At 35.6% G+C, this 133,285-nt stretch overlaps 6 protein-coding genes and 9 pseudogenes across 6 annotated transcripts; 5 read left to right on the top strand and 10 right to left on the bottom strand.

Annotated features, from left to right (window-relative positions):
- Window positions 1–23,295: 23,295 nt before the first annotated feature.
- LOC120183705 lies at window positions 23,296–23,661 on the bottom strand. The gene has a single exon (XM_039188356.1). The coding sequence runs from the start codon at window positions 23,659–23,661 to the stop codon at window positions 23,296–23,298; it is 366 nt and encodes a 121-aa protein (XP_039044287.1).
- A 2,086-nt stretch (window positions 23,662–25,747) lies between these two features.
- LOC120183704 (50S ribosomal protein L28-like) lies at window positions 25,748–27,957 on the bottom strand. The gene is made up of 4 exons (XM_039188355.1): window positions 27,891–27,957; window positions 26,280–26,283; window positions 26,007–26,195; window positions 25,748–25,898 (listed from the first exon to the last, which is right to left on the bottom strand). Exons 1-4 carry the CDS (start codon window positions 27,955–27,957, stop codon window positions 25,748–25,750), a joined length of 411 nt encoding a protein of 136 aa, XP_039044286.1.
- Window positions 27,958–35,025: 7,068 nt separating this feature from the next.
- On the bottom strand, window positions 35,026–36,856 carry LOC120183703 (annotated as a pseudogene).
- A 24,813-nt stretch (window positions 36,857–61,669) lies between these two features.
- LOC120183710 (probable WRKY transcription factor 11) lies at window positions 61,670–62,131 on the bottom strand. The gene is made up of 2 exons (XM_039188358.1): window positions 62,000–62,131; window positions 61,670–61,926 (listed from the first exon to the last, which is right to left on the bottom strand). Exons 1-2 carry the CDS (start codon window positions 62,077–62,079, stop codon window positions 61,767–61,769), a joined length of 240 nt encoding a protein of 79 aa, XP_039044289.1. The 5' UTR covers window positions 62,080–62,131; the 3' UTR covers window positions 61,670–61,766.
- A 1,502-nt stretch (window positions 62,132–63,633) lies between these two features.
- LOC120183685 lies at window positions 63,634–68,496 on the bottom strand (annotated as a pseudogene).
- Window positions 68,497–72,827: 4,331 nt separating this feature from the next.
- LOC120183726 (histidine kinase 5-like) lies at window positions 72,828–79,088 on the top strand. Its single transcript, XM_039188369.1, has 13 exons — window positions 72,828–73,102; window positions 73,650–74,385; window positions 74,844–74,900; window positions 75,095–75,322; window positions 75,409–75,502; window positions 75,609–75,815; window positions 76,097–76,227; window positions 76,334–76,383; window positions 76,640–76,992; window positions 77,115–77,218; window positions 77,745–78,461; window positions 78,607–78,765; window positions 78,889–79,088. Exons 2-13 carry the CDS (start codon window positions 73,666–73,668, stop codon window positions 79,009–79,011), a joined length of 2,943 nt encoding a protein of 980 aa, XP_039044300.1. The 5' UTR covers window positions 72,828–73,102; window positions 73,650–73,665; the 3' UTR covers window positions 79,012–79,088.
- Window positions 79,089–81,332: 2,244 nt separating this feature from the next.
- On the top strand, window positions 81,333–81,813 carry LOC120183702 (annotated as a pseudogene).
- Window positions 81,814–82,650: 837 nt separating this feature from the next.
- Window positions 82,651–86,636, bottom strand: LOC120183724 (probable protein phosphatase 2C 59). The gene is made up of 8 exons (XM_039188368.1): window positions 86,368–86,636; window positions 85,186–85,313; window positions 84,479–84,577; window positions 84,235–84,393; window positions 83,904–83,990; window positions 83,690–83,781; window positions 83,373–83,447; window positions 82,651–83,031 (listed from the first exon to the last, which is right to left on the bottom strand). The coding sequence occupies exons 1-8, from the start codon at window positions 86,529–86,531 to the stop codon at window positions 82,861–82,863; spliced, it is 975 nt and encodes a 324-aa protein (XP_039044299.1). The 5' UTR covers window positions 86,532–86,636; the 3' UTR covers window positions 82,651–82,860.
- Window positions 86,637–87,566: 930 nt separating this feature from the next.
- LOC120183727 lies at window positions 87,567–89,228 on the bottom strand (annotated as a pseudogene).
- A 7,011-nt stretch (window positions 89,229–96,239) lies between these two features.
- LOC120183725 lies at window positions 96,240–96,967 on the bottom strand (annotated as a pseudogene).
- A 9,991-nt stretch (window positions 96,968–106,958) lies between these two features.
- On the top strand, window positions 106,959–109,333 carry LOC120183720 (annotated as a pseudogene).
- A 283-nt stretch (window positions 109,334–109,616) lies between these two features.
- Window positions 109,617–112,573, bottom strand: LOC120183701 (annotated as a pseudogene).
- Window positions 112,574–112,643: 70 nt separating this feature from the next.
- On the top strand, window positions 112,644–115,957 carry LOC120183700 (annotated as a pseudogene).
- Window positions 115,958–122,450: 6,493 nt separating this feature from the next.
- Window positions 122,451–124,910, top strand: LOC120183699 (BTB/POZ domain-containing protein NPY1-like). The gene is made up of 4 exons (XM_039188353.1): window positions 122,451–122,497; window positions 122,584–122,651; window positions 122,738–123,927; window positions 124,334–124,910. The coding sequence occupies exons 1-4, from the start codon at window positions 122,451–122,453 to the stop codon at window positions 124,853–124,855; spliced, it is 1,827 nt and encodes a 608-aa protein (XP_039044284.1). The 3' UTR covers window positions 124,856–124,910.
- Window positions 124,911–126,004: 1,094 nt separating this feature from the next.
- LOC120183680 lies at window positions 126,005–127,395 on the bottom strand (annotated as a pseudogene).
- Window positions 127,396–133,285: the final 5,890 nt, after the last annotated feature.

The raw sequence follows: 133,285 nt of genomic DNA, 5'->3' as shown, positions 1-133,285 counted from the left end.
ATCTTCTCCTTCAACAAGAGCAAAAGCAACTAGAAGAATGTTGCGATTGCCATCTTGGACAACTGCCAAAAATAAAACTTGCTTGTATTTTCCATACAAGAAAGTCCCGTCGATCTGGACCACAGGCTTACAGTATTTGACAACATTAACGCACTGTAGGTAAGTCTAAAAAACCCGGTAGAATTGGCATCGATCGCGAAGAACTCGATCATTATGGTATGCATAGGAGGTTTCTAAGTCCACAATTATCTTAGGATTCAACCTCCGCACCAGCTTAAACCAACTTGGAAGTTCGTTGTAAGATACATCTCATTCACCATGAAGTTTGACAATGACATTTTGTTTTAACAACCAAGCTTTTTTTTAGGAGACAGTATACCCACCATACTACGATTGTATTGCTGAAATCAACACAGCAATAGCTATATGAGAGCTTGCTTTTACCATGGGCATGAAGGCTTGACATATTATTTCAGAGTCCAAGTTGGGATGATCTTGGTTGATCCCTCCAACACAACATGTGTGAGGACCGTTGTATACTGTTAGATCTCATCTATTGTTTTTCCTCTTCCTCTTCGATACGCGAACCATCCAATTACATCCGTTTTCGCGTCGGGCGCAGTAGCATACATATTTTTCGATCGTGGAGCGGGCGACTCTGGACTGAACAGAATTACGAATATTGTAATTTTTTATAGCCATCACCGCTTCTTCTTTGCTTGAAAACTCTATGCCTAAAGATAACTCACTATTATTTATTGATGAGTAATATCCATAGTCACCGAGATAAGGCATATCCGCAAATTTTGGCCCGTACATTGCACCATAATCAGCTTCATACATGTGTGTTGGATGGTCAGCTTATGCCACATTTCCTGGAACTTCATCTACATCATCATCATCATCATCGGAGTTGAATTGTGGTGATTCTGGGTGAATGAATAGTCCAGTCTCAGCACCATCCGCACCAGGCTCACGAAGCGTTTCTTCTGGTAGAGATGGTTCCTCCATGCTCTCCACATTTAGGTCAAAGAACCTACTACTTGCACGCCTTCCCCTTGAACTGGAAGGCATATCGACATTGAGATCGAAAAAGCTCGCAGTCGAATGTCTCCCCCTGGAGCTTGAAGCCATCGTGTCAAATGAAAACTGCACAGATTGTTGCATCGATGGCATCTCCATATTAAGGTCAAAGGGATTTGCAGATGAATGTCTTCCCCTTGAACTTGACGCGATGTTGTCATACGGATTGTTCGTCGACCCACCTCGGTACATATCGTAAGGAGTTACGGATGAATGTCTCCCCATTATGGCATTGAAATCATTACACATTAATGTAATCAGACTGTCAACTTGATCAACTTGTTCAGCCAGCCCATAGTGAGAGCTTAATGATTAACCCCAAACAGCACGCACTTGAACAAAATTTACATACATCTCAATATCGGCGTTTGAATAATTACTTTGAGCTTCAACCATCATTTCAACATCATTATTGTTCGAAAGTTCGAACGTTGTATAAGTTAATGGCAACAATGATGTTGGAAATCTGTACTGCAACGACGACATTCTTCTACTACTTCCAATATGAATCTTCCTCGAAATATTCGTTATCAGCTCCTCAAGAGTTATGTTTCTCTTTAATGATATTTTAACACGCTCATTTGATACGAATACAACACCAGTTTCATCTTCTCAAATTTCACCATTATAATAAACAATAGCTGAAAGTTACGCCATTCTTTAAGTTTAAAAGTGCGGCAATATTATATATGCAAAAAAATAACTGAAACAAACCTGATTAAATAAATAATATATGAACGAAAATATAACACAATAAAATTTTTATACATAAACGTAAATAATTTAAATAATATAATTTTTACACAACTATTTCGACGTATGCTCCCGCTTTCCAATTTTACAAACACAGGAATTAATTGAGAACAATTAGTATAATATTTTTTCATATAATCATAATAAACAATAAGTATAATAAAAAAATTATAACAAAATTACCTTATAACGAAAAATCGAACGAACTTCTAAATCAAATATGAAAAGATTGCCAGATTGTTGTATTAACTTTTTTCTGTTGAGAGGAGATGTGAGGAGGAGTTCCGGGGGAAGGACAATTATAGCCGGGAAAAGTTATTATAATTATACAAGACGCGGTACATGCACCGCGCCTTACATAATTATATCAGATAAAGCTAAGGTGCGGCCCCAGGGTCGCGTCGAATATAATTGTGTCAGATTCACAGATAAGGCGCGATCCTTGCCCCGAGCTATACCCTACGTGGCCTAAGGCGCCCCCAGGGGCCGAGCTATACACATGTGTATGTCGTGTCAGCATAAGGCGCGCCTCACGGGGTGCACCTTACCCTCACGTGGCGCCAAATCAGCGTTAAGCGCGCTGCATAAAGCGCGTCTTTCTGCAAAGAATGTTAGATCAGAAAATATAGTCTGAACGGTGCCTGATCGAGAATATTAAATGGAAAATATGATTTTTCGGGATAAACGCCTTAACCAAAAAAATAAAGGATTGATTTTGATTATTAGATAAAAGAATTATTTTTTCAATAAAACTATTAACATAATGATTAAATAATTAATATGGTTGCATTTTATTAACGACTCCAAGACTTTATTTAAACTAAATTAATAAAAATACAAATAAAATTAATTTCATAATTTAACGAATTCCAAAATAAAATTGAGAAATGAAAAACTATTTGAATGTGGGAATAAAATCCCTAACCCCACACGCCAAATCCCTACATCAACAACAGCCGAGGACTCTGCCTCTTATTTGTTTGTTTGTTTTTTCATTCTTCTTATTTATTTGTGCGTATTTCTTAGATAATTATTTTTTAAAAAATAATTAAATCATTTTTAATAAAAATATCGAAAAAAAAAATATTTGATTGCCATGAAAATCAAAAGTTCATTTAGAGAGCAATGGTACACGCACAAGCCAAGAGATCGTAAAGGGCAAAAAAGCAAATGAAAATTAGGGTAGGAAATACCTCTAAATAATGGAAGTCTGAAGATTTCATCGTCTTCTCTGACTATTTGTAAACCAGATTTGATGTTTTATTTTGAATGGCCAAATTGCATGTGACCCCATACTTTTCGTATGCTTAGATTTTAGACTTTTAGGCTCTAAATCTCCGGTGATAAACAAAGGTTCACCGGCAACGGTTTTTCAACAATAAGCAATGGTCGGCGACGGTTAATTCTTGGGATGCATCTACAAACTCACGTCTCAATAGTAAACAAATAAATGTTCTTAAATTAATTATTTTTTTAATACAAAATATAATTTATTTATATTAATATTAATATTTTAAAAAATTAACATAAAATATACATGAATTGTCATGTTATCTTAATATTTTTAACAAGTATTTTTTTAATAAATAGTATTTAACTCTATCTTAAAGATTGAAAGTAAAATCTGACTAAAAATCATTAAATAATAACAATACGATTAAAGATAAAAAGTATATAATAATATTTATTTCGTTAGTTTAAATTATACGTTCCATCGGGTTAAGAGATGATAATCTTTTGATTTGTTAAAATAAAGAAGGAATTCAAACTTGGACTGTCATCCTTTAATTGAATTTCCCATGTTTCTGCCCTTTTGTTTTCTTCCATTTTAATCAATGAGATTCACTTGCTGTTCGACTTACAATAACTATGTATTGAATTTGACGCACACATCAAATATATCATACACAGATATTTATTTGTTCCATCCTATTCGCTTAACCATTTCTATTTCATTGAAAATAATTGAATTCATTCCAAACTGTAATAATTTGGTAGGATATTGAGAAACTAATTAGAGATTAAATTAAAATTATCGAATGTTCAATAAAAAAATAAAAAATAAAGACATTTAATGAGATTTAAAAAAGATATTCTAGTTAATTAAGTTTTGAAAAAATGAAATGATTAATTAGAATTTTCTAAACTTTGAGTAGAGATAACACAAAATTTAAAGGTTAATAAAAAAAATTGAGGAGCTAAAAATAGATTTACCAAAATCACGGAATTTTGACGAAATCTTATTAACGTTCATCCTTGAATTAGATTTTTTTTTTGTTATTTTCATGTTTTAAGGTTTCGTTCTGACTAATTTAAATCGACTCGGGTCGCGTATCTGGTTTTAGTGAGTTAATCTTCTAACAGGGGTTTCTATATACATAAGAACTCAAACATAAAATTTTACTTAAAAAATATTAAACTATTTACCACTTAAACTGATCTTGTTATTCCTAGTTAGATATTTTAATGGTTGAGCAATTACAAACGTAATATAGTGTTTTGAATAATGAAAAGGTAGCTATCCACGTGTTCTATTATAATAAGCAATCTTATATTATAGGACTCCGTCTAACTCCAACTCTAAGGTGATTTTATCGAAATATCACCCGTACATGTAGTAATTATCTGTCAGGTACCTATTCTCCTAATAATATTAATCTAGCACTCTTTTTGTCAAGGCGCATATTGTGGGTTTTTGTGTAACATCTTCAATATCGGGTTAGTGATTAAAGTGTAAGATTTTAAAATTCAATGACCAGATCAGATAAATTGAAAAGTGAATAATTAATTAAAAGATGGTGTAGGATGAATTAATAAATGAAGGGAGAATCGTAATGGGGGAAACATAGTTTCCAGACAATTCATCTTCTTTTCTTCTCCAACGTGAAGCACCCAAGCCAAGATAAGTTTGATTTCTTTTGATTAATCCTTAAAATTCAATAGTGGGTTTTGATCCTTAGATGATACTTAAGCTTAAGTTGTCTTATAATCAAAAGATGAAGAAGTTATGAAAGATTAAAGAGAATGGGTTCAAAGCGAATTTCTGAAAAGAGTTAATAAATGAACTTTGAGATGTAATTTGACTTGTCATAGGTGTAAATAATAAGTTATAAGTGTTAGAAATAAGTTTCGATTACATGGAAAATTTGGTATGATTCTTAGCTTTAAGAATTTGAATGAAGTATGTGAGATAATAAGGCGTGAGAATGAAAAAAGTTAGTTAAAATGGTTGTAGTTGAGTTTGGTGGTATGAAAGGAGTTTTATATAAGGAAATTCAGTGAAAGTTGATGAATTTTGGGTGAAAAAACCTATTTTAGGCAGAGTGTATCGGTACCCATGTATGTGTACTGATACCCTCTTGAAAGAAAAATAACATAATGCAGTAAGGGTACCGATACCCCTAAAGGAAAAATTGAAGATTGATTCATTAAATTCGTTTAAGCTATTAGTATCAAGTTATAAGGTTTAGGCTGTTGTTAATCGTCTCAGAAATTATGTTTATGTAGATATTGAGCCTAAACGAGTTCCGAAACAAGTGATAAGTAAGATCGATCGAGGAAAAGGCAAAGAGATATAGGTGAGTGCATATGGATAACATGAATATAGTAGTATTTTCAGTTCTAGACTTGTGATAAGTCTAGATTTAATATCTTGATACATGATTACATTTAATATTATGATACATGACATGAATTCATATATGCATTATGTAACGTGAATATGAAAAGTTATATGAGCTACCTGATAAAGGTATGAAAATGATATGTCTATGAGATACACTATGTGAATAATGAAAGCCCGTGTTATGTAGATGAGAACTATAGGTATAGTTGGCATGCCAAGAGTAGAGGGTTTACACGATCCTTCGGGACAAATTCTACGTGGTCCTTCTGGACATATATGTATTCTTTGGAACATGTATGAGGTCTTTTGAGACACCTACTTGATCCTTGGTATATGTATATGATTCTTAAGGAATTTTTATGTGGTCCTTATAGACAATTTTATATGGCATTACGATACAATTATATGCGACACTTTGGTGTAAATTCTACGTGGCACTTCGGTGCAAATTTATACGAGCTGTGGTGACAGCATAGTGCACAACCTCACAGAACTCACATACCTCAGGTTCTCAGTATTGTATCATAGGCTAATGAACTTATTAATATGAATTCATGATGGCTAATTGATGAGATTATTGGTAAGATACATTGTTATGCAACTTACATGGATTGCATAGATGATTCATTACATTTCATCTTATTATTGCATCATTATATATTTCATTATTATTTATTATGCCTCACTAAGTCGATGACTTAGCTTGTGAGTGTTTCACACGTAGCATCAAAGATAGACAAGCAAGGTTAGACAGTTGGGACAACATTACTCCTACAACTATCATATCAGAGGAAACTTAAATAGTATGTATTATTATGTGATAAATAGCTTGGCATGTAAACAAAGTCGTTAAATTATGTTTGTTATGATCAAGTTTTAGAATGTTTTAAATGTATTTATGTAATGGTAAATGTATAGCGATGAAAGGTTAAATTTTAAGAGTTTATATATGTTTTACAGAAGTACTGTAGCAGGGTATCGATACCCCTCTAGTATTCTGGAAAATTTTAGCATTCAATATTGTTCACGGTACTGTTCATAAATATGTTTTTGCCTTAAAATTGTATAACAAACATAATTTAATAGTATTATTGTATTTTCTTAATATGAGTTCAAATGTTTTGTTATTTTGTAAGAAAATTATTTTAAAAAGTCGATGTGACATCTCGGACTCGTATCTGGGTTTGGTACGGGTTGGGGTATTACATTTTGTCCGAGCTGGCGCCACGTAAGGGAAGACACAAATCGTCATCCGTACTTTAGCTGAACCTCTGACATATACGGAAGGTGGGATCATGAAGAGCGTCTTCCTAGGTCATCATTCCTAAAAGCCTTTTAAAAAATATTCTTTTAAAAATTAAAAAATAAAACTATAGAGACTAATATTGTAATTTAATACATATTAGTTCTATGAGTTGAAGAGCTTAATATGGTTAGCTTATTTAGGCATATTATAGTGTTTAGGTATATTATAGTGTTTAGGTTATGTTTCTTAACAATGCGGGATAAAAGTTAAAAGGTGTATTTATTGACAATGTGTTTAGCTTAATGGAGTTGCATTCAATCGTTTTCATTACATTTTTATTTCAATTATATACATATAAATGTAATAAGAAATTGATAAATTATTATTTGTTTAATTTTAAGTTACCTTACATAACCCAAAAAATAAAAGTGAAAATAATGATAATTACTTAGTATTAGATCATGTTACTACTGTATCATCAACGTATAGTGTGGTTAACTAATGTCTAAAATTTATAATACCAACTGTTCACAATTATATTGTGAGGTCTAACTAGAAACTATATTTTCTACCATCTCGAGATGACTAGACTACCTATTTTTAATGGGGAAACACACTCCACCATTTGTGAAGTTTATAAAGTTGATCATGTCTCTTTATCGGTAAAATACATATAAACCATTGAATCATCTCATGTTTGTTTCATTTTGGGTTTTGCATGATTGTTTGTTCAAAATCATCTAATGAAGTGTTTCTGTCATATTTAAGTGGTTTGCTAATTGTTGTCTTTATGTTGTCAATGATTAGATTGAAGTTGCTAAAGGTTTTCTTTCGATTTTAAGATCATACTGCATTCGCTTTGCTCTAACATGAGATCACACCCCAATTTTTCATGATACAATGTACGTTGATGATATAGTAGTAACATGATCTAATATTAAATAATTAATCAATTATTTTTCACTTTTATTTTTTGGGTTGATATAAGGTAACTTAAAAATTAAATAATAATAATTTATCAAATTCTTATTACATTTATGTATTAATTAAATAAAATGTAATGAAAACAATCGAAGACAATTCATGGAAACATAACCTAACACATTGTAAGAAATACACCTTTTAACTTTTATCTCGCATTGTTAAGAAACATAACCTAAACACTATAATATGTCTATAAGCTCTTCAACTCATGTAACTAATATGTATTAAATTACAATATTAGTCTCTATAGTTTATTTTTTAATTTTTAAAAGCATATTTTTAAAAATGCTTTTAAGGATGATGTGAACCTATGAGGCGACCTTCATGATCCACCCTTCCCTTACGTGGCGCTAGCTCGGATAAAACCCTGTTAAGGAGCGAATGATGATTCGTGCCTTATCAGAAAATGTACTAGATCAATAATATTAGAAGAAAAAATGTTTAACAAATAATTATTACATGTACAAGTGATATTTAGGTAAAATCGTCCAAATTCTAACATTCTTTTATATCTTAGTAGAAGGGTCCGTCCTTTTATCAACTTCGTCATTGGAAACTTTCTTTCTTTTCTTTTTATTTTTATCTGAATGAATTTAAAATGATTTCATTTTATCATTATTTTTTATTGAATTTAATTATAGTTATTCGATACAATACTTAAAATTATGGTTTTATATTTTTAATGAATTAATTTTAATAAAATAATTTACTATAAATATAATCAAATTTAAATAATAAGGATTCATATTTTAGTCATCTCTCAAATTCAAACAAAAATAAAAATTATAAATTCTTCTCAATCACTTTAAATTATTTAATTAATTATTTTTTTATTTAATTCTTATTTTTTATTTTAAAAACTTTTAAACCACCTATTTAATCTCATCCAAAACTCTACCTTATCACATCATTTTCTAAATCAGAAAGTTCATTTTATCAGAAACATCAAAGTCCCTATGGACTGACTCTGTTTTCTTATTCTATTCTCTCTCTCTATTTATTTATTTATTTTAAGAAAAATAAATTATTTTAACACTAAAACAACACCTGTCATGTTGTATCAATATGTCTTTAGCATATTACAATGAGAAAGCTCGTAAAAAATGAATTAGGAGTTTTGGTCCTCTTTGCTGCAGTTAGGGTTGTGATTAAGATGTGTCGCAACCGTCTTTCCGTTGGGCCCCGGAATTGGGCTTCGACTTGGAAAATGTGGATTGGGAGTCGCCACCGATCATTTATTTTTTTTTTTAAAAAAAAATGGGTTGACCGGATACCTTATTTCTTACCTGATCTGCGTCTTACCAGAAATATGTCGGATTCGGGAGTCGGTTACGGTCAAGGAAGGATTAGCACCCTTGAACCGCCCTTGCGGTACCAATTAATTCGTCGGTTGTCTTTAATTGCGAAAATTGGAATTTAAATTAAAATTTAAATTATTCGATCCGAATCACTTACCCTTTGATCGATTGAAATTACGACTGAAACAAAATATGTTAGATAAGAAAAAAAAATAAACAAGAAAACAAAATGTTAATATGATAATAAAAGATAAATAAAAAGATAATAGAGATGAAAGAAAAATATTTAAAACAAAAAAATTAGGACCAAATTGAAACAAATTGAGTTTAATGGATTAGAAAACGAGCTGCAAAAGAGCAAATAAAAAGTTAGGGGACCAATTCACAAAATATAAAAAAAATATAAACATGGACGAATTGATTAAATTGGGAATATGGAGGCAAATTTACAGATGGTGACCAAAATGAACTACGACTCAAAGTATCAGGGACCGCGGAAGGAATTTAAGAATCTTGTATTTGCAGAATCCTTGGTATATAAATAAGCTAAAACACATTATTCATTTCATTTCCACATTTACTCTCAAATTCTTTCTCCCTCAGCCGAGAGAAAGCTCTCAACTCTCCCAGAAGACGGCCAAATCCGGCCACCACTCCGGTGGCCACAACCGCGGAACGCCAAGCCGGCAGCCGAAAAAAAAAACCAAACCTCTCCAAATAACCTCCTCTACCTCCTGACACTAATCCGAAGACAAAATCCCCCAACGGCCCCAAAAAACGTAGATCTACGTTTTAGTTCGGTTATTACCTCACCGGTGATGACTTTTCGGCTCCCGGTGTGTTGGCTTCGAATGGTTTGTGGTTCACTGTTGTTTTTTGTTGTTTGTGATGTTGGCTTGATGGTTTTTGGTTATTTGATATGAGTTTGTGTTTTTTAGTTTGTTTTATGATGATTCTGTTTTTGTGTGGGTTTGATGGTATGGGTTTTCTGTGTTTACTCTTGGCTCTCGGTTCTGTGGCTTGGCTTTTGTTGGCCGATTGCTGTTCTGGCCGATCCGTTCTGGGTTTTTCTGTCCTCCGTACGGTGGCTTTGCAAAGCATTATAAGCCTTCATCGGCCGTTGTGATCCCGAGAATAACGGGAACGTGGTGGACTGTTCCGAGATCTTTGGCATGTATGACGGTCATCCCGGGATGGGTCAGTCCCGGGATGCCGGCCGGCCGTTCGGCATGTGTGACCGTCCATTGCTCTATGTGGCGCTGACTATGCAATTCCCCTAAGCAGAAAACCCTAATATACTATTGGGCTAGTTCAAAACCGGTTCTTTGATTGCTTGGGCCCTATCCTGGACCTGAACAATAATAAATAAATAAATGAAAAAAAAATAATAAAATAAATAAATAAATAGATAAACTAATAAATAATTAAAAACATTTTTAAAACTATACAATATATGTTTTTTAAAAAAAATAATTTTCAAAAACTATAAATATATTTTAAAAAACTAATTTTCAAAACTAATATATTTTTTAAAAAACTAATTTTCAAAACTATATAATATATATTTAGAAACTAATTTTCAAATATATACGTTTTTCAAAATGTTTTTAAAAGCTATTATATATATTTAAAAAAAGTTTTCAAAACATATAATATGCATTTTCAAAATGTTTTCAAAATTATATATATATATTTTCAAAATATTTAAAAAAACCATATATTATATAATTTTCAAAATGATTTCACACTATATAAAAAAATGGACGAAAATTGGGTCTATAGCTGCCCTCTTTGTCCTTTTTGTGGAACGAAAAATAGGGCCAAAGACAAAAGGGACACAAATTTTCATTCGATAGATTTGAGAATTGATTTGAGGAATAAAATCCCTGTCGAATTTGAGCTGCGAATGGCTCCTCCGTCGCGAAGTCGAGTCCATCGTGAAATGATTTGGAATTGAAACCGTAGTCTGGAATTTGAATTGGAACGTGGCTTCTCGTTGCCCAATTGTAGTCAACCTCGGTCTTCTTCTCGGTTTAAAGACCTTGGTTAAAAATTCGACTGTAAAGTAGTTCATTGACTCTACCATATGGTTGATAGGCCCTTGAGTTGAACGGAATCGAACTCAGAAATGTCTTCGTTGACAAATAGCTTTTCTCGACTTAAGCTATGTTGTTGAAAAACGATTTTTTATCACTAAGGCACGGTTAACGAGGTCTTCTTCTCGACTTGAAAACCTTGATTACAGCCGGACAGTAGTGTGATTGAGGTATCATCGAGCTGAATAGAGTCGAACTCGAAAATTCTATTGACAAGTAGCCCTTCTTGCCTTGAGCTATGTTGTAAATGATATGACCTCGAAGTTGAGTGTAATCGAACTCGGGAGTCTTTGGCAGATAGCCCTTCTCGACTTAAGCTATGCTGCATATGATGTGCCTTGGAGCTGAGCGTAGTCGAACTCAAAGGTCTTTGCTAACAGATAACCCTTCTAGCCTTGAGTTATGCTGTAAATGTTATGCCCTTGAAGCTGAGTGTAATCGAACTTTAAGGGTCTTTGGCAGATAGCCCTTCTCGACTTAAGCTATACTGCAAATGATGTGCCTTGGAGCTGAGCGTAGGCAGATAGCCCTTCTCGACTTAAGCTATACTGCAAATGATGTGCCTTGGAGCTGAGCGTAGTCGAACTCGAAGGTCTTTTGGTCACAGATAACCCTTCTAGCCTTGAGTTATGCTGTAAATGATGTGCCCTCGAAGCTGAGTGTAATCGAACTCGGGGGTCTTTGGCAGATAACCCTTCTCGACTTAAGCTATGCTGCGAATGATGTGCCTTGGAGCTGAGCGTAATCGAACTCGAAGGTCTTTTGGTCACAGATAACCCTTTAGCCTTGAGTTATGCTGTAAATGATGTGCCCTCGAAGCTGAGTGTAATCGAACTCGGGGTCTTTGGCAGATAGCCCTTCTCGATTAAGCTATGCTGCAATAATGTGCCTTGGAGCTGAGCGAGTCGAACTCGAAGGTCTTTTGCTCACAGATAACCCCTTCTAGCCTTGAGTTATGCTGTAATGATGTGCCCTCGAAGCTGAGTGTAATCGAACTCGGGGGTCTTTGGCAGATAGCCCTTCTCGACTTAAGCTATGCTGCAAATGATGTGCCTTGGAGCTGAGCGTAGTCGAACTCGAAGGTCTTTTGGTCACAGATAACCCTTCTAGCCTTGAGTTATGCTGTAAATAGTTTGTTCCCTCGAAGCTGAGTGTAATCGAACTCGGGGGTCTTTGGCAGATAGCCCTTCTCGACTTAAGCTATGCTGCGAATGATGTGGGAGCTGAGCGTAGTCGAACTCGAAGTCTTTTGGTCACAGATAACCTTCTAGCCTTGAGTTATGCTGTAAATGATGCCCTCGAAGCTGAGTGTAATCGAACTCGGGGTCTTTGGCAGATAGCCCTTCTCGACTTAAGCTATGCTGCAAATGATGTGCCTTGGAGCTGAGCGTAGTCGAACTCGAAGGTCTTTGGTCACAGATACCCTCTAGCCTTGAGTTATGCTTGTAAATAGTTGTTAAAAATGGCTTCCCTTTACGGGTCGAAACGGTCATGATTCTTCCGGTGGTTCCCCTAAGCTGGTCTGGGAAAACCTACTGATAAATTCTGACAGTCGGATCTTCCGTCGTGGAATGAAATCTGGCTTGAAAGTGTTAACTGAAAACATGTTGCTCCTGGTGAGTTTGAACTGAACTAGATTTGATCTGAATTGGTTCTCGAACCCATCTGAAATTGGTTCTGAGATCTGTAGTTATGTAAAGTCGGTTGAGGTGTAGCTTCTTGCTGCTGAGTTACACCATCGTTCTTTAAAGATGCTTGCAAGTCGAGTAACATTCATCCTGAAGTCGAAGCTTGACTCTGAAAGCTGCAACTTATGTATGCTAAAATGATGAATGTGATGCACCTAAGTATGTCTAAGATGCATGCAACTGAATAAATTATGTGTTATTTCTTGGATGGAGTCTCGTGCTTTGCCTGCCAATCTGGTCCATGGAATCGATCGTGCCCCATTTGCTTCTCGAGCTTGGGCTTTACAGACATTTCATATCTGAGATTGTTCTGTTTGAAACGTTTTTCTCCTTTTTCTTGTTTCGAGAGAGAGAAATGATAAAAATGTTGTAAAGTATTGTTCGCAATTGAATCAAATTGTAAATGTGAGTTCAAAAAATATCAAAGGAATCAAGAGCTCTTTTAATGCTTTCAGAGTTACAAATCTTTGACAAATATTCAAAGGGACGAGTCGGCTTTAGGTTGGCCTCCTTTCTAAGGTTTTTTGGTAAAAAAATGTCATTTTTTAAATTCACAACATGCTTTGGTACTTTAATTGGGTGCGGAAAAAATGACGCACTAGCATGATCAAGTACTAGACCTTTTATCTCAATCCTCTGGAATTTCATTTGTTCAAGCTTTGTAGGTTCTTCCAACAAAGGCAGTGCAAAAAATATCGGTCTAAAAATGAGATTCTTGATGCTCGTGGTAGTTGACTATAACAGGGTTCCTTAACTCCCTTAGTCCATTTTACCGAAAATTTCTTAGATAAATTTCATTTACTTTGCCATTGTCTGGCTAGCACAATCCATAAAGCCGGGGCGTTCAACCAATTGTTTAGAGGGACAGCTTAGTATTATAATTACTTTTATCAGGTTTAAACTGAAGGGTTCGTTTCATCACAAAGTCTTCGGCCTGACAAAGCAGTGGAGCAACACCGAATTGCCAAGTTTTCGAGCAATGTCATGGTTTGAATGTAATCTACTCATAAGGCCAGGGCTTTCAGTTTCCTCTATAACCAATTGCCTTAGCGGAATAGCTCAGTTTTTACGGATTTAATTTCTAAAATTGTCAAGAAGAACCTGTTATAGCCTAGGTGTTTTGAAAGTCAAGGAATCTCATCTTTAGAGTTCAATTTTCAAGCAACTGACCTAAACTGGATTCACCTACTCGACTCTTTCATTGTAAGATCATCATCGTCATTGAACGTCTTAAATAACAAACATAGTAATTGTCATATGCAAATGATGCCCCATGTTGTCCGTACCTTATGAAAGGAAAAGGGTATATTGGTTAATTCCAAGAACGGGGTATGGTGTTTGAGGGTATATTCTGGATAAGGTCAAAGTCCTTGTTTTTAAATCATGTTACTTCGTCAAGATTCATAACTTTGAATCGTTTAATCCATTGCTTAACATCTTTTAAAGTAACATAAATTTGATTAAAAATGTTCTTACAAAAACTTGAAAAAAATGGAAGAAAAACAAAGTCAAACAGAATGCCTCAATGATGAAACGATATTCCTCACTTGGATGCCCCAAGTTGTTGAAGTCGATCCAGTTCTGGTTACGCATCTTTTGTACGACCCTCTTAATGCGTAACAGTTCTCAATTGTGTGCCCTGGGACTCCGCCGTGATATTCACATACGCATTCTCGTCATACACTTGGGGTATGGGGGCTTCATGGGTTCTACTGGATATGGTGACACCACATGGGTGTCAAGAAGTTGCTGGTAAAGCTCTTTGTAGGTCATGGGAATAGGGTCGAAATGTTCCCTTTCCCTCCTGGAATCTTGTTTAGAAGTACCTAACGGTACAGTGCAGTTGATTTTGGGCTGGAGATTGTAACACCTTTGCTGAAGTGTTTGATGTTGTTAACTCATCCATCCTCTCCCTCATAGGAGGTTTCCTACTGGTCTCACCTTAATTTTGCCTTGCTTTATGGCTAATCAATCATTTCTCGCCATAACCAAGTCTGAAAAGCTTCCTGATGTGATCGTCACCAGATGCCCGAAGTATGGAGCCTTCAGAGTTTGCACGAAAAGTTTCCGGGTTTCCTTTTCATCTAACGGTGGATGAACTTGCACAGCCAAATCCCTCCATTTTTGTGCGTATGCCTGATGAAACTCTCGTATGCTTCTTTTCCATGCTTTGTAGCATAACTCGATCTGGCCTTATGACATTGATATGCTTGTATTTTCCAGAAATGACTTGGCAGGTCCTTCCAGGTCTTGATATTGATCGGCTTAGCTGGTTGTACCACGAATGGCTGATCCGACAGACTATCCTGAAAGCAGTGGATCAGGAGTTGGTCTTTTCCTCCATATCCTGTCATCTTTCGGCAGAACATGGTGATGTGAGCGGATGGACAACTGTTTCCGTCAAACTTCTCGAACTCCGGGGACTTAAATTTCGGGGGAAGAACCAAGTCCGGGACTAGACTAAGTTCTGCTTCATCGATTTCATGGTAGTCACGGTCTCCTTTGATATATCATTTGGTCCTCCAATTATTTGATTTTTTCTCCATCTTCCTCGCTTTTCCTCTTCGTCCAAATCCGGTACATGGTAATAACCTGGATTGTTCTTAGGGTTAAATACAGAGGACGAGGGCTTTGCTTTTGCAGCAGATGAGTCCCCTCGAAGTTCTGGTAGGATTTCAGGTGAGATAACCACTTGCGGGGTAGGTTGTATAGTTACCCCTTCCGGTGAACTGCCCCGGGGCGCATGGTCTGTTGTAGGCCAACTAACTTGGCAACGATCTGATCAACCAAGGACTCTTGGTTCTTTGTGATTGTTTCCAGAGTATTTCGACTGTTCTGGTTATTGTCTTCTAGCTCCTTCTGTAGTTTTAACTATTCTCCTCGATTTGTGTAATTCTGGCTTCCATCTTCTTCTTCTTCAAACGAGTGTTATGCGGATGGGGTGTGTCCAATACTTGAGGCGGTGTATCCAGTATTTGTTCCCCTTGATGAGACATATTTATATTAGTTAATGTGAATGCAAAGAAAATAACAAAATGCAAAGAAAATAAGAAATGCAAAATGTCTAAATATATGATGCATGAAATGTCCGAGGCATTGATCCAAAAAATGTGCCTGTTATTCTGAATAACCCTTATTGGTGACAAAAGTGTTACGTCTGAAGAGACAAAAAACTCTTTTTGATGGTACAAATCCTGTACAGCTTCTGACAAGTTGATTCGTCTTTTTCACTAGTTGAATATCCTGTTGAACCATTCTGGCTCCTTTGGCTAAAATGTGCAAATAATGAGATGCTTGCCCCAAAAAAAAAGATCTCGAAGGACTGCATCTTCGACTTTCACTTTCTACCGAGCTTGTTTCTAACGAAAGTGTCATTGGAGCCTTCCATCGAGAGAAATTATCCGAAGCTTGCCTCTTAAATTCGTCAGTAATGGCATCCAGCTCAGCTAGTGTTTTACCATCTTGTTCTTGTAGTTTTCGAAAGGATCGACCGGGTCAGTGACCTTTTCCTCGTATTGCCCCTGTAACTTTGCCTTTGAGTATTCTTTGACCACGGTTGGACTTCTGAGTTTTTTTGTTTTTTATCTCTTTGTATTATAACCATTCGTCCATTAATGCAGATTATTCATGTTTAACAAACACATTTGTGGTGGATCAACACATCGTTTAAATGATGCAAACGATGAACACAAAATAAAATAGAACAAAAAATAAAAGGGTTAGTGAGGTAAATCAAAACAATGAAAAATCACCCACATGATATCTACCCCTCATGCTTTAGCTTTAATTCCTACCCGGACATGATTTCTATTCGCATGCTAATTTAAACAAATCCTAACCGCATATTTGTCTAGTTCGCATGCTTTGAACATAAAATAAAGCAGGAAACAAAGCATCCTAGGGTTTGGAATGAGGGTTTTGGGGTGGGCTTACTTCCTGTACTCTCCCGGTTTAGGTTCTAAAAAACGGTACTCGAGTTCTCCTTGCCGGTGCCCCTTGGGCTTGCCAGACCCTTAGTCCTAAACCCATCACAGGCTTGTATGGACTAAGTTAAACTCGAGAGGACACATTCCCTTATGCCCGTACGGTGAATAAATTCACACGAAGACATAAGGTATATGAATCCCGAAGGTTACTTGCTAGGCCCATACGGTGAAAAATTCACACGAAGACGTCGCTTTCGCCCCCACTTAAAAGGGTTCGGAGCTCGGGTATAGAGCCTGAGATGAAAACTTTGAAGAATCTGAAATCATTCAAAATGTTAGTACAACTATTTATTTAAAAAAATAATCAAAGGTAAATAACTGGAATCGAATAAATAAATTTAAATTTAAATTTACCATTTTCGCATAAAAAGACAGCCGAAAATTAATTTCGGCCTGACTCACTTACATGTCCCCAGTGGAGTCGCCAAGCTGTCGCAACCGTCTTTCCGTTGGGCCCCGGAATTGGGCTTCGACTTGGAAAATGTGGATTGGGAGTCGCCACCGATCATTTATTTTTTTTAAAAAAAAAAAATGGGTTGATCGGATACCTTATTTCTTACCTGATCTGCGTCTTACCAGAAATATGTCGGATTCGGGAGTCGGTTACGGTCAAGGAAGGATTAGCACCCTTGAACCGCCCTTGCGGTACCAATTAATTCGTCGGTTGTCTTTAATTGCGAAAATTGGAATTTAAATTAAAATTTAAATTATTCGATCCGAATCACTTACCCTTTGATCGATTGAAATTACGACTGAAACAAAATATGTTAGATAAGAAAAAAAATTAAACAAGAAAACAAAATGTTAATATGATAATAAAAGATAAATAAAAGATAATAGAGATGAAAGAAAAATATTTAAAACAAAAAAAATTAGGACCAAATTGAAACAAATTGAGTTTAATGGATTAGAAAATGAGCTGCAAAAGAGCAAATAAAAAGTTAGGGGACCAATTCACAAAATATAAAAAAATATAAACATGGACGAAATTGATTAAATTGGGAATATGGAGGCAAATTTACAGATGGTGACCAAAATGAACTACGACTCAAAGTATCAGGGACCGCGAAAGGAATTTAAGAATCTTGTATTTGCGGAATAATCCTTGGTATATAAATAAGCTAAAACACATTATTTCATTTCATTTCCACATTTACTCTCAAATTCTTTCTCCCTCAGCCGAGAGAAAGCTCTCAACTCTCCCAGAAGACGGCCAAAATCCGGCCACTACTCCGGTGGCCACCCACCGCGTCGAACGCCAAGCCGGCAGCCGAAAAAAAAAACCAAACCTCTCCAAATAACCTCCTCTACCTCCTGAACACTAATCCGAAGACAAAATCCCCCAGAACGGCCCCCAAAAACGTAGATCTACGTTTTTAGTTTCGGTTATTACCTCACCGGTGATGACTTTTCGGCTCCCGATGTGTTTGGCTTCGAATGGTTTGTGGTTCACTGTTGTTTTTTGTTGTTTGTGATGTTGGCTTGATGGTTTTTGGTTATTTGATATGAGTTTGTGTTTTTTAGTGTTTGGTTATGATGATTCTGTTTTTGTGTGGGTTTTCTGTGTTTACTCTTGGCTCTCGGTTCTGTGGCTTGGCTTTTGTTGGCCGATTGTTGTTCTCGGCCGATCCGTTCTGGGTTTTTCTGTCCTCCGTAACCGTGGCTTTGCAAAGCATTTATAAGCCTTCATCGGCCGTTGTGATCCCGAGAATAACGGGACGTGGTGGACTGTTCCGAGATCTTTGTGCATGTATGACCGGTCATCCCGGGATGGGTCAGTCCCGGGATGCCGGCCGGCCGTTTCGGCATGTGTGACCGTCCATTGCTCTATGTGGCGCTGACTATGCAATTCCCCTAAGCAAGAAACCCTAATATGCTATTGGGCTAGTTCAAACCCGGTTCTTTGATTGCTTGGGCCCTATCCTGGACCTGAAACAAATAATAAATAAATAAATGAAAAAAAATAATAAATAAATAAATAAATAGATAAACTAATAAATTAATTAAAAACATTTTTAAAACTATACAATATATGTTTTTTAAAAAAATAATTTTCAAAACTATATAATATATTTTTAAAAACTAATTTTCAAAACTATATAATATACTTTTTTTAAAAACTAATTTTCAAAACTATATAATATATATTTAGAAACTAATTTTCAAAATTATATATACGTTTTTCAAAATGTTTTTAAAAGCTATATATTATATATATTTAAAAAAAGTTTTCAAAACAATATAATATGCATTTTCAAAAATGTTTTCAAAAATTATATATTATATATTTTCAAAATATTTAAAAAAACCATATATTATATAATTTTCAAAATGATTTCACACTATATAAAAAAATGGACGAAAATTGGTGTCTACAAGATGATATTAACTATTAAAATCACACGAGAAATAAGCCATATTTGCAGTGCTTGGGAACCCATCAAAGAGATAAAATCGAAAAGAACAAGTAGTTAGCTAAAAAACATATAACATTGCTCAAATAGATTAAGAAGCCAAGGTTCAACACAAAATGCAGAACTAAACCATGAAAATATAGCGATGAACTTAAATCCATTAACAAAAAAAGTACCCATCTTTCCTCTCTTCCTCTTCAAACGCCTCATACGCTTCTTCTTCCACTGAAATTAAAAAAACAATAAACAAAAGAGAGAGAAAACCATTAGACATCTCGATAAAAATCGTGGATTATATCAATAACACGTGGAGCTTTTTTACCTTATCTCTAGATTAAAAGCATTTTTTCTCAAGGGACGACAGCGAAACTCATGGATTTCTTCTCTTTTTTCAATTCAAGCAGAATCAATGGTTGAGGAATTTTGAGAGGTGAAGGCGGCGAAGAATGCAAGTATTAGAAGGAGGATAATATGGTGAAGAGATTGGAATGGGCAGAGAAGATGAAGGTTGAAGAAAATGGTGAGTTTTGAGTTAAAAATAAGTATGGAGATGAGAAAGTGGAGGGAAGAGAATGTAGGTCAAAACGGTACTAAGTCAGCAGATAATGATCCAATTGTGTTTTCCATCACGCCTCCTAAATGTTGTTAACGTTGAGTGAATATTTTATAACAAATGACAACAATAAAACCCTATTCCCATATGCAATGGGATAAGAGGGAGGTATGTTAGTAAGTTGTCCCCAAAGCTAGGTTGAGAGCAGCTTCCGTGGAAGACCTCCGACAATTCAGAAAATTAAAAATACAGATTAAATACAACGCATGTATAAATAAATAAAAAATAAATACATAATTGAACAGTCTTCATATGCAGTCATTCATATGCGCGTCTGTAATGGGAAGTAATCCCTGCAAATAAACCCTGCCTAAAAATCTCTGCATATAGACAGAAAACATAAGTCTTGGATTAATTTAAAAAGAAGAAACATGAAGAGAAAGATACATGCATGTCAGGTCTAGCAAGCTACGAGAAGGAATAAAGTCAAAATGGATTAAAACCTAAACTAAGGCAACACTACTCATCTACCCTAGTTCGAAGCCTTCCTAAATTCCAATGATAGAAAACATATAAAAAGTAGAGGCCATGGAAATTATAACAAAAGCAATTAAAAAGAAGACATAAATGCTACACCCTATGGCTGTTGACCCACACTACTCGGCTACTTTGGTCTTAAGTCTCCATACTTTCCTATCAGAGGTCATGTCCTCGGTAAGGGATAAATCCTTCAAATCAGATCTCAAGCAGTCTACCCACTTCCTCATTGGTCGTCCTCTCCTTATGGCACCGTCGACTGAAATCGACTCTACCCTCCTGACCGCATCCGACGGTTGTCGCCTAAGGACATGCCCAAACCACTGTAGTCTTCCCTCCCTCAATTTTTCGGATACAGGCAATACCCCCAAGGACATCCTAATAGCAGAGTTTGGTGTCATATCCCACAGAGTCCTACCACATGCCCATCGAAGCATTCTCATTTCTGCGGCCTCCATCCTCCTTAAGTGATCCTTCTTGATTGCCTAACATTCTGATCCATACATCAGCGCTGGTCTTATTGTCATTCTATAAAATTTTCCCTTGAGTTTTAGAGGCACCTTCTTGTCACACAAAATCCCAGTAGCAGCCCTCCACTTTAGCCATCTCGCCTTTATACAGTGTGTAACGTCATCATCTACACCCACATCTTTATGTATCATAGACCTTAGGTACTTGAAACAATCCTTTGAGGGGAGAACGTGTCCTTCGATGCATACTTCTACATCTTCATCGTTTTGGTTCCCACTGAAATTTGAACATAAATACTCTGTCTTTTCAATATTGATCCTTAAACATTTTTCTTCCAAAGCAGTCTTCCAGGTAGCAAGTCTACTATTCAGCTCATTTTTTGTTTCAGCAACTAGGACAATGTCGTCAGTGAAAAGCATACACCATGGAACACCGTCTGATATCGCACAATAGATGTCATCCATAATCAAGGCGAATATGTAAGGGCTAAGAGCCAACCCCTAGTGGAGTCCAATTTCCACCGGGAATGCCTCGGTGTCGCCAACTGTAGTCCTGACGTATGTAGTAGATCTAAAGTACATATCACGAATCACCCAGATATAAGCAGTTGGGATCCGTCTCGTTTCCAAGGTCTTCTAGATCGTATCGCGGGGTACACTATCATATGTCTTCTCAAGGTTAATGAACGCCATGTGAATCTCTATTTTTTCCCTATATTTCTCCATAAGCCGTCGAAGTAGATGAATCGCCTCCGTAGTAGACGTGTCTGGCATAAAGCCAATTTGGTTTTCCGAAACCCTAGTAACCTGTCTCAACCTAGCCTCTATCACTATTTCCCATAGTTTCATGGTATGACTGAGTAGTTTAATACATCTATAGTTACCACAATGTTGGGGATCTCCTTTATTCTTTATAGATTGGTATCATTGTGGACTCTCTCCACTCCTCTGGCATCTTGGCAGTCTCTAAAATAATATTAAAGATGTTAGTCAACCACTTAACTTCCTCTTATCCTAGGGTCAACCACACAGTGATAGGAATTTGATCTGGACCGACAGCTTTGTCCCTCCCCATCTTTCTAAGGGTCATTTTGACTTCCTCAATCACAATCCTACTTGTAGTGCAGTCATTGGTCGTAGTATGATGGTCGGATAACCCCTCTACATTACTATCTCTGTAGGGAGAGGCACCGTTATTAAATAAGCCAAAGAAGTAACTACCCAAACCCTCTTAATATCATGATCTTTCACTAAAATAACACCATTGTTGTCCTTGATAAACCTAATGCTACCTAGATCCTTTTTCCTATTCTCCCTGGATTTTGCAAGCCTGAAGATGTCGTTTTGTCCTTCCTTGGTGTATAATCTCTTGTACATTTCCTCATATGCCTTATCCTTTGCTTTAGCCACTGTTTTATTGGCTTTCCGCTTTGCCTCCTTGTATCTTTGTTTAGCTCTCGATCTTTCTTCGTCGTCATTGCATTGTAGCAACTCCTTGAAGCAAGTTTGTTTTGTCTTCACACCTTAGTTTGGACTTCGTCGTTCCACCACCACGATTCTTTATGTTCCTTCGCCTTCCCTGTTGTCAATTCCTTCGCCTTCCCTGTTGTCAACCCAAGAGTGTTTTTGCCCACCTCTCTGATGGAATTTGTCATATTTTTCCATAACATATCTGCATTATCTGAGTTTGTAGTTCCAAAACATGTATGAGACAAAACCTTACTCCTAAAGTCATCAGCTGTCGCTCCATGTAAGTTCTTCCAAATGATCCTAGGTTTACTTAGTGTAGCCCTCCTATGAGTGCTCCGCCCATGGCGTACGCAGAACACCAAAACCAACAATCTGTGTTGTGATGCACATGCCTCTTCAAAAAACACCTTACAGTCAATGCAAGCCCATTGATCCCGACTTCGAACCAGGATGTAGTCGATTTAGGTACAATGTCCCCCGCTATGACATAGTTTACCCTAAACTTTAATGCGTACCACTTTGCAGATACGAATTAGAATAATTGGATTAAAAATGAAATAATTTAAAAGGGCTGAACACACGGCCTAATCTACTAAGAAGAAGAAGGTCATTTGGATAGGCCTACTGGAGCCCATAAAGACCAACGGACGAGAGGGCTGCTACTAAGAAAATGGAAGCAGGCAAGAAGGGACTAGGGATGAACGAGGGAGTAAATGTGGAAGAAGGGAATTCCAGGGAGCTTAAAGCAACTCCGAAATGAATTCAACTCTCAGCTCAACACCATGATATGGAGAAATTCCAACATTTATCGTGCAACTTAATGACTGCACCCTCCCTAATAGTAAAGCGTTATAATAACAGTGTAAACCAGAAGTGTAAGTTCACAGCATCAAAAGTCAAAACTAAATGAAATTCTTACCTAAAACAATCCCCTGAATTTCATTACACAACAAAGGAGTTTTAACAACCAATCCTGAATCAAAACCAATAGATGCAAGATGGAAAACAAAACCGGAAATTCAAACAATCTAGCTGTATAAATACAGTGTAAAAGCAAATGCTAAATCTTATAGAGCACGCTTACAATCTGATTCAGTCTCTGTCCGACTCCAAACTCCTGCATCGGTGATATCTCATCTCCAAAGAAAATTGGCGTTCTAACCAAAGCTGGCGACGGAAATTGGAGATAAATATCTCCGCCATTTGGTCAACATCATCTGCACGACAACTTGAACTTCTGTGAACCAACCCTCTTTCACTGGGTTCAACTTCATCCTCCTCAATGCAGCCAGTCAAACCAATGTGATCGTTAAAGCTCAAGCTCAGCCGCCGCCGGGGGGAAGCGCTTTTCAGGAAACAAGCTAAGCGCCATCTGCTTAGCTTTAAACAAAGAAGGGATTTTATCCGCTTCACTGCTTTCTTAAGGCGGCCAATAACAGACCAGTGCTCCACGCCCATCTTGTTGCTTAAGCTTTTCAATTCAAGTGAGAGCGTTGGTTATTCTTAATGCAGAAATGTTTGAAATGGAATGGAGCTGGGCTTACGATTTATATATATATATATATATATAGATCAGAAGAGGAAGCTGAGACTTCTGAGGCAAGATTCCTTGACTTTATGTTTAGTGTGTTAAGACGCTTTCGATTGTCTAAATAGTGCTTGCTTGGTCACCAAGTTTTGCCTTTAAGCTTAGTGACTTTGCAAAAGCGGGGAACTTAAATTTTGGTTTGCCATCGTAAGTAGTCAAACTAAACGCCCCTCTCAACCAACAGCCTGGCACCGTTGATTTTCTATGTTTTAGTTTAGTTTACTGATCTGCCTAGGGCCGTAAATGACACGAGACAGATCGCGAGCTACTCGAGATCGACTCGGTCACGGCTCGATAAATACTCGGATCGAATGGACTCGACTCGAACTCGACTCTAATTCTTAACGAGCCGAAACGAGCTACTTGATACTCGACTCGAAAAGCTCGTGAGCAGCTCGAAAAGCTCGTGAGCAGCTCAAAAATATAATATATTAAGAATTTATTTTTTAAAAAATAAATTATTAATAATATTAATATTTGTGTTGATTTTTTTTAAAAAAATATAATAAGGCTTTCATATATTTAAGATTTAGGTTCGATTTTGAGTTTGATGATTCAATCTTGTTAAGTTTAAGAATTTTTTTTTTCATTTCGAGCATTTTCGAGCTGCTCACGAGCTTCAGTTCAGGATTTCGAGTTCGAGTCGAGCTTAAAAATTTTAAGCTTGTGAGTTTTCGAGTCGAGTCGAGCTTCATTTCAGAGTTTTCGAGTCGAGTCGACCTCAGCAATACTCGAGCTCGACTCGGCTCGTTTACACCCTTAGGTCTGACTTAGGGGTGATTATTGAGCGAGTCAATCGCGAGTTGGGCAACGTTCAACTCATGTTTGTTAAAAAAATTTGTTTCTCGACTCGACTCGTTGCTCGTTAAGCTCACTAAAAAAATTACCTTATTTTTTTAACTAAAAATAAAATTTACTAATACTATAGCCGGATATTAGGGTTGGGTTTGCTTTTTTGTACTAAAATAATTTTATTAATTAATTAATCTTTTTTATTAAAAAATAATATATTAGTTAACTTATTATTTTTTATTATTTATAAATTAATTAATAATTATTATTTAGATTTATTTTTTGAATGAAATAATTTTGAAGTAATTACTAAAAATATATTTTAGAAAATTAACGAATTGCTCGTGAACTTATTATCGAGTCGAGTTAGACTTTACTCGGCTCAACTCGTTAAGGTCTCGAGTTGAGTTCAAGTTGGGTCAACTCGAATCAAACATTTACCGAATCAAATTCGAACTACTCAAAAACTGTTAAACTCATTAAGTACCCCTAGACGACCACACGCTCATGCAAGCGGGTTTGATGCACCACTTTAGACGACCACCCTGAGAATGAATAGCGTGGATTTTGCTTTTATCTCTTTTGTATTCACCATGTGCCTTTGTGTTGCAACAAATGAATGCAATCCATCTAAAACAAATCATTACTTCTGAAATTATTATTTATTAAAGTATCTGCTATTTTTTTATTCAATATTTGCTTATTCTATATTTTTCGTTTATTAAAATAATAGATGTAAACAATCATGAAACCGAGCCCAGAATTTTTACTCGAATTCATTTTTCGATATAATATTATCATCTAAACTCGAGCTTAGATGAGCAATTGGACGCTTTAACAGTATCTAATACAGGTATCCGACCGCCATGACATATAAAGCTGCGAATATTCATCTTCATTCTATGTTTTGATCGGCTTAAATTGTGCCACACTTTTAAGGATCTATTACAACAGAGAGCGGCGCCCAACCCAATTCTACAATACTGAAGAAATATCTTGTTTACCTTGACTGTGAAGTTGGGTGACATGCTCGTGTCTATCGTAATACTAATTCCGAAAGTAGAACATATAAAACATAGCTACAAAATTATTCATCCACAACAAAAATCCTTTGCAGAATAGCATAAATGTGATCGGCACCCAACATGGCAAACAGTTCTAAACTCAAGAATTTGCAACCCATTGTTTATGGAGATCGCCATCTGAACTATCGTCCCCGGCATCAGCAGTTTCATCGTGACTGTGTTGGCTGGTTCTTCCATCCTCGATTTCTTCCTGTTTCCCAGACCATCCATGCATCTGTCTTCTAGCATCCCTTCAAGCTGCTCTCTCAGCTAGCTTCAGGTCTTTGAATCCTTGCTCAAACTTTGTTTCATCCTCTGGTAAAAAGAAAACTACCTCCCTTTGTCCGAGCTATTCATACATCTTCTCAATTTTAGCTCTCCAAGACAGGGCCATTTCTGTATCCATTTTGTGGTAGGGAGTTTTCAGCAGGTACTCATCAATTCCACCTGCCTTGTCAATGCAACGGAGGGCATGAGTGGTTACTTTGTGATCTAAGATATAACTAAACAGATGCCTCTCCTGTACATTAGGCTTCAAACTCCTCGATCTGTCACAACCATTACATGATGTTAAAATTTCCCAATCATACAAACCAAGTAATTCCAACAAAGCAAGAAACAAACTTATTTACCCCGCTGCAGATGAACAATATCAGACCAGGAGTGACAAGAAAGTTTAAGAAGCTAACCAAAGTTCAAACTTAGGTCGACTGAACAAACTACCAAGGATTTTTGCCATACAAGTCATTCTCTTCTCAATAATTGTCAATATTGTTTTAGAAATAACTTGGAATCCAAAATCTTTAAGAAACTTCAGGTCCTTCGGAAGTATTTAAATTCACACATGCAAATAAACAGGCAAAATTTTCGAGATAATGTTCTCGAATTTTTTATTTAACGATATAACGTACTCCCAAGATTAATTGCTCAAATAGGGCGAATTGCACAGTGTTAGCCGTAGGTCGCCATGCCTTCCGGGCGACCTACGACGTGGCAGCTTCCCAGCATAGGTCGCCATGCACTCCGGGCGACCTTGTAGGTCGCCATGCACTCCTGGCGACCTTGTAGGTCGTCATGCACTCCTCCTGCTCCTCGCGTGATTCCTCTTGCCCTCGGATGCCCTCGCATAGCTCGCTCGAATGGCCTCGGTCGGATGGCTTCGGATGCCCAACGTGTTGGAACGTGCATGACACATGCAATCTCTCTCATAGCTCGCCGGGAAGACATGGCGACCTAGTAGGTCGCCCGGATGGCATGGCGACCTACGACCAACACTGTAGATTTCACCCTATTTGAGCAATTAATCTGAGGTGTGCATTATCTCGTGAATTAATTTATTCGAGAACGTTATCTCGAGAGTTTAGCCCAAATAAACATGAAAAAACAGATCAATATTTTTTTCGGCATACTCTGCACCAATTCAACCACAGATCTCAGTGTTCAAAATTGCACAAAAGCAGAACAACCAGCTTCACCTCCAAGAACTATAATGAATTACATGCTTACAAGAATACATCACATCTCGAAATAAAATATCATGAGCTCGACAATGACGAAAATACAGTCGCAGGTGGCAGAAAATCCCTGAACTGGATTCATTGGATGCTACTCTCAGTTCAATATCCCCACAATTTACACGTATTCGGGGTTTCTTAAACGATATTGGCCAACTTCTAGCTTAATTTGCAGTAAATCACTGAACTATGTTCTTAATACCCTCAATGTTTCATATAGTAAACAATAAAATTCTTGGAATGATCCTAGTAGTAGACATTTACAGCTTTTCAGTAACAGCAGCTAAAGGCGCAATCTTCTATTATCATACCATTCCACAGATCGCGTCAAAGCGCAGTAAATCACTGAACTATGTTCTTAATACCCTCAATGTTTCATATAGTAAACAATAAATTCTTGGAATGATCCTAGTAGTAGACATTTACAGCTTTTCAGTAACAGCAGCTAAAGGCGCAATCTTCTATTATCATACCATTCCACAGATCGCGTCAAAGCGATAAATAAAGCATAAAAAGGAACGATAAAATCAACATTCTCACTAAAGCTCAATAGCAAGAGCAATAAGAAAAAGAGATTAAAGTAGAAAAGATAGGGAGAATACTTGTTTCCACCGTCTTCGCTGATACGATTGCCGAACTGGATATGTCGGCCGGCGTAAAGGCCACGTTTGGCACGATTCATGAAGACCTTGCGTCCGGAATGCATTTTTTTAAGTTATTCCTTCACACCAGGCGCCAGGTTGTTCTCTCCCACCTTCTTTACCATCTTCATCATCTCCTTCCCTCTGAACGCCATCTTTACCTTTGCCCTTTTCCTTTTCCCTGCTCCAGCTTGTTGTTTTACTAGAAGTTTTAGTTAGGATTAGGCTTGGGGGGTGTTTGGTAAAGTTATATATATAATGAATTCTCTTTCTTCTCTCGTTTGGACCAAACCGATAATTTTATTCTTGATAATGTTTTATTACCTACAGTTGATTTTTTAAGGTATATTATCAGAATGTCATTATTTTTTTATTGTTGGATTACCGGTGTTTTGGATTAAAATGTCCTTAAATATTTTTTTAAAAATACCCTTCTTCTGTCATTGAATAATAAAAATTCGAATGTTAAATTACAAATTTATCATTAAACTATTTTATATTTACAAAAAAAAATCTATAATTAAAATTTTATATAAAGTGGGGTTAAAATAAAATTTTACCTTTTTGTTAAACCTTTTTATATTTTTAATTTTGTAAAAAAATTATATAAAGTTTATGAATTTAAATTTTTTAAAGAAAATATATAAATATCACATAGTAATATTATAGTAGAATTCAACTGGTTAAAAAAACAAATATATAATAAGGACAATTTGGTCAAATATACATTTCAAAATCTTTTATTCTTTTAACCAAACACGGTAATCTTACATTCCTGCTAATTGCTAAACCAACTAAACACAAAATACAATATTCTCATCATATTCCTAGTAATCTTTTATTCCCACTACTTATCTTATATTCCATAAACCAAACACATCCATAACGCTTTTTATTATGTTAGTTTTGAGCTTAAAACCTAGAAGAAGAAAAATGTAGAAACAACAACAAATTATCGCCATTATCCAATTCAAAATTTACTTAGTTTTTAAAAGACTTAATATACTTTCTAGTGATTAAACTAAACCTAAAAACTGAATTGATACTTAAAGATTTTTATTTTTTTGCTAATAATATGCGTATAATATTTTCAACGTTATATTTTTAGGTATTTGGACCATGCTTAAATTAAACCTAAAAAATCTAATTAAAGCCTAAATAATTGTTTGCTAACAATATGTGTTTAACGTTTCCAACGTTATATTTTTAGGTGTTTGAACTATAACAATCGTTAAATTTAATTGTTATCTGATACATGTTATGTATATAAAATTTTAAAATTTATTTAAAAAAACTTAATATTATAATTAAAAAACCCTCAAAATTTACATATTTCCTCAAATCACCGTCGGTCCCTCACCATTGACACAATCAGAATTGTCTCGTCATCGTGATCAAAACACTATCCTCCATCCACTGTGAAAATAGCCACGAAGGGTTGTTAAATTTATAGGTTTTTTTGTTAATGTTTTTTGACGATTTCAACGGCTACAACCATTTGTACGTTACACGACCCTCACCATTGAGTTCCTTATCATGCTTCGAACAAATCCCGCCGACAGTGATCCTTCATCGTCAGCAATGGAAAATGGGAGGGAGAAGGATGATGGGGGTAGGGGTGGTTTTTTAAAATAATATTTCATTATTAGAAAATAAAAAAATAAAAAATATAAAGTTGTCAACCTATTGTTTTATTGTTAACTAATCATAATTGGATATACAAGTTAAACACTAAAAAAAATGTATTAAACCTTTCTAAAAAGTGGTCAAAACCTATTTTCAACCTAAATAGCTTTTTTCTAATATATTATTTGTTAATCGCCCTCTTTTCTTTAACTTAAATTTTTCTCTCAATATTATTGTTTGTCTTCTTTTCTTCATTTGTTTTTTGTTTAGGCGTCAACGACATAAATTTTAATATTAGTTATCGACCGCCTGTAAGTATTATTTTTCTTGTTCTTTTTCATATTATGTCTTTATTTTTCTTGATTTTTTTTCACTTTTAAATAAGAAAATCTCTCCTTGTGACACGTTTTTCTCTCTTGTGACTCGTTTTTCTCTGCTCTCACGTTTCTTATGGTTTTCAGTAAGTTTTTCTCATACTTCTGCGAACGTGTTGGTGTTCCCACAAAGATCCTCACAGTATTTTTTTTATGATTGGCTTGTTGGTGGGGCACATATTGTCAGATCTCCTCTTTTGTAAATGGTTGTTTGTCGATATAATCAGAATTATATAGCGAAACAATCTGCTAAATTGTTTGGTTCGCTCACCACTCCTTTATCACATCGTAAAGCGTCTCGTTCGACAAAGATAAAAAATTTGATGAAGGTTACTGGATTGTTTTGATAGTTGAAAGGTTTTATTCTCTTTATATCTTTGAGTTTAATATTTTTATTTATGTAAAGTTTTTTGTGACCACTGTCTCTAATTTTTTCTTTAGAGACGTTATAATTTTGATTCCTCTATTTTTTATTAATGAAATTCAGATGTCATTGTTAAAAAAAACTTTTTTCCTAATATAAACTAAATGTAAATGCTCGCTTATTGTTGCTAATATATTACTATATTAATTTATAATTTATAATAATTTGAAATATTTACTTATAATTAACATAAGTTAAATGTTTTTAATCAGTAATAATAGACAATTAATATATTAAAATTGCAATAAAGTTTAAAAATACAAGTAAATGAATTACATAAATTAAAAAAATAAAAGACTCGTAAATGACCTATGAAAAGTGACACATGAACAAAACAATCACCTAAAAGGAGCCTGGCGCGAAATAAAAGACGGGATGAAAAATTATAGATAGTTTTGTTCTACGGCAATTTAATATTAGGTTAAAGAAATATATTATCAGAAATATTAATAATTTTAAATTTGTTTAATAAAGTACTATTTAAAATATTATTTTTTTACTAGAAATATTAATTTCGTTACTTAAAATGAATATTTTTATATTAATATTTTTTGTAGAAAAAAATAACATTTTATGTAGCACCGATATTAATGTTACTGATAAAAAATAACATTTTAAATAGTATTCTATCGAAAATATTAAAAATATATTAATATTTCCAGTAGCGTTTTTCTTTAACGTAAGCTGCTGGAGGTCTCCTACGGAAGCTGCTCTCAACCTGACGTTGGGGGCAACATACTATCCTACCTCTCCTTAACCTCATTACATATGGGAATAGGGTTAACTAACTAATCCCCAAAAAATGTTGGATTGTGATTGGCAAGGTGAGAGATTGTTTGTCATTTCAAAACACAATTACTATCTGATGAAGGTACCTCAAGCTCAATCCACTTTAATTTGAGTTAAAACATCTTACAAGTTAGAAATTAACCCAATGCCCATCTCGGGTTAGTCCAAAACTTCTAACTCAGGATTCGGGACGTTACAATGTATGTCATTATTTCTTGTAGTTTTACAACATGTGAATTTGTCTGATAATAGAGTAGGTATCCCTGAATTAACCGGTAAGAACTTTAAGATTTAGAAGGAGAGTATTCTTCTTCAATTGGGGTGTTTGGATATTGACTGTCATAAGGAAATCTGAGCCACATATCACTAAAACCAGCACTCAAGTTGATCTTGTTCTATATGAAAATGGGAGTGATCTAATCCGCTCGGCATTATGTTCATTAAGAGTAAGGTTCCTGCTGATGTTCGTGGCTCAATTGAGCATTATGAGAATGTACAAGGACTATTAATGGCTATTGAAAAACAGTTCAAAACTTCTCAAAAATCTTTGGCTAACACCCTGATTATGAGATTCACGTCTATGAGGCTCACTGTTGTGAAAGGCTTATGTGATCACATCAATAAGATGCGAGATTTAGTAGCTCAACATAGAGCATTGGAGGTTGAAATGTCTGATTCCTTCCTTGTGCATTTTATATTGAACACTCTTTCACCTCAGTATGAGCCATTTAAGCTTTCCTATTTTACTATTACCATCTTGTCCTTACAACCTCCGTTTCTTTTAGTTAGTTAGCTTAGCCTAATATTGATGCCTTAATTCCTATCTGCATTGATGTTTCAATTTTATTATTTATTACTAATTCTTCTGTTTGTGATTCAGGTTGCTGTTAACATTGTAATTTAAAACGAGAAGGAATTCCTTGACCATATTATCAAGTCAACTAACATAAAGTGCCTAACTGCACCGTAAGTTTGCCTTGTCAAGAAAATGTATACATTTAAAATTAACCAAACAGTTTTTGGTTTCTGCAAATCATACGGCAGGTTGCACATTGTTAATAATACAACCTGCCAGATGATTTATAAAGTGGTCACTTTATTTTTTAAAAAGATATTTGAATCTAATCAGGCTCAGTATGTAGATGATAACTGTATCTTGGTTTGAATGCATCTGTTTAGTGTTGAAGTTGCTGTTGTAACATGGTAGTAAATTTCTAGATTGAATTCCTTGCAGACTATATTGAATCCTTTTCTTTTTTTTTTCTGGTTGGTTTTGTTTCAGATCTGCACTAGGCGGGGAATGTGGATTCCTGGCTGCAACTTGTATGCAAAGAGTGTGTTTGGGGAGGATGCCTCGGTGAATGTGAGTGTTGAGAGCAAACAGATGGGAAGCTGAGTGGGTACATAAGGATAAGGAGCAAGACCCAGGGGTTGCTCTTAGTCTTGGGGATAAGATCACTCTTAAACAAAAGGGAGGCAATTGATGCAACGATTTTCCACGTAATTTATTTCATTGATACCGGTAGCCGTTCTTGTTTATGCTTTGCTAATTGCTTCCGCTTCAATCTCTAATTGAGTTTTGAAAATGCAAAATTTAGTACTTTTTGTTTTGTTATGTTTGAAAATGCAGGATTTAAGCTCCTCGCATTTGAAACATGGCTGCCTTCAATCTTCATTATTGTTGTAGCGGGAGTTGACATTGTCGTATTTGGAGTTTTCATATTTCGCAAGTTAAAAGGATCATTGAATAATAGCTGAAGTAGTGCTTATGGGCAATGTTAAAACAGGAATTTGCGCTTATTCTATGAAGAGTATTCGATTCGAGATTTATTCAAGTTCCATTGCTCCATAATAAAAGTTATACTTTCTCCCCTTTTTTGTTAGTTTCTTCGCTTTCTGCTTGCTTTGTTGTTGTTTTTCTGCAAAGCTTATGCTTTGTTTATTTCTGCTGTTGTGTTTTCGCCAATTTACTCCCACTCATCCTAAAGGGGTAAAACCGAACATCTTAGGCTTGAATCAAACATGCTTGTTGCTGTTGAAGGCAGATACTGTTTGGTATGTAGTTTGTGGATTATTTGGTGTGTCGTACTCCGAAGACTTGTTTGCACTATAAATCTGGAAAATCGGTCTCCCATTTCTTCTTAGGCTTTTCCACTATTCGGGTTTCTCCCTTCGCCTCAAGTGGTTAATGTACTTCCCCAGAAAACAAAACTGTAATCCCAGCAATTAGCTCATCATTTTTGTCGCGGCAGTTAGATGACCTCGCAAGTGAGAAGCCCGGATTGTAACAAAAATAAATGGAAGTGTAGATAGAGTAAAAGATGAACAATCAACAGTATAGAGAGCTACAGTGAGGACGGCTACACCTTCGTTTTTCCTGCTCCTCTTTGGGTTCGACTCCCCTCACTCTTGTAACGAGTTCACACCAACCCCCTCTTTATACGCTACAATCTATGTTTTATATATAAAAAATAATAATCAATATGAATTCCAATTCATATGAAAATAATCAAATTCAAAATCATTAAACTATAATAATTTTACTTAATATCCTTGATTCGTTGGTTTTAATACTAACACACATCCCATCCACGTTTCAGAACACTTTAAGCATTATTCATCGCACAAAAATATCTACTTTTTTTCTATAATAAAAATAAAAATAGCTCGGAAAATAATATTCGAAATAATACTATTTCCAAATAAATAAATAAAACATTGGACTAACCAATTAGGTCTCCTCTCCCTTATTGGACGACACTAAAAACATCAAAGCAATCCCCTTTCACTATCCCCCACCATCACCACATAACGCATACCATACATACATGCATACACACATGAAGTCCACCATCATCCATTTCTACATACCCACAAAAATTAAAATAAAATCGGTCGAAATGATTTTTTTAGGCAAAAATGCACCCAAGACCCTCCAACTTTAAAAAATAATAATATGACTTATCGTTTTTTTTTTCGTTTAATGTGATCCTCCAACTCGTAAAAAGAACTTAATGTGACTATTTGACCAATAGTTTTTGTTTTGACCAAGATTCCGTTAATTCATGTTGCTATTAAAAGAGTAAATCACACCTTTCATCACTCAATTATTTTCTTCTATTCAATTTTGGTCACAAAATTCTAAAAATTTTCAATACGAGAATATTTATCGCTATTTTTTTAGATGGTTACATTATTAAACTTAGAATTAAAAATAATTAAATTGATATAATTTATAAATATTAAAAAAAATTATTAAATCATATTTTAAATTATAACTAACTTGATTAAATATATAAATATGAAAATAAATATGTTATTGTATAAATTTTAAAATTATTATATCAGCCTCATTATCTACAATTAAAATAAGTTTAAATTGATATAATTTATAAATATTAAAAAAATTCTTATATCTTATTTTAAATTAGGACTAACGTGATCTAATTATCTTTTTATTTAGTGATAAGAATAAATCAATCACACATAATTTAATGACCAATCACATAATCTCATAAATTGAAGTTTTAATATTATATTGGGGATGACATGATAATTTTAATATTTATACAATAACACATTTAGTTTTTATATTTATATATTTAATCCAATTAGTCCTAATTTAAAATATGATTTAATAAATTTATTAAATTTAAAAAAATAAATTTATTTTTAAATATTTATAAATTATATCAATTTAATATTATTTTAATTCTAAATAGTTTAAATGTAATCATTTAATAAAATACAATAAATATCCTCATATTAATTTTTTTTAAATATGATTAAAATAAAAGAGAAAAAATAATTAAGTAATGAAAAATATAATTTACTCATTTAATAACAGCAAGAATGAACAAAATATATGAAAAACGTTAAATAAACAGTTACATTAAAAAAATCGAGTTAGAAGGCCACATTAAACAAAAAAAAACGATAAGATTGTTTTTTAAAAGTAGGAGGGCTTTGGATGCCTTCTTCCCTTTTATTTATAAAATAAAGTTTTTAAAGTTTTTTTTTTTTACATATACACTTGTACTAAGTAGGGGGGAAATATTGAGCTACTCTAAATCCTAAAGCATATCGATAGTAAAAACGAAGAAAAAGCGTTATTGATGTTCTTCTTCTTGTGCTTGTACGTGCAGATCTGTGAGAGAAAAACAACTTTGGGACTTGAAACTAGTTCTGAGATTGCTTTGCTGCAGCTTTGGTTTTACTGATGTTATTTGTTTAATCTCTGTATCTTCATCGTCGTCTTCAACCAAAGCAAGAAGGGGCATGGAATTTGGGTTTTGCCATGAATAGAATGATGATTTCCTGGACCTTGACCATTTATTTGCTAGCAACAATCTCCTCCTTTTGTTGAAGGGGCTCTCCACTTTCGGCACCTCTTTCACTGAACTTATATCTGAAAGATTTCCAAATGACTTTGATTTTCCCGCATAGTGATTCGACAATCCTCTCCTACAAGACAAACAAACAAACAAAGGTGTTTGGGATTTTTGATAATCAAAAGGGAAAGGAAGGATAGTCCTTCGGTAGTTCAATTTCTATGATGGGAAAAAACAACTAGACAAATAGACTCAGGAGATACTAACTTGATGGGAAGAGAGTCCTCTATGGAAGAGAGAAGCCAAACCCGCAGATGAAACGCCGCCGTCTTCTTCTTCTTCTTCTTCATCGCTGTCTCGGGAGATCCGATGGAGGAGCAAGTCGGAGGATAGATCCGGAATCCTGGGATCCGATCCGCCACCACCCCATCCTTGATAAACAGGCAAGCAGACGAAGAGATATTGTCCTGAGGCCGGTCCCGAGTACGCCGTCGAAGCAACGACCTCGATGCCGAAGGTAGGTCCCCACCAGGACTTCCATGGTGGAATCTAGAGGTTGAAGAGAAAAAACAGGAGGGGAAGAGTGCGTAGGTTAAGAATTTATACAACTAGGCACTTGCAAGCAACAAATGGATAACAAGGGAAGGTGGACGGTGAACCAATGACAAAATATCCTATCCGTCTCCATTTCTTTACTTGTTTAAATTACACAATTTCAGATGGAAGAGGGAATATTGGGAAAAAGTTATAATTAAACTATTTTATGGTAATAATAATTTAATAAATAACTTCTTTTAATAAAACGTACCACGTTTGTGACGTTTTTCAAAAGGCGTACTTAACAAGTCTCTTTAAAATAACCTTAAATGTACTTTTATTTTAATTAATAATTTATACTTAAATTACTTTATTTTTCTTATTTTGTATTTAATCTTTATTTGTCTAAAATGGCATAAAACTTAAATTTATTTTCAAACTATCGTGTCTTTAGTTAAAAAATAATTGTCAATCAAATGAAACTTGTTATGTGATAATATATATATAAATAATCTCGTGTTGTTTGATTATTGAATTATATCATTATTGATTAACATTGACGATTGATTAATAAAATTTAAAATTTAAATATTATTTTCAATATGGCGTTATTATCAAATGAATCGATAATTAAAAGATTATAACTGAATTAAAATGATGATAACTATCCTATTTTTAAATTTTTAAATTTACTATAAATACATTATCACGATCCTATCCTTGTTTGTGAAAAAATTTCCAATAACAATGCACCAAGCAAATTTATGCATAGAATATTATTATTTTAAATAAACTTATACAAATATCTTAGATTTGTTTTTAAATTTTTAATACTTCTTCATGAACTAACAATATCTAGCATAAAAGATAAGTTTGATGCATTGATTCCGTAAGATTTTTCAGATAATATAATTATTAATTGAATGACAAGGGGTCTGCTTACGTTAATTTGCAACACATTCACATCTTCCATGATTGTTAATATTTTAATATTATTAATATAATTGTATTAATTATGTTAAATCATTTTCATACGTTTATTATATCACTAAAAATATTATCTTTATTTTTTTATACATGAATATTATCCTTAATAATATATATTAATACTTAATTTTGTTTACATATAACAAACACATTATATCTATTTTTAATAAAACTAACTATTTTCTATTAAAGAAAACAAATGCAAGAATGAATAGAAGGGGTGCTGGGATGCAGTTGCACCCTTAAAATTTTTAAATTTCTTTATATTTTATATTTTTTGTATTTTTTATTGGTTATCTAATTTAGTATCTCTTAAAATTTTTCAACATTACACCCCTAAAAATTTTAATATAACCTTTTAAGTTTGCACATTTTTACATAAATTTATGCGTCTATCCCTGAACGCATATAAACATTTTTAAATTACAAAAGCATTGAATATGATTTTATGTGAAATAAAATATAATAATTAAAATATTAATTTGAAGCGCTTAAGAATGTACGTAATATGAATACCATTGGAATTTTTGCTTAATATGTTGATATATTCAATTGATGTTAATGTGAGTAAAAATTCATTAATGCTTTTAAATTTATTATTGTGAACGATAAGGAAATTACTCTCATGATGCGTTTGGTTCACGGAATGTAAGATTATCAGTGGGAATAAAATATTGACAGGGAATAAGATTATTGGGAATATTATATTTTGTGTTTGGTTGGTTTAGCATGAATGTAAGATTAATGTGTTTGGTTAAAGGAATAAAAGATTATTAGAATGTATATTTGACCAAATTGTCCTTATTATATATTTGTATAATATTACAAATTGTAAAATATTTATATATTTTCTTTAAAAAATTAAATTCATAATATTATATAATTTTTTTTACAAAATAAAAAATATAAAAAAGGTTTAATGAAAGGGTAAAATTTTTTTAACCCTTGAACTTCATATAAAATTTTAATTATAGATTTTTTTTGTAAATCTAAAATAATTTAAGGATAAATTTGTAATTTAACATTCGTAGAATTTTTATTATTCAATGACAGAAGAATGATATTTTTGAAAAAAATTACAAATTTAAGGGTATTTTAGTCCAAAACGCCGGTAATGTTACAATACATAAGGGAAGGGAAGTAATGACATTTCCGGTAATATACCCCAAAAAATCTACTATTGATAATAAAACATTACCGGGAATGAGATTCCCGACCAACCAAACATGGGAATGTGAGATTCCCATCCCATGGGAATCCCACAATCCTTGAACCAAACACCCCCTCAGTTGAATATATATCGGATGGGACATAAATAGTCGGCAATGATAAATATCCCAAACAAAATATTTTATATAACAAATTATTTAATAAAAGATTATTAATTTTTTATTTGATCATAAATAATTATTTTTATTTTTATTTATTTAAAAATATGAAAAGATAAATAGGATATTCATAGTGGGTTAGGATGGTATATAGGGGAGAGACACATTAACAAAATTGGTTCCGTTTTATATTCATTTTCATTAACAAACTTTGTGGATATATATGCAGACTTAAATATTGTGGTTGGTACAAACCCCATTCACATGTCTAAACTTATCACAAATTGAAAACAAATAACTTATCACCTTAGCTGTATTCTTTATTTTATTTTGAAATTAAAAGAATTTCTTAGCTGTAAAATTATAAATAAAAACAAAGGTTACATTACCTTACAATTCTACAATAGTATTATTCTTTTGATCTTTACAATAATTTTAAGTTAAATATCATGGCATATGATCAACTAGAGTTAACCATTGACCAATGAAGATTTATTACGTGAGATTCAAGGCAGTGAAAATTAAAATTATTCACCCTGAAATCTACAAAGGTTTGAAAAATATTAAAGAAAATCAATTTGGAAAGAGTGGCAGGAGATCAAGGCGTTTTTAATGAAATATTACCCTCAAACTTATTAATTATTTGTCAGACATTCTCTCATAATATTACTGATCTAGTACCCTTTCTTAATATTACAATATGCGCCTTCGCGAGGTTCTGTCTGAACTGGCGTCACGTAAGGGAAGGCGCGGAATCACTGAACCTCTGACATATATGGAAGTCGCAGATTATGAAACACGCATTCCATGAGAAATATTGAAATGACACAACATGAGAAAGCGCGTCTCAAGAGGCATGTCTTCCAAGGTCTACATAATCTCTCAAAGCATTAAGAAAATATATGCTTTAAAAAAATTAAAAAAATAAAATTATAGGGACTAATATTGTAATTTAATACATATTAGTTTAATGAGTTGAAGAGTTTAATGGAATTAACTTATATAGACATATTATAGTATGAGAAAATCGCCTCAGTGACCAAAAATGTCTTATAATATACGATTTTAACCAACTTTTTTTGGATTTGCCAAAATGACCAACAAAATCGCAACGCGAAATAAAAATCGCAACGCGATCCCCAGAATCGCAAATCAGTTTCCAAAATCGCAACGCGATTCTTGAAAATCGCAATGCGATAGTACAAATTCGCATTGCGATTTTCCAGAATCGCAACGCGAATATGAAAATCGCAACGCGAACACATAAATCGCAACGCGTATCCGTAAATCACAACGTGTATCCGTAAATCGCAACGCGTATCCGTAAATCGCAACGCGTATCCGTAAATCGCAACGCGTATCCGTAAATCACAACGATAATCCGTAAATCGCAACGAGAATCTGTAAATCGCAACGATAATCCGTAAATCGCAACGAGAATCTGTAAATCACAACACTGAAATTTTGGGTATATAACTACGCAACAGCAGCAAATCATAAACTAAATCCCTAAATCGCAACTCATCCATCTCCATCTATCACTCTCTCCGGCGACATCCGTTCCTATATTCAACATCCTTCCCAATCCGGTAACAGGTTTTAGTTTCGCAGCTCGTCTGTTTAGTAAATTAATTTACAACCATGAAATCATCTAATGTTGATCATGTTTGGATAGATTTGTGTTTTGGAGGGTCATGGGATAATGTTCATGGTGTTTTACAATATATGCCTTTACCCATGAATCTTCAACTAAAATTGTCTTTACAAAAGTTAACTTATGAAACTCTAATGCTACGTGTTTCAAAAAATTGAATTTAGAGCCCCTAAGTGGATTTAGGCTATCTTATCAGAGAAATGGTAAAGTTTATTTGTTAACCGACAATGAAGATGTTGAACGATTCATTGCTTACATTAGTGTTTCACAAGATGATGTTACATTGTATGTTGTTGAACCTAGAAGTAGTATTGTTGGGTCAGTAGCGGGTAGTAATCAACTAAGTTTTTCTCAAAACCCACAACCTTTCTCTAATCCAAATCCCAATCAACTTTCAGCACCAAATTCCGGTTTCGTATGACCAGTTAGACGATGATGAGCCAACAGAAAAAATTGTGAGTACTAGTCAGTATTCGAAATTTGGTCTTGGTCAATATCCGGACTTTGATATTGGTCAATACACGGATTTTGATGATGTTTCAGAAGAGAAACAGACCCTGCGTGTAATGATTTTGATATTGGTCAATACCCGAATTTTGATGATGAAACAGCTGTTGCCGAAGAAGGTATTGTTGATGATAATGAGGAGGAAGTTACGACTCTGAATGAACATGTTGAACATCCATTCTGTAATTCATATAATCCTGAAGAAGAAAAAGAAGAAGAAAAGTCCCCGAAGAAAAGAAAATGCCACGGGCGTATAACTGGAATATGCCAGAATTACTTCAGATACCGGAAGAAGAGTTGGTAAATAAAGCAGTTGATTGTTACACAAAAGTTATTCGTATCAAGAAAGATGATTGTTTTGATACAAAGGAAGACTTGAAGATAGCTTTGTATACGAAATGTGTGGAAGATGGCTATCAACTAAAAGTTAACAAATCAAGCAAAGATCGTTCGAAACAAGGTGTATGATTGACAAAAACTGTACGTGGTGTATGATTGCAAAGAGAATAAAAGATTGCGAAATGTTTCAAGTTAGGACTTTTATTGATAAACATACATGTTCAAGAACCAAGTTTTTCCTCACCATAGACAGGCAAACAAAAAGGTGTTGGGTGGTTTTCTGGCTGAGTTAATGTTTTTGAATGGCAGGGTATATCGGGGACATGAAATTATGACTGACATGAATGCTCGGTTCAAGATTAGTATATCATATTCTCAAGCTTGGAGAGCCAATGTTATGCCTTGGAATTGTTGAGGGGGTCGCCAGAAGCATCGTTTGCCCAACTGCCGGCTTATTGTCACAATTTAAAGCTGAAAAATCCTGGTCGGTAACTCATATCAAAACAGATAGAGATGGACACTTTGAGTTGCTGTTTATCGCCATTGGTGCTACGGTTAGTAAATCAATATATTTGTTGACTCATTTTGTTAGTTACATGCACACTTTAAATGATTATATTTCTTGTGTATATTTTTAGATTCGTTCGTTTATTACTTGCATGCGCCCAGTTATTATAGTTGACGGAGCACATTTGAAAGGTCGATACCTTGGAGTAAACTTATTAGCAGTAGCCATGGATGCTAACAATGGGATATTGCCAATAGCTTACGGGGTTGGCAAATCTGAAACCTCTGATTCATGGACATGGTTATGGGGCATCTTAGGGATTGCATAGGTCCTATTAGCAATCTGACAATCATATCCGATAGGGCAAACTCAATTGACAACGCTGTTAGAAGGTGTTTCCCAGATGCTTTTCATGGACTTTGTGGTGTTCATTTGTATAGAAATCTAAAATCAAGGTCTGCTGGTATAAAAAAGCACAAATGGACATACTGGAAGGCTGTAAAAGCTTATCGGGAAGTGGATTTCAATAAGCATATAAATTGTTTAAGACGTGTTTTGCCTCAGTGTGCTCAAACACTAGAAGATGTCGGTTTGAAAGATGGTCAAGAGTACATCAACTTGGAGCAAGATATGGTTTCATGACGTCTAATAGTGCAGAATCAATCAACGCTCTAAGTCGTCATTCCCGGAAATTACCCATCACTATGTTAATGGAGTTTTTTCGAGCCTCTATTCAACAGTGGTACTACAAGAAAAGAAACCATGCATGTATTATTTCTTTGAATTCGTAACTTATCATATTTATATATTTACTAAGTATTGTTTATTTAAATTTACAGGAACATTGGAACATCGTGTTACACCATGGATGAAAAAAAGATAACGAAACGTGTTGTGAAGTCACGTCATGGAGAGTTGAACCATGTTCAAACACTTTGTTTCAAGTACTGGATAATAACTTAAATGGGCTAGTCGATCTAAATGCAAAGACATGTAGTTGTATGAAATGGCAAACATCTGGTTATCCGTGTGGCCATGTTATAAAAGTTGCTCTTCATTTAAACCAAGATAATTCAAGCGCATACGCTATGGATTGCTACACTACAGAAGTTTATCGACAGACTTATGCCGAGATTGTCTACCCTATTCCACATCCTTCTGAGTGGGACATATCAGATGACTTACAAACAGTTTTGCCACCAGCCATGGACAGAAGGCTACCTGGCCGACCAAAAAGTCACGATCGTATACCGTCTAAGGGTGAAGAGAAGAAGAGATCGACATGTAGTCGGTGCAAGGAAAGTGGTCATACAAGGTTGACATGTGGATCACCAGTGCCATCACAATCATCTTTTCCTCTACCAAAATATGGATCCTCATCAAAATCCAAAGCTCATATGGTGTCAAGCAAAAGGCAATCATCTTTAAAATCCCAATCACAACTGGCTTCACCTTTTGGGACTGTTAACTTAGGTGATTTTTAAATGCAAACGTTGTATTATGTGGATTTTATGTGTGAACTTTTAACATTTTCAGTTGAATTAATGACTCAGGCCAACCATTTTGACTTAACCAACTCTTGTTATTCAGTTGTTATCACTTATTAGGCATGCATTTGACTATCGCAACACGGAAATTACAATCGCAACGAGAGAATCGCAATGCGAAATGAAAATCCCAACATGAAAATCGCAATGCGGAAATGAAAATCGCAATGCGAAATGAAAATCGCAATGCAAAATGAAAATCGCAACGAGAGAATCGCAATGCGGAAATGAAAATCGCAATGCGAAATGAAAATCGCAACGAGAGAATCGCAATGCGGAAATGAAAATCGCAATGCGAAATGAAAATCGCATTGCGATTCTCTCGTTGCGATTTTCATTTCCGCATTGCGATTTTCATTTCGCATTGCGATTCTCTCGTTGCGATTTTCATTTCGCATTGCGATTTTCATTTCCGCATTGCGATAGTCATTTTTGCCTTCAACATAATGCAGATTGAAATCAACAAAATCAACCATTACATTTCAATCAATTAAACAAGCACAAATAAGAATTATGTTCGCATCAATTACACAAATCAACTTTTACAAATCATCTTTTACAAATCAATTAAACAATCAAAAAATAAGCAATAATTCTTATTTCCAATCATCTACTATTGAATCAACTTTTACAAATCAATTAAACAATCAAAAAACAATCAATTAAACTATTGAATCAACTTTTGCAGCCATACTCATTTTCACGCAGTTCACTTCTGAGATTAACCTGCAGAAACCAAACATTTGCTCAAACAACACTTTCTACACCTAAAACCTACAAACAGCAAATTATTGAATTCTAGGTACTTAACCAAACATTTTCAAATCAAAAGTCTATAAACTTACCAATTGTTTATGGACATTTTTATAACGCGGATGCAGGTAGGCAGCGTCTCGTATATATCGATCTAGCCATATAATGCCGAAACCACAAGCCTACTGCATCTCTATCTCTATCGGTGGGAGGTAGATACTTTATGCTTCCTGTCGTCAAACGATCCAACTCCAAGCATACGAGAGGACCACAATCCCCTCTGGCTCCTTCCGTTTGTTGTGGCGCGGTCTCGTCTCTGATAACTGTAATATTGAGCTTCTTTGGCTTCTTGTTTCCAGAACGAGTCCAATAATTGATCGCATCTAAGAATTTAGCCAAATGAGAGCTCCATCCCTTAATAATATCTCTTAAATCAGCCAATGATATGTAATTTATCATGCTGTCATACACTATTGTCTTAAGGGATGGGAGCTGAAGCTCGACGAGAATCCAATGTTTACGTTCCAAAACAGGGATAAACACCTGCAATCATAAGTAATAATTCATCCATTTGCGCACTTATTTCATAAAACCTTTAAACTCAATCTAAAATAAATACTAACCTTATCGACCTCCCACCATGCAGGATAAAGTTTAGCTTGTCCATTGCCCAAATCAAATGATTCATCTCGTTGATTCTTCAAGTGAACGGCGTTAAAAGACGTCGGCATAATTGTATATCGTATATTTTTATTTTTCTTAAGTTTTCTTATTATTAGAAGACGTGTCACCCACGCATCGATATGCTTTTTTACAAAAAAAGACATATATTAGTGACTTACATAAATTTAAAAAAAAATTAATCAAATTGAAATATAAGAAAAATATAAGACTTACCCCCCCATCGAAATAGCCATTGTCTTCGACCCCTAATAATACGCCCCACTAAGACCGATCAAGCAACAAATAGATATCATCGGTGAGCTTGCATATGTCAGTGAAACACCCCTGGCTCCGCTCATGTAGATAAAAATGAACTGCGGTCTTAGCCCAACGGGTGTTATCCAGAATTGTGTCCGGTAGTTGTCTCCTCTCCTCTTCAGATACCGGAATGGTACTGGCAGGTAACTTATACGAGAGCCAACTCTCATCCATCATGTCCGGCACGTCAGAGGGTTTCTCAAGAAGCCTACATATGACGCCATGTGAATCGGGCTCTTGAATGGTGGGAGGGACATCTTCAATGATGACAGTGGCCTCTTGAACGGTGAGAGGGGACTCTCGAGGAATGATAGGGGGCCTCTTCAACGATAGGAGTGGACTCTTGAGGGATGACAGGCGAGTCGGGCTTCTTCTTGCGGTGTCTTCGCACTATTGGGGTGTACGGAGACTTAATAGCACGTGCACGCTGTCTGATGCGTGAACTCCGTCGTGCAAGCATAACCCGACGTAAAGCATCCACTCTATCGGGCCGCTAAATAATTAAATACAAAAATCAGTAAATAAACATACATAATATTTAAACAGTGAAAACAAAGACAAATATGTTTCAAACTTGCATTGTATTAACCCAAGTCATTATTCTATCATAGTTCACAAAATGCATCAGATAACAAAGAAAAATATGTTTCAAACTAATACCCTGAAGTTAGTATTTGTCTTTGTTTTGTCTATTGGTTGAAGTAATGCAATCCATTTAAGTTTCAATTTGCAGAAGAAGAAATAGTTTACTTTCGCAACACGAAACTTAAAATCGCAACGCGAAATGAGAATCGCAACGAGAAACCAAAATCGCAACGCGAAACCAAAATCGCAACGCGAAATGAAAATCGCAACGACAGAATCGCAATGCGAAATGAAAATCGCAACAAGAGAATCGCAACGCGAAATGAAAATCGCAATGCAATTTTGGTTTCGCGTTGCGATTTTGTCGTTGCGATTTTGGTTTCGCGTTGCGATTCTGTCGTTGCGATTTTCATTTCGCGTTGCGATTCTCTCGTTGCGATTTTAAGTTTCGTGTTGCGAAAGTAAACTATTCTTCTTCTGCAAATTGAAACTTGAATGGATTGCATTACTTCAACCAATAGACAAAACAAAGACAAATACTGACTTCAGGGTATTAGTTTAGCAGAATTGGCAGCAGCCGAACAAATTTACTTTCAACCAAAAGACAAAACAAAGACAAATACTATTTCACAGTGTTAAAGAATACAGTTTAGCAGAATTGGCAGCAACCGAATAAATTTACTAAGCAATCTAAGTGAAATGGCTAATCTAAGTGAAATTACGAGTAAATTTATCATTAAGTTAAATATGGAAAATCTTAAACTTACCTCGTTGCGTAGAGTATGAACCTCATTCTGCAACGATACTATCATCTCACGTAGAGCGGCAACCTCACCACGTAAAGTTGACACCTCCACACGCATGCACCATCGTTATCGCGTAGAGTACCGATCTCCTCACGCAAGGCATTGACTCTCACGTAACTCATCCCGTGGAGGTGGAGAACAAGGAGATAAATGTCGTGGCCTCTTTACCGGTCGCCTATCATGAGGTGATGGTGGAGAAGAGGCTCGATGATGTGACGGGATAGGTGATGGCTCTCGTTCTAGAGGTGTATAGTCGGGTCGATCGGGTGATGGCTCTGGGTGAGGTGATGGCTCTCGAATTGGAGGAAGTGGATGCTGCATCATCCGTGCCATCAAAAAAACTCTGACTAGCTTGCCACCAATCAGTGGCAAGCTCTTCCTCCGTGGGTGTCAGTCTTTGTAATGGAATGCTGGCCTCCTAACAATATAAAAACTCAAACAAAGTTAAACGTCTACTATTAATAACTTGTTTATATATTATAGAAAGTATTTGTGTTAACTTACATTATTTATTGTCGCATATGGTATTAAGTCTTCCCAATCCAACAGATTTTTCCTCTTCCAGGAAATAGCCCTGGGAATATCATTTGACGTTTTTATTGCATATGTACGCATGCTGGGGAAAGCCTCGAATATCCAAATCTACAAACAATATAATAAAAAATTAGTAATTGTTAAATAATTAATTATAATTTTAGAAACATTATATAGAAATTCTTACCTTAAAGGCCCAAACAAAGCCTGACAAAGTGTATTTCGACCCATCGCCACGCAAACTTTTGCGGTCATCAAAGGCAGTAGACAACTTAGTCCAGGTAGCTTTCCATATATACGAACCCCACGGAAACAGATTCCATGCATTCAGGTCCTCTACCTATTATTAGCTCCCGAGGAATAGGTTGTCTGGCCTCTCTGCCTAAAAAGCCGGCATACACAAGTAGTAGAAGGCATACTCGGACAACATCGACGTCATCCAACCGAGTGAAACCATCTTTCTTATTAAACAATTTCTTCAGGTCGTCGACGTGTATGTTCGGCTTCTCCATTGACTCATCCGGAAAAAACCCGGGATAACCATGATGGGTGGGCATACGAGTGTACCAGCCTACATCATCGTGTCCGAATCGTAGACCAGTGATTAAGCAGAACTCCTTCCGCCCAAAACAAGTATACGCTGGTGGAAAATGAAACCATATCTCTTCCTCACCACGTTGTATACTGTCGGGTAGATTTGATGTCATGGTCTGAAGCCACAAATGGGTCAAATTAGTATCTCCACCCGGATGTTGTACTCTCAGCCATGGCCCGAAGCAGGTTTCCTCAAACAATTGTCTTTGTGCAGGTGAAAGCTTTGAAGCAATTGTAGTGGCTAGGCTAACTTTATTCCTTAATGTCAATGAAGCCGAAAAAATTTCTACAAAAACAATAACATACCAAGTTAGATATACCAAAAACTACACTGTGAAGATATACCAAAAACAATAAACATAAAAAGTAGTAGTTTATTCTTGAAACTAAAATTTGCAACACTGTTTTGTCTTTTGGTTGAAATGAAAATCACAACGAGAGAATGAAAATCGCAATGAGAGAATCGCAACGCGAAATGAAAATCGCAACGAGAGAATCGCAACGCGAAATGAAAATCGCAATGCGATTTTGGTTTCGCGTTGCGATTCTCTCGTTGCGATTTTCATTTCGCGTTGCGATTCTCTCGTTGCGATTTTCATTTTTCTCGTTGCAGATAGTCATTTTCACGTTGCGATTTTCATTTCTCTCGTTGCGACTCTTCTGCAAATTGAAACTTGAATGGATTGCATTACTTCAACCAAAAGACAGAACAAAGACAAAGACAAATACTAACTTGAAAATCGCAACGAGAGAATAGCAACGCGAAATGAAAATCGCAACGAGAGAATCGTAACGCGAAATGAAATCTAAGTGAAATGGTTAATCTATTATTGAAATGACCAGTAAACTTATCATCAGTTTCAATATGAAAAACCTACAATAATGCAAAAATTTCAAAATAAAAATAATTAAAAAACTAACCATCGGAGGTTGATTTTCCATTTCTGAATATTGTGAGGGATTTCTGACGTGAATGGTTGTGAGGGATTTCGCCGGAGATGGGGACGGAAATCTTCGGAGATGGGGACGGATTTCGCCGTAGAGAGTGAGAGATGGAGATGGGACTGAGTTGTGATTTTAGGTTTTAGGTTATGAGTTGCGATTACGGGATTTTGTCTTAATATTCGTTTTTGTAATTTGAAAATAAAATACGCGTAGCGATTATAATGGCGCTTTAAAAATCGCGTTGCGATTTACGGATACGCGTTGCGATTTTACGTATTGTCGTTGCGATTTACGGATACGCATTGCGATTTACGGATACGCGTTGCGATTTACGGATACACGTTGCGATTTACGGATACGCGTTGCGATTTATGTGTTCGCGTTGCGATTTTCATATTCGCGTTGCGATTCTGGAAAATCGCAATGCGAATTTGTACTATCGCATTGCGATTTTCAAGAATCGCGTTGCGATTTTGGAAACTGATTTGCGATTCTGGGGATCGCGTTGCGATTTTTATTTCGCGTTGCAATTTTTTTGGTCATTTTGGCAAATCCAAAAAAAAGTTGGTTAAAATCGTATATTATAAGGCATTTTTGGTCACTGAGGCGATTTTCTCTTATAGTATTTATGTTATGTTTATTGACAATGTGATATAAAAGCTAAAAGATATATTCTTTAACTTTTTTTTATCTCTATATCTAATGATTATCTACTTATACATTATTGTTAACTCATTTGGGATCTCCCCTTTAAAATTGTTGAAGCTCAGATACCTAATCAGTTTTTTGTTAGTAGAAAGCAATAATCTTGATTATCATAACGTAAAAAAATACTTCCAAGTGCTTCTTAGAGATGTGTTAGACTTTTAAGCTCGCCAATTTCAGAATTAATAACATATTGTAGCTTATTTCATCTCAAATTACTACAGCAAAAACATATAATTAAATAAATTACACAAAAATTACCCATTATCTCATAATTTATATTTAAAACAAAAGAACATACAATATCTTAAGGCTTTTGAGTCGCCCGAATATAATTAATCTTATATTCGATCTTACATGAATATACCGTTTCCCTTTTGATATATATTGGCTTCAAAATTTAATTTAGTATAAATCTTAATAATAAATATTAACATAATGTAATTATTTAAAGAGAAAATCGCCTCAGTGACCAAAAAAAAGTTATAATATACGATTTTAACCAACTTTTTTTGGATTTGCCAAAATGACCAACAAAATCGCAACGCGAAATAAAAATCGCAACGCGCAAATCGCAAATCCCCAGAATCGCAAAATCAGAATCAAAATCGCAACGCGATTCTTGAAAATCGCGATGCGATAGTAGAAATTCGCATTGCGATTTTCCATAATCGCAACGCGAATATGAAAATCGCAACGCGAACACATAAATCGCAACGCGTATCCGTAAATCGCAACGTGTATCCGTAAATCGCAACGCGTATGGGTAAATCGCAATGCATATCCGTATATCGCAACGCGTATCCGTAAATCGCAACGATAATACATAAAATCGCAACGCGTATCCGTAAATCGCAACGCGATATTTAAAGCGCCATTATAATCGCTACGCGTATTTTATTTTCAAATTACAAAAAGAATATTAAGACAAAATCCCGTAATCGCAACTCATAACCTAAAACCTAAAATCACAACTCAGTCCCATCTCCATCTCACTCTCTACGGCGAAGAAATCCGTCCCCATCTCCGAAGATTTCCGTCCCCATCTCCGGCGAAATCCCTCACAACCATTCACGGTCAGAAATCCCTCACAATATTCAGAAATGGAAAATCAACCTCCGAGGGTTAGTTTTTTTAATTATTTTTATTTTGAAATGTTTGCATTATTGTAGGTTTTTCATATTGAAACTGATGATAAGTTTACTGGTCATTTCAATAATAGATTAACCATTTCACTTAGATTTCATTTCGCGTTACGATTCTGTCGTTGCGATTTTCATTTCGCGTTGCTATTCTCTCGTTGCGATTTTCAAGTTAGTATTTGTCTTTGTCTTTGTTCTGTCTTTTGGTTGAAGTAATGCAATCCATTCAAGTTTCAATTTGCAGAAGAGTCGCAACGAGATAAATGAAAATCGCAACGAGAGAATGACTGTCGCAACGAGAGAATCGCAACGCGAACGCGAAATGAAATCGCAACGAGAGAATCGCAACGCGAAACCAAAATCGCATTGCGATTTTCATTTCGCGTTGCGATTCTCTCGTTGCGATTTTCATTTCGCGTTGCGATTCTCTCGTTGCGATTGTCATCTCGCGTTGCGATTCTCTCGTTGCGATTTTCATTTCAACCAAAAGACAAACAGTGTTGCAAATTTTAGTTTCAAGAATAAACTACTACTTTTTATGTTTATTGTTTTTGGTATATCTTCACAGTGTAGTTTTTGGTATATCTAACTTGGTATGTTTATGTTTTGTAGAAATTTTTTCGGCTCAATTGACCTTGAGAAATAAAGTCAGCCTGGCCACTACAATTGCAAAGAGCTTTCACCTGCTCAAAGACAATTGTTTGAGGAAACCTGCTTCGGGCCATGGCTGAGAGTACAGCATCCGGGTGGAGATGCTAATTTGACCCATTTGTGGCTTCAGACCATGACATCAAATCTACCCGACAATATACAACGTGGTGAGGAAGAGATATGGTTTCATTTTCCACCAGCGTATACTTGCTTTGGGCGGAAGGAGTTCTGCTTAATCACTGGTCTACGATTCGGACACGATGATGTAGGCCGGTACACTCGTCATATCGCCCGCCCATCATGGTTATCCCGGGTTTTTCCGGATGAGTCAATGGAGAAGCCGAACCTACATGTCGACGACCTGAAGAAATTATTTAATAAGAAAGCTGGTTTCACTCGGATGGAAGACGTCGATGTTGTCCGAGTATGCCTTCTACTACTTGTGTATGCCGGCTTTTTAGCAGAGAGGCCAGACAACCTATTCATCGGGAGCTAATATATTGGTAGAGGACCTGAATGCATGGAATCTGTTTCCGTGGGGTTCGTATATATGGAAAGCTACCTGGACTAAGTTGTCGTCTGCCTTTGATGACCGCAAAAGTTTGCGGGGCGATGGGTCCAAATACACTTTGTCAGGCTTTGTTTGGGCCTTTAAGGTAAGAATTTCTATATAATGTTTCTAAAATTATAATTAATTATTTTTACTAATTTTGTTATTATATTGTTTGTAATAATTTAATACATGTAATGGATCAAATTATTCCCAGGGCTATTTCCTGGAAGAGGAAAACTCTGTTGGATTGGGAAGACTTAATACCATATGCCACAATAAATAATGTAAGTTAACACACATACTTTCATATAATATATAAACAAGTTATTAATAGTAGACGTTTAACTTTGTTTGAGTTTTTATATTTTAGGAGGCCAACATTCCATTACAAAGACTGACACCCACGGAGGAAGAGCTTGCCACTGATTGGTGGCAAGCTAGTCAGAATTTTTTAATGGCACGGATGATGAGCAGCATCCACTTCCTCCAATTCGAGAGCCATCACCTCACCTAGAGCCATCACCCGATCGACCCGACTATACACCTCTAGAACGAGTGCCATCACCTATCCCGTCACATCATCGAGCCTCTTCTCCACCATCACCTCATGATAGGCGACCGGCAAAGATGCCACGACTCCTATCTCCCTGTTCTCCACCTCCACCTCACGGGATGAGTCAAGGAGTTACGTGATGAGGTCAATGCCTTGCGTGAGGAGATCGGTACTCTACGCGATAACGATGGTGCATGGCGTGTGGAGGTGTCAACTTTACGTGGTGAGGTTGCCGCTCTACGTGAGATGATAGTATCGTTGCAGAATGAGGTTCATACTCTACGCAACGAGGTAAGTTTAAGATTTTCCATATTTAACTTAATGATAAATTTACTCGTAATTTCACTTAGATTAGCCATTTCACTTAGATTGCTTAGTAAATTTATTCGGTTGCTGCCAATTCTGCTAAACTGTGTATTCTTTAACACTGTGAAATAGTATTTGTCTTTGTTTTGTCTTTTGGTTGAAAGTAAATTTGTTCGGTTGCTGCCAATTCTGCTAAACTGTGTATTCTTTAACACTGTGAAATATATTTGTCTTTGTTTTGTCTTTTGGTTGAAAGTAAATTTGTTCGGTTGCTGCCAATTCTGCTAAACTGTGTATTCTTTAACACTGTGAAATATATTTGTCTTTGTTTTGTCTTTTGGTTGAAAGTAAATTTGTTCGGTTGCTGCCAATTCTGCTAAACTGTGTATTCTTTAACACTGTGAAATAGTATTTGTCTTTGTTTTGTCTTTTGGTTGAAAGTAAATTTGTTCGGTTGCTGCCAATTCTGCTAAACTGTGTATTCTTTAACACTGTGAAATAGTATTTGTCTTTGTTTTGTCTTTTGGTTGAAAGTAAATTTGTTCGGTTGCTGCCAATTCTGCTAAACTGTGTATTCTTTAACACTGTGAAATAGTATTTGTCTTTGTTTTGTCTTTTGGTTGAAAGTAAATTTATCCATTCAAGTTTCAATTTGCAGAAGAAGAAATAGTTTACTTTCGCAACACGAAACTTAAAATCGCAACGCGAAACCAAAATCGCAACGCGAAATGAAAATCGCAACGACAGAATCGCAACGCGAAACCAAATCGCAACGACAAGATCGCAACGCGAAACCAAAATCGCATTGCGATTTTCATTTCGCGTTGCGATTCTTTCGTTGCGATTTCATTTCGCATTGCGATTCTGTCGTTGCGATTTTAATTTCGCGTTGCGATTTTGGTTTCGCGTTGCGATTTTAAGTTTCGTGTTGCGAAAGTAAACTATTTCTTCTTCTGCAAATTGAAACTTGAATGGATTGCATTACTTCAACCAATAGACAAAACAAAGACAAATACTAACTTCAGGGTATTAGTTTGAAACATATTTTTCTTTGTTATCTGATGCATTTTGTGAACTATGATAGAATAATGACTTGGGTGAATACAATGCAAGTTTGAAACATATTTGTCTTTGTTTTCACTGTTTAAATATCATGTCTGTTTATTTACTGATTTTTGTATTTAATTATTTAGCGGCCCGATAGAGTGGATGCTTTACGTCGGGTTATGCTTGCACGACGGAGTTCACGCATCAGACAGCGTGCACGTGCTATTAAGTCTCCGTACACCCCAATAGTGCGAAGACACCGCAAGAAGAAGCCCGACTCGCCTGTCATCCCTCAAGAGTCCACTCCTATCATTGAAGAGGCCCCCCATATCATTCCTCGAGAGTCCCCTCCCACCGTTCAAGAGGCCACTGTCATCATTGAAGAGGTCCCTCCCACCATTCAAGAGCCCGATTCACATGGCGTCATATGTAGGCTTCTTGAGAAACCCTCTGACGTGCCGGACATGATGGATTCAAGTTGGCTCTCGTATGAGTTACCGGCCAGTACCATACCGGTATCTGAAGAGGAGAGGGAACAACTACCGGACACAATTTTGGATAACACCCTTTGGGCTAAGACCGCAGTTGATTTTTATCTACATGAGCGGAGCAAGGGGTGTTTCACTGACATATGCAAGCTCACCGATGATATCTTTTTGTTGCTTGAACGGCCTTGGTGGGGCGTATTATTAGGGGTCGAAGACAATGGCTATTTCGATGGGGGGGTAAGTCTTATATTTTTCTTATATTTCAATTTGATTAATTTTTTTTTTAAATTTATGTAAGTCACTAATATATGTCTTTTTTTGTAAAACAGCATATCGATGCGTGGGTGACACGTCTTCTAATAATAAGAAAACTTAAGAAAAATAAAATATACGATATACAATAATGCCGACGTCTTTTCACGCCGTTCACTTGAAGAATGCACGAGATGAATCATTTGATTTGGGCAATGGACAAGCTAAACTTTATCCTGCATGGTGGGAGGTCGATAAGGTTAGTATTTATTTTAGATTGAGTTTAAAGGTTTTATGAAATAAGTGCGCAAATGAATGAATTATTACTTATGATTGCAGGTGTTTATCCCTGTTTTGGAACGTAAACATTGGATTCTCGTCGAGCTTCAGCTCCCATCCCTTAAGACAATAGTGTATGACAGCATGATAAATTACATATCATTGGCTGATTTAAGAGATGTTATTAAGGGATGGAGCTCTCATTTTGGCTAAATTCTTGGATGCGATCAATTATTGGACTCGTTCTGGAAACAAGAAGCCAAAGAAGCTCAATATTACAGTTATTAGAGACGAGACCGCGCCACAACAAACGAGCGGAGCCAGAGGAGATTGTGGTCCTCTCGTATGCTTGGCGTTGGAGCGTTTGACGACGGGAAGCATCAAGTATCTACCTCCCACCGATAGAGATAAAGCTGCAGTAGGCTTGTGGTTTCGGCATTATATGGCTAAATCGATATATACGAGACGCTTCCTACCTGCATCCGCGTTATAAAAATGTCCATAAACAATTGGTAAGTTTATATACTTTTGGTTTGAAAATGTTTGGTTAAGTAACTAGAATTCAATAATTTGCTGTTTGTAGGTTTTAGATGTGTAGAAAGTGTTGTTTGAACAAATGTTTGGTTTCTGCAGGTTAATCTCAGAAGTGAACTGCGTGAAAATGATGTCGAGCTGCAAAAGTTGATTCAATAGTTTAATTGATTGTTTTTGATTGTTTAATTGATTTGTAAAAGTTGATTCAATAGTAGATGATCGGAAATAAGAATTATGCTTATTTTTTTATTGTTTAATTGATTTGTAAAAGATGATTTGTAAAAGTTGATTTGTGTAATTGATGCGAACATAATTCTTATTTGTGCTTGTTTAATTGATTGAAATGTAATGGTTGATTTTGTTGATTTCAATCTGCATTATGTTGAAGGCAAAATGACTATCGCAATGCGAAATGAAAATCGCAATGCGAAATGAAAATCGCAACGAGAGAATCGCAATGCGAAATGAAAATCGCAATGCGGAAATGAAAATCGCAATGCGTTTATAATTTCGCATTGCGATTATCTCGTTGCGATTTTCATTTCGCATTGCGATTTCATTTCGCATTGCGATTCTTTCGTTGCGATTTTCATTTCGCATTGCGATTTTCATTTCGCATTGCGATTTTCATTTCGCATTGCGATTTTAATTTCGCATTGCGATTCTGTCGTTGCGATTTTCATTTCGCATTGCGATTTTCATTTCGCATTGCGATTCTCTCGTTGCGATTTTCATTTCGCATTGCGATTTTCATTTCGCATTGCAATTCTCTCGTTGCGATTTTCATTTCCGCATTGCGATTTCATGTTGGGATTTTCATTTCGCGTTGCGATTGTATTTTCCGTGTTGCGATAGTCAAATGCATGCCTAATAGTGATAACACTGAATAACAAGAGTTGGTTAAGTCAAAATGGTTGGCCTGAGTCATTAATTCAACTGAAAATGTTAAAAGTTCACACATAAAATCCACATAATACAACGTTTGCATTTAAAAATCACCTAAGTTAACAGTCTCAAAAGGTGAAGCCAATCGTGATTGGGATTTTAAAGATGATTGCCTTTTGCTTGACACCATATGAGCTTTGGATTTTGATGAGGATCCATATTTTGGTAGAGGAAAAGATGATTTTGATGGCACTGGTGATCCACATGTCAACCTTGTATGACCACTTTCCTTGCACCGACTACATGTCGATCTCTTCTCTTCACCCTTAGACGATATACGATCGTGACTTTTTGGTCGGCCAGGTAGCCTTCTGTCCATGGCTGGTGGCAAAACTGTTTGTAAGTCATCTGGTATGTCCCACTCAGAAGGATGTGGAATAGGGTAGACAATCTCGGCATAAGTCTGTCGATAAACTTCTGTAGTGTAGCAATCCATAGCGTATGCGCTTGAATCATCTTGGTTTAAATGAAGAGCAACTTTATAACATGGCCACACGGATAACCAGATGTTTGCCATTTCATACAACTACACGTCTTTGCATTTAGATCGACTAGCCCATTTAAGTTATTATCCAGTACTTGAAACAAAGTGTTTGAACATGGTTCAACTCTCCATGACGTTGACTTCACAACACGTTTCGTTATCTTTTTTTCAGTCCATGGTGTAACACGATGTTCCAATGTTCCTGTAAATTTAAATAAACATACTTAGTAAAATATATAAATATGATAAGTTACGAATTCAAAGAAATAATACCTGCATGGTTTCTTTTCTTGTAGTACCACTGTTGAATAGAGGCTCGAAAAAACTCCATTAACATAGTAATGGGTAATTTCCGGGAATGACGACTTAGAGCGTTGATTGATTCTGCACTATTAGACGTCATGAAACCATATCTTGCTCCAAGTTGATGTACTCTTGACCATCTTTCAAACCCGACATCTTCTAGTGTTTGAGCACACTGAGGCAAAACACGTCTTAACAATTTATATGCTTATTGAAATCCACTTCCCGATAAGCTTTTACAGCCTTCCAGTATGTCCATTTGTGCTTTTTTATACCAGCAAACCTTGATTTTAGATTTCTATACAAATGAACACCACAAAGTCCATGAAAAACATCTGGGAAACACCTTCTAACAGTGTTGTCAATTGAGTTTGCCCTATCGGATATGATTGTCAGATTGCTAATAGGACCTATGCAATCCCTAAGATGCCCCATAAACCATGTCCATGAATCAGAGGTTTCAGATTTGCCAACCCCGTAAGCTATTGGCAATATCCCATTGTTAGCATCCATGGCTACTGTTAATAAGTTTACTCCAAGGTATCGACCTTTCAAATGTGCTCCGTCAACTATAATAACTGGGCGCATGCAAGTAATAAACGAACGAATCTACAAAATAATATACACAAGAAATATAATCATTTAAATGTGAAATGCATGTAACTAACAAAATGAGTCAACAAAATTATATTGATTTACTAACCGTAGCACCAATGGCGATAAACAGCAACTCAAAGCGTCCATCTCTATCTGTTTTGATATGAGTTACCGACCCAGGATTTTTCAGCTTTAAATTGTGACAATAAGCCGGCAGTTGGGCAAACGATGCTTCTGGCGACCCCCTCAACAATTCCAAGGCATAACATTTGGCTCTCCAAGCTTGAGAATATGATATACTAATCTTGAACCGAGCATTCATGTCAGTCATAATTTCATGTCCCCGATATACCCTGCCATTCAAAAACATTAACTCAGCCAGAAAACCACCCAACACCTTTTTGTTTGCCTGTCTATGGTGAGGAAAAACTTGGGTTCTTGAACATGTATGTTTATCAATAAAAGTCCTAACTTGAAACATTTTGCAATCTTTTATTCTCTTTGCAATCATACGCCACGTACAGTTTTTGTCAATCATACACCTTGTTTCGAAACGATCTTTGCTTGATTTGTTAACTTTTAGTTGATAGCCATCTTCCACACATTTCGTATATAAAGCTATCTTCAAGTCTTCCTTTGTATCAAAACAATCATCTTTCTTGATACGAATAACTTTGTGTAACAATCAACTGCTTTCTTTATCAACTCTTCTTCCGGTATCTGAAGTAATTCTGGCATATTCCAGTTATACGCCCGTGGCATTTCTTTTCTTCGGGGACTTTTTCTTCTTCTTTTTCTTCTTCAGGATTATATGAATTACAGAATGGATGTTCAACATGTTCATTCACAGTCGTAACTTCCTCCTCATTATCATCACATTACATTCTTCGGCAACGGCTGTTTCATCATCAAAATTCGGGTATTGACCAATATCAATATCATTACACGCATGGTCTGTTTCTTCTTCTGAAACATCATCAAAATCCGTGTATTGACCAATATCAAAGTCCGGATATTGACCAAGACCAAATTTCGAATACTGACTAGTACTCACAATTTTTTCTGTTGGCTCATCATCGTCTAACTGGTCAATACGAAAACCGGAATTTGGTGCTGAAAGTTGATTGGGATTTGGATTAGAGAAAGGTTGTGGGTTTTGAGAAAAACTTAGTTGATTACTACCCGCTACTGACCCAACAATACTACTTCTAGGTTCAACAACATACAATGTAACATCATCTTGTGAAACACTAATGTAAGCAATGAATCGTTCAACATCTTCATTGTCGGTTAACAAATAAACTTTACCATTTCTCTGATAAGATAGCCTAAATCCACTTAGGGGCTCTAAATTCAATTTATTTGAAACACGTAGCATTAGAGTTTCATAAGTTAACTTTTGTAAAGACAATTTTAGTTGAAGATTCATGGGTAAAGGCATATATTGTAAAACACCATGAACATTATCCCATGACCCTCCAAAACACAAATCTATCCAAACATGATCAACATTAGATGATTTCATGGTTGTAAATTAATTTACTAAACAGACGAGCTGCGAAACTAAAACCTGTTGCCGGATTGGGAAGGATGTCGTTGGATATAGGAACGGATGTCGCCGGAGAGAGTGATAGATGGAGATGGAATGAGTTGCGATTTAGGGATTTAGTTTATGATTTCAGTGTTATATACCCAAAATTTCAGTGTTGTGATTTACAGATTCTCGTTGCGATTTACGGATTATCGTTGCGATTTACAGATTCTCGTTGCGATTTACGGATTATCGTTGCGATTTACGGATACGCGTTGCGATTTACGGATTATCGTTGTGATTTACGGATACGCGTTGCGATTTACGGATACGCATTGCGATTTACGGATACGCGTTGCGATTTACGGATACACGTTGCGGTTTACGGATACGCGTTGCGATTTACGGATACGCGTTGCGATATACGGATACGCATTGCGATTTACCCATACGCGTTGCGATTTACGGATACACGTTGCGATTTACGGATACGCGTTGCGATTTATGTGTTCGCGTTGCGATTTTCATATTCGCGTTGCGATTATGGAAAATCGCAATGCGAATATGTACTATCGCATCGCGATTTTCAAGAATCGCGTTGCGATTTTGGAAACTGATTTGCGATTCTGGGGATCGCGTTGCGATTTTTATTTCGCGTTGCGAATTTGTTGGTCATTTTGGCAAATCCAAAAAAAGTTGGTTAAAATCGTATATTAAAACTTTTTTTTGGTCACTGAGGCGATTTTCTCTTATTTAAATATATTAATATATAAAAAATATTTAATCTTAATTAATATAAATCTTATTAATAAATATTAATCTAAAGTAATGAATGGATCTGAGTGTGATATTTGGTATAAAAAAAAGCCGGATATCAATAGGTGAATTTGATATGAGAGGACGCTGAGGTGGAGTTTGCATAATTAATATTATATGCTTGGCAGAAGAAGCTTAGGTTTTTTTTTTATTTAAAAAAATGATTATGAAGGGCAATTGCTACGCGTTGGACATTGACCAGAGGAGCATAGGCATAGGCTTAGCCATCACTGAACCTATCTTATCTCTTTAGATTTTAAATATTATTACCAGTAAAACTAGACATATAAGATAAGAGCAGGTGTATTTGTTTTTGTGGGGCCATTAGGAAAGGAAATGCATTATTTAAGTGTAAAATGAGCCCAAACCTTTTGAATATTCTAATTTCATCCCAGACTATACATATATGCTAATCATATTCCTTGTTAATAAAATCATTAGGCCAATTTATAATATTATATGTTCGAGAAATTTTTTTTTGGGTTAAACCATACTTGAAACTAATTACATATTCAAATGGATTTAGGGGATGAAATTAGAATATTCAAAAGTTTGGGGACCAATTTAGAAAGAGGGTCATAGTTCAGGGATAAAATTAGAATGTTTAAAAGGTTAATTATTAATTTAGAATGGGTGACATAGTTTAGGGATGAAATTAAAATATATAAAAGTTTAAGGACCAATTTATAATAAATGTTATAATTTGGAGACACACGATGTAATTAACTCTAAAATAAAATTGGATGTGGAAAGTTGAAACCCAACGACCATTACCGAACACATCTTTGTAATGATTTTTTTTTTTTGGGGGGGGGGGGAACAAGGAGGGGATACATGGAATGGTATGCAAATGCAAGCGATGATTTTGAAGTCAAGTTACGGGGCTTGGTAACTTCAACCTCAAGGCATTGAAAGTTGGTACATACAAATGTCAAAGTAACAATATAATTACTGTTTGGGATTGATGAATTGAAATTTGCTTCCAATTGGTAAAGCACCTCATCATCATCATAACCGTTTGGGATGAAGCATTTTGTGTCCCCCACGCTAAACATCAAAGACCAAATCCAAGCCCATGAAACGAGTTCAGAACTTGTTGACAACAGGTTTCTAATATCATCCCAGATTTTGCTTCTTAATTGTCATCGTTTATTCACATTGGCTGCTTCCACAAGAAGACTACATCTACCTTAATTATTCCGTGACACCAATTTCTGGTACAGACATTTGCTCTGTAAAAGCAGCAGAATGACATGCCGAGTAAAAGCACAAACTTTTCGTCCCCCAACGGAATGCCAGCAGCATACGAACAACAAAGATGGATTTCAAAGTAGATGTAGAGCATATAATAGACCTTGCAGCATGTGGATGAAGTTTAACAGAATGCCATTTTTAATATAGCTACCTTGTTCTCACCACTCCCGGATGAGGATCCAGCGGCTGGTCAAGTGTTTGTATAGATGCCACTGGTGGTCAATCCAAGTTTCCTAATCAACTGCTTAATTATGAATCCGACTTTGTGAATGTCAAGATCGGCTAATAATCAGCAGTAATGGGTTCAACTTCGGAACACCCATCCTGATACAGCAATTTTTCGCGAAACAACCAATCCCCTCAAACCCATCATTACGGAGTTTGAACAAATGCTCAAACTACCAACTCCCACATTAATAGTAATGCACTCGTCGAGAGACTATTATCAATCAGCTTGCCAAGGATTGCTTCCGAATTCTGTTTGACGAACGCAAGTAAAGAGGATTGCGGCGTTGGAGATGGCAAAGAAAGCGGTACATTGAACAAATCAAATAAAATTTTACATTTCCAGATGATATCTGAATTACAAGGAAAATCATTTGATGAAGTTAATTACGATCCAAGGGTCATCTGTCAGTTTCCAGTTTATCTAATGCAGCAGCATCTAAAAGGTCAACATCAAGATGCGTTGTTTTCCCATCCTTATGCCCCCTCACCGACTTCTTCATGTATCAACACCCCCCAGGGATCTGGTACTAGGAAGCAATTCTCCCACAGGGCCTACAGCTCGGTTAACGTGCCCCCAAAAGCTGCAACTAAGGAAGCCACTCGTCACCTCTACTCTTTAAGCTAAGTTTCACCGACTCGTTTTGTTTTAAACTCATCATCGCTTGCAAGAGAATAGGTCCATCTCAGTCCTGAAACAAAAAATCTTAATCCAAACTAACACGAGCGGACCCAGAAAAGCAAGATTGATCGTTTCAGTTGAAATGAATTAAACCTGGATTCATTTTGTAAAATCCCTCATTTATCTTCTTTCTACTTCACTAAACTCTGGCCAAATAAAAAAAAAAATCAACCCTTGTTTTTTAAGAGCGATTAAAAGATGAGGAATCTAGCCATTTTCTGCGGAGACTACGGAGAAATCGTGCTTACTTTTCTCATTCACTGCCTCATAAAAAATAACAAAAGCAGAGTCTCAAGTTTTAGTCGGTCCAAAATTTTCAATTGGAACTGAAATTAATAAAGCATATTTACATCCAAGTCCCTCCGCTAATCCATAGTAATAGAAAACACTGCTACACTTACTCGACTTTTCTTCTTTTATATATATTTAAACTAGTTGTAATTGTTTATTATCAGGTTGACTAGAGGATCAGTGGAGTACGACGGGAGCCAGATTCTGCTGCGTTGCAGGTTGAGAGTGACGGTGCTCCCCTTCGTAAGTTACAATCAACATAGAGGGATCATCGGGAGCTCGCTCCACGTGTTTCCTCGCCGGACACCCTCTAATGCTGCTACACTTGTAATATCCTCTGTAAAAAAAGTAGGCACATATTAACAACCGTTTGATCAGCTTGGAGATTCCACCAGTAAAACAGTCGTTACCGTGGATATGGGGAACCTTTGATAGGCTTTTGCCCGTACTTCCTCCATGAATAATCGTCTGCTGGAATATCCGCCATCATTGAACTGATAGCCGCCACCCTTATCACTTTCTTCACCCTATTTTTCCTGAAATCATAAACGATAGAATAAAATAAAAATTTTTGAATTATTCGATCAATTCCAATTTTATAACTTAGAATTGACTTTTTTTAATCAAATTTATAAAATTTAAATCGAATCGAGTTAAATTTTTGAATGTGTTCAAATTTAATTATCAACATTTATAATATTATGATATTATTTAATTTTAATTTAAATAATTTTTTATAATCATATACAATACATATATATATAACAATCCATTTATGTGTGATTTTTGAAATATATATATATAATAATCTATTCATATGTGATTTTTTTAAAAAAAAATGCAATATATGTATATTTCTTTTATATATTATATAAAATTAAAATACTCGATTTAAATTTAAAAATTCATCCAATAATTATTAAAAATTTTAAATTATTCAAATTATATTTCGTTTGATTTGATTCCTTCATTTGCAACTTTACAATCAAACACAAATTAAGATATGCCCGTTGATTTTAACGTAATAATTATTTCGTTAGCTTTTAAAAGTGTCAAGTTACAAGGGTGATGATGAAATGAATTGTATGGTAAGTCGAGTATTGGGATAATAGTGGAAGGGGAAACAATTGATGGTGGCTTAGGAATAATGGTGGAACTGCTCCCCTTTTAAGGACCCTTCACAAGATAAGGAAGATGAATTTCCAGCCACTTGAGATGTGCACCAACAGCAACATCAGTAGAAATATTCCACTCCTGGATCGACCTACTTGCCTAACATTTTTCCCTCTGCTTTTTCCATTTCTAACGACCGCCAATTTGAAAATGTCTAATCTTGGGTCAAAATGAAACCAGAAGAACAAAATCCCAACAACAATTGATCTCCAGAATCAACTAAACATTGCAGGAAACGTATCTGCAGCTGTCCTTCGGACCCCCCATTCTTTTGTTTCTTTTTTGGGTCTAGTAGACGCAAGCTCAGACACTCCATTTTTATGTTTTGAACTCCACACCCAGATTTCCACTGTTTTATGGGTCCTTCCACTTGTAGCTTTATACAGTAACACAGAATCTGTTAAACCTGTTTAATAAACACACTACTTTAGGTGGGCTTGATTTCATCACCGGAAGCTAAACTCACTCCGTTTTTAATATATAGTTTGGAATTGGATGCTTGACTTTATTTATTTAACATATGCACCCATAATTGTAGATGGTGATCCATGGATAAATTTACACAGAATTAAGCAGCTAACCGTTAAGATTGATTCGGCATAATGGTTTATTGTTACCTTTGTCCAGCCTTTTCCCAGTGTTCATAAATGAGACTCAATAGGTTAACATATCCAATCTATTATAGCCGTCTTTGATATCAGCTCAAATAATGGTAACCAAGATAAAAAGGGGAAATATTAAAGGTTTCAGCAAATTTATGCTAATAATGGTAACCAAATTCTTCCATTATGTCATTGTCAACCAAAAATGGTTATGAACCATCTAAAAATTGGTACAATAGCATCCAAGATTTCTGTAAATAATGAAACCCTAGTGTAATGTAACCCCCAACTTCTTCATTTCTTTTGATCATGGGATGATGAAATTATAAAGTAAAAGAAGCGGGAAAAAATATGATTTTAACTAGAAAATGAAACCAATTACTGCAAACTGCCATCTCCTATTTCAGCCCTCATTTCCCCATTCCCTTCCTCATTTACTGAACCCTGCAAGGACACTTCACGTTTCAGGCTGCCATCCCCAGCAACAGAAAAACTTGCCTCAGAATTAGCCATATTGGTGTCTTCTGAATCTTCCATTGCGCAACTGATTGGTACTTGCGAATCTTGCTTGTAGGTTTCTATTTCTTTTGAAATCGATAAATATTGCTGGTTAGCTTCAAACATCTTCGTATTTTCTGCCCCCCTCACAGCATCGGAACTTGGATCTTTACCACACCTGGGAACCTTATCCATGTCAGAAGAACATGGCTGACTACTTGTCCAGTCCATATTATCATTCCCCACATTTTCTCTCACAGATATTGAATTATCCGGATCCCTATCTTCACCGACTATTCTAATAGCTTCTGAATCAATCTGAAAACGTCCGTTGAAGGAAAATTCCTTAGCAAGTGATGATGTTGACTTAGTCACATCACCGTTCTCGCATCCATGAACAGAATCTGTATTCATTCTAGCAGATGACCCAACTTCAAGTCTACAAATATTTGAATGCAAACTACCGTTAATTGATGGGGACGCACGGACACTAGGAGAACTAATGGACTCTTTTTCAGGTACACATTCAGTTTGTTCCTTTGAGCATTGCTCTGCTTCCACTTTCATTCCCGAGGTTCTAAGACACGACGGTCGTGGAGACACCCTGCACAAGAATAGGAAAATAGGATGTCTCTCATGTCACTAATATAAAATACTTAACACGACCAAAAGACCAACTAAAATATTCATATGTATCTTTTACTTGGTCCCATCTAGGGACCTTTTACCATTCATTATACTATAATATATTCATGACAAAACAAAGGGTCAGTCCTCGTACATCTTTGGTGACAGTTACTGACGTGAAGGATGTAAAGATGTTAAAATCTACTAATAAATGGAATTTGCTCTAACAGGTTAATTCACATCAAATCTCGGACATTTATGAGGCAGAACCTATACACATTATATGACTTACTTGATAGCAAACTAGTAATTTCTTATAATTTGAACGGCTGAAAAGTAATAAAAGCTTTAAACAGGTGAGAGAGAGAATTGGCTTTTAACTGCCGGTATTTGGAGAGATCGTGAGGGAGAAAAAAGGTACCTGCTATACAAAAGCATATATGCTCCCTCAGAGAGTACCTGTTCCAGTTCGACCCTCGAAACCTGGAAAAAGAGGCAAAACAAGTTGGGCTAAAAAAGTGAAATTCAAATGCAATAGACATGACATACAAAATTATCTCTACCCCATGTTTTAATGATGATCAACATCTGGGGTTGAAATGGAGGCCTTGGAATCGCAGAGAGATTATTTTAATTGCCACAACACATAATATAAGGGAAATGAGAATGACACACACACACACACAGAGAGAGAGAGAGAGAGAGAGAGAGAGATTACCTTACAGTCATCAATTCTATACCAGTTTCCAGTGAAATCTTTGGTATAACAGATATAATGACCAAAAAATGATGCATTCAACATGTCCACATGGACAACTACTGCATAAAGTTTGTAAAGATTGGTATCATCTCCATCTTCACTCATGTAAGGGGGTAAGATCTAATGTCTCAGGAAAGTTAACTCTTTTGTTGAGTTTTCCAAACTGGCCACTCTGCAAAAATTTTCAATAGAAATTCCAGACATCAATAAAGTTACAGAGCTTCAATTAACTAATTTACTCGTAAAAGGAAAAGAGACCAAGCATCAACTGCCAAGTCAAACGAATTACACAGGCATCGAGGATGTGGGGTAAGACCTGAAATCTTTTCAAGGCAATTGTAAGAATGTTAGGAGCCCATCGTATGGTAAGGCGCTTCCATGCCTTAACATAGTCATTGCAGCTGAAATGAGAATCAAAATACAATAGTTAACACTAGATTCCAAAATGAGAATAACAATACAGTTAGGCATCAAAGAACAAAATATACACACACAAATGGCTAAAGTTCCCGACTGTATAGTTTAAAACCATGCAAAGTAAACTATTAACATCTTGAGATCAAATGGAGAAGCAACTGTACCCATCACATTTGTACATATTTTCTCCATGAAGCCACTCCTTAGCAGTGAACTGGTCAAGGCATTCCTCCAATGACGAAGCATCTCCATGGATTTCAACAGTTAAATCCATCATATTTTCATACTGATTTGAAATCTTATTGCAATTAGTACAAATCACCTACAGGTTTTAACGCAATGATAAGTATTACACATTAGAGTATAAACTCAAGCATTTTAAAACACCAAGCAAAGTGATTTATATAAAAACATTACAGCCTAATCAACTGACATCACTTTTAATTGATCAGAGATTTGACTTCCAAGAAAATGCTCACTTAGTTAAGGAGAAATACTCTTAATTTTACTATAACCTGGGTAGTCCATTTTGGGAGGAAACTAAACTAAGAAGAAAACTGAAGAACACAAAAAATTCAGAACATTTCTTCACTAATAGGATCCACAGACACTGTATTTTATCAATGGTGAATAGCCAAAGTTAAATTAGAAAACAGAAAAGAAAAGTTGAAATGAGATGCATCACCTGAGACTGTAGATGACCGCCAAATATATGCTGAATAAGGGTTGTCTCTTGAGAGCTGCGCTCAACAGCTTTCTCTCCACCGAATTCGTCAAGGCAAATTGATTGCATCGTGTCAATAGCAAACCTGAAAAATGAATGGTAAAAAAAAACTAGAACTCCAGAATTTCCTCGAGTTAATTTCAAGTAGATGTCCAAAGAAAATGCAATCACGTAAAAGTGATACTTACCTCATGAATTCATGTGCATCCTCCTGTCTTCCATAACCAAGATTACCTCCAATATTAGGCAGCCGTGACAGAATATTAACTGGTGAAAATGGATGCGAACTTTGAATTGATCTTTCGACGTGAGTTTGAAATTCACACAGAAAGCACCAATCATTGCGTCTGCCTGGAAAACAGAAAAAACAAAAATAAAGTCAGATATAGTTCAAGAACCTAGAGGTGAGAACCTACTAGATCTAGTTTCTCCGTTCACATTCTTTTCGGTGGCCTTTCTCCAACAAGTAAGCAACAAGTGGTCGAGTGGATACAAGGCACTGCAGAACCACATTGGCAAAGCAACTGCAGAAACAAACAGTAAAAGGTAAATCAAATAGAGGAAGGAACAGAAACTTATCTTGTTTAATCATATGTAAAAAAGGTTCAACTAAAAGAACCTATAAGCATGGCAAACATGAACCTGTTTCCACAATTTAAGAGTCCACATGGAGGAAATCCTGGTTTCTCCCAGTTGAAAATCTTTACAAACTCATCATAAGGGAAAAGAACCTGGAAATTTTGAATATTAGTTTCAAATTTACTTAAATTGGTTTTCTAAAGGGTCAAAAGGTTAACCTTTCTTGGTTTCTTGATAATCTTAGAGGTTCCACTGACAGGAACCAGGGCAACTCCTGAAGATGGTTTTGTGCTTGCAGTCTGTGTAGAATTCACTTTGCACTTTGTCTTATGGACCTTCCAGTGTGCCTGTTGGCAAGCTGGGGAGCTGAACAGGAAAGCAAACATAATACTAAACCATCTACATGATAGAAGAATTTATGAACCAACCGTAAATGAACTTTAACGATGGTAAAATCATTGTTCATTGGCATGTTAACTCAGAATCCATGTTTTCTAATATCAGACAGAAAACACAGAGCTTTTAAAGTCAAGTTGCTATTGGCACAAGAGGCTTTTTTTTAACTCATGCAAATACGGCAACAATTAAGGCATCTGTTTGCTCGATTGAGTGATGGAGTGTTCAAAATTTCAACACGGAACTTGCTGGGCTTCTAATTTATATATTAAGCACAACAGTACGTTTATAAAGAAATAGAAAATCAATCAAAAAAAATTTACATTGAAAATTCCAGGAAACCGTTCTTATATCGACAGCAAAGCCACTTCTTTCTAACCTATAAATCATAGAATTCCAAATAAATAAATAAAAACGAAGTGAAGTGAGAACACCAGAACATGCAACTAAAATCGATAAAGAAAAACCAAAAAATTTCAACCATAAGCACTTAAGATAGAGTGAAAGCAGAATCAAGAAACGTTACCAGTAGATAACAGCTAGATAAATTCTGAAAACCGCAGTTAATAATCACTTGGACGCTTACGAGTACTAATAACGTAAAAAGAAATAAACTACTTTTTACTTTTCGATAATCCCGAGAAGCTAAAGAAACAGCCGAAACAATGATGAAAAACAGTGATAACCGCCCCAACAAGCAATCAAGTAGGAGGATCACAGAAGAGAATAAAATATTGTATAAAGAAAAATAAGAAAACGTACCAATAACGAACAGATTTGCAACGAGAGCAGACCTTGGGGGCGGGGTTGGAGCAGGCTTCGCAAGGGGGGAGGTCGGTGTCCATGGGGATGGAAGGCATTGTTTGGTCACGATCGAAATTGGCGTCGACCTCGAAGTATTTCGACGCCTGGTTCTTCAGCAAGTGGAGAGCCCCAAACACGAAAATGAAGAGCGTCAAAATTAATTGCAGGAACCAATTAAGATCCAACGTTATTCCGCCGACATGCATCTACTCAGGCTTCTGGGTCTCGACTTTAGGGTTTTTCTTCATCGATTTTCCTTTCCCTTTTGGAACCACTCTCTCACAGATCCACCCTTTACCAATTTTATCAACTTCATTTTTATATTTTCATTTTAATAGTAACTACTCTCTTAGTCTGGAAACCTCGAAACCCGAAATTAGCAATGTCTTCTCCTATTTGAGTGGAATATACGCATGCATATAATTTTTATTATTTAATATCGAAGGTTCATATTTTTAATACTTATAACGTATATTTAAGAAATAATAATAATCTTTTTATTATTAAATTCGCTTGATTTATACAATAAATTATAAAATAGATTCCTTTTTTTACATGTTTCATATAAATATTTTAGAATTTAAATCTTTATAGTATCTTTTTTATAATTGATCAACTATTTTAAATTAAATATTATAAAAACCTATCATGAAATAAAGTATATGTTTGTTAACGCTAAGTCTAGAATAAGTTAAAACACTAAGGATGAATTGTTGGAAAATATGTAGAAAAAATATCAAAAACCTATAATATGATTGAGACAAAGGCATACTTACATTTGTATAAAAGTTTTGTATAAAAAAAACATTTGTCAATAAGTCATCGATCACCCCAAAAGTATCATTTGCATGAATTGGGGATTAGACTAATTAGTTGATTTAAACAAAGTATTATTCTAATTTATTTATTTATCTTATCTCTTAATTTATGTCATATAGTATTGTTTAAGTTGAGATACCAAATTGTGACGTGTTAATAGGATGATGAATCATTAAGTTTGTTAAGTTTAAAGCTTGGTTTGTATGTTGGAAAGATGTAAAGCTATTTCGAATTGTAGAGAAAGATTGTTGTGATAATCTATTGGGAAAAGAATTGGCGGACAAGGCTGGCATAGCCAATAGCAAGAATAATACAATTGGGTTTAGTTATCCCATACAACTCAGAAAAGGCCCAAGTATTCACATGGTGCCTTTGTCTGTTACCTCGAAAGCCCAGGCAATGGCATTGCTGTCCACGTTAGCTCACCTGCTCTTGCCCTCCTGCTTCATAAATACACAAGGCTCTAATCCCACAGCAAAATAATTCCTTTTAAATTCTATGAAACTCGGGGAGTTGAACGACTTCCAATGAAACACCACCACCTGTTTCTTTGCCGCCCAATCCAAAATTTTATTTTAATATATAACTGATACAAGTACCACTAGCTACGAGCCACGTAGCAAAAGGAGCGAATTCCATGCACACTGCTCGCTGCATTTACCTTGCTATATTAAAAGCGATACCCATTTTTATTTTAATTTTTTATTAATATGAGATAAATACAAGGTAATATATATTATAAGATAACTCTTAATATTTTAATATTGAACACTCATACACCTGATGTTCTCGATGCTCGAACTCGAGTCTCAAAAAACGATAATCGTTCATTTACTAAGGAGACCACTCGGTTCATGCAAGCTCTACTCATTTTTAAAATACATTTCTTCTCCTATTTGGTATTATATAATCAGAAAACAAGGTAATCAAACATTAACATTTTAATCTTATCAAATAATTAAATCCAACCTCAAGTTATTCAAATTCATATTAGTGTTTTACCTATTTTCAATAGATATGTTGAATTAAGGATGGATATACAATTTTATGTTAGGACCAACTTCAAAGGTTTTAAGAGGGTTTAAACTTTTAAAACTTTTGGTCCATTGATCAATCCAAAGAGTGGATTTGGATCATTACAAGTTTAAATTATTTTAGTATTTTATATCATATTTGGATCTCTTCCCACCACACTTGTAATTTGGAATATATTCAATTTTAAAACATGTTCGATCACGCGTCCTCTAGTGTATTATACCAATGATAATGTTAACTGAAATAAACTCTATCGACACAAATTTAATTTTTTTAGTTAAATCATTTCAAGTTCTAGTTATTTGTTTTAGTTATTTCAAATATAAATTATTTGTTTTTTTGAGACAATATTAAATTAAACAAAAAATTTATTTGAGTTGATTATGTCAAATTTAAAATTTGAATCAAAATTGAAAAAGTATAGAAAATAGCATTGTAATGCATATATATATGCATGTTTATAAAATAAGGTATTAAAGTGGATATAATTGCAATAGAGGGCGCACATGGATGAGCTCAAAGTTAATTGTAGAATAGTAGAATGGGCAACAACATATATAGTTTTATATTGCATGTATAATCATCTGCTCTCACTGATAATAATATTAAAATCCAAATCATAAGATACATCAGTTTTATATATTCAACACAAGTTGAAGAAAGGGGGAGTGTATCACATTAATCAATAATCTGTTTATGATTAAACTAATCCGTGTATTAAGGATGCTGCCCCGTCCAACCACTTGTCTTTTCAGTAATTAATGGAAGGTCATACTCATATAATAAAATTAAGCTGAGAGTATTAGGTAAATTACACGGGGCAATGCTGCAGCAATTGAGATAGTCGACTTAAAAAAAGGTACACAACAACGACATTTAACTGAGGGCTACATCTTGCATGTTGTAAAATTAGAATGTCGATTTTAAAATGGCTTGAGTTCAATTATTTATTAATTAAATTAAAGCATCTAATCAGATACAAATCAGTGTCGAAAATGTGCTGGCAAGTGGCAACCCGCCTTCTTCTGTCTTGCTTTCCATGGCTCATAGCCCCACTCTTCCACTCACCAAACAATATATATTACATCAAACGTTGACCTCCAACTTCTAGATCGGTTTCAATGACATAATGATCATGGACCGTTAGGCTATACTTAAAATATATAAACAAATTCAAAAAAAAAAAAAACCCGGCGATGAGCAACAATTACCTGGCAAAGCAAATGCACGTTTGGTACTTGGCTGTACCATTGCAAACGGAACACCCATTCCTTTCGTTTATTGACATGTTGATTTCTTATGGTTTTGCTTGCTCAAGAATCATAAACATGCATGATTAGGAGGGCTTCACTCCACTTATAAAATAATCATTTGCTCTCATTATTAAGCCAATCAAACATAGTCTCAAATATTAAATTCAAGCTCATGATGCTATCGAAGAATCACACTAGTTTACTGAAATGTCAAAACATTTTTTTTTAATTTTTGGTATGCCATTTTACTTTACAACGTCAGTAAAATTTAGATCCTACAATGTTCCCATATTTTTACAAATCCAATGTTACAGTGAAACTATACTTTAATTAGTTGATCAAATAAATAATTAATCATATTTAATAACAAAAGCCAACCATAAAGGTGATCTAACAGGAAGTAATTAAATTAACCTAAAATGGATAATAATAAACACAAAGATTCTCCATCAACAATCAGCACCACCCGTTTCTCAAATTGCTTTCCTCTAGTTTTGTTTAGTCCGAGTGGTGTTGTCAGAGGAATAAAAAATATTAAGATTTTGTTAATCAATTAAGTGTTCTTTTATACATAATTTATAATAACATTCAAAATCTTATTATATACTTGATAATGTGACATTCCTTACATGTGTTCTAGTTTAACAATAATATACATTATTAATTTTTTTAAGAAAGTACTACAATGGTAAGCTTTTAAAGTAACTTTTTCTTTGAAGGGATACCCGTACTATAGATCATATAATAATTACAGAATTTAATTAAAACAAAATATAATCAAATTGACAATTAAAATACATATCACATGAGATAAGATTTTAATTTAAAATTTTCATAATATCAAACTATGATGTCGCTTGACTAAATTAGTGAAAAATTATACTGAGAATGAATATTTATACTTCTGATTGTAACTGTAATAAAGGAAACTTTAATATTCAAGCACAATTAAAAGAAATCAAATTGATATTGTAACATATATGAAATTAATTTATGTGTTTTGAGAAACTGAATAATTTAACGATGTATAATAAAACTTCACCAAAAATGTGTCAACTCGTTAAATAATTCGAATATATATATATATATATTAAAAAATATAACATAAAAAATTTAATTTAATTAATATGTGTAACATTTTATGTCAAATATATTTTAATTTAAACATTAGTGAACAAAATCCTAACGCGTCACCTAGGAATAGTAGATGGCGGACGGGAAAACTTTTAAAAAACTCCCGATTCTAGTTTTAACTTATATTTTTATTTTCCGCGGGAGAGAGAATCAATCCTCGATATTACAGTGTAAATATTACTTATAATACGCTCAATGTTAAAGTAATAATTTCTTCCCCAGAAACGTCGAAAAAGTAAGGGAAAAAAGGCCAAGAACGAGGAGAGGGATTGTCCAATCGCACATGGCATCTTGTGCTTCGCCTCTCTCCACATCTTTCTTTTCTTTTCAATCACATGCTCTCCTTTCTTTCTCTTACAAAAACTACTCTCGTTTTTCTCTATCATCTCAACACTTAGTTGCTTCGTTTTTTAGTATATATATTTTCCCATTAGCATTTGAAGGTTTATTGACTCAATTGTTGAAGAGAGAGATATTCCTCAGTTCTACAGTGAAGAAGTTTTTTTTTTTTTGGTTTTGGCTTTTGTTGTCAACCCAAGACTCTGTTCTTTGTATGAATGATTGTGATTCAATCTCAGATCTACAGTGGAAGGGGATTTATAAGTTTTGGCTGTTTTTGTCAACTTTTTGCTTCTTCAGCTCCTGAAGACTCTGTTCCTTGCAGTAATGGTCCTCGTGATTCAATCTTAAAGGTTAGCTTACTATTGTGTTCGTTTCGGCTTGTTTAATCTCACTTTATCGATCGATTTCGTTTCATTCAAACGAATCTTAGTATTCTCCTAGCTTCGTTCTCTTAATTCAGGTTTGAACACGACTTTAGAATGTGATACAATTTTGTTAATGTCAATTAAAGTCCTTAGTTTCTAGTCAAATTTAGCTCAGCTCAGATGACTTTGATTCCCTTTTTAGTCCCCGAAACTTGGACCACTTTTCTTTTCATCTTTCAATAGTTCTCCGTTTCCAATTGTTTTCTTTACTTTCGCTGTTCCAAGCGCTGTAAACCTTTGTCCTATAATTCGCTTTCAAATAAAATTTGATTTGAAATGAAGAAGCAAGGCTGGAAAAAGTCTAAGAATCAATTGATTTATTTTTCTTCCGTCGCTTTACTATGGATACTTTACGTTCTGAAATTAATTTTCTCAAACAGGTTTTGTTCTGATTAAAAGGTGCTTTACAGAGAGTAGTGAAGGGTGTCTTTGTTATCTCTTTTGATGCTCATTTATGTTCTGAACATTTCAGAGAGGTAGCAACTAACATGGCTTATGAGATGGAGACCGATCAAATTGAAGACATGGACGTGGAAGTCCTTTCTTCAATGTGGCCTGAAGATGTTGGAAATGAAGCTGGAAAACAGTTTAATGTAGAAAAGCCAGGAGGTGAACAAGATATGTTGCAGGAGGTTACAATTGTAGAGGAACCAACTATAGTTGATTTTCAGCGTCTTTTAGAGCTGACAAAATATACTGACAAAGGCTCATCTCAATTAGCATTCCTTGTAAAACACTGGGAATATAAGCAAGCAAATGCTGTTCGTCTTCTTAGAGAAGAACTTGACAATTTAAGCAGGCAAAGACAGGAATCAGAGCTTAAGAAATTGGAGATATTGGAACAGCATCGTTTCGAGGAGGAAAGATATGGAGGAGATAAACGCCCGATTTCCATACTGGATGAAGTTCTTGATATATGGCAAGAAGTTCCACGGAGGAAAAATGATGTCGTGGTTCCAACTAAAAGAGTTGAAATTGATGCAGAATATGACACAGTTATATACTGGAAACAGCGAGCCATGCATTTGGAGAAAATGTTGGAAGCAAGCATCAACAGAGAGCAGAATCTGAAGGAAAAATTGCAAGAAAGCATACAAAAACTGGAAAAGCAGTCCTCACCAGTAGAAGAGTTGTCCCAGATTCTTGAAAGAGCAGATAATTTCTTACATTTCGTACTTCAAACAGCCCCCCTTGTTTTTGGACATCAGGTATAATTTCTTACATTTCGTACTTCAAACCGCCTCTGTTGTTTTTGGACATCAGGTAATCATGAAAGGTTTAGTGAGATGAGATGCTGCCTCCCAAATAAATATGTACTGCCCCAACCGAATTCATGAAAACTGTACATTCTTAATTCATTGCATTAAGTTTTTGAACAATGTCAATTTAAAAGTTAGTGTGTGATCATGTGAACAGGATGAGAAATCATCCAATATATCTTTTAGCGAAGAATCCACATATGCTGATTTTAGCTGCTACTGAAATCCTCAATATACAGCTTTTCTATTGCCTACAAGTAGATATCAAATGAGTAAAACTTCTGAAATTTGATCAGAATGTGTATTTTCTTTATTAAATCAAAACTTTATATGTTGATTTTATATCATCCTTTTCAATTACTATAGAAAGTACTTTAGCTAATGAAACTACTTTGATCAACTTCCAGGATAAAGAGCTGCGATATCGCTTCATTTATAACCCTTTTCCAAGCTTACAAGAGGAGGTAATATATTGCCCCAGAAGTTCTTAATCAAGGTTTGATGATCTTTTGTTAAAGTGTTGGTTGTGAGATCATATTTTTTTCGTCGTATTAAATTTTTGTTTTCTTTGTAACTTCCTCTCTCACCTTCTGCAGTTCTCCATTGACATTGAATTGCATAAGAATTACCTGAAACTTAATGCGTGTTCTTGTTTCAGGATATTTTAGGAAAAACGGATGTGGAAATTTTCACTGGTTCTGGTGTTAAGGAGTCCCAGGATTTTAAAAAAGAAGTGATGGAAAAAGGATTACCTGCAAAGAGGGAAATCACATTTGAGACAGAGTTGTTTGGGTCAAAGACTTTCTTGATATATGTGGAACCTATTTTTAGCAAAACAGGGGAGACTATTGGTATAAACTATATGGGCATGGATGTTACTGATCAGGTATTTTCATTTTGTTCAAATTGGTTGTCTAAGCTATTAACTGAGATGGAGAAGCTTGGGTATTTATGTTTCTGGTTGCATAAAAGGTAAGGAAAAGAGAAAAGATGGCAAAGCTTCGAGAGGAGATTGCAGTACAAAAGGCAAAGGAAAAAGAACTCAACAAAACCATACACATAACAGGTTCATTTACTTAGTGACATCTAAATATCTGTGAATTTCTCTTTAGCTAGTTTTTAAAGCTCTGTAGTAAGTCTTGACTTTCCCCTTTACACTACACTTCCTGTAGAGGAGACAATGCGTGCAAAACAGATGCTGGCGACCATGTCTCACGAGATAAGATCTCCTCTATCTGGGGTTGTTAGCATGGCCGAGATACTTTCTACCACAAAACTTGATCGAGAGCAAAAGCAATTGTTGGATGTCATGCTGTCTTCTGGAGATTTGGTCCTTCAACTTATAAATGACATCCTTGATCTTTCCAAGGTTGAATCAGGTTCGGTTTTTACTTGATAAAATCTTATCCACGTTTTGTTTTTCAATTTTCATCCGTGACTAGTTGAACTTATTGTAGTTTATAGCCACAACTGCTGTGAGAGGTCAGGTTAAAATGATCTTGTAATATATGATTAGAAAGTTCAGTTTCTGATTCACAGTTCACATTATTGAAAACATACTTTTTTAGGCTATAGCTTCATATTTTGTTCAATAACAGACAGGCTATCATTCCCATAAGTTGGAATTTCTAAATATATCTTCCTTTCTATGTTTCTTTAGGTGTTATGAAGTTGGAAGCTACTAAATTCCGACCAAGAGAGGTGGTAAAGCATGTTCTCCAGACAGCTGCAGCATCATTGCAAAAGATTCTTACCTTGGAAGGACATGTGGCAGATGATGTTCCTATTGATGTCAGTGTTTTATCCACGTATTTCCACCCACTATTATATTTAGACATTAACTTTCGTTTTGCCATTTGCTTATTTTTTTCTTTGGAACGTTTTGAATTGATTTCAGGTCATTGGAGATGTGTTAAGAATTCGACAAATTCTCACTAACCTGATCAGGTACTGAATTATGACTGTTCATCAAAAAATCAAATTATCTTCAAAATATTGTATGGAATAGAGAGGTTGCACTGGTAGCATTAATCAGGACCGAATAACTGTCTGTTCAAAGAAATAAACATGTGCTACCGCAAGTGTGAAAGTAGTTTCATGGGAACTAATGGTTCTCAGTTACGCTGATAAGATATTTTAAAATATATTACCATTTATCACCTCACTTTCTCACATTTTGGGTAAAACCATTTTCTTTCTTCAGCAATGCGATCAAGTTTACACATGAAGGAAAGGTAGGAGTAAAACTTTATCTAGTACCAGAGCCGCCTTTTGCAAAAGAAGGATCTCAGCACGGATCTGATGGATCAACTGCTAATCAATCTACTACTAGTGCATCTAAAACAGAGTCATATACATCAACGTCTAAAACTAGCAGTGATCAGAATGAGTTTCATGGTAAGAAAAACGAAGGATTATGCCAAAATAATTCACATCGCGAACCTGGAACTCCAGTCACGAATGGAACAACAGATGGATCTGAAGAGCAAGTAGAGTTACCTGCAACAACAGTGTGGTTACGGTGTGATGTATACGACACTGGAATAGGAATACCAGGTACATATGAATGCTAACTTTAAATCATTACATGTCACGAAATCTGAGATTTTGTTGGTAATACATAAGTTGATTCAGGATGGGGAGTATTTGTTACATTTTCCTGTCTTTTCGCGTGACAGAAAATGCTTTACCTACTCTTTTTAAAAAGTACATGCAAGTCAGTGCTGATCATGCCCGAAAGTATGGTGGTACAGGACTAGGCCTCGCAATATGTAAACAGCTGGTGAGATCTTCCTTCTATAAAAAAATTATATTTATTTGGTTCCGAAATTTCGTTCTACAGTTGATATCAATCTATATAAAGTGTATGCTTGTAGCTAAGTTGTCTCCCCTCTTCTTATTTCTGCTTAATGAACCCATCTGGTAGGTCAAATAATAGAGAGACAATGAACAAAAAAAATCATATACTTCCATATTAGAATATAAGTAGCTTTTTTCAGTGCTTTTCAACTTCTTTTAGCTATTTTTTTAATAAAAAAAAAATCTTTTAGCTCCTCGTACAAGCCCATATACATATATACACACATATCTGACGCATTTATAAACTAAGATCTTATATGGAAAGGAGAAATTTAAGCAGATTACTCCAAACAATAGCCCAATTTCAAGATCATGAAAAAGTTGGGAATTTGTGATGCTGTGTTTTATGTACGTTTTCTTTTGTTCTTGAGAAGTTTAAGCAATTAACATATGCAGATATGACACTCTTGCTTGTACCAAACCTAACAGCATTCATGCTTTTGGAATAGGTTGAGCTGATGGGCGGCCGCCTTACTGTGTCCAGTCGAGTGAATTGTGGTTCTACATTTACGTTTATTCTACCTTACAAGGGTTCTACATCATGTGATAGTTCTGATGACCCAGATGACCTCTCGGATATGGTTGATCATGATGCTATGGATGAAGATGAAACTGCTGGCTTTTTCCAATTCCTGCCGCGGACTTTGGGATCTCTATTCTCTTCAAATGGATCTAGCAGAACACAAAAATTAATGCCACATAATATTGGCTACGCAAAGTCGCATAAACTTGATGGATTGTCAGAGAATTGTTATTCATTCCCCATGAATAATGGTCCACCAAAGGAGATAGATTCAGCTGTACAGATATCATCCGAGCCTGGAAGTTCAATTAGTCACAGTTGGGACCCTGATAATAAAAGTTGGATTTGCTCAGAGAAAAGCCAAGCGGTGGAAATGAAAATCAATACAAGCGGGCCCCAGCTCCCTCCTAAGAGGCAGAAGAAACCTGATGTGGGTTCCCTTTCCAAATTAAACGGCCGTCAACAAGTATTGAAGAACTCTACCACCTCAAAGCCTAAGATCTTACTTGTGGAAGATAGCAAGATTAATGTAATGGTGGCACAGTCAATGTTGAAGCAGTTAGGCCACACGATTGATGTTGTGAACAATGGTGCTGAAGCTGTCTGTGCTGTTCAGAAACACGGTTATGATCTTGTCCTGATGGTAATTCTTTCAATTCCTTAATCTGTTTCCTATGTTTTTGCCCCATTCTTTTGTGGCAGTGAAAACAAAAGGAAAGCTAACTCCATGTTTAGGGATGAAATATGCATGCATGCATTTGAATTCTGAAAGCTCATTTATGTTGCAGGATGTGTGCATGCCGGTCATGGATGGCCTTCAAGCAACAAGATTGATTCGTTCCTTTGAAGAAACTGGTAATTGGGATGCAGCAGCAAAGGTTGGGATAGAGCAAGATTCATCACAACCAGGTCATACATCTCCAACTAAGCGAATTCCCATAATTGCGGTGAGCCAGTCACTTCTACTCCCTCAAATTGAACTCATATCAATTAATTTATCACCAAAATTCTTAATGCACTGCTGCAATCATAGTCATTTTTCTAATGTTAAACTGTATGCACAAATGCAGATGACAGCAAATGCATTGTCAGAGAGTGCGGACGAGTGTTACGCAAACGGTATGGATTCATTTGTTTCAAAGCCTGTAACTTTCCAAAATCTGAAAGAGTGTCTTGAACAATATTTGGGCTGAAGGACACATGTTGTAAATGACGAGTATGTATAGAAAATTGGCAGAACATGGTAGCAAAGTTTTGTCAATGTATCTTCTTCTTATTCTCACCCATTAAACCATCTCTCCATAGATTGTTTAGTTGTATGCCCTTCTCCGACAAAATAAAATTCAAGTTTCTGAATGAGTTTTGTCAAATTTATGGTCGTTGGGGGTCACTGTCAATAGCTTCACCGAGTGCACCAATTTTGATCATTATTACACGATCAAATGAAAATAGAATTTCGTATTAAAGAAGTCAGTGTAATATTTGAATTGGTACAAGTTTTTATATCATTAGTTTGGGTTGCAAAATTACTTTTCACCGTAGTTCTTCATAAAAGATGAGAAGTAAAAAGAAACACATGTGGGCTAGTGTTCCACAGCCACAAACAAGAAGCGACGGAGATTGGAATTGGATTGATTGAATCAGGTGTGAGAGCAGTGGTGAGAAAAGGAGAATATTTAGGTTATATATATAGTGAGGAGTATGTTAGGTCATTTCCCTTGAAGAGATTCCCGATGCTACAAAGTCAACCTCTTAATGTGCAACTTCACATGTAACCTGAAATGAAAGCGACGTCTGCATATGTACAAAGTATATGTGCAACTTCACTTCTCCCTTATAGGTTGATATACGAAGTATCCATGAAGGATTGTATTTTGCGTGACCTCTCCAAATCGATTGTACACAAACTATAAAATTGATTGTCAATAACAGGGGTTGGTTCAAATGGTAAGGAGCTTGATATCACGAGTCTTTGTGTGTGTAGAAAATCCCTGTTGGAAGGAGATTCATCCACCAAAACTAAGTGTACAACGCGGGTCGGTCTGGATTCTTCAAGGCAAAGCCTTAGAATTGGGAGCCTTATTATTAGTTTGTTGTCATTGCTTCTAACAAGTTCTAACCTATGGACAAAAATTTGAATAATAAAATATTGATAGTTGATGCTATTACTAAGACACAAACTCTTTTAAATTTGATTTAATCTTCTACAATACTGTTTTTAATATAATTTGTTATCTTCGGCGGTAGATGTACATGGGATACAAGATGAGCATGTGAAATTTTATCTGTGTCCACTCCATATATATAAAGTTTGTATCGTGTATATATATATATGTCTATCCTAAAAAAAATATTTCTGAATCAACTATTGATTATCCCAAATGAATATCGCCCAATCCAAGCGGCCAATAACTTTATAAAGCAAGGATTATTGGTAATGGAGATATTTTTGTGAAAATACAAAACCTATAATCTCAAAATTCCAATAAGATTTGGTGAGTGGAGAGTAATGATTGCATCATACAACAAGTTAAAATAATCAAACAAATCTATTAGGATCCATAATAAGATTCCATTTTAGTTAGTTGCAATCAGTACATGATTAGTAGTAGTAGCCATGAATGAACGAAAAGCAGAGACAGAAGGTGAAAAATGTAATGAACGAGACTCTTGGTATTTGGAAGATCCCACCCTCCCTCACACCCAAATGTTGTAGCTTTAATCACTACATATATCCAACAAAACATGCACATCCTTACCACTGGCTTTTGGTGTCTTACCTCTACAGATACGCCATGAAGTGGGATTCCCATCACTACCCATTTTGATTAATTATCTCCATAGTAGCCCACCTTATCCATCAATCATGCTCGCAGTTTCTCCCTCTTATATACAAATAAAGTGAAGGCTGAAGTTATATGGAACGTAGAAATGGTAAAAGAAGAGTGAAATACATTATACAACTGATGAAAATCACAAGATAATATTACCACTACCCACAAAAGCGATGATTATGCTTTTGTTATATGTATAATGATTGTAGCGGATGCCTCCATCAGCAATACTCAGTGCGTTTTAACTGTATCTCCCTCTCAATGGGCTAATGTTTTCAAAGGCAGGGCAGGGAAAGATTCTTGTTCTACAATAAACAATGCTCCTCTAGGCTTGGCTCCTAATGATGGTTAATGGCCAAGTTTAGGACATTCCTTTGTTGGTACCATCAGATATGAGTAAGTCCATTCTTGTTTTTATACGGAACACAAATATCCAAGATTTAGATTTGTAGAAAGATAATCAGCATCAGGTTAAAAGATCATACGCATACTTTTCTTTTTTTTAAAGTCTGGTTTGGTGTAGTATTGTATATGTAATTGGAAAAGCACATTTATCCAAAGCAATGTGCAATGCCCCCGCCAATGCTAAGTTTAGCTGCTTATAAATAACAGCCAGGCCTGGCTTTGTGTGTGTGTTGATCAGGTGCTTTAACCTTCATTTCCTCTACCACCATTAAACAATGAGACCTATTAAGGCAAAAGCAGTAGCATCACCAAAGCCCTTGATGATATCTACACCACGTTCCCAATGGCACTCCCCTGTGCCCTACCTCTTTGGCGGCCTGTCAGCGATGTTGGCTCTCATTGCTTTTGCTCTCCTCATCTTGGCTTGCTCCTACAGAGCCGTCTCTGCTCGCTTGGGCAATAATAACGGCGGCGGAGGAGGAGACGACACCGAGGACGATTCAAACAACCAAGTTAAGGTTTACGAGGACCAAATACTGGTCATGATGGCTGGTGAACTCACCCCCACCTTCTTGGCTACCCCTGTTTTCAGTAAAGCTTCCATTTTTGGTGATCAAAATGGTGACTCAAAAGACATGCAAGGATCTGCTGAAAACGATGATGAAAATGAAACAAGAAATGGACGATGATCATCATCAATCGCCAACGATTACACACAACCATGAGAGACAACAACAAAGCCAAGACCAAAACTGAACCACTTAGCTGATTTCCGTTTATTTTTGAGAGAATTTTCTCTATTTTGATTTTTCTGTTGGGTTTTTCCTTATTAGTCCCCAGAAGTTGCTTGTTTGTTTTTTTGGTCATCGGGAAATGTAAACTGTGTCATCAAGATTTGTTCATGGAAACTGGGGACACTCGCACACCATCAATTGCTCCCAATACGATTTGTTTATGGAAAAGCAAACCTTAAGCAACTGCACAGCAAGTCGACGGTAGCTATTGCTTTCAAATCACATTAATTTAATTCCCACTCTGTTTTTGATGACCATCTATTTGTTAATAGATATGACCATTGCCGAAATTTTGAAGATAGAGATGTTTTGAGGAACATTTGAAGTTCATTCACAACCTTTCCGATCCTTAACACTCGGAAAATTTTAACTGCTACAGAAGTTGTTGGGTCTATTATCTTGCTATGAAAGCGCTTAATTTTGCTACGAATTAAAACCACAAAATTTAAATATATATATTCACGAAATTATTCATAAGTACTTTATTCATGACTAATAAATAAATTAATCACAGATAAACATATTTTTTTTTATCTTTTAATTTAATAATCAAACTTAAATATTTTTAAATACCTGAATGTAAAGAACACCCAACCGAAAAGTGAAGTGAGGTGTGAACAAATATTTCAAGAGTCAAACATGATGAGTAACACAACACCCTACACCAAACCGTGATTAGCCACCTCTTCATGTAATTTTCTTCTTGGAATAAGGAAACAAAGACCAAAACCAATAATATTGACGATAGTTTCCTTTCTAAATTATACTTTCTGAAAGGGAACATCACAAACATGGAAATAACTACAAGAGAAACAAATTTGACTACAACATAAAAGGACTTGAGTCTTGACATTCTTTACATAAATTCACAACTGGAAACCCCTTCTATGTGCGTGATACAAAGATTTTTCTTTTCTATGACCAACTATTACTATTCAAGTTTATTTCGACTCAATTTTTTTTGTTAGCAACATAACCGAAACTTAAAACCATGCTAGGAAGGGATGTGTTAAGCAGAATCACTACAAGAGGAGCCACTTTGATTGGCCAGTTGATTAGCCAAGAAACGGACGACAACACAAGTGATATTATCTGCGCTACCTCTCTCACATGCCTCCTGCATCAGCCGTTTCGCTGCATGCTCGGGATCCTCTATTGGCTTTACCATTGCCACAGCCTCCTGCAAAAGGTAAACAGCAGTTATGAAGGAAGCTAACTATGCTCAATTCTGAATCCATTTAGAGACATCAATGGTTAATGGGAGTGTTGTTCTCCCTTGCGGTCCTGGATTTGAGCAGCTGCCTGTAAGGTTTGTGTGCATTGTCAATGGCTAAGAAAAATCCTGTACAGATACGACCTTATAATCACCCCGGACTAATTAAAAAAATTATGCTCATTTCTTCAATTAAATAATGTGAGGAAAATAAAATGCTACCGCCCATTGACAGAATCAAAATGCTGCCAGTTTTTGCCAAACTACTACCAAGATGCATCAAGTTAAGAAAGTAAAGTGTTTCATACCTCGTTTGAAACAACATCCCACAGTCCATCACTTGCAAGAATAAGGAACTCAAGCGAGCTGTCAACTTTTTCCTCCTGCAAGCTCAAATAAGATACACGAGTTGTAGAATGCTTAAAAATCAATAGTCGGAATCCTATAAAGTTGTTAATCCCCAGGCAGAAATCTAACAATTAAGGCTACATGCAAAGAGCGGCTGTAAACTGAGAGAAAGCTGATGAGACATATTCCCCCCCTCCTCTGAATCTTGGTGCAAAACAGGATTTCCTTTGTTATAGGTTTCTGTCTTAATTATAACAATCCAATCTTCCGAACGGACCTGGATTTCTGGATCAGCAACAACATACTGCTTCAATAACCTGTCACCAAATGCACGAGAGACAGCAAGAACACCTCCCACTCTCCAAGTTCCTACAGAGATGATTTCCGCCACAGTAAATGAATAAAAGGAAGAAATTTTACACACAGAAAAGCTTATACAGAAGATAGGACGGTAAGAGAGGAACAGAGAAATGGCCAAATGTATTCCGCACCAGCCCACATGACAAATCCTCCTGCATCCTCAATCCTTTGTCGTTCATCACTTTGATCTGGCTTGTGATCACGAGACACGGCATAAGCTGCAAGGGAATATCATAGATCAGCCAGCAATCAAATGATTCTTCAACAAGATTATCAAAAACCTTAATTCACGCCTACACTGGATGGGCAAAGGAGCAGTTACATAAGAAAGCATACTGTGTTAAACTCGTTTGAAGTAAAACATAACATATAGAGCTTTCATGTTACAGGTAAAGCTAATGGCAACATCACATGTTTCAGATATCAGATGAATATAAAATAGAAAAAAACAATAAATCATACCTTTGCCGCCTCTGCAGATAACAGCTCGAGAATCCCCAACATTTGCAACTAGCAATCGATCACCAACAAGTACAGCAGTAGAAGCAGTAGATCCAGCATCCCTATTTTGGTTATTTTCTGATTTTAAAAATTCAGAGTCTGTATGGTTGTATGCATCAGCTGGAGTTGGAAACAATTTGAAAAGACAAGTTAGACAAGCCAACTAGAAAAGACAACTATACAATGCAGTAACAATGTGGATAACCTATAGCAGATTTGGTGTCAGATATGAACTTTGGATGCCTGATCAAATTACTGAAAAGGTTATGCTTGACATATTCAGCTGCCCGAGCACCTCCATGACCTGAAAAAGCCTTGCGTGTAAAGATTGAGTGAACAATCAACTAACTAATCATGACAAGCCAGCAACAGATTCTTTAATCTTACAGCAGTTATGATCTTAATGATGCATGGTAAAAGAATATTTTCTAAGGCAGAATATAATGAACAGCCACAGCATAGAATTTATAGTTTACCACAGAACTGTCCTGAGCCAATAACAGCCCATGAGCAATGGCTTCCAATATTGCTACCACAATGAAGCAGATAACTAATACCGGAATATGCCTGAAATCCTTTCAGATACGTTCTCTATGCTGAAACTTGAGACTACACTTGTATTGTCCAGCAAACAACAGTGTATCTTGCTCTACTCAGACTCCCCGAGGGATCAGAGCAAAACCAAGGAAGAAAATGCTCAACTTAGAACAGAAAGAGATTATCAAATGAAGAAAGGCTAAACTGGAGGAAAACAAGAATTATACACTCTTTAACACAAATTATAATGGCCACTAATGTTACAAAAAGTATTTACCTATATGTAGGACGAGTTGTGAAGTATACATGAACCATTAGAAAGATATGTGCAAAAGCATCGGGGAGAGATACATAGATAAAGTAAGAGAAATATACCATCAAAAACTCCAAAAAGACCAACTATCTCTCCATCAACACCATCAATTCTTGTTTCATAAAAATCTTCCATTGAAGACCTCTTTCCAGGAGAGCTTGCGTAGCCGTAGCTGAACTTTTCATTCTGGCTGTTGCCATAAAACAAGGGAAATTTGATTTAGACATGTATAAATCATTGCTTTTTCAGGAAAAGATGTAAACTCACTGACCATAGACTAGTTATTATCATCAAATCTAAGCAAAAAATATTTCACGACTATTGATGTAATTGTTTCTGTGCTTCATCACAAGTACAAATGATATTTCTTCAGGTGTACTCATTGCAGACAAAAATTCAACAAAATTAATTTCCTACCATTCAAAATACAAGACATAAAATACGTGACAAAACCATGCAGTAAATTTTTTATGCACAAAATGCAATATATTTAGGTCAAAGACAGAAAGGACCAAAAACTGCTTTGTCGGGACTAAGAAAAAACAGAGCCTGGAAGCAAAAAAATAATTTGTTCTTGCCTGAGTTATATTGGCAACACGACAAACCGTCTTTTAATCCTGATCCATAAAGAATGGAACAAACAGGAAACTAATTCATTCGCCATGTGATGATTGAGAAATTATCACTTTGGTTGAATCAAAAACTACAAATTCAGGATTCCATTGTAGGTTTCTCCAAACTCGTGCAGTGAACAAACCATTAAAAGGTAAAGATCCACAATAATTTAACATGCATGCTAATCTATATTTGTAAGTATATGAACTATCCAAATTCAAGGAGGTTAAGCATGCATTTCAAGAATAAATTCATTTGTTTTAAGTTACCTCTTTTCATTTTGTCTACTTTTGCTAATGATAATGATTACTAATCAGATGCCTTACTAATTAAGATATATTCCAAGGTTTAACTGAAAGCAAGCTATCCAATGAGCATGGATCATCGTAGGCAAGGAAAGCAAAGTAAATAACGGATATCTCAGGAACTCTAACTATCGAAGTTGATCTCTACATAAAAAAAATCGAACAATTAGCATCAGTCAGACAAAGCGTGAAGAGCAAAACACGTGTTGAACCATATGGAAAATGAATATGGAGTAACTTGCAAAGCAAAAAAGGCACCAATCGAAGAAATTGAAGGTCGAAGCAAAGAATAATGAGAAGGAAAGAAAATAGAGAAGCATAAACCTAAGGCCTCCGCCGCTGACCGATCGGTATTCAGCGTGAACCTGATTCGAAGATTGCAAAACAGAGTTCAAATAGCCCATATTACAGCTCGGGCATTCAGAACTTTCACTTCTTATCACTAGGATCCAAATCAGGAAACAACAAAACGTACGCCTAATTTGCATGCTAATTAAAACCAAACAGTATCCAAATTTTCTGGATCACCGCAGATCTTAACCTGCAAAGCAACAAAAAATTTGCAGATACAATTCAAACTAATTCCAACACAATAAATGAAACTTGAGGAATGATTAATATAAGTGAGATCATTATCGGTAAAGTTTTAATGAAATAAATAAATAAATGAAGGTGGTGGACCGGGGAGAGGAAAAGGTTTACCTTAACGAAGGGAAGCGAGAGAGAGAACAAAGCGCTTAAAAGGCGGTTTAATGTATAAATTACAGCAGAAACTCTTTAAATTAATACTCAATAAATTAATAAATTCTCTACAATAATAAATTTGTTCGGTCTCAACTTGGATCAATATAAAAATTTGAAAAACTCGATAAAATAATAGAATAATAATTTTTCGTGAGATCCTTTATAATTTTCGGTCCCAAGAAAATCATAAATTAATAATTCATAGAAACTGAAAAAAATATGTTACACTCTATTGAAATATATTCAATAGTTGTCTATTTTTCTTTAAAGTTCAAGTCTATTTGGAGCTCATTATTAATTTAACTCATCTCTTGCAACGTAATTTTAAGAGACATAGACTAATTTGTCTTTTTGTTTTGTATGTACAGTATAATTACTTAAAAACTCTTTAAATTAATAATTATTAATTTATTGATAAATTAATAATTCTCTAAATTAATAAATTTCTCCGATCCTGACATTATTAATTTATAGAGTTTTAACTGTACCATAAAAAAATGGACGGGTCAAATTGTTTTTTTCCCTATACAGGTTTAATTTTGCACCGAGTGCAAATGGAAGGTTCAAGAGGATTGTGGTGTGCGTAGTTGGGTTACAGGTTACAACCTCTTTTATTGGCATGTGATGTGTAGTGTCCTCGTGGCGGAGCTTTGAGCTATATTCAATGGCTGCTTAGTAGCTTGGGATGCTGGGTGTCCGAAGGTAGTGGTTGTTTTTATTTAAACTAAAATCAATTATTAGTATAGATACAAGTAGAAGATGCTTGAAACTAGAACCATTGTTGCTATCAGCTACAAACTTAGGTGCAGCCACCAGTTCCAAAACCAATCCTTCCTCTACCACCATCGTATACCACTTCCAATGTCTTCTGTTGTGTATTCCCGAGAATCGTCACATCCGAGTCATCGTCGTTTCTGGCAAATGCTAAGCACACTTGCGAGATACCATTAAAGTACAAAATTCCCTCTGGATTATGGGAACCCCAACACCCCTACTGAACAAGAAGCTTATCTCAGGTATTGTAACAGTAGAATGCTTGCTAGTCATAACATGTGTCCAGTATAGAAAGTGGCTGTGCCCTCGGATATTGCTTCAGCTCTCGTCTAAATGCAGATCTTAACGCTGAATAGGCAGCCAGTGTTAACCTTGTGATGACAGTTCCAGAGTCAATGATGGTGCAACCGGCTGCGAATTTTTTCCGCATACGCTTATTCCGGTCATGTTAATACCGTAAGAGGATTCTCCTTGGGGGATTGTTGATAATGTTGTCAATTTTACAGATTTTGAGATGTGACGGTTGCCAAATCTAAGGAAGCCAGTTGAGCTGGGGATGATGGCAGGCAGTAGGAAAATATTTTCTTGTACTTTACGGCCGTTTAAGAAGGCAAAGATAGTTTATCTCGGCCAAGTCCTAGCAAACCAGCTGCGCCACCGAAAAGACCTTGGTTGTTTTGGCCGCAACCGAAGAGAAAGTTATTGAACGCATCCCTTGATGTCAAGGTGAGCTTTATTTTAGCAAAGAATCCAACTGAGAATGACGAGTCCCCATATTGGATGCCATAAACACAAGCTGATGATGAGCAATTAAGCGAGTTACCTAAAATCATACATATAAAAATAATGAATTAACATTTTAACACAAATCCGATGGGACCTGAATCGGCCAAAGAAAATTACATGTTGCATAAATCTGTGAATTGCAGGTAGTTGAGCCGCAGGAAACATTGGATTACGTTGAGGATAAGGAGGGAGGAAAAATAAGATCCTTCTGTTTATAGCAAGATCTTAAGCAGGGCTTGCATTGTGTCCATGTGATGTCGCTTCCAGTATCGAATATGAGAGACAGATCCTTCTTTGGGGTGTTGAGGCCCACTGTGACTATGTAATTACCCGACCCCACCACGCTACCATCCTTGGACGGGAGATTGACATTATCGCTCTGCTTCACATTGGTGAGGCCTTGGTTCTTGGCAAGCTTTGAGTGAATGTACTTGACCCAGGCTTCGTCTTGGAGGAGGATTTCGGCTTGAGTGGAAATATTTGCTTTCTCTCGTTGGAGCTGAGAGCACGGGCCATGCTTGTGGACAACCGATAAAGAGGAGTACTTGTCCGAGGCTAAACTTCAAGGACATGCACAAGTCATAGAACTTCAATACTAGAGTATCATCCTTGTTAATGCACAAAAAACAGCAGTAATCATTTCATAGAGAGAGATGATTAACCTTGTGCAGAAGCATCAGAGCTGCAAATAGAGGAGGGTAAAAGAGAGGCGACTTGGATGGCATGAGTGTGGTGATATTGAGGTGGATGGCTCTCAGCAGTGGCATAGCCCTCCTTCAAAGAGAAGACAATTAGGCATATATAAACAAGGAGTTTACTAGCAGAGAGGAAGGCGCCCATGCTACGCCTTTGTTTCTTTTTCTCATCTTAAAACCACACTCTCTATTACTATATTCATATATAGCAGTGATCTTTTATCTTAAAAAAAAATCTATTTAATCTACCTACCAACTATGTAACACCCCAACCCGTATCCAACCCGGATACGAATCCGAGGTGTCACATTGACTTTTCAAATCGTTTACTTTTAAAAGATAATTGAAAATTTAAAACTTTTATTTATATAAAAATGGTGGAAACCTTAATCAAAAGTAACCAATGGAAGTTTAAACTCAATTGAATTTATAACTCCATAATTTCCATAAATACAATAAGGTTTATTTACAAAATTGATCAAAGCATTTAAGATTCAAACCATTAATTACATGCCAACCACATTCAATATGACAAAATATCTACGGTTTAATTCGTTTTTTATCTAATCTTCTGAAAGGAGATGTTGACATGACTTGCCTAGCTTTGCTCTTATTGCTTCTCTGAACCTACGTGTGAAACACTCACATGCTAAGTCTTTGACTTAGTGAGGCATATAATTATTCTTAATAATAATCTCAAAATCAATCTTGTCCAAACAAGAAATAGAAATAATGTTCTTAGTCAAACTAGGAACAAAATAACAATCCTCTAAATTTAAATCAAGTCCACTAGGCAAAGATAAAACATATATCCTTATAGCTAATGCATCAACTCTTGCTCCATTTCTCATTCGTAGATCTACGTCTCCTTTAGCCAGATTCCTTCTCTTTTGCAGTCCTTTTACATATGTAAAAAATGATAACCACAACCGATATCTAATACCCAAAAAGTAGATGTTGACAAATTAACATCATGAAACAAACGTTTCGTTTGTTTTTGCCTTCTTGACCTTTTCAAGATAAACATGGCAGATTCTCTTCCAATGTTCGTTCTTATCGCAATGGAAACATTTTCCTTCCTTGCTAACTCCCCTTTTGGTTTTCAATGCATCTTTTCCTTTCAATTTGGTCTTACCATTGCCCTTATACTTTGTCGCTACCTTTTTCTTTCCCTTTTCTTTATCCTTGTGGACCATCAGAATGAGCTTAGGTCCAACATTTTTCATGTTACTTTTAGCAGTTCGTATCATGCCAAGTAACTGTGGTAAAGTCTTGTTAATTTCATTCATGTTGAAATTAAGGACAAATTGGCTAAAGCTATATGGCAACGATTACAGGATAACATCAGTAGCCAATTCATCTTTGAGAGGAAATCCCAACTTTTTCAACGTTTGGATGTAGCCCATCATCTTGATTACATGAGCTCTCACAGGAGATCCCTCTGCCATTTTGCATTGAAATAGAGCTTTAGAGGTATCGTACCTCTCTTGACGTGATTGCCCTTCATATATTTCCTTCAGATTTTGAATCATCTCATATGCAACCATGTCCTCATGTTGTTTTTGAAGCTCAGGAGTCATGGTGGCAAGCATTAGACATCCAACGTCTAATATATCATCCATATGTTTCTTAAATTTATCTTTGTCAGCTCTAGAAGAATTAGTTGTCGGTTTATCAGGAACAAGTTCTTCAATGATATATTATTTCCTTTTCTGTTTGAGAATAATTCTCAAATTACGAAATCAATCAAGGAAATTTATGTCATTAAGCTTCTCATTCTCAAGGAGTGATTGCAGTGATAAAGTGTTTATTCAAAATTAAAAACTCTCTATTAAAAATATTAAAGTAAGTAAATTTACTGAATTAAAAATTTATAAATAGGTATTTATTTACAAATTACTCCCACTATTTTATTCAAAATTAAAACCCTCTCGTTTTAATTTCAAAAAAAAATCAACGAAATTTTTTCTAGAGGGTGAGGATCCATAATTCATCAATTTCCTAAATCAGCTTTGGTTTTTCTTTTAGGATAGTGATTATTTAGGTAAGTAACACTTTACTAGTTACATCTCTTTTAACTCCTCCTTTTGGTGAACAACTCTTATTCAAATCATCTCACGACTTATCCAAATACTTAGCCTCTAGGTTTGTAATCCTATTAGAATAACCTAACTAAGTTATTACCAATAACTCAACTAATGAATATCACTTGCTTATTATTCGCGTTTAACCAAGATAGATTTATGTGTCAATGCTTTGACAAAGCCCATACAATATCGATCGAAGCCTTAACGAGGGTAAATATTGGACGGTTAAGTTAACTTAGATTATAAAGAGGGATTTGCGTAAATATCTCATCATTTTTCGTTTAATATTAGGCTCTTATTGATTTCATCAATATTCATTCTTATTTTAACATTTGTTGTATTACACACATAACAAATATAAGCAATAAATAAGATGCAATGGTTATATCCCAAAAATAATAACTAAGGTTGTCTATCCTAAGCCAATGGGAGAACCAAAACCCAAAAACCTATGACTGCTCTCTAGGTATCTTCTCGCCTTTAGCTCAGTCCGTTCTTCTGCTCATTTTGAATCTTCATAGGATTAAAATTTAAAAGAAACTCGTTTTACATACAAGGGAATAAAATGAGAAGAGAAATATAGTTGAAATATAGAAAGGCACGACACACAGGCCGTATTTTAAAATTCAACCATTGTAAATTGAAAAAGTGCTATAACCATACATGTCAAACACCGTGCAAAACAAACATATCATATATATATATATATATACACATTGTTATGTCTTTGTTAAAAATACTAATATGGGCCTGCAATCTATATTGCTCATTAAGGGTCAACGGACGAACCACACGTTGTTACGCCGGTGGGATTATTTTTTAAAAACACACTTTCGTTTCTATAGAAAAACCTCACGATTTGATAACACTTATCAACAGAATCGTGTTTGTGGGATTTTTAATCCTGAAGGTTTTTTTGCATCGGAGTAACCATTGTTCCACTGCCAAACGCTATATGCTATTACATACCTACTGATCATCATGTCAACGATTGACATATGGATTTCGTAAAATCCTTGCAACAACATACAGATTGTAAAAACATATTAACATATTAATCGTAACTTTAATCGACCACTGATTTCGCACAAAAATCACATAATTGTCGAAAACAATAAAACCAAAACATGCATCTCATATATATCACATCAACCAAGAATTTTAACCTGAATTCGGATGTACAAGTGGATCTGATACCACTGTTGGGACCGTTGATGCACCCCATGACGCAGTGAAAACAAAACTAAACGGGCTCACTAGCAATCCAAGTATGAAAAACCAAAATCGGAAGGAAATGATGCGAAAACTTATAGTGGGTTCCTTGAAAAGCAACATAGACAGAAATGGATAATAGTGCTCACGAATGATTCGAATCGTAAGCCTCCACGAAAAGACAAAATAGTTTTGAGAAAACAGCTGAAGATAAACGGTTGCTAGACCTTACACAACTTTAAATATGAGTTACCCTAACATATTAGGGATTTTTTGTTATTTCGAATTAATTAATTTATTATTTAATTAATTCAAATTAAATATCCATTAAAGACATATAATCCGAATTACACTCTTTAACGTTTATTTAAACTCTTATTTAATTATTCTGAATTAAATATCCATTAAAAGAGTTGTAATCGGAATTACATTCTTTTAATATTTATTTACTATATTTGGGATAAGTAAAATCATATGTATATCAAATATACATATATTAACTCTATATATATTTTAGTAACGTACAACAAATTGCAAATATTTGCTCATTTCAATTCTAGGGTGTGACCCTGTAGGTTCTTGTAACATTAGTAATAATTATTAGAACAATTATAATATTACATACAATGAGTATCATCTAGCAATATATCATTGTCCCCTAAGTTACAAGAAATTATGATTTGACATATCATATTCGTGATTAACTCTTTTATGTATTACATTCTTTTTTTCCTTTATAACTAGAATAGGAAAAAGTCTTGGAATAGTCACACTTGTATAGTCAATCTATTGGTTCTTGATATCTAGAGTATACTATAATTAACGAATAATTTGTGATATCTCATATCAACTTATTCGAGCATGGCTATGCATTTCTAGTCTCACTCAACCAAGTGGCATGTGATATATTTCCTATTATGTAGGAAGGATAAATCTTATCTTAATCATACACACCCCACTACATATATCGAGATATATTCAATAACAATCTTTATAGTGCAAACAATTATGGAACATGGTTAACTGTATCAAAACATACAACAATATATGTTGGGATAACATTCATCTCAAGTCTGAGGATCATACATATAATCATCACCATGAGCAATGTTATGAACATCACATAATAATCCAAGACATATGCTCATGGTAGGTCAATCCAATACATTGTTCTCTAACAATATAATCACGTATCAATTCTGACATCTCTATGTCAATGACAATTCGTTGTCATCAATCAATAACATGTTAGTCTTAAGCGTATTATTATTGTTCATACCCATAATAATACTTAACTAGGGATCTTTTAATAATAATAATAATGTTATTATATGAACTTTATTATCTTTCAGTTTATGTTAAACACATATATATAACTGAAAAGAATAGTGGCAATGCCTTTATTTAATAAAATCGGTAAATAAAATGTATCATTACAATTATCATATGATTGGTCTTTGGACATACTCTAACAACTGACACTGTAGACGCGCACGCCCACGCCCATGAGCACCTGTTCGACCACCAGAACTCCTACCACCATATTGCCATGAATAACTATTGAATTGATGCGATTGACGAGTGTCTTGATTGCAGTGTTGAACTTGAGTAACATGAGCTCTCACGTGCAATTGAATATTCTGCTGAAATCCCTTCAACTGAGCTTCATCATAAATTAGAACATGCTTAACTCTATCAACATAATAAGCTTATTTGCTAGCAGTAATCACCTCCACAAACGATTGATATTCGTACAACAAACCATCTAAAATAGTGATAGTTTGTTCAAGATCTAAAATCAGACTTCCACATGTAGCCAAAGCATCACATACCTCCTTTATTTGAGTAAGATAACTCCTCATGCTTTCCTCACCTTTCTTGATTGTTTTGAGTTTGAAATGAAGGCTCATAACACTCATCATAGAACGATTTACAAAGAACTTGAGCACGGTTGACTAAACATCTATCGATGTTTTTGCACCTACAAACTGAGGAAGAATATGATCGATGATGGTAGAGAGGAGCCACAATGCTAGGGAACTATCCTGTGCCACAAAGATCTCATGTGCTTCATTGATAACAAAGCTGCCATCAGCCTATTGAATCATCTCTGGCAGCTGTTGAAGATCACCAGTAAGAAGTCTTTCCAAGCGATGACTCCTTACTGTCAAGAGAACCTACTGTTTTCATAAAAGGAAATTCATCTAATTGAGAACAAGATTAATTTTCTTGTTTATGAACAACCGTCCACTACTCCTTGACGATTCGCTAAGATCCAAATTCTGCAAAGCATCTTCAAGAGCCATCGCAACACACGAGTTGAACTCCTCAGCAGCAAAAAAGGGAAAAAAGAGCAAGAACACAATGGATCATAGGGCCAAGAAGAGAAAAGGACTCTGAAATCTCTGGCGAATGATACCATCTTGAGAAACTAGAAATAATGAGAAGAGTAGGTGTGATTTTTATTATGAGTAAAGAACATGATGTTTTGCATAGAGGATGTAAACATATATACATGAACATCACCTAGTTTGTTAGACCTAACTAACCAACTATGTGAGCTGACAAGTGAAACCTGATGCAAGCAAACTTCTAAATAGATTCTAAAAGGCCATCTAGAATACTCTTTACATTATATCATGCCTGAAAATATCTGAATTATTATTCATATTTAGAGGACACACTGAGCTTTGTAACTCACTGTATTTTTGTTTCTATTTTCAGATTATCTAAATGTATAACCAGTTTGACTATCACAGGAGTAGTCTCGATTTTATGTTGTGTGAGGTTAAATTTTTTCTTTCAACCTCTTTAAATTGTGGCATGAGTGTATTTTGATCTCGAATTTGGTAAAAAAATTTAAATGATTTATTAAACAAATTTTTATCTGTAAATTGTTTATAAGATCAACGTGATTACTCTGATTTAGTTGTAACTCCTAGGCCGAGTTTAAGAGTTACATTTTAACAAGTAATTGTAAGCAAAGAAGAAAGCGAAGATTCTGCATTTTCTTTGGTGAATATAATATACATATGTCGTAGAGGCGAGAGCAAAAATTAATTCCACATTGGAGATGTAATCCCCATACGACACGCAGAAGAATTGCATGAGCAACTTACGCGGTTGCATCGCATGCCATGGGATGGGCCCCGCCTTCAGTATTTTTCAGGTCATAACGTTTTCTAAGTGGATGATTCCACCTCTAACCACTAGTTATAATTCTACAAGAAAACATACGCATTAACGAGGGTCTCCTTCGAGATATTGCCCCGTAATTTACCCTCCACTCAATGTGAACAATACGAGACCCCACAGCTTCAAAGTTTGTGACAATAAATTATTTCTTCACAGGTTTTCCAATCTTTGTCTTCACAACACCACCGTATACATCTATAACTACCCGTAAAATCATGAACAATTCATATTTAAATAATTTTACTTTTGAAAGAAAATTGACACAAATATAATAATGGATACATATTTGATGATAACTGTATTCATATGACTTGTATACGCAACCCCATTTGCAATTCAAGTCCAACTAAAATTAGAAAAACAAGCTAGGATGCAATCATTCTAAGTACCAAGATATGGAAAATACGAAACCAAACAAATTTGATTTTAGACCATAAACTTGGTTTTAGTCTAATCAAGTTCAACGCCAAGAATCCAATGCAACGCGTCTAAGCATCATACTCTTCTCTGATTAAATATACATTTACGGTATCTAAATTTATATAATACGTACGAGCGAATACGGTATATAAAATTTATATATGTGAGCGAGATAATGATACGTTTCTTTCGACTCTCGTTTTCATCTTCACGGAAGATCCCAATGGGTGCAGGTGAGAAGAAGCAATTAAGTTCGCAAATTTCCAAGAATCCATGGTATTAAGCAACACCAAAACCTCCACAATTAAACAAAGATGCAAAACCAATAACAATAACACTTTTAACCCACAAATGATTAAAATCCCAGGAAGAAAACACCAACAACTTGAACACGGAGACTTAATCTCGCTTCTCCTCTCGAGGTGAACTAAGTGGGAAAAGAGTCAAAAGCTCCGGCGATCGGCTTCCTCTGGGTGTATTTAACGTTGACGGGTGCAAGTAAAAACATTTCTCTGCAATCGCCTTTTCTTCTTCTGAAACCCTCGGAGACGATGGTGATACAGTACCAGAGCTAGAGTAAAAGAGTGATTCTGATCCTAGTGGAGTCACCGGTGAGTCAAGACGAGAGTTTGCAGACACAGACACGGTGACTAGGCGAGTTACGTAGAGTGGTGAGACCGAGCTTGATCTCCAGCTTTTTCATGGAGTGTTGTAATTTCCTACGTTCTTGGAGCTTAAACGGTGGACGTCGCGGTGCTGTGGGGTGGTCACAGCCATGAGAGCAGGTTTTGGAGGAAAGCCTTCCAGGGAGAGTAACGGGGAGCTTGTCTGTGTGTTGTGGATCCGGTGAGTTTCTGGACCAGGTCTTTGAAGGTGTTTGCATCAGCCTCCACGAAAGTGGTCGGTGTTGGCGTTGAAGGCACTGATGATGAAGCTACGGAGTTGAGGTGCTTTTCCATTACAAGCACTATAATATTTAACTTTAGAGATAGATAGAAAGAAAAATACAGGTCGTAGATCAAAGAAGCTGGTGAAGTTAATTGTTGGATTGTTTTATAGAGGAGAGATAGAATGTTTGATGGGATGTCTGTGTGTGTGTGTGTTTTGGGTTGTGTTGTTAGCGACGTGCTTTGATGGCCTTCCCCTTTCTCTCTCTCCCCCCATGCAATTTTATTTAGGGTTATTATTTATTTGATGTACAATTTATTTATTTAATTATAAAATTTAAAAATCTAACTCAATATTTTTAAAATTTTAAATACAATTCTTAATTCAAATTAATATATTTAATTAAATCAAAGTTTACATCAATATATAAAAGACAATCTTTTTAATTTATTTCTAAAAAAATGCACATACACCAAACCTTTCTTCTTGATCATTTAAATATGTTGACGCCTATCATTAATAGATGTATATGGTTAAGAGATCTCACCATTCTCTGCTCGGACCCCTAATAATCAAATATTATATTCTTAATTGCTGATTAAAAACTCTAATAATTTTTTACCACATTTTTGTGTTCCGAATTCTGTTTTAATTTGACTTGTAAAATTTATTATAAGACTTGTTTTAATTTTTTTATTTTAGATTCAAATATTAATAATACAATAGTAAAACCCTAAATATATTACCAATAACAACAACAACAAAACCCTATTCCCATATGTAATGAGGTTAGGGGGAGGTAGGCTAGTAGGCTATCCCCAACGCCAGGTTGAGAGCAGCTTCCGTGGAAGACCTTCGGCAGTCAGAAAAATTAAAAATAAAGATAAAATACAATGCATGTATAAATAAATACATAGTTGAACAGTCTTCATATGCGCGTCTGTAATGAGAAGTTATCCCTGCAAATAAATCCCTGCGTACAAATCTCTGAATATAGACAAAAAAACGTGAGTCCCGAATAAATTTAAAAGACGAAACATGATAAGGATATACAGAAGTCAGTGGTTGCAAGCTACGATAAAAGAATAATGTCAAATGGGTTAAAACCTAAACTAATGCAACACTACTCCGCTATCCAAGTTCTAATCCTTCAAAATTCTCATGACAAAAACGTATTAAAAGTAGAAGTCAAGGAAATTACTATAAAGGCTTAAAAAGAAGGCAGAGATGCTACACCATATGGTTGTGACCCACACTACTCTGCTACCCTGGTCTTAAGTCTCCATACTTTCCTATCAGAGGTCATGTCCTCGATAAGGGCTAAATCCTTCAAATCAGATCTCAAGCAGTCTACCCACTTCCTCCTTGGTCGTCCTCTCCTTCTGGCACCGTCGACTATAATCGACTCTACCCTCCTGACCGCATCTGACTGTTGTCTCTTAAGGACATGCCCAAACCACCATAGTCTTCCCTCCCTCAATTTTTCGGATACAGGCATCACCCCAATGACATCCTAATTGCAGAGTTTGGAGTCATTTCCCACAGAGTCTTACCACATGTCCATCGAAGCATTCTCATTTCTGCGGCCTCCATCTTCTTACGTGATCCTTCTTGATTGCCCAACATTCTGATCCATACATCTGTTAAAAGTCCAAAGGTTGGTAAATGTTTCTTTGAAAAATATTTTTCAAAGTTTGGTAAAGTTTGGTAGATGTTTGTTGAAAATAGGAATGGGTAAATTCACTTTAGTCATTGCACTGTAGGGTATTTTCAAAGATTAGTCCCTAAGTTTCAACTATAAATACCCTAGCTCATTTAGCTTCAAAATCATCCCAAAAATCATTTCTTTCTCCCAATACTAGAGAGCTTTCTTTGTAGTGAGTGTTTTGTAAACACCTGTAAATTTCTCTCTTAGTAAAAGATCTGCAGCAGTCCGAGACGTAAGCACAATTGGCTGAACTCCGTTATCAATTTCGGGTATTATTTTTCCGCTTTTATTTCGCATTCTCACTAATCTGGTTATAGGGAAATTACTTGTACTCGGGTTTATTTCCTAACAACTGATATAAGAGCTTTTGGTTGTGAATTTTGCCAATTTTTTACGATGTTACTATTCATTACTATTCACGTGAATAGTGAATTTTGTGAATAGTAAAAAAATTTGTAGGCGATACGAGCTTGTCGACGGAGGTGTTCTAATATACGGTGGTTCGCAAGAATTATCAGAAACGATCGAAGAAGCCAGATTCGAGTAAGAGCGATGGCTGCAGACGAAGGGAATGTGAAAATTTGAGAAGTTCGATGGTGCGGACTTTGGTTTTTGGAAGATGCAGATTGAGGATTTTGTACCAGAAAAATCTATATCAACCTCTCTCAAGAAAGAAACCAGAAGGCATGAAGAATGAAGACTGGGCTCTTCTGGACAGACAAGCCCTCGGAGTTATCCGACTGACGTTATGCAATGTTGCTTTCAACATAGCAAAGGAAAAGACCACAACGGGTCTTATGGCGGCTCTCTCCAGTATGTATGAGAAGTCATCAGCCTCAAACAAAGTACACTTGATGAGGCGATTATTCAATTTGCGGATGACGGAAGGGGCATCGATGGCACAACACCTAAATGAACTCAACACAATCACAACCTAGTTGACAGTGGAAATTGAATTCGATGCTGAAGTTCGAGCTTTAATTCTCTTATCATCTCTACCAGACAGTTGGAATGCTACTGTTACAGCAGTTAGCAGCTCGTCGGGAAATAGTAAATTGAAATTCGACGATGTTCAGGATCTGGTACTGAGCGAAAAAATTTCAACGGAGAGAATCGGTTGAAGCATCAACCTCCTCAGCCTTGCACACGGAGTCCAGAGGGAGAACTTCATAAAGAAATTCAAATCGTGGCAGATCGAAATCCAGAAGGGGCAAATCAAGATCAGGAAAGAAAGATTTTACCTGTATAATTGTGGCAAGAATGGTCACTTTAAAAGAGATTACCGAGCACTGAAGAAAGATACCGGTGCACAAGAATCTGCCAACATGACAGAGGAGACATGTGATGCCATGATTCTAAGCGTCAACACTCTGATTGAATCATGGATCTTAGATTCAGGGGCATCTTTCCACTCCACCCCATGCCGAGAAATCATGGAGAACTATGTCAGTGGTGATTTTGGGAAGGTTCATCTAGCCGATGATGAAACCTTGAAGATCATTGGAAAAGGAGACATCCGATTAAAGTTACCAAACCAGACCACCTAGAAGCTGACAGGAGTGAGACATATTCCTGGCCTCAAAAGGAATTTGATTTCTGTAGGACAACTTAATGGAGAAGGATATAGTACAACCTTTTCAGGTTATGAATGGAAGATTACCAAAGGAGCACTCGTCATTGCTCGTGGTAAGAAATTGGTACTCTCTATATAACCTCAAATTTAGAGAATATTATTGCAGTAGCAGATGCTGATGGAAAATCAAACCTATAGCACCAAAGGCTTGGCCATATGAGCGAGAAAGGGATGAAGACACTTTTTGTCAAAAGGGAAGCTACCGGATCTAAAGAATGTAGATGTCGGACTATGCGAGGATTGCATCTTTGGTAAACAAAAGAAAGTCAGCTTTGCAAAGATTGGTAAGACACCCAAGGCTGAAAAGTTAGAGTTGGTTTATACTGATGTATGGGGACCATCTCCAGTTTCATCTCTTGCAGGCTCATTATATTATGTCACCTTCATCAATTATTCTACAAGAAAAGTGTGGGTTTATTTTATGAAGAAGAAATCAGAAGTCTTTGATACCTTCAGAAAATAAAAGGCCATGGTGGAAAATGAGACTGGTCTGAAAGTCAAACGGTTGAGGTCTGACAATATAGGAGAGTACAGAAATCGTAGATTCAGAGATTCTGCGTAAATAATGGGATTAAGATGGAGACAACGGTTCCCATGACACCGCAACAGAATGGCGTAGCAGAGCGCATGAATGTGCCAGAAGCATGAGGATATATGCCAGATTGCCCAAATTTCTATGGGCTGAAGCTATCAACACTGCAACTTACTTAATCAACCGTGGGCCCTCAGTTCCTTTGAATGGCAGAATACCAGAGGAAGTTTGGAGCAAGAAAGAAATAAACCTTTCACACTTAAGAGTGTTTGGTTGTATTTCTTATGTACACATAGACTCTGCTGAAAGAAGTAAACTTGATGCTAAGTCCAACAAATGTGCCTTTGTTGGTTATGGCGGTGATGAGTTCGGTTACCGGTTTTGGGACTATGAAAATCGAAAGATCATCAGAAACAGAGATGTCATTTTCAATGAGAATGTGATGTACAAAGACAGATCAACCATAGAATCAAGTAGCTCAAATACCGAAGCTGAAACAAAGGAATTTGCTGAGTTCGAGGAGATTTCTGGAAATGATGTTCAAATTAGTCCTGAAGCAGTTCAAGAAGAACCAGGCACACCAGAACTAAGATGCTCCTCCAGAATTCCTAAACCAACCCAACATTATTCTTCTTCTTTGCACTACTTGTTGCTGACTGACAATGGTGAACCAGAGTGCTATGATGAAGCAATGCAAGTGGAGGATTCAGTCAGTGGGAGTCTTCCATGAAAGATGAGATGGACTCACTTATGTCAAATCAGACGTGGAATTAGTTGAATTACCACCAGGCATGAAAGCGCTTCACAACAAGTGGATTTACAGGATCAAGGAAGAGCACGATGGGAGAAAACGCTACAAAGCGAGATTGGTTGTCAAAGGTTTTCAGCAAAAAGAAGGTATTGACTACAATGAAATTTTCTCTCAAGTCGTGAAACTGTCTACTATCAGACTAGTGTTGAAAATTGTAGCTGCAGAAAATCTACATCTTGAGCAGTTAGATGTAAAGACAGCTTTTCTTCATGGTGATTTGGAGGAAGAAATCTATATGAGGCAGCCAGAAGGCTTCATAGATGCATACAAGAAAAACCTGGTATACAGGTTGAAGAAGAGCTTGTATGGTTTAAAACAAGCTCCTAGACAGTGGTACAAGAAGTTTGACAGCTTCATGAGTAGCAATTGTTTTACCAGATGCCAAGCAGATCATTGTTGCTACATCAAGAGGTTCGACAACAGTTTCATTATTTTATTGTTGTATGTTGATGACATGCTCGTTGCAGTCTCAGACATGCAAGAGATTATACACTTGAAGTAAGAATTGTCAAAGCAGTTTGCTATGAAAGATCTGGGCGCTGCAAAGTAGATCTTGGGATGAAGATCAAGAGAGACACAAAGTCAGGGACTTTGATATTATCACAGGCTGAGTACATCAACAAAGTACTCTCCAGGTTCAACATGCAATATGCTAAACCAGTAAGTACACCTTTAGGTGTTCATTTCAGACTCTCCAAAGAACAGTCACCAAAGACGGATGAAGAACGTGCACACATGATGAAGGTGTCGTATGCCTCAGCAATTGGAAATCTGATGTATGCCATGGTTTGTACCAGATCAGATATTGCTCAAGCAGTGGGAGTTGTTAGCAGGTACATGAATAATCCGGGCAAGGTACACTGGGAAGCAGTCAAATGGATCCTTAGATATCTGCGGGGTACCACAAACAAAGCACTTTGTTTCAAAGGTAGAGATATGATACTGATAGTCTATGTAGATGCTGACTTAGCCGAAAATGTTGACATTAGAATGAGCACTACAGGTTATGTCTATACTCTAGGAGGAACCGCAGTGAGTGGGTTTCTCAACTACAGAAGATAGATGCTTTCTCCACAACTGAAGCAAATATCATTGTTACGGAAGCCAGCAAGGAGATGGTTTGACTCCAAAGTTTCTTGGAAGAGTTAGGCAAGAAACAAGAAAACAATGTCTTGTATTGCAACAGTCAAAGTGTTATACATCTAGCAAAGAATCTGTCTTTCATTCCAGGAGAAAGCACATACAATTGCGATATCATTTTATCCGATCTCTTCTAGAAGATGAGATTTTGAAACTTGAAAAGATCAGTGGAGCTCAAAAATGGCAGACATGTTGACAAAGACGGTGACCACGGACAAACTGAAGTTGTGTTCAGCTTCAGTTGGCATGCAAGAATAACAAGACTAGAAATGCTGCTGCATCGATCGAGGTGTGAAGACAGATTAAAATCAGTCTTCAAGTGGGAGATTGTTAAAAGTCCAAAGGTTGGCAACCAACTTTGAAAATGGTTTTCAAAGTTTAGTAAATGTTTGTTGAAAATAGGAATGGGTAAATTCACTTTAGTCATTGCACTGTAGGGTATTTTCAAAGATTAGTCCCTAAGTTTCAACTATAAATACCCTAGCTCATTTAGCTTCAAAACCATCCCAAAAATCATTTCTTTCTCCCAATACTAGAGAGCTTTCTTTTGAGTAGTGAGTGTTTGTAAACACCTGTAAATTTTCTCTCTTAGTAAAAGATCTGCAGCAGTCCGGAGATGTAAGCACAATTGGCTGAACTCCGTTATCAATTTCGGGTATTATTTTTCCGCTTTATTTCGCATTCTCACTAATCTGGTTATAGGAAATTACTTGTACTCGGGTTTATTTCCTAACAACATCAGCGCTGGTCTTATTGCAACTCTATAAAATTTTCTCTTAAGTTTTAGAGGCACCTTCTTGTCACACAAAACTCCTGTAGCTGCCCTCCACTTTAGCCATCCCGCCTTTATACGGTGCGTTACATCATCATCTACACCCCCATTTTTATGTATCATAGACCCTAAATACTTAAAACAATCCTTAGAGGGGAGAACGTGTCCTTCGATGCATACGTCTACATCTTCATCGTTTTGGTTCCCACTGAAGTTTGAACATAAATACTCTGTCTTTTCAATATTGATCCTTAGACCTTTTTCTTCCAGTTATCCAGTCTACTATTCAGCTCAGTTTTTGTTTCAATAACTAGGACAATGTTGTCAGCGAAAAGCATACACCATGGAACACCGTCTGGTGTCGCACAATAGATGGCGTCCATAATCAAGGCGAAGATGTAAGGGCTAAGAGCCGACCCCTGATGGAGTCCGATTTCTACTGGGAAAGCCTCTGTGTCCCCAACTGTAGTCCTGACATATGTAGTAGATCGATAATACATATCATGAATCGCCCGGATATAAGCAGTTGGGATCCGTCTCGTTTCCAAGATCTTCCAGATCGTATTGTGGGGAACGGTATCATACGCCTTCTCAAGGTCAATGAATGCCATGTGAAGATCTCTATTTTTTCCCTATATTTCTCCATAAGCTCGAAGTAGATGAATCGCCTCCGTAGTAGACCTACTTGGCATAAAGCCAAATTGGTTTTCTAAAACCGTAGTAACCTGTCTCAACCTAGCCTTTATCACCATTTCCCATATCTTCATGGTATGACTGAGTAGTTTAATACCTCAATAATTACCACAACGTTGGGGATCTCCTTTATTCTTATAGATTGGTATCACCGTAGACTCTCTCCACTCCTCTGGCATCTTAGCAGTCTCTAAATAATATTAGAGATGTTGGTCAACCACTTTACTCCCTCTTCTCCTAGGGCCAGCCACACAGTGATAGGAATTTGATCTGGACCAACAGCTTTGTCCCTCCCCATCTTTCTAAGAGCCATTTTGACTTCCTCACTCCCAACCGTACAAGTAGGGCAGTCATTGGCCGTAGTATGATGATCGACTGACCTATCAACGTACTACCTCTACAGGGAGAGACACTGTCATTAAATAAGTCATAGAAGTAACTACTCCAAGCCCTCTTTATATCATGATCTTTCATTAAAAGAACACCATTATTGTCCTTAAAAAATCTAATGCTACCTAAGTTAGTGGGCCGGAAGAAATAGAGCTTTCAAAATAGTGGGATAGTCCTTGATCACAGAAATCAAACAGGAGCACGCTTTCACTTTGCTCGTCATGCATTTAAAATATATATATAAGAGTTCCGTCTTACCTATAGAACAATGATTATTTTTTTTGGGGTTTGGTTTTGATTTGATTGTAACTAATAGAGAGGTAAGCATGATAATAATTAACTACCCTTTGATTTAACACACAGCTTATTAGATTAGGCCAAGGTTTGATTTAGTAACTCCTTGTTTCCTATTCTCCAGTCATTAGGGGACAGTTTTTTATTACTGAAAATCAAGAGCTTAACAGATGTTAACTACAATACTAATTAGTGAAATTGTTAAGGAACAATTCGATGCTCCCTTAAAATAGCCTATGCAAGATGGGCCAAATGGAAGGGTTCATTTGGGCCTATAGCTGTTCACACCAAAAATGCATCTTTTTGACTCGATTGAGCATTAAACCCTTAAACTATAATTTTTCCTTCTTTCAAATCATGTATCTAATTATAATTTCAAATCATCTGTTTGGGTTTTTGTGTATTTTCTTAAATTTTTCGGTTTAAGTGATATTTCACGAGCAAGATATTGGTGGTTGGTATTGGATGCATCTCTGATTTTTAAGTTATGGAGAATTCGGTATATGGTTCTCTAATTGTGTGCGTCCAAAGCTTGTTTTAGGCTGCAAAACAGCCAGTAAATTTTGTTTTCTATGCCCCTATGAATAGCATGGCACACCACGGAATGTATGTTTTGGGTTTTCTGTTCATGTCATTGTACAATCTTACATACTCATAAAAGAGAAAAGAAACAACTTGTTACATATTGATTGAAATTGTCAAAATGTAGAAAAACCATTGTTTATGTAGACAAAAATGTACTCTTAATAAGTACATTTTATGAATTCAATACTGTAATTATTTTGCATAGCTCAAAATTTGATATAGGGCATTTGCAAGAAGTGGGAGCTGCATTCATGCTTAGCTTTGCATAAAACAAACCGGATTTGCATTGATTATTGGAAGGCAATCTAATCTTAAAAATGTAAGAGAGTATGCAACTCATCACGTTGGTATCAATTTTCTCTTGTTAGAAATGTGTTTCTTTGGGTGTCAGTGTCGCTTGTTTGTTTAACGGTCTAAGTGAAGACCAATTTGAAACTTTTGAATAGAGTCAAACTTGACAAATATAAGTGATATTAATTACATACATGAAGCTCATTTAAACTCAATCCTATTTATCGTATGAGGTCAAATATGATCAACATGATAACAAATGACGCCTCATCTAGAAGGTTCATGTGTTGTTGTCGAATTTGTTTCTTTCTATGGTTGACCATGGAGAATTGCTTCCTCGCCTATGAAGAACGACATAAAAGGGGCCTTGCAAATGACCCCTTATGCTTAGTTTGTGGTTCAACTCAGGTATATACTTGAGGATTGTTTAGCCATATGTGACCCAAAATAAAAGCTCTTAAATTGCTCAACAATTTGGAGTCTTTTGCTTTACTCTCAGTGCACTAATTCAGTTGTCTAAGCCTCCTTACGGGTTGGGGCAGTCCTTACGTTGCTATGCCATGTGGCCTTGCAGATTTGTGAAGTTGGAATGGCGACTAATGCCCCTCACTTTTCCAACTTTTTTCACCAAAGAATGCAAAACTTCCGGTCTGTATGCAACAAATTAGCAGTTTATTATTGACTCAAATTTTGACAAATTAAAACAGATTATTCATTTTGTAGATTTAATAGAGAGATGAAATTAAACTTATTGAAACTGTCATTATTTAAATGCAATTTCAACTAAAAAAATCATATAAAATTTGGCTGATGTAATTAAGTTAATATCAATACGGATAAATCGTAAAAACATGTGGCTGTATCTGCTTTTTGGAGTTTCAGTATTTTTCTTATATTCCGACGTACAGGAACATCGGACGAAGGCAGGCATGAATGAGCTTGTTCTTTTTCGATAATGAAGTTTCAGACATGGCCATTGGGTACAATTAACAAAAGGGTAGCTTTAACTAGATCTAGGTCTATGGTATATTACATCATGTCAACTACCAAGTATGAGGGACCAATTGGGACCTGCCACGACGGTTTCCTTTCGAAACCATGAAAATGTGATTAATAAATAAATCATGTACAGTTAAGACAGATATTTCTCCAATGGCGCCATCGATGTCGGCCTTGTCCGATTATTATCAAGTTGTTTGAAGTAGATATAAAGGTCAGCTGAAAAACTGTAACCCCTTTCAGACATCTTTGTTTTTAAGTTTCGAAGATCTAAAAGAAGCTCACTTTAGGAAACTCTGATTTATATATATACTCGGTTTCCCATCTTATCAAAAGCTCTATGTTTCACAAGATCGTCTCCAATAAACTGGGTTGACCCGAAGCTCCATCTTCTTTTTTTATCTTATCAAATTCACAAGATTCATGTCAAAGAAACTGAGTTGACCTGGATCAATACTGTTGCTTTTGGTTCACAGCTATGGTGGAGGAAGGAAATCTTGGAGGCGTTGAGAAAGGTGTGGGAGAAGAAGATAATGGAGCCAAAGGGTTGTGTTACTGTATCTGGGGTCCAATTAATTGGCTTAGAATGCTTGCAACGGAAACACATTGGAGCTTCGTATTTGGGGTTGTATCTGTATATGGGATAAGTCAGGGATTAGGTGGGGCACTTGCTCGAGTCGGCACCGAGTATTACATGAAGGATGTTCAAAAGGTACAGCCTTCGGAATCGCAGGTTTACTCTGGGATTATTTCTATTCCTTGGATTGTGAAGCCTCTTTGGGGACTTCTCACAGATGTTGTCTCCATTAGGGGTTATAGAAGGCGCCCCTATTTCATTCTATCTGGTAAATTTACATCTTCTACCTTTCTCTCTTTCGTATGTTTCCATTGTCTGGTAAAGTTTAGGCAACCCAGATCTTTTCTTTTGCAAAACTACAGCTTGTATAGATTTATCAACTTACATATAATTATGTCATTATATCTTTGCCACAATGGAAGTAATTATGCTTTGATTTCTCTACTTAATTCTTGATTGGAAAGAAGAATCAGGGCGTTTAGGAGCCAATTTTTTTCGTCGAGGGTTGTTATAAGCAGCCAATAGTTTCATTGTCTCAATATGCAAAAAATTATTATCCTCATATTTCAGGGTTGCTGGGTTTGGTCTCCATGCTTTTGATATCGTTGCACAGCAAACTGCATCTGGTATTTGCCCTGTTAGCGTTGACAGCAGGAAGTGCTGGTGTAGCTATAGCAGATGTGACTGTCGATGCATGTGTTGCACAAAACAGCATTAGTCACCCTTCCCTTGCTGCCGACATGCAGAGCTTGTGTACATTGATGTCTGCTATTGGAGCTCTGGTCGGATTCTCCTTTAGTGGTCTTTTGTTCACCTTATTGGTCCTAAGGTTTCTGTTGTTTAACCCAATAGTCGGTTTCCACAAATTTTCTTTAAAATATGTTAATGGCTTCTTCCTTCTTCATGTGCAGGGTGTGTTCGGGTTGTTGACTATCCCGTCAGCCCTCGTGTTTTCGGTTGGGTTTGTTCTCTCTGAGCCTCATGTTCCCAACTTTGCCTACAAAGAGGTATTCTTCAGCTCGTTTTCATTGAATCTTGTATGATGTACATATCATAAACCATTTTCTTGACTCAGATAAGCCAGAAATTCATTGAGGCTGGTAAGGCTATGTGGACGACATTGAAATGCCCCCAGGTTGGAGGCCATGTTTATACATGTATTTATCCTTTGCACTAAGCTTGAATATAAACGAGGGATTGTTCTATTGGTACACCGACTCGAAAGACGGCCCTTTGTTCTCTCAGGTATATGATTCTGCACTAGTATCCTTTATTGTCAAAGGCACACAAGTGCGTTATTGATGCTTTCGGACTATGTTTCATATAATGCAGGAGAGTATAGGTTACATTTTCTCAATTGGTGCAGTTGGTGCCATCTTGGGGCAGTACTTTACCAAAACAAGCTGAAAGATGAGCCTTTCAGAGACTTGCTTTTCTGGATTCAGCTATTCTATGGTTTAACCGGGATGCTAGATTTGATGCTGGTGCTGCGAATAAACTTGAAATTTGGGATACCGGATCATATATTCGTCGTGATCGGTGAAGCTGCAACTCAAATGATTTGGCGACTCAAATGGATGCCCTTCTTGTATTGACTGCAAAGCTTTGTCCTTTAGGCATTGAAGGCACCTTCTTTGCCTTGCGATGTCCATTGACAATGTCGGACTCCTCTCATCTTCTTGGGGAGGTGGTTTGCTGCTTCACTTGCTGAATGTTACTCGTATGAAGTTCGAGAATCTATGGCTAGCGATTTTGATTCGAAACATATTGAGGCTTTCGCCACTTGGGATTCTGTTTTTGGTACCCAGGAGACCCAGTTCTTCCATTATTCCTACTGAAATGTGGAGTAGCAGAGATGAGAAGGAAACTGAAGCCGAAGAATCGAAGAACATCGAGTTGGTCTCTCTTTTTAACAGCGTTGATGGTAGATAAAATAATGGTTTACCATAATCATTCTCATCAATCAAATTCGCTGAATACTACTCTTTTACAGTCTCTATGCAAGTGGGGCACATACATCTTAGGGATAGGGAGCCGAATAACATTCTTTATACGGTCCAATCATATAATTTCTTGAAACTAGGATATTTTTTCAGTCATGAGATTATACACTATCACTAAGGTTTAAATTGCTTTCTAAACATCGAGGGAATAGTGCCAGCAATTACATTTTAGGCAATTAACTTGATTTTGTTAAAAGCAAACCACCAAAATCTTCAAAGAGATGCATTTAATTATAAAATGGTTCAAACAAGAACCAGATTTTATTCTCATGGGCAGTCCCCAGATGTCCAAGCATTTCTACCACTGTTTGTAACCAATTTCCTTGACAGATGCTGCTTAAGCATCCGAGACGAATTGACACATCTCATCTCATAACATGCTAAAGCTTTGCATGATAATAAGGCAGGCCATCACTTTCTCATTTCACTCGCCTTCTGCTATCCCTATATCTTTCTCTACCTTTGTCATGGTCATCCCTTTCTCTGCTTCCACTGTTTTCCCAATGGTCCCGCTCCCTATCTCTAGCTCTTTCATTTTGTACATTATGATACCTTTCTCTGTGCCTTTCACGGTCCTTTTCGGAATCATTTACCCTATCCCTGCTTCTGTTTGATGGTTTCCTTGGAGGGCTTTCACTTTGGCTTAGACTTGATGTCATTTTCTTGAAGAGTCGTGCACATCATCCCGCCTATCTCTCCTCTCTCTCGATGTTCTTCGTGCGATTCCCATAACGTATAAAATAGCATTACTATATGCATTCAATTTTGAAAGGCACAATTACACGTCTTTACAGGTATGTATCTTGTGAACCAGCAAAATAACTTACTTCTTCCTGAATATTTTCAACGGAATCTGATAAATCAAATTCAGATTATAGCCTTTTCCGATAACTGCAACCCTTTTCTCATATCCTTGGCATTTTAATTCCTTGTTCCTCAAGGGATTCTCGGTACTCAATAAGAGCAACCTCCAGTCACCTCAACTTTTGCCTACGGTATTTATACATGTAAAAGCAGCGTTAAAGACTGCATGAGCAAATGAAGTTGCAAAGAATGTTTTGTTTTGTTTTCTGTACCATTAAGAAATAAATTTATAATTCAAAAATTAGAATACCTCTGTTTTCATTCATTACACTTTCAGATGGAACTGAATCGTTTACTTCAGTTCCAAACTCCAATTTATCAGCTTTACTAGGACCATCACCAACATTCTCACTTCCAGAAGACGAATAGCTCAACCCAGACCCTTAGAGCTTCTCTTTCTTATTGAACAGTTCTAGTTCAGGTTGTGGAATTGGAAGGGTTTCAACCAGAGGTACAGACTCTTTGCGCCGTGCCCGTGAAGGAATCTCATCCTCTGCATAACGAGTCCGTCCAGACATCCCACTGCTTCTGCTTCAACATTTGCATCTCCCTGACACTAGAATAGCGACTATGACTCGATTGCTGCTTCAATTCTCATCTAGTTCATATCCCTCTGCTTTTCGGCATCTTCCGGACTTAATAGTCTTGCAACCATTATTTCTCCCTGACCACTAGAATAGCGACTATAACAGCGTCTTTCCAACTCAGCGAGTGGGAGATCCATTAACTCCTTCATAGCAGCACCTTTTCCCATGGCCAATGCAGTATCTTGATTAGCTTTAATGCCATCAATTGCATCTTCTGTGCTAGTCTTCTTTTCAATTTCTGGTGCACCACCACAAATAGAATGGAATGGGGCCACACCAGAGTTTCCTGATCGAAGAAAAGTGGCTCGCAGTCCATTCACATATGCATCTGAAAAAGAAACCAATCCGACCATGCTTGCAACACTTTCAGAACCCGTTCCTGTAGGAATGAGAAAAGGTCACCTTATAACCCAAGAACAAAGATAAATAAACATGCACACAGCCACAAGCCGGTTCATTTTTTGCAGCACCCATAAAAACCAACGAAATAGTAAGCAAATTGAAAACTGGATAAAAGATTAAAATTATACCTACCTTTAGGGCTTCTGCAGTGATCCTTCCTGTCACACTGCGGTACAAATCATTAAAGCTCTCCATTATATCAGGTAATGTTGCTTCAAATTTGGTATGGTAAGCAGATGCATTTTTAACAGGAGCACTGCTATTATGAAGATGTCAGAGACAAGCATAAGCCTCGCAACTTTTGTTGGAATAGGTGTTTCTTTAAGTGTCAAAGATTATCAAGACCTCAACTACCTGCAGGGCAAGAGAGGGGGGAAAGTGCATCAAATTAATGTTTCTCGTACTTTGTTTAAGGTTTAGACTGCAGAAGGATAAAGAGGATTGTGCAGATAATCACATGCTATACTAGACTTTTGATGTTTACCTGTCCCTTTAAAAATCATTATGTTTAACAATTATAGACACTTACTTCAAAGACAACAACGAACCAGCAAGGAAACATTACAGTTTGTGAGTAGAAGACTACTTAAAGAGCATGAAAGTCAATAGGGTGTGCTGCAGAAAGGCAATACCTCTCCAGCAGCATCAGCATTATCCAAAGCAAAGCCTATGGCTTCCTTTATCTGACTCCTCTCCAATGTCATGCTCGTAACATGTCCTCAAATTCGTCCTTTTGTGGATCAGTAGTGTCTTTCTAGGTCCAACCGCTGTAAAATTTGTACAATAAAGGATTATTAATTCACTCAAATCACATACACACACAAAAAAGAACACAATCCGGACAATATAAGTTATCTCTGCGTACCCTGCTTCTTCCCGCAGCATACATTGCAGAGGAGCCTTTTCATGCTCCAGATGTTTTAGCCGCTGGCAAAGGTGGTGGTATCCATCTAGAAAAAAGTAAAAGCTATGCATCATAAATACTGCTGTAACACACTTGAAAAGAATTTCATGAATGGTAAAACTGTTGGGCACATGATTACCTTCCACTACCAGTTATCATGATAAAAGGCTGTCCGTCACCTTTGAAGAGTATCACCCTACATTTCCACAAACATTGAAATTCTTCAACTACCTTCCTCATTCACATATAAACCAAACAATAGCACATAATGATTATGACACAGAGACAACATTAAGAAGATGCATTGAGACAATGAACCTGAGCGAAAGAATACAGTCTCCAAACGTAGTAAGTATGTTCTTTTGAGCCTAGCTCAAACAAAAGTTGAATAGATGATTGCCACGACCCCTCTCCATAATAGCTGTTCGAAGTCACATCCTCCATCAAGAACATAAAGAGCCATTGTATCTATCACATGGCGGAGATGATCATCCTCAGAAGCAGTGACCATTATATCTGAAACTATGGAGTAAGAACATAGCATCCAAAAAAATCAAGTCCAGAAAAGTAGATATCTCCAATCAATGACCATTAAATCATAAAATGATCAAAACATGGGGCATTTTAGCATTGACTAAACCTTGGAAATCAAAAACACAATTTACATCAAAGAAAGCCCCCTTGGAAATTAGATATCACTGTTTACGAATGCTTCACATTAATTTTAGTACTATTTTACTAGAACAAAAAGACAGCTTAAGATATCTACTTAAAAGCTCTGGGAAAATACCTTGCCATTTCATTTTGCAGCTTGTCCATCAGCTCTATTCATGAACAAGCTATACATGAACATTTTCATCACCTATATTTGCTTATCTCAGCACTCCCAAAACTGAAAAAACTAACAGAAGATGGTGAGAATAGTAGGGTTAGATAGTATAGCATCCATGCAAGGATGCGTGCAACTATGGAAGATGCTGTGAGTACCAAATGACACCTTTAATTTTCAATGTCCGAAACATTTGGACCCCATTATTCTACTAGATTGGAACTTGACTGGGGTGATGATGGGGATGCCGGATGGTATATTAAATTTCCATCGAAGTTCTTAAGAGAAAGTTTAAAGTTTATATTCTTGTTGATCTGTAATATGGTGTGATGCTTATAGTCTTATAGATATTGTAGTTTATATCATCTTGCATTTCTTGCAAATTTCCATTCTTGTTATATCACGTATACATTTAGTTACTATTATTTTTTGTTTTGCTAGCATGCTGCATATCCTGATCTCGATGTTTCTACTTCGTTCTTCGGTGTATATGACGGTCATGGTGGTAAGACTTGGATGGTCAGTTCCATTTACAGGTTTCTTTTGTTGTACACTATCTGAACTTAATTTTGTTGCCTCCCATCATGTACTTGCTCTTTTTTCCCCTTTAGAACTTGAATCAACTGAACTTTTAATTGTAGTTAATTTTGATCCTAATATGATTGTCTTACTCTTACTATTAGACCACTGCTCAAGTTTCTTCAACTTATCCAGGCTCATAACTTGTAGGTAAGGTGGTTGCCAAGTTCTGTGCCAAATATCTTCATCAGCAGGTTCCAAGAATGAAGCATTTGCAGCTGGGGATAGGAACATCAGTTCAGAGAGCATTTTTAAGGTTAATTTGATTGATCAAGTTCATGTTGATTTTTCACTCTTCACTGTGTGTTCCTTATTATGGGAATTAACAATGCAATTCCTATGATTTGGGGACTTGGTGTTTAGTACAGCTAGTAATAATGTATATTTATCATTCTTTCGATACTTGAAGTGTGATAGTAAATCCTTTTTCCTCCACCTGTTTAGGGCTGCTAATATCTTGCTCCCCCCCAACCCATTTCGAAGATAAAATGCCTCTTCCCATTGTTCAGTTTTTGTCTTTCCAACTTGAGTTACTTTTGGTACAGAATGGATGAGAGGATGCGTGGACAAAGAGGATGGAGAGAATTAGCCATTTTGGGGGATAAATTCAACAATTTTACTGGCATGATAGAAGGATGATATGGTCTCCTAGAGTGGTAACGGTAATGACAAAGTTGATAATTGGGCTTTTGAGGAGGTACTTATAAAAATATATCCGTTTTATTGTCCTTAACTAGATCCTGAACAGAATTTTGGTGTTGGCTACAAACTATGACGTAAACCAAGACTAAGGAAGAAGAATAGAACATGATGTGTTTGTTAACTCTTAGCTTATGCAGTGTATCAATGCAGCCAGATGGCGGGTTTCTGAAACTTAACATCTTAGTCTGCACTTTCCTCTGGATTGTCTGTGATTGCACAAATTAAGTATTCATCCATTACTTTTCTTCTTTAGTGTTTCATTATTGCAACAATTTGTGTATATAATTTACAGTGTTTGTTAAAACTGTAATCGGGCCCTCCTCTGACTTTTCTGGACCAACATCGGGGAGCACAGCCTGTGTTTCAGTTCTAAGAAACATCCAACTTCTTTTGCCAATGCTGGTGATTCGTGGTGTAATATCTAGAAACGGTCAGGTAATGTTCTATTAAGCAGATGTGGATGAAATGGCTATTGTACTTTGAACTATGGGGAATACTTTCTTTCTGAATAAATAACCCCCTTTATTTGTTGATTCTTTTTCTTTTGTAGGCATACAATCTCTCTAGAGATCACAAACCTGATCTTGAGGTAGAGAAAGAAGGATTTAAAAGCTGGTGGTTTATACATGCAGGACGTATCATGGCTGTCTGAATCTTGCAAGAACTATAGGTAATTTACCTCCTTTCTTGATGTATGGAAACAAAAGAGTTCTAATTCTACTCGCCATTACAGTCGTTGAATTTCCTAAAGATAGAGACATATACGACTTGGCAGAAAGTGTTGTTCTTTTCTTAAACCAATTGTAACATTTTTATACATCCATTGTCTCCAATCAAGTGTATGCATCCATGCACTTCAAAAAAAAAAAAAAAGTGTATGCATCCATGCATATCTGGTACTTTATTCATCATGGGAGAGAAATAGCAGAGAGAAAGAGATGCAGTTTTAATCCATTGATTCCATTTCCTGCAGTGATATGAGTTCAAGCAGAATAAGTTTTTACCTGCTGAAAAGCAAATTGTAACTGCAAATCCTGATGTAAACACCGGAAGTATACTATCTCCCAGCAAGGTGGACACATCGCTATAACTATTAATCGTTCCGTCTGGCTTTGATATACGATACTTGATCCTAAAAATCTTGGAGCTTGTTGTATCTAACTTTCTACATCGTACCATTTTCAATTAGGTTGAGATATGTGATGATGATGACTTCCTTGGCATGTGATGGAATTTGGTATTGTATCGCTGCCTTTTCTTGTCAGATGATATCAGAATTATCTCACTTTCAAAATTTTATTTTGTTGATAAGTTATAGATATTCTGTTGGTTGACTCCAAATCATATCAATCTTGAATTTAGTATCTAATGCCATTTCGGTTTCGGTTTTATATTTCTGGGATTGCATGTCAAGTCAGAAGCTAGTAGATTTTATCCACGAACAACTGCGTTCCGTATGTACTTAAGCCTTTCTAAATTCAATCAGTCCATGTTTGAATGCTGTTTAGGCAAGCTTGGTATATAGGTCAATTGAGTTTGTCATTCTATCATGTTTCTCTAATGATTGTACACTTAGCATGAAGTCTTGCATACAATGCAGGAAAGCAAGCTTTCTACTGTTTGTGAGAGGGTACTCGACAAGTGTTCAGCACCATCAACAGCCACCGGGAGGGCTGCGACAATATGACCATGATCCTGGTGCAGTTCAAGAAACCACTCATGTCTGCCTTATCTTCAGAGGAGCAATCTTCCCATTCCAAACCAATTGACTCCGAATTGAAGCTAGAAGCCAGTCAGGAATAGTAGCAGTGACCATTTTTGAGACCTGTTTGTGCTTAGAGCAGGAATTGAGTTGATGGCACATTAAGAAAGAATGTATGTCCTTTTTGTTTCTTAAACAGGGAATCTGTATTTCGATAATGACAATTTCAGTAATAAATGTACAGTTTGGTAATCATCAAGGCAGAGTTATGTGATCCATTCTTTTTTAATTGAGAATATGTGGTGACGGACAGAGATCAAAATCAAGCCATGTTATTTATCAATTAGTTTAGACACTAGAATAAATATATTTTATTCAATTTATTTTAGTTTTCTAGAGTGATCTTAGTGAGTATATCCTAATAGGTTATTATATTTACCCCAGCCTGTTCACATTTAAGCCCAACCAAGCTGATAAACTATATTACGTTCGTTTTCGTATACTTCTTTGCTCTCATGACCTCTGCAGGCACAGGAAACAGCAGTCAGTTACAGTTCAAAGATGGGAAGAACCAAATAGGAACAAAAATATTATTTTCATAATTATTGGGGGGCGTGTTCTTTCCTAAACTTGAACAACTTAACTGAACCGGACATTTAAACACACACTCTAATCCAAAACTCGATTTTCTTATAAAAAATTAATCTTATTAAATTGAATCGGATCAAAAAATTAGTATTAACATGCCTAATCCATGTGGGATAATCTTCCAATTAAGTGTATTCCTCGTTTATGGAAGTCCTTGTATGGAGAAATATAGGGGGAGAGGAGGCAAAGTTTGATGTAATGGGGTGAGTAGGTACGTAGCTAGTAGGATCATGTCGAGCTTTAAGGGCATAAAACCTGGAGAGAATCTACCAACAGAACATACAAATCACTCAAACTTATTCTAAAACCCCCACTCAACCAGGTTGGGCATTAAGAGAGCTACGTGGTCCCTCCACATTCCCATCGGAGGACCCTCACCTTTCCCCTTCCTCACTTATTCCATCATGCCTTGCACCATTACTTCAAAATCTCCATACTCATTCCAATCTCGCTCTTGTTCGTATCCACAATGGTATTTCATAAAATCAATATAAATCTTTATTAATAAGACGAACCAAGTTATCTCAATGGTTAAAGTGATGATTGTTATCCTTATAAGTTTTAAGTTGGAGCACATTATATTAGTGTGTTTGAGCGTTTATTATCAAATGAATTGAGTCTTTCATATAAATATTATCGTATAATCATGTCTTAGGTTAATAAAGAAATAATGTCGACCAAACAACGTTACTTTGGGTAACAACTACGGTGCTGCTATTAATGGACATCGTAAAGTCGAACCACACGAGATATGGAAAGACATTAGATCTATATTAATAGGGTTCGTTTATATTTGATTAAGCCATGCTTTAATATAATGTTAGAATAATGAGAGTTGAAGGGGTGTTTTGACTTTAAAGACGCGTATTATGTTTTTCATAAGCAACTAAAGTAGAGGCTATTATTTCACTTTCAGTGTCCATTAATTAAGTATTTGACGTAAAACAATATTTAGAGTATGTTTGTTTGGGTGTAATTGATTTTTCGGAAAATAAATTATTGAAATTTGAATTACTGGAATTTGAATTACTGGAATTTGAATTCTGAAAAATGAATTACATTTCTGGAAAACGTTTTTCGGAAAATGTTTTCCGTAAAATAAATTACATTTTTCTGAAAAATATCTGAAAAACGTTTTATGATGTTTGGAAGATATTATTTAAACCTTTTTTCCACTAGTTGAAGAGTTTTTTAAAAATTATTTATTATAAATATTAAATACAATAAATAATATTATTTATCATAAAAAAAATTATTATTAAAAATAATAATTTTTGTATATTTTAGTGAAATAAAATATTATAAATATTATAAATCATTTATTAAAATAATAGTGTTATATTATATTTTAAAAATATTAATTAGTATATTTTAAATATATTTATTAAAATATTATTTAAATATAAATATATTATTCATTATTAAATATATAAATTTTTTATTATATATTATTAAAATAAAAATATAATATCTTATATTATTATAATATAATTTATTATTTTATATAATATTAAAAATATAATATTATATTATTATAAATATTAATAAATAAATAATATTTTGATGAAAATGATATTAAAATATTTTATTAATATTAAATTCATAAAATAAAATTATTTTGAGTATTTATTCTTTGAAGTGAAAAATTTGAAAAATGACTTACGGAAAATGAATCCATAAGTCATTTTACAGAAAACACTACTAAGAAAATGAATTACATTCCGGAAAAAAAATTACGTGAAACAAACACGAAAAAATATTTTTCAAAAAATGAATTACGTAAAACAAACACAATAATTCAGAAAAAATCAATTCCGTACAAACAAACACACCCTAATAGCACAATAATATTAATAATTATGCGGCAGCTGCAAAGGACGAATGAGTGAAAAGGGGCATTTTGCTCAAAAGGTCCTTTTAGTCTTGAAATTATTTAAATTAGGTTTTAGTCCTCATTTTTTGTCCAATTACATTTTAAATCTCTCTAAGTTTTGAAATTCGATAAATCAAATTATAATATACTATTAGTTTTATATTAATACTTCTTATATCCCTATTATATACTCTACTATTAAACAAGTTAGACCCTAGCTTTCAATCTTTAAATTTAAAATTAATGACTTAACAAATATACATACGCTGATTTCATTATTGTTTTTCATTTGATTTCATCCTAGGAGTTATTTATCCCCTAAATAGCCTATTTAATTTCTTTAAAATTCAGTTCTTTTAATTAAGACAATAATAGGTTTTAAATTTGGTCTCATATGTATATAATTTTAAGGTAAAACAACCATGAAATTATATTTTAAAAGTTGTACTAATCCGTAACATGCACTCACTTAAAACAAATTAAGGAAGCCGCTTCACAGTATTCAACTTTTGTTGGCTAAAGTGGTTGAAATCTTACTACCAACAACATGGTCGAATATAAAATTATACATTTGGTTTAGGTTTGTTTGATGAATAATTATTAAGTACCAGCAGATTAGTTGATTCAAATAGTAATTAGCTTGATATCGTTTAAGCAATGTTTCAGGTTCGAGTCATTATGTATGCAAAAAACTCCGTTAGAAGACTCATCCGCCAAAGTTAAGTGTGTAACCTGAGTCGGTCCATATTAATCAAAGCGAAACCTGAAAGACAATAAAAAAATGAATAATTATTAAGCACCGTTGTTTTACTATAAACTATCCTTCACTGAACAAAAAGCACACATGTACCACATGAAAGTTTAAAAATTAATCTATATAAACCCTCTGGCTTTTATAGGTTACTTCTTTTACGAAGTGCAAGACAGGAGAAGATAGCAAGATATCCAAACATCCATTTAGAAACTACCACGTGTCTATAAAAGATTAATATAATGATTATATTTTTTATTTTTTTATTAAAATTTTTTATCATTATGAAATAAAGATGTCTTTTTATTTTTTATTAAAATTTTTTATTAAGGTCTTTTTTATTATTAAAGTTTTCTATTAAAATATTTTTTATTTATTTCTTCAACATGATAATAATTATTTATTATTTATTTTTTGTTTTTTTTTTACTTATTTAATTATACATACATGTATAAAAAAACAAATATTAAAACATTCATTGATAAATAAATTAGAATTACAATAAATTGAATGTTACATAATTACTTCGATATGTCAAAAGTTTCAGGAATACGAAAATAATATTCACGAAACTCTTCCTAACGACTAACATATGGGTCTTCCATGCAGATGCAATGCCACTTTATATGTGATCCAAAGTAGATGAGTCATCGACAAAAGACAACTTTCGGGTAATGCCGCTTTAATTGAAAATAAAAAAATCAAAATATAAAGGAAACAGAAAAAGATGTGTAATGTTTTACCTGCATCGTATTTTTCCCAACTTGTAAGGACTTGTGAATTTATATTGTGCATTATATATGTCTTTAAGTGTTGACACATTATTTTCATTTTGCGACTTTAATATCGATAGAATGTTACGTGGCGGCACATTCTTCTTTGTCATATCTTCAACCAATCGATATTCATCTTTAGACAATCGTCTTGCATATGGATGCCCCTCCATATGTTGTGCAGGAAGATGATTATGTTCATCACATATTACACTTATCAACCAACCATTATATATACTTGAATACTTTCCTACCAATTAGAATGGACAATAATTTTTTCAGGTAGCAGAATTTTTACTTGTTTCCTTCGGTTTATATTCACCAACAAGATCACACATAAGTGTGACTTTATACAAAAAACCACTTGTATGTGTGTATGATCTTTGAGTTATTATGACGTAACCAAGAGAGCGTCCCTTGCTTTGCACCAAATTTTTTAAATATTCGTGAGAGCGAAACACCTAAAATTCAATTTATTTTCATTTATGATGATATTCTCTTGCAAAATATATATAGTAGTAAATAAAATAAAAAAATTTATAATATGTGATTGTTTTATCTCATTAGAGAAAAAAGACGACGTCGATGTAGAAAATTCAGCACCGTTTGAGTTGTTTTTAGAAAAAAAATGACATTTTTATGTGTCAAATGAGAACAAGATTTCCGCAACAAAATAAAAAAGATAGAATAAAATACAATTATATAAAATAAAATAAAATTATATAAAATAAAATAAAAAATCTGACCCTAATACTCCCACATTTACAATAAAATAAAATAAAATAAAATAAAATAAAATAAAAAATCAGCTCTGCAATAAAATGAGATAGAACCTAAGACTCTCAACCACGTCTTATCTTTAAAATAAAATTATATAAAATAAAATAAAAACCAGCCCTGCAACCACATGTTCGTTTCCTCCGACAAAATCGAGGCTCGCCGGACACAATACATGACTGCCGCTTTTTCTGTCAAGCCTTTTCTAGTATCGTCTGTTATTAACCTATCGCCGGAGGGGATGAATGGGTTACGAGTTGGACCCAGTTTGGAGATCGAAACGAGAATAGAGATGGCGGGTCGGGTTAGGATTATGTACTGTTAAGAAGAAAGTGAAATATACTTAAAAATCAAAATTACCTTGTAGTGTTGAGAAGAAAGTAAAGTATACTTAAAAATCAAAATTAGATCATTTATATATATATATGATTATATTTGGTTTTGTAATTAAATGTATTTAGTTAAATTTTGTAATTTTCAAATAAAAGTTTGTAATTTTCAACATCTAGACAATAAAAAAATCTGACGACTAATTTTTTATTATTTTCAATATATTAACTAGTTTGACTTAATAAATTTAGTAGTACTAAAAAAATGGTGTAAAATAGTCAAAAGGACAAAGCTACGTGTCAAATGATTAAAAAAACGGAGAAAGGAAGCGCGTAAGTGGAAGCAGATGGTGGTGGTGGCAAGAGGAAGTAAATAAAAGAGGATAGTGAGGGCAACGCAGGATGGCGTGCTTTAACGGCATAAAAACTAAAAGTAGTCAAAAATAATCAAAGCCACTCTGTCGATACACAAATTTTATTTTATATAATAAGAGTTTGAACTTTGAAGAAAGAGTAATAATTAATCTCGTTTAGAATTTATATTGTAGTGATCAAAGTTATTTTCAACTAAAATCAGCTTTTTTATAATTTTATTAAAAACGTGAATAAATTCTTTTCTCCAAAAAAATACAACTTTTTACACCTACAGCAGCAATGAACACCATATCACATGCAATGAACACCATATCATTCACACACTAATATTCTTTGACTAGCAGATTAATAACACCTGATTAAGATGACACAACTGATTCAAACATGGGAATTGAAGTAGACTGAGAGCTCTAGCATGGAAACTTTTTACGGATCTTAGTCTAATGTGTAGTGGCATCATAAAATGAAATGTCAGCAGCATTGCAGCCTTTTAATTTGTTTACTTGTGGACAAGACTATGCGATTTGAATGTATTTCTAGAAAGTTGTGGCCAGAGTCCTTTTCTAAAGATGTGTAAACAAATGAAAGCTAATAAACCTGAATTGATCTTTAATGAAAGTGCAATTTCTTGACAACTGAGATTTTGAGGCTTTCAAGCCATTTCTAGGCTTCTTGTTTGTTTCTATTCTTGAAATGACCATCCAGCTCAGTTGGTAGAGCACAAGGTTCTTAACCTTGAGGTCGTGGGATCGAGTCCCACGGAGGGCATTTCATAATTCGGAGGTCTCTAACGGAAGCTGTTCTCAACCTGGTGTTGGGGGTAGCCTACTATCTTACCTCCCCCTTACCCCATACATATGGAAAAAAGGGACAACCATTTTTGTTTGTTTCTATTCTTATTCATGTTTGAGAAAGTCAATACTTACACCTAAAAGCCGCCAAGCTGGTTGAGATGTTTCAAGTCCATTGACAAATAATATGACAAGTGAGAAAAATAGCCTTTGATTTTTTTCACTAGAGCCTACGAGGCAAATGCGGCTGTCGGTTTGTTCTTTTTAATTCTCCAAGGTCATTATCTTTATGATGAATCCGGCTTCCGTGCATTTATGTTTTTTTCCCCGGAAGAACAGGTTAAGTCTTTGATGTTCTCTAATGTCTTTAGGTTTAAGTTCCCCCCCCCCCCTTGTGAGTTAACATAAACTTTTGGTTGACGCAGGCATGTCGCATCTGATTGCCAACAGATGTCATCATTAATGTTGGTGAAGTTAATTCTACCTTCACAAGGTATGCTTAATTCCTTCTAAACTTATGAATTTCTAGAGTTCTGCCCGTGGAGAGCAGCTGCTTAATTATAATTGTCAATTACAAAGGCCATTTTTATGTTGCTTTGCGGTTCCCTCTACTGTCTAAGAGCCGTCACTTGCAAGAACTAGTGCTGAAAGCCAGTGAAGAATGCTGTGATGGGATTAATATGATTGATTTTCCGGGTGGGCCAAAGGCATTTGAAATTTGTGCTAAATTCTGCTATGGGATGACCGTTACTTTAAATGCTTACAATGTCGTGGCTGCACGTTGTGCTGCTGAATGCCTAGGGATGACTGAGGATGTTGATCGAGGTAATCTGATTTTTAAAATCGAAGTATTTCTTAATTCTAGCATATTCCGTAGCTGGAAAGATTCCATTATTGTTCTACAAACCACCAAATCTGTTCTACCATGGTCCGAAAACCTGAAGATCGTTGGAAGATGCATTGATTCCATAGCTTCTAAAACCTCAGTGGATCCAGCAAACGTTACTTGGTCCTACACTTATAACAGGAACCTGTCAGCGTGTGACGAAGTGGCTAAAGAGGGTATGAAATTTAGAGAGGAGATTTTATCTGTTCCGAATGATTGGTGGGTTGAAGATATATGTGAGCTAGACATTGATCTCTACAAGCGAGTCCTGACTGCCGTGAAATCAAAGGGAAGAATGGATGGTGTGGCTCTTGGTGAGGCACTGAAAACTTACTCTCTTAGATGGTTGCCAGATTCTATCGATGCCTTGGTTTCTGATGTACACTCGTGGAGGAACAAATTACTTGTGGAAACAGTTGTGTGTTTATTGCCTTCGGATATGGGTGTTGGCTGTTTGTGTAGTTTCTTGTTGAAGCTGTTGAAAGTTGCCATCCTGGTTGGGGTGGATGATTCCTCAAAGGAAGATTTATTGAAAAGGATAAGTTTAAAGTTGCATGAAGCTTCTGTAAAGGATTTATTAATCCCGGCACGGCCTCCCCAAACTACATTACATGATGTTGAAATGGTTCTATCTATTGCAAATCAGTATATGATGCATATTCAAGATTTATATGTTGCAAAGAATGAGACGGGATGTACCGGTTTTGTTCTAGGGCATGGATCCTTGTTGGGTGTTGGTAAATTGATTGATGAGTATCTTGAAGAAATTGCGTGTGACCCAAACCTTTCCCTTGCCAGTTTCATTGACTTGTCTCGGTCTATACCTGAGTTTGCTAGACCAATTCACGACGGACTATATAAAGCCATTGACATGTACCTAAAGGTAGGCTTTTCAACTACGTGCCGATTTCATCTATCTTTTTAAGTTCAAGAATTATAAATCCGATCATATGCATAAATGCTTTCAGTATATTTTTTTATGCTAAACAAAGTTTGTGTTTTTTAATATTTAGAATGTACTTCTAGTCCTCTCTTCCGTCAATCATTGTATGGGTTTATTTGTACTGCAGCTGTGACAGCATCTATGAACTATTAGAGCATCTGCATCTGCATCTTCGGAAAATTTCCAATGTTATGACTTCGTAATCCTAACTGCACTGTTGGATTTTGATCCAAATTTGTAATCCTAACTGTTTTCTTACACAATGCGTGCCGATCGTATAATGAGAACCTGAAACCGTTTCATGAATGCAGTCGGACAGTGTTCAAATAAGTTTGTTTGCCTGCAGGAGCATCCAAGCTTGACGAAGGCCGAAAGAAAGAATTTGTGTGGCTTGATGGATGTCAAGAAATTGACAATGGATGCATCTATGCATGCTGCACAGAATGAGAGACTTCCACTACGGGTCGTAGTACAAGTTCTCTTCTTTGAGCAGGTTAGGGCTCTTAACAACAATCCTTGTGGTGCATCCCATTCCACGACCAACACCGATGAAGAATCGGAGAAGACTGCAGCTGAAGATTGCAACTCCCTCGATAAACAGATGAGTCGGGTTAAGATAAACAGGGACGGATTCCAAAAAAATGGTAGGTTCGCCAAAAGTAATAGCAAGAACAGTAAAAGCGATGTGCAGCTGCTGCCATCTCGATCAAGAAAAATATACGACAAATTGTGGGGATTCGGTAAAGGGCATGTGGAAAACAGAAGTTCTGAGACATCTGCAAGTTCGCAAAGCCCAACTTCAATGGTTCGAGGGGATACCAAGTCTTCGGGTTCATCTTCCAGGGACTGGAGACACTCTATATCCTAGGGGAAGAAGATTCAAAATATTTTAAGTGTAAAAAGTTTTAGGATTTTGCTGCAGTTGATGAAGGTTCTTACCTTACGTGAAGCATTCTAAAATGGGATAAGCTGCATAAAATTTGTTATCAGTTTGATTTTTATTTTTTATGCTTTCGTTTTTAGCATCTTATCCAACTGTATTAATCGGAGGATTACATTTCCTTTAAACTTTATAACTTTTCATTCCTTGTGATACACACACACACAAGTTGATTTACATGGTAAATTTTAACCACGAAATGCATGGTTCATAAAAAAGTGCTAGGCTTCCCTGAAAATGCAAGAAAACGTGAGAAAATTTGGTATCCATGAAATTTCCCTTCTCTCGCAGAAAGCTACTACTTTTTTTTCTTTTTCTTTTTCTTTTTATAACACTGAAAAGAAAATTTGATCGACTGAATATGAAAAAAGTAAGCTTACTGAAATTTGAAAGATGAAATGGATTCAATATGCTTTTCTGTATATAGCCCTGGAAAATGCTGCTGATCGACGATATCAGGTGTTGTCTTGTGGATTCAATATCCTTTTTTGATGAAACCAATTTGTGGAATCTAACTGTTATATTGGGATATGTAGCATATGTAATGCTTTTAAAACTTGTATTGCCAAAATTCTTCTGTTTTGATCATATTTTTCCATTCCTTTATCAAATCAGGTTGATACAGCACTCTGGAGTGTATCCCGACTACACCAGAGAGCCTCCTGCCTTGCTTCGAGAAGAGCAAACCGAGAGCGTGACTTTATTACTTGATAAATGGTGGGCTTCAGGCGTCGTCCATGCGGAAGTTTGGATATCGAATAATCGAGATGTACATATCGAATCTGCAGACAATGACTGGAAATCTCTTACTCCGGTATATGAAAGATCATAAAGTACAGTTTATCATGGATGGGATTCATCATCAAGATCACTAACCTTCTTATTTGCAAATGATCATTGTTACTCAGGTATAAAGTTCCCTGCTGGTCTCATTTCACTGAATCTGACATGAGATGCACGTATGTTAATGGTCTTATTTTTCATTACTCTTTTCAGAAGTTATATTAGTCAGGTGTCACAAGTGTAACTATGTGTATTTTGTTCATGAAAGTGCCTTCATATTGTGTTCCTTTGGGATAAAGTTAATGGCTTTAAATGTTTATTCATCCCAGGAGGCAGTTTTGATACATGAATTGATCTTGTTCGAAAGAAATGTCGATAACAGATTGGGAAAAGGTTTCAGTCAAGGCGATGGAGGAGGTACTCGATTTCAACTTCTTTTGTTAGGGGAATCAACCAATCTCCATAGAGACCCGAAACAACAGCTGGATCAACCTTGTACTTTCCCTTGTCTCCACCATCACCAAGCTTCACTTCCTGACCAAATGTCATCGCCTTCTTCGCCACCCTCTTCTTTACTGCTTCTTCAACATCCGCAAACGTCAATAAAGATGCTAGAGCATCTCTATCCTGAAATAACCGCATCAACATTCCTAGTCAATAACATAGTACTAACTTCACAGTTACTATGCATCATAGGAGCAAAATGAAATTAAAATACCTGAGCTCGAATTGGCGGCTCGTATTCTTTCTGTTCGTCTCTGAATTTAACTTCAGCTACAAGTTTCCCATAGTGTACTCTTCTAGAGAGCGCCTGGAGGGATTAGCAATGTACTTTAGAGCCTATTTTCTAACTACATATCATATCATATAGATACACAAGAAGGCGTTTACAAGAGATCGTAAAATACCTGTAAACACTCGAGATCCCGAGCAGCAGTCGAAGCATAGTTTCCATCGTCACCCGGAGTGACAAACAATGGAAGCAGTTTGTTGAAATACATATCCCATATGACCTTATTTATGTTATAGACATTGCTGCAGGATGCAAAACCTGTTGTGTTGAAGTTATTAGTTCAGATATTGATCGAACCGGACTCCAATTTACGGAAAACCAAGAAGAGAAGCACAAGTAACATAGCCAGCTTGGGGGAGATTAAATCATACCTCAGGGTACTTATAATGTGGCACCAGTGAGGGTGGTAGATTATCTGGGAAGAATGGATGCTCTTCAGGATTCTCATATCTTCCAGCCTGCAACTCATTCAAACTTGTGAAATTTTAAGACCAAGCATTGTGGAGATAAGGTAGCAAAGAAAAAGAGTGTACCGTAGCTTGGACAGCCTCCGTTTGTTTAAGGAAGAAGTCGATGAAAGAGCCGCTTAACCCGGGAATCAAAGGGAGGTACGTCGGAGAATTGAAAGGGAACCTGGCTCTTTCTATCAGACAGAAAACAATGGTGTCCTCTTGCCTTGTCAATGAATCCCTCACCATCTGAAGCGTCAATCTATGGCTAACGTTGTGGGACTCTGCTTTCGCTGTTATGTTGTGTCCACAAACTGAAGTGGCTGTGAGAAAGATAAGAGTCACCATCATCATTACCGGAAACGTATCCATTGTCTGGTCAAAAACAACCCGAGGTGGAGTTTTAAGATCTGTGTTGATTATAACGAATGCATTTATGGCTCTTAAATAAAGTAAACGGAAGTGGTGAGTGTATGAGATTTTGAAGAGCAATTGCGTTGACAAACGGGAAGAGCGACGACTTTCCTGGTCTGAATTTTATGCAGAATTTATGACAATCAATCACCGGGGCAAATGTATGGTATAAAAAGAAACAAAGGTGGATGGCGAGTGGTGTGCACGGGAGGAGCTGCTTTTCTTTGCCTTCACACTACACTACTTACACGGCCAACTTGTGGGCTAAAAATATATCTAAATCTTATTAAATTAAATGTAATTCTAAACTTTCTATTCTACTTTCCAATTTTTAAGGAAAGGTTGAGAATTTATATAATTATACATGCATTTAAATTTATTCATTTTAAAGTTAATATTAATTTATGTAATCATATAATTATAGTTTATATTATTAAACATAACATAAAATTATGATATAATTACACTTTATCAATCAAATAGATTAAAGAATTATTTTTTTACAATTATATGTAAACTGAGATAATAATTATATTTTTATATAATTACATTGTGATGTCCAAACACGACATCAATATATAATACCATATTTTTTAATTAACTATAAATGTCACATCATAAAAAATGAAGCAAGCAAAGCATATATAAAACTAAAATTTTATATAAATAAACAAATTATTAATGGATAAAAAATTATACAATTTATTAAAGTTAACATGAATATAACATAAAGATATATATATATCTTTCAATTGAGTCGATAATGCAAATTATGTAAAACATTATATACATTGAAATCTAATACAAGCGCGATACAAAATGACATAAAAACATATATACTCGAATAAGTTGTGTATACGAGATAAATAATTAACTTATATTAAATATCATATAAAACTTATAATACTATGGCACAAATATGCATGTAGTATAAGGGTCGTTATAAATACAACATAAATATGTATTCATATCGTTAATCGATATCTGATTTAGAAAAGAGATATTTTTAAGAGAATCTATTCATGTTAGTATTTAAATCAAAATAATTAACGGTGTAAATTGTTTGAGCTGATGAATGAGATTGTAATCCAGTTGAATGAAAGCATAAAAGTTGAGAGCGTAAATTATATCATATAGAGATCAAATTTTAAATCTAAGCATAGTAAAAGGATCAAAACCATAATTTGACCCAATATCCAATATTATAAAAAAAACGATTGCGAGGTTAAAATTGCAAACAATAACTAACGAAAACATCAATTCAAGATGATGTATAGAAGAAAAGACCCTAAAAACTAAAATTGTGAACTCTTGCAAGCTAACCAAAAGGTGCTTAAGCAAAGACTAGCAAAACAAAGGGAAGCATGCAAATGGTGTTCAAATACCACCCTGATCGTTGGGAAATAAACGAGTACGAGTAATTTCCCTATAACCAGATTAGTTAGAATGCGAAATAACAGCGGAAAAATAATACCGAAATTGATAACGGAATTCAGTCAATTATGCCTACGTCTCCGGACTGCTGCAGATCTTTTACTAAGAGAGAAAATTTACAGGTTTTTACAAAACACGCACTACTCACAAGAAAGTTCTCTAGTATTGGGAGAAATAAATAATTTGGGATTTTGGGATGATTTTGAAGTTAAATGAGCTAGGGTATTTATAGTTGAAGCTTAAATACTAATCTTGTAAATACCCTAAAGTATGCAGTGACTAAAGTGTAATAATCCCAAAAAATCAATTAAAAAACAGCACCGAATTTGGTGCATTAATTTCCAGCCAAAATTATTGATTTCGACGGCCCCCCTTCAAGCCTTCCTTTGCTGACTTTTCCCAACAATCTCCCACTTGAAGACTGATTTTAATCTTTCTTCAAACCTCGATCAATGCAGCAATATTTTTGGTCTCATTATTCTAGCATGCCAACTGAAGCTGAACACAACTTCAGTTTGTCTGTAGTCACCGTCTTTGTTAACATGTCTGTCGGATTTTGAGCTCCACTAATCTTTTCAAATTTCAAAATCCCATCTTCTAGAAGAGACCGGATAAAATGATACCGTAATTGTATGTGCTTCGTCCTGGAATGAAAAGATGGATTCTTCGCTAGATGGATAACACTTTGACTGTCGTAATACAAGACATTGTTTTCTTGTTTCTTGCCTAACTCTTCCAAGAAACTTTGGAGCCAAACCATCTCCTTGCTGGCTTCCGTAACAGCGACGTATTCTGCTTCAGTTATGGAGAGAGCAATTATCTTCTGTAGTTGAGAAACTCAACTCACTACGGTTCCTCCTAGAGTATGGGCATACCCTATAGTGTTCCTTCTGATGTCAACATTTCCGGCTAAGTCAGCATCTACATAGCCTGTCAATATCGTATCTCCACCTTTGAAATAAAGTGTTTTGTTTGTGGTACCTCGCAGATATCTGAGGATCCATTTGACTGCTTCCCAGTGTACCTTACCCGGATTATTCATGTACCTGCTAACAGCTCCCACTGCATGAGCAATATCTGGTCTAATACAAACCATGACATACATCAAACTTCCAATTGCTGAGGCATACGACACCTTCACTATATGTGCACGTTCTTCATCCGTCTTTGGTGATTGTTCTTTGGAGAGTCTAAAATGAACACCTGGTTTAACATCTTGCATGTTGAACATGGAGAATACTTTGTTGATGTACTCAGCCTGTGATAACATCAAAGTCCCCGACTTTGTGTCTCTCTTAATCCTCATCCCAATAATCTGCTTTGCAGCGCCTAGATCCTTTATAGCAAACTGTTTCGACAATTTTTGCTTTAAATTTATAATATCTTGCATGTTTGATCCTGCAACGAGCATGTCATCAACGTACAATAATAAAATAAAAGTGGAAAAATAATATCCGAAATTAATAACGGAGTTCGTTCAATTATGCCTACGTCTCTGAACTGCTGCAGATATTTTACTAAAAGATAAAATTTACAGGTGTTTACAAAACACTCACTACTCACAAGAAATCTCTCTAGTATTGGGAGAAAAAAATGATTTGGAATTTTGAGATGATTTTGAAGCTAAATGAGATAGGATATTTATAGTTAAAGCTTAAGGAGTAATCTTATAAATATCCTAAAGTATACAGGGACTAAAGTGTAATAATCCAAAAAAAATCAATAAAAAACATCACCAAATTCGATACACTAATTTCCAGCCAAAATTATTGATTTCGGCTGCCCCCCTTCAAGCCTTCCTTTGCTGACTTTTCCCAACACTGACATGATACTGATTTCAGCTGGTTGCATATATAATTCTCTCAATTCAGCTGTTGATCTTGAACATGCCTTGACATGAGCTGTGTTGCAGTGTCTTTTCACCAAGACATCTCTCTTTCCTTGTTACGAAGCTCTTGCCTTGCACTTGCTAAAGCCATTTCTAGTTCTCTTATCCGTTGCTCCTGCCTCCATTGCAGCAATTCATGTAACCTTCTCTCCAGTACACGAGGAGGAATCCCAGTTTCCAAGTCCCGATAATCTTCTTCTTCATCATCAATTGTGGGGTCAATTACTTCTCCATACCTCATACTGTAACTTCTGGATGAACTGTTTGCACCACTATCATGTACTTGCAGATAGTATCGTTACATAAACCATAAATATTCAGTCTTTTGGACTCTGAATAATTTTCAGTCCCAATCATTTTGTTTCAACATGAGATCATTAAGCTTGAATCTTTTCGATTTCAAAGTTCTTTTTAAGGCTCAATCTATAATATTCATATTAATCTAACCAAAACCAATACTTACAATCACTAAACCCGAAAAAATTCAACTCAAACTATCTCATCAAAATAAATTCAGATCAAATATTTTCTTTATCATTAGCCAAGATCTATTGGTAGTTTTCTTTTCAAATTCGGATTTCATGATTTTAAATTTTTCATTGGGGCAGGTAATAAATTGAAAGATTTAGGTTAAAGTACAAAAATGATCCCTCGACTATAGGTTGTTATATTTTTAGTCCCCGACTATTAAAACTTATAAAATTATCTTTCGTCTATAGAGTATTATTTTATTGAGTCCCTCGACTATTAAAAGTTATTAAATAGTCATTCGACTATTCGTATGTTCTAAACTCGTCCTTTTAAATTGTATGGTCGTTTAAGATTTTGATATCAGATTTTATTATATTTCAACCAACAAGTTAACATCCAGCTCAAAATGACGTGTTATAAATAATTGGATGACCATTCTCTAACTTTCAAAAGTCGAGGGACTCAACAAAGCATCACCCTGTAATCAGAGACTATTTTATAACTTTTAATAATCGACGGATTCAACAAAGCAACGTCGTATAGTCAATGTACCATTTATATACCTTAACCACAAAGACAATATAAAATTCAAAACAAATATTTGAAATTAAGGAAGGCCCTCGTTTTATTGTTACCTCAATGATTTCCGAAGCATGATCTGTGGACAATCTGCCTGAATCGAAATAGAGTTGTAAACGATCAAACTCAAGTTCAAGTTCTGCTTCAAGTCTATCCATTCCCTGTAGACAACCTTCCTCATTCGGCACATCAAATACTACTTTCTCCATCTCCAAACCTTCCTCCACGCCAGCAACCAATAAATCTTTATTTTGAAGCTCATCTTCGACATTTTTAACAACACTCTCCATTTGGATTCTCAATTTCGTCGTCTTCCGAAGTTCATTTCTACTCTCGGCAACTAGTTGCAGCAACAAACATCCTATCCCCACGTTAGGTTCTCGCCTGCATATTTTTTTTGTTTTTGTAAAGGATAAAATAAGAATTTGGAACTCGAAAATCAAATTATAAACATCTGTTGCCAAAAAAAACCCTGTATATCTCAATAATCTTCGAATTGGTTCTCATATCCAATAAGAGAAAGCAGAGAATGGTAACGATCCAGTTCATAAGATTTACTACTCTACAAATATTCAATTTACTATGAAATTATCGAATAAACTAAATAATAAACAAATTTTAAATTTTATTTATTTAGAATTGTATATTTATAAATTATTATCCTATGAAATTAAATTTCACATAAATATTGATTTGTATTATTAATTTCCATTTCACCGATCTTACTTAACATTGATGTAAACAATTAGAAATCAATAAAAACTAACCTGATGACAAATCAGGACGATCGGTTACTTGATTAGGAGGAGCCACGTCATCGTCGTCTTCATTTCTCTCGTCATCAGTCCTCTTCATCTTGCGACGATTAATAGCAGAGAAGAAACGGGAAGCGAACCAGCGTGAAGGGGAGCAATTAAATCCTCTGGAACAGTCCATGAGATGTGTGGTTGGGAGTAAAAGGACGTCGATCTGGGCGTAAAGGAGGGAAAATTTTGGATTTGGATATTTATAGTAACAGTGTGGCGGTTTCATTTTGGAATGAAAATTTTGATCTTTTACCTTTTATTTCTTTTATGAGTTGTTTTTTTTAATGATAAATATATCATACGCCTAACTAGGCAAGTTTGTAAGTACAGTAGGTGGGACGTCAGAGTCGTGTTGCAGTAAGTGTTGAACAAAATTCGGAGATAGGGAGTGATAAACCAGATCAAAATGGTCCGAGGTGGCATTTTTTGCCATGGCATCAGCAGAAAAGTTTATTTCTCAATAGGTCCAAGTAATATCAAGCTCCCAACTTCGTAGCTTTAATAAGGAGATGACTCGAACAAGGGGAAGCTGACAGGAGAGAGCATTAGGATCGTTGATGATAGCTATGGCTTTCTGGCAATCTGATCGGATTTGAATTAATCTGTAGCCAAGGTCCCAGGCAAGACAAAGACTATCATGAATGGCCCATAGTTCTGCTTGTAAAGCATTTGAAAAACCAATGGTGCAATTGAAGCCACCTAGCCAATGTCCAGAGCTATCACGCAAGAGGCCACAGATGG

This window comes from Hibiscus syriacus, unplaced genomic scaffold, assembly GCF_006381635.1.
Source record: "Hibiscus syriacus cultivar Baekdansim isolate YM2019G1 unplaced genomic scaffold, ASM638163v2 tig00112801_pilon, whole genome shotgun sequence".
Lineage (NCBI taxonomy): Eukaryota > Viridiplantae > Streptophyta > Magnoliopsida > Malvales > Malvaceae > Hibiscus > Hibiscus syriacus.
This window is presented reverse-complemented; position numbering and strand designations above follow the sequence as displayed.

Excerpts from the sequence above, each read along its gene's own strand:
- LOC120183699 (XM_039188353.1), top strand. The coding sequence starts at position 122,451 with ATGAATCCGGCTTCCGTGCATTTATGTTTTTTTCCCCGGAAGAACAG. Across the intron at positions 122,498-122,583 it reads TTTTTTCCCCGGAAGAACAG|GCATGTCGCATCTGATTGCC; the intron begins GTTAAGTCTTTG and ends TGGTTGACGCAG. Across the intron at positions 123,928-124,333 it reads CCATTGACATGTACCTAAAG|GAGCATCCAAGCTTGACGAA; the intron begins GTAGGCTTTTCA and ends GTTTGCCTGCAG.
- LOC120183710 (XM_039188358.1), bottom strand. The coding sequence starts at position 62,079 with ATGATGGCGGATATTCCAGCAGACGATTATTCATGGAGGAAGTACGGG. Across the intron at positions 61,927-61,999 it reads AAAGGTTCCCCATATCCACG|AGGATATTACAAGTGTAGCA; the intron begins GTAACGACTGTT and ends CTTTTTTTACAG.
- LOC120183704 (XM_039188355.1), bottom strand. The coding sequence starts at position 27,957 with ATGGCGTTCAGAGGGAAGGAGATGATGAAGATGGTAAAGAAGGTGGGA. Across the intron at positions 25,899-26,006 it reads AGAGCTAAAATTGAGAAGAT|GGATGCTAGAAGACAGATGC; the intron begins GTATGAATAGCT and ends AGCAGCTTGAAG.
- LOC120183705 (XM_039188356.1), bottom strand. The coding sequence starts at position 23,661 with ATGGGCGTGGAGCACTGGTCTGTTATTGGCCGCCTTAAGAAAGCAGTG.
- LOC120183724 (XM_039188368.1), bottom strand. The coding sequence starts at position 86,531 with ATGCAAATTAGGCGTACGTTTTGTTGTTTCCTGATTTGGATCCTAGTG. Across the intron at positions 85,314-86,367 it reads GTCAGCGGCGGAGGCCTTAG|CCAGAATGAAAAGTTCAGCT; the intron begins GTTTATGCTTCT and ends TTATGGCAACAG. Across the intron at positions 84,394-84,478 it reads TGACACCAAATCTGCTATAG|CTGATGCATACAACCATACA; the intron begins GTTATCCACATT and ends TTCCAACTCCAG.
- LOC120183726 (XM_039188369.1), top strand. The coding sequence starts at position 73,666 with ATGGCTTATGAGATGGAGACCGATCAAATTGAAGACATGGACGTGGAA. Across the intron at positions 75,816-76,096 it reads TCTTTCCAAGGTTGAATCAG|GTGTTATGAAGTTGGAAGCT; the intron begins GTTCGGTTTTTA and ends ATGTTTCTTTAG. Across the intron at positions 76,993-77,114 it reads CACTGGAATAGGAATACCAG|AAAATGCTTTACCTACTCTT; the intron begins GTACATATGAAT and ends TTCGCGTGACAG.